This window comes from Botryllus schlosseri, chromosome 14, assembly GCF_051294905.1.
Source record: "Botryllus schlosseri isolate E-star chromosome 14, Bs_hap1, whole genome shotgun sequence".
Classification (NCBI taxonomy): domain Eukaryota; kingdom Metazoa; phylum Chordata; class Ascidiacea; order Stolidobranchia; family Styelidae; genus Botryllus; species Botryllus schlosseri.
The window spans coordinates 19,572,484-19,716,662 of NC_137249.1; the positions used below are offsets into that span (position 1 = coordinate 19,572,484).

At 40.6% G+C, this 144,179-nt stretch overlaps 6 protein-coding genes and 1 long non-coding RNA gene across 7 annotated transcripts; 4 read left to right on the top strand and 3 right to left on the bottom strand.

The window, feature by feature from the left end:
• The first annotated feature begins 24,113 nt into the window (after positions 1–24,113).
• On the top strand, positions 24,114–28,769 carry LOC145456597 (uncharacterized). The gene is made up of 3 exons (XR_013920660.1): positions 24,114–24,176; positions 24,236–24,423; positions 25,888–28,769. It is a non-coding gene; the product is annotated as an uncharacterized LOC145456597 (long non-coding RNA).
• A 9,203-nt stretch (positions 28,770–37,972) lies between these two features.
• LOC145455771 (cAMP-regulated D2 protein-like) lies at positions 37,973–56,007 on the top strand. The gene is made up of 9 exons (XM_080333769.1): positions 37,973–38,380; positions 40,546–40,757; positions 41,110–41,363; positions 41,608–41,734; positions 43,019–43,227; positions 43,369–43,516; positions 46,643–46,807; positions 50,345–50,482; positions 50,605–56,007. Exons 1-9 carry the CDS (start codon positions 38,266–38,268, stop codon positions 50,818–50,820), a joined length of 1,584 nt encoding a protein of 527 aa, XP_080189895.1. The 5' UTR covers positions 37,973–38,265; the 3' UTR covers positions 50,821–56,007.
• Positions 56,008–57,294: 1,287 nt separating this feature from the next.
• LOC145455768 (crystal protein-like) lies at positions 57,295–76,894 on the top strand. Its single transcript, XM_080333764.1, has 10 exons — positions 57,295–57,734; positions 59,472–59,683; positions 64,649–64,902; positions 65,608–65,731; positions 65,802–66,010; positions 71,268–71,415; positions 71,848–72,012; positions 72,525–72,662; positions 73,450–73,626; positions 76,147–76,894. Exons 1-10 carry the CDS (start codon positions 57,554–57,556, stop codon positions 76,312–76,314), a joined length of 1,776 nt encoding a protein of 591 aa, XP_080189890.1. The 5' UTR covers positions 57,295–57,553; the 3' UTR covers positions 76,315–76,894.
• Positions 76,895–82,525: 5,631 nt separating this feature from the next.
• On the bottom strand, positions 82,526–93,458 carry LOC145455780 (carbohydrate sulfotransferase 9-like). The gene is made up of 6 exons (XM_080333781.1): positions 88,739–93,458; positions 87,877–87,975; positions 87,113–87,228; positions 86,869–86,978; positions 86,009–86,206; positions 82,526–84,138 (listed from the first exon to the last, which is right to left on the bottom strand). The coding sequence occupies exons 1-6, from the start codon at positions 88,863–88,865 to the stop codon at positions 83,649–83,651; spliced, it is 1,140 nt and encodes a 379-aa protein (XP_080189907.1). The 5' UTR covers positions 88,866–93,458; the 3' UTR covers positions 82,526–83,648.
• A 2,233-nt stretch (positions 93,459–95,691) lies between these two features.
• On the bottom strand, positions 95,692–105,150 carry LOC145455954 (carbohydrate sulfotransferase 12-like). Its single transcript, XM_080333986.1, has 5 exons — positions 105,134–105,150; positions 104,425–104,577; positions 99,092–99,289; positions 97,339–97,584; positions 95,692–96,790 (listed from the first exon to the last, which is right to left on the bottom strand). Exons 1-5 carry the CDS (start codon positions 105,148–105,150, stop codon positions 96,508–96,510), a joined length of 897 nt encoding a protein of 298 aa, XP_080190112.1. The 3' UTR covers positions 95,692–96,507.
• A 16,810-nt stretch (positions 105,151–121,960) lies between these two features.
• Positions 121,961–126,975, top strand: LOC145455074 (ras-related protein Rac1). The gene is made up of 4 exons (XM_080333023.1): positions 121,961–122,103; positions 122,216–122,406; positions 125,190–125,405; positions 126,292–126,975. The coding sequence occupies exons 1-4, from the start codon at positions 122,098–122,100 to the stop codon at positions 126,455–126,457; spliced, it is 579 nt and encodes a 192-aa protein (XP_080189149.1). The 5' UTR covers positions 121,961–122,097; the 3' UTR covers positions 126,458–126,975.
• A 10,062-nt stretch (positions 126,976–137,037) lies between these two features.
• LOC145455801 (ras-related protein Rac1-like) lies at positions 137,038–142,803 on the bottom strand. The gene is made up of 4 exons (XM_080333820.1): positions 142,506–142,803; positions 142,235–142,425; positions 140,248–140,463; positions 137,038–137,445 (listed from the first exon to the last, which is right to left on the bottom strand). Exons 1-4 carry the CDS (start codon positions 142,515–142,517, stop codon positions 137,280–137,282), a joined length of 585 nt encoding a protein of 194 aa, XP_080189946.1. The 5' UTR covers positions 142,518–142,803; the 3' UTR covers positions 137,038–137,279.
• Between the last annotated feature and the right edge of the window lie 1,376 nt (positions 142,804–144,179).

Consider the following 144,179-nt stretch of genomic DNA (forward strand, 5'->3'; position numbering starts at 1 on the left):
ACAGTTTAGAACCAAGCGTAGTATGATATCTATTCCCAGAAATAAAATTACAGTATATGGCATTCTTACGATCCACCATATTTCAGAATAACTAATTCTAATCGCGAAAACACAGTATCCGATACCACTACTCCATGTTGCTCTTTTTCTTAAATACGGACCCTATAATATGGGGGAGATCGCCATGCCTTGAGTAAACAAAATATTTGAATAGCTTTTCCGCGACAAAACTATTATTTGCATCTCGTGATTCGGTCGAATGCTTATGCCGTCGCAAATATGAATCAAACTATCTGTAGCTTCCGCATAGCTCAGTTTGAAGCTTTTGACAGCCCATGCGAATATGTTACACTGTTTTCAGAACTTTACTTTCTGGAGTAGATGTAAAGTCAGCTAATTCTACTTCTACTCGAAGTAGTTTTAGGTTGCTTGTAAAATTATTACTTCTACTACTTCCTGACTACATTATTGTGGTGTTAATTCTACTTGAGTAGCTTTCTTGACTATTTCGACTACCTCTGCATATGCCATCACATCCACTCATTAGAATCAAACTATGTGATTACTCGAGATCAGAAAAATTGATATGACTAGTCTTGACTCGACTCACTTTGAAAGTTTGCGTCACTTGACTCATAACTCGGACTGAAAACTTTACTTCACTCGAGTTAGAACCTTCAGTGACTCGGAATGACTCAATCCTAACACTGCCAAGAGCATTTTTCATGTTATGAAAGCAAATTTTCATTGTAACATGGTTGAGAAAGTCGAAACTTCAGAAATATCCCCACCAATATAAAAAAGCTTAAATCCGAAAACGATTCGGTGATGCGGTCTATTGTGATGCCTGGATTGCGAGCGAAAAAAATCCACGGCACGCCCAAAGTTACGTAATTAGGAAGAAGTGTAAGCTGGCGATTAAAAATACCGAACAATAAATGGCTTCTTCTAGTCATATACTTGGACAGCATGTATTTTCGCATTTTATATTGTGTTGACATATTTTTAGTTGATAATCACACATTATTTCAAGCTTTGAATGTAGATTTCTCGTGTAGGTGGAATCTTTACTGGTTAATTGCTACGAAGACACAGACCTCGATTGGCCGTCGATTAAACACTTTGTCGAGAAACATCAGGTCAGATTCAGCAGCTCGCGTGAGTTCCGATATTTCAATTAATTTCCATTCTAGGTCGAACGCCTGACTATCGTTGCTGCGGGCAATGCTACCACCGAAGAGTACAACCGTGTTTTAAACCACGGGTGCGGAATCTCTGCTTTGGGTGTTTGCGTCGATATACATTGGTCGTTCTATGTTAGAAGTCCAGACGACGTACGAAGCATACTGGACGTTTGTCTGCAAAAGAATGTTGGTTAACAACAGTTACGTTTTTAGTCGCTTCCATATTTTGAAATATATTCCCCGATATAGATCAAATCCGTTAGATGTGTGATCGACTGGCAATATCGTCCGTCGTTTGATGCCATTGATTCCCTCCTAAGGCATTCGAAGAAGCTCATTCTCATATATTGGCGTCATGTTGTTATTTTGAAAAGCGACGACCTCGACAAGATTCACGAGACTTCAAACGTCCTCGGTACTGAGATCGAAATTTTATGTGGTGAGTAAAGTCATATAGTTGCGGAACAGCAACATTTGGGATGATTATGTTTAATGTACTTATATCTCCCATTATGGTTGAAATAGCCTACAAACTATATGTAAAATGTCGGTTTGTCTTTGAAGAGCTGGTTCGTGCTACAAAACTTGAATATTGCTTTCAATACAACATCCATTGCAGTAGGCTATAACATTTAATAAAACTCGAAGACTTTTCGGGTGCCTCTTTTCAAGAGTTATCGGCACACTAACGGAGACAGATTCAGAAGCAAAACCAACAAGGTTAAATGAGGTAGCAATCAAAATCACCAACACAATGAAATTCGCATTGTAGCAATGACAACAACAGACTTCGAAATAGAATGTATTATAGCAGCAACATACGATGTAAATAAACGACTACATGTCTACACCGCCACGAAACAAAGCAACCTAACCTAATGACAAATCTGTTATGCAACAATTTGTTTTGTTTACATAAAATAGGTTTGGTCAACTGAATAATTGTTGACTCTAGCTCCTTTGAATGAAACAAGGATCTGTTACATGGAACATTTCATCGTTCTAATACTCGGAAGTTATGTAGAATGCTGTTTTCAGATGTTTCAAGGAATCTTATAGTGCAACTTTTTGCAACTTTTGTCCATTTTTTTTCATGCAACTTTTTATCGATTTGTCATGCAACATACTTTTTACTTGACGTATTTGGCAGTATATGTAAATAGATGGTTTGATTATTCGACTGAAATACCGTATTCGGGAGCTGAGCCGGAAAGTTGAGCTTTTATTAGTTAACCGACCAAAATGTGGTCTTCTAGGGCAACTTTTGTGAAAAGTAAATACATCTTTTCATTGCACCTTTTGTGAAAAATAAATGCAACTTTCCACGAATTTGACTGCAACAAAAACTTGCCCTACTGATCACTAACTACTATATGCTGGATGTGCGGTATTTGGAAGAAGGATGCACTACTGACTACCTAACCAGTGCTCCACCTCAACGACAGCACATAATTTGTAATATGTAGTCATATTAGACTGCTAAGTATTTCTAATTTATGTTTTTCTTTCAGACGACAAGGGTGATACCTGGTGGCAAGTGGGCATTCAATTTCATCCAGGTGGGTATTGTCATATTCCGACATGACGACATAGTGAAGTCATTTTTGAAATAGTCGTAGTCGATTTTAACCCTTTGTCACGTCATATAGGCATATCGCAATCAAACATACGGAATACTGAACCAGCTATATGACTGTAGAAGATTACTACGATTAGCTGCGATTACTACGTAACGTTGGCTCAGCCAGAAGGGGGCCGAATCGCTCGAATTTTTTGTAAATTGACACAAGGTGCAGTATTTGTAAGTAGAAGTATTCAACTTGAAATTTTCTTCGCGCTTCGCGCGATATTTTGCGTTGGTATATTTGAAATTAGTATGTACCCGCCTTCCGATAAGTAAAAATGAAATATATGCATACATAAAACTATGCATGATATAAAGAAATGAATCTAACTGTATTCATGGGTGCTGCCTCCGGTTGCGAGTCTAGTAGGCATCACATTTTTGGTGCCAAAAAGACACACGAAGGTAGATACAGTTTTAGCCAACACGAAGTGTGATCTCAGAATGATACCCGGTGATCGAACCGTGACTGAAGATCAGCCGGGTGGCCCGTCCTTGCAATATGATTCCTGCGGTACAAATGCGACCAAGAGAGTGAAATATTACCCTTCATGAAAAATGGAAATTAGGAATCATGTTCGTCTCAAAGAAGTTTTTCTTGTAATTGGTTGTGGTATCTGTGAGCGCTCTTTTGAGTGGCGACAACTTTCTCTGGAGGTCAGTCACTAACATCATGCTTCAACTAAAAGTGATTAATTAGAATTGGCCCACCCGTGTTCCCCTCCATAAACTCATGAATAGTCTTACCGTGTGGTATGAGCATGATATCTGAAGATTAATAGTTACGTGCCTTCTAACTTTTTGAAGACACCGCTTCAATCAGCTTTACCGGTAAATCTAATAATGATAACGTCTATGCGGGGTCGATACAGCCGCAATCGAAAACGCCCCAATTGGGGGCGGGGCGAGCTTCATGGGGCCCTATACTATTTCGTAAATAAACATAAATTTATAGAGTCAGTTTTGCTAGAATCATTAAAATTTCTTCGCACGATTTAATGTACATGACTTGATTTTCAAATGAGTACCCAGACCCCAGAATTTTTTTCTGGCCAAGCCCTTGCTACGTTAATGCAAAGGTTCATTTTTTAACTCCCCTAAATCACTGAAATTATGGGGGACTGCTATAAATCATGGGATATTTGAATCATTCCTATGTAATTGATTCAGAATCTTTTCCCACTTTAGGATCTACAACATTGGAGGAAAGGAAACTCATCCAAAAGAAATGGAGCTTTCGCTCCATCCAATGTCCATCCATTGGATTAATTCCCATAAACAAAGGTGACTTGTACATTTATTATGTTGCCGGTATTTACTTTTTTATTCATGGCGTGAGGCATTAAGGTATCACACCTATTGGGCAGCACATGTTTGATATTATGGGGGGACAGAAATTAATTCTTCAATACAGAGATGATTCATAAAAGCAAGCAGATCCGTTTTCTGAATGGCCATTTAAACAGTGAATCTGGAACCGAGAATTCGACATCCTGAAAGCCACTTGTCCAGGGTTGTGAAATTAAATCGTCAAATTTATTGATATTCAACTCACGGAAATGATAAATATTTTTCCAAACCTGACAACCTATTAGGGATGCTGCGCACGTGAAGATAAAGTCCACGTCCGGTGTGTTAACCTCAGAAGGTTGGGGGATAGCGCTCGCAAACGAACCGTGGTAGGTCTTGCACTGTAAACCTGTTTCATATATTATAATAATTTCTCACGTTATTATAGCATTTTGGTCGAAATTATTTTCATTTCGACTTCAGGTCACTCTCTATATGGCACTGGTAGCTTTTAAATAAGCTCAGCAATAAACGAGCATACATCTTATCAATTTCAAAAGCGTTATTGGTTTGTTAGAAAAAGGGGCTTGAAATATCCAGATTTCTGCTTGTAGAAATTTAGTCACTCTCTTCCATTGCCCGTAATCACACACCCTCAAGAACGAAGTATACTACATGGGGGAGATGTGGTACCGATGGATCAAAAATCGGAAAATGATCGCTGGCCCTGAAATGTTCAGCCGAAAACAACAGATCTTTTGCTGGCTCAGCACTTTGATACAAGCTCTACCTATCCCGCACATATACATGAATATCCGTCTTTTCAAAAAATATTTATGGGCGTTCAAAATTTGTTGCTCGAACGTGTCATCGGTCCCCACCCGGTGGGTCCAATGACACACGACCCGGGGACCTATGACACATATACCCTAAAAAACTCAAATGTGACTACTTTTCTTGCTCAGTATTATAATCTAAGCTACAGCAAGCCAAAGAAGAATGTTTGGTCGCAACTGTCAAAAAATAGAATAAATATTAACTCAAATGTTGTCATAAAATCACGTTTCGATTTAGGCTCGGACTTATAAATTTGAGGGTACATACATATTGTCCGAAAATCGACAGTGTGACTTCCCAATACCTCGTTATAGCGATAAAACATCATATGCAATTATTACATAAAGATTTTCTGTACGTAGACATGTTTCATTTGTTTCATGATTAGTATGCTTGATTATTTTGCTTGATTTGGCTATTGTATCATCGGTCCCCACCCTATAAATTTCATACATGAATCGAAAAAAGTCCACTCAAGGAAAGTACTGAAAAAAATAATAGGTGCCATTATATAGCCTGCTACAAGTCCTACACTTCACAATAAAAATGATTGCTGGTTTGTTCGTGTTGAAGGTTACAAAGAAAAATGTATATGTCGATCTAAATTTAGTTTACACCCCCTAAAACAAAAATCATCAGTGAGAGACCCCATTGCTCGCGCACGTCGAATTTTTTTTATGTGAGGAAAGATTTTGCCAGCATGCAATTGTAGACAAGTTCACGGAGTGTAATCATGGAATTATCATAGAGAATTTTCAAAGTATTTTCGGTCCCAGTGATCCATCGGTACCACATCTCCCCCTAGCTACCAGCTAGTCAGCGAATTGTGATTACTCGACCAATCCATTTGACATCGACGAAATTGATATAAAAATGCATATTGTCTAATGTAAAAAGTCTAGCAAGGAAGTCTATCTTGATTTGATATGTTTATTGTATTATAATAACTAAATCCGTCCGATCGGAATGTTGGCTACTGTATAACTTGTTTTTGAGATAATATCCGTAGCATGTGTAGAAATCTTTTTTCTTCTTCACTCCGTTCGATAGCAATGTATCTGACGCCATTAGAATACATTTCCGATCTAACCTTGATAGGTAAGGCGTAAGCGCATGTTACCTTGCTAGTCCTCATCATCCAAAATGCGACTTAGCGTCTGCACTCGCAAAAAGATCGTCAGCGATGAAACCTTTGCACATAAACGCATGTGCGCCGAAATCTCCGATATCGATATGTCCTAGCGTACAATATTAGTGTCCTTACCAAATGAGGCCAGCAGTACAAAGAGCCGACCAGTACTATATGCAAGTGACAATATTATTGAGTGAATTAATTCACAAACTTTGAAAAGTTTTAGCGATTGGCGCGGCTTGAGGTTTTTTTATCTGATGTGTAGCATGATAAGACTTGTTTTCACCGTTACCTAATCTGGTTCAATCCTATCGTACGACCAACATTCAAGTGTTCCACGCAATGGTGCGTGAACCTCGTGTGGCCCTTTGACCGAAAAGGTTGGCCACCACCACAATTGATATATTTGGTGATGATTAAAACCTTGTACCTCACCTTGCACGTACTTCAGCACCATGGTATAATCTGGCCTGAGTCGTCGCAAGGTACCGTGTACATTTATAGATGACTTTACGGAAATGTAGGCTTGTAGATACCAACATAACGACACGTGACGCCATCGGTTCGTGTTCACGATCGCGTTCACATAGAACAGGAGCGGGCAACTTCTCCAGTCGGCGGGCCGGATATGGGAAAATGAAGTACTTGGCGGACCGGATTTCTGAATCGATACATTAAACGGATATTTATCCAAATATACAGGGATTTATCGCATGTAATGTAAACTTTAAGTTTGAGCATAGAGACCAAAGCAGTATTTAATGAATTTACTATCGTAATGTAGCCTGCTTCAATAACTGTTGTTGTGGTCGATCAAAGTTGTTTGTAGGTTGTTTGAACTCTGGCTGCATGTCGGACACAAAGAAGACAAAGAACTATTATTTGTGTCCGTAAAAAAGAAATAGCGGACGCCTGTGACATCCGGCCATAACATTATCATATAACGCCAAAAGCTGTCTGCGAGCCGCTCAAAATCACATCGCGGGCCGTTTGTCCCTGACAAAGAACCTATCAAAAACGTATTCACGTTCACGCGAGTCAGAACCTTTCAGGGGTTCGCACCATACAAGCTATCAACTTAAATCTAACATTCTCAGATGCGCGATTTTGCATCCAACATTCTCTGTATCGATTGTTCAGGTAGTTCAATAATGTAATTGGAATTATATTACGTATCTTCGAAGCTTTTCTGAAATATTTAATCTATCCAGATTTATCACCGTAAATCTCAGCTGTCATCAAATATCGACCATGCTTGGCTAATAAATCTGATGTCCTATTATTACAGGAGACGACCAAAACAAAGTCCCAGAAGCGATTGAGGATGAACCAGATTTCGCTCTTCACCTCGTAGGAGGTAATAAATTGATAATGATATACGTTTTCTCATTCCAGTACATTGCTGTAACTTGCGGTTTACCAACCCTACAATGACCCTACAATGTCTTACATCTAAGAATATATGAGTCGCGGCACCCGATCAATTTTTTTTTCAAGGCAAATTTCTGTATTTTTGAAACATGTTGTTTCTTCTTCTGTACCAGTGGTTCTCAATCGGGGTACGCGCTCCTTCTGGGTCCGCGAGACGATTTTTTAAGACCGCGAAACACATTCGAAGCGCGAAGCACATGTTGGCCTGTACCTACTATATATATATGTTCAGGCATCGAAATAACCCACACCGAGTGGTTCTAATCGAAGTCCCGTGCGAGACAAATGCGCTTAGATGAGGAAATAATGCACTCTGTGTTGCAATGCCAAATGAAAAGGAATTTTCCCCTTAGCTTATTCTGGTACGTGCGAGCGAATCCAATGTCTTTTGTCTATAGCTACAATCATTACTTGAGTTCGCGAAAAAACAACATACTCCATCAAAGTAATTATTAATATTGAGCAAATTGATTGTTTAACTCTTTCACCCTCCTAACTTCGCGCTTCACGCGACAAGAAAATAACTGCAAACTGGTCGGTGCTTACTAAGCCGACGGAAACAAATTATTTAGTCCTGCGATTTTCGTTAGCCATTTCGAATCGTTCTTGAATCACGTATTACAATTTGTGAATCGGATGTATAATGGGTAGTGATGAAATTATCTGTGTTAGGCAAAATGAGTCTTCAGGATTCGTCCCCACAGATTCGACTAAGCGCCCTATGAGGGCCAAGATAAACGTTTCCGGGGGTTGAATGGGAATTTGAACCGGTTGACTGTGTTTCACGGTATTAGAGTTGCGTTCTCAAAAACGCAAACAAACATAGCCGAGCTGGTCGCAAAAAATTGGCTACACATGCTCCATTAACACCACGAAATCAAACTTATTGTTTTGTGTTGATTTCGTAAGGGACCGTGAGTAATTTTTTTTTAAATGCCAGGGGACCTTTTCGTGATTATTTTTTTGAAAAGTTTGAGAACCACAGTTCTATACCATGGATTCCGTGGACGCATTGGGGGTACGAAGCACCGAAGCAAGGCGTAAGAGATGCATTAGTCTCATGTCCGTGAGTTGCGTGTTACCAGGTTTATTCGATACGGATCTTGTGCCTAAAGGGTAGTGATGAAATGGCATACCAGTGTTGGAATCAAGTCACTACCTTCGAGTCACGAGTCATCTCGAGTCATGGCACATTTTAACTCGAGTCAAATCAAGTCATTCGATTTTCAAAAGTGACTAGAGTCAAGTCAAATCACTCGATTTTTGGAGGTGACTCGAGTCAAGTCTAGTCAAGTCAAGTCAAGTCAAGTCACAATTCAAGTCAAATTGAATTTTCGAAGTATGAGTGATGATGCAAAGTCATTACACTTTGCTAACTGTGTGAAGGACAGATTAATTGACCATTCATCTTGAATCAAATAACGAATATAAAGTTGAATATACATGCAAAAAGACGCTGTATCGCTCACGCTCACGTAGAGCTGCTAATAAAATACTTGAGTGACTGTATAGTGTTGTATACAGCTACATGATGCAGTCTGTTAATATCAGCCAATATAGAGGATCGAATACGAAGCCTCGAGAGTTGAACAAATTGATGTGGTTCAATAGACTACCCATCTACAAATGCGTTAGAATATAAACGCATAGACTATATATTAGTTCGATTTAAATCATACAAGAGTGTTGGTAAATGTGAGCAGTGCGCAATGCAAGTACTCAGCCGTCCAAGAAACAAAGATACCTATCCATTAGATAAATCTACTACTGCTACTACGACAACTTAAGCTGTGATCATTTCGTTTGCGGTTAATTCATTTGTGATGTAACGATGGAACATCACTGAAACGTACAATCAGTGATTGACTGGTTGCTCTCACCATAGTGTCCTATATGGTGTCGACACAAGCAAATCTCACGGCTCAGTGAAATTGTATCACGTCACAATTTCCATTTGGCGTCCCAATGCCAATCTCCATAACAATGAAAAATTCGAGGCTGATTGTGGAGTTCCAGGGCCACGAGCGGAATAAAATTTATATTTTCGTAATCAGTGCAGAGCCAGCTTTCGATTGATACCCGTTTTACCAAATTTAATGCTCGGCAAGCCGGTCAAATATGACCGTCAAATTGCCTGTAGCCAAATGGAAATGGCGACGTGATACAATTTCACTGAGCCGTGAGATTTGCATGTGTCGACACCATATAGGACACTATGCTCTCACAAGTGACACCGGCGTATCACAAACGACTAGCGCTGGGCAAAATCGAGTACCTGAGTGATTCGGTTCTGAATCACGTATTACGCTTCGAGTCGAGTATTCGAGCATCCCTCATTATGACGCGACCCCACCGTGTACTATGTCAAAGTTCAAATATGTACATTTTTGCCGCCACAAAAAATATAAAGCCTGTATTCCATCAAATTAAAGATACTTTGCTATTCTTTCGACCAGACCCTTTTCATTACACTTTATGACAATGGTGTGGGATGATTATGACTTCGGAAATGTGTTAATTCCAGGAACGTGCGTAGCTTTGTGCTATGTTCGTCTGCTGCGATACGGCCAGTCAAGGTTTCAAGGCTTCCACAGTGGAAAATAGTATTGAAACTATAATGCTCGTTGATAAATTAACTTTCAGTGGCGAGGAGCGTATAATTTAGGTACTCGAAAAAAATCGTCTTTTACTACTCGACTAGAATCAATAAATTCAATACTCGATGCAGATTTGAGTACTCGAATCATTGTACCCAGCCTACCAACGACCCGAACATACATAAGATAGGGCGATTTAACTGACAGCGTTTACTCAATGACTTGAAATTGACTCGTAAATTTTGCTCCGAGTCTCGAGTCAATCCACATTTCTGAATCGCCGAGTCAAGTCAAGTCTGGTCATTTTTGCAAAGTGACTCGAGTCAAGTCAAGTCATACGAAAATGTTGACTCGAGTCATCCCAACACTGGGGCATACCCAAAATTCTATTGAAATCTGAAGGGGAAGATCGCTAAAAAGGTTAAGGAACACAGTTCTATACTTTGTGTAATATTGCGATGTCTCATGGGATCGCATCTTGTAACCAGACATGGGGTAATCGCGATTAGTAATCGTAATCGATTACGACGATTACAGCATTTTGAAGTAATCGTAATCGCAATCGATTACATTCGAAAAAAATCCGAAGTAATCGTAATCGTAATCGACTACTTTCCATATCTAATCGATTCTTTGTGAAAGAACAATTACTTTTTGTTTGTACAAGGACTATGACATAAACTGAATATTCGTGAACAAGAATGAGATAATACAGGGCCTACTATCAGAGATGAGCATGGATTAGGATTAGGTTTTGAAAGAACAGGATTTGTGAAATTTTTTCGGATTTGGATTGGATTTGGATTATACATTTTTTCGGAACGGATTTGGATTGGATTTACCTATTTTCTGGGAGATTGAAATGTCGTGTGGCGAATGGCGACAAACTTTATTCAGATCAGTTATTAATGTACTTATGGTTACTAAGTTATCTTGAATCAAGTGAATCGTTGGTTGTGAAAGAAAATTTTCGGATTCCTCCATTGCATAAATAAGTATTTTTTCTGAATTTCCAGTTGGAATCGGATTAGGATTGGACATGGACTTGAATATGAAAAAGTTATGGATTAGAATTTGGATTTGGATTTGAAGGTTCGGATTTGGATTGGATTAGGACATAGAAATTTCAAATCCGCTCATCTCTGCCTACTATATTGAATATAGTAGGCCCTGGATAATATACCACGTTAGCGATAGCACAAACGTCTGATTTTCAAACGCCACTACTCATTGTTACGTCAGAAGTATATTAGCTCCGCTCGTCATTGCGTAAGAAGTATCCACACGGACCTGATGTGTGGAACAGTATCCCGCCGGCCATCCGACAGTCGACGAGCATGTCCACATTCAAGTCGAAATACAAGCAATTACTACTAAATAAATACAGTCCATCCTCAAGATTACCGGACCACGACTGACCTATCGATCTCGCTTCTCATGACATGCCGCCCTATTTCTTGTCGCTTTCTTTTTCTATACTGTATTCTTTACTTTCATTCAGTGTGCATGCCTCCTCTTTACTACGCCTAGGCCAAGGTGGGTGTCCGATTCCATTGACAAATCCAAGTCGCTTCGACATCTTCCTGTCTATTCATTGTATCGCATTTTTTGTGGTGTATTGAACTGATAAAATTGCTAATAAACCAATGATGATGATGATGATAAACAGACATGCGATGGACATTGTAGTGCAGTGGTTCCCAAACGGTGGGGAATTCCCCACTGGTGGGGAATTCAATGATTTCTGGTGGGGAATAGACGCATTTGTTCGAAATTATATACAGAGCAGTCTACACATTCACGAAGACACATGCGCAATTACCGTTACCAGTTAACTGCTCTGGAACGTATGGATCGAAAATTATATTGCGTGTTGTTTACAAAACCTCATTTTTAACTCTGGATCGCCAATGATGGCGTCACAAACACGTCCAGCACGACTAGTTTGACGTGAAATAACGCTTCCGCGAAATTTTGAGCGTTACTGGTATCGGTTCATAATACGTTTTATGTTGCAGTTATAGGCGATTGTCTTGCGTATTGGTGTGGTTGTGTGTCTTGTGTAGCCAAACCAGCAGATAGCTGCTCTGTGATGACAAAAGTGCTGGGTAGTGGAGAACAGGACCGTAACTGCCGCACCCCAAACCCCCCAATTGGGGGGGGGGGTGGCGAGCGAGCACGAAGAGACCCGATATTATTTCGCGAATTACCATAAATAAAAGTTGTTGTTTTTTTAAATTCACGCCACTTTTTCAAAATAATTTTCGCGCGCTACGTGCGCGATTTAATATTGCCGAATATCTGAATATTCGGTACCCTTCCCGCACGAAAATAAGTAGAATTTATAGAAATGGAGACTTCGGCGTCGGCCATTACTGTGCCACGACGCACCAAGGCACATGAAGTTATAGGCCATGTAACATGCAACTACGAGAGGTGTGTCAGAACGATCCGCAGCGAGAAGGAAGGGCCTTGTGGTGACCGAAATCTTCAATACAATATACATATATGTTTAATTGTCCATAGGCAGCTAAATGGCTGGCGCTGAATGTTCCTGTTCTGGTGATCTGAACCCCACATGGCAAACGCCATCCCGTAGGGAAAAATTATTTGCCAGTAAAGTAGCCTAATACCAATTTGAAATCGTGTGTGCCTTTTAGTTTGGACGATTTCCATATCTTTTGACATAGCAGATATAGTAGGCTTACCATACGTCCTCTTTTAAGAGGATTTGTCCTCTTTTTTGACTTTTTTGAAAGTGTCCTCGGAGGACGCCCTTTTGTCCTCTTTTTTGAGATTTTGTCCTCTTTTTTAGGATTTAGAGCAGATTTAGAGCAAATTGCGAGTGATATGCCACATATTAGCACAGACGTGAAGCTCCGACGGGTGAAAAACGGTGATTTTAGCTCTGAGCGAAAAAGATGACCTTTTTTTTTTTTTTTTTTTTTTTAGTCATCCACCTGGCAATGTGGGGAGAAAAACGGTATTTTGAGTTCTGAGCGGAAGAGATGACTTTTTTTTTTTTTTTTCAGTTAACCAGTCACAAAGTGGGAAAAATTAACCGGTGTTTGAGAATTCTACTCCGATTTTGAAAGTTGGAAATTTATGAAAAAGTGTCCTCTTTTTAGATTTCCAAAATATGGTAAGCCCAAGATATAGGAGGTCACGAAATAGCATATTGTAATGAAGTCAATTTCCCAACGGGTCCGCCCGAAGATGTTTAATTCTTATTTAGTGATCCTACCTTTTCCAACACACTTCACTCAGCTCTACCGGTAAATCTGATTACGTGAGCGGAGAGGGGATAAAAAATTGATAACAAAATATATACAATTCCCGATCACACTTACCGATTCAAACACTAATTATATAAATTTTTCGCACTTCGCGCGTTTAGTACAACTAAGGTGACGTACTAACTAAACAGTATACCCAATGCAGCTGATAAAGCGGGGAAAAAGCGTACAGGCTCAGCGGGGCTTCGCCCCCCCAACGTTGCGTTTATCACCCTGTGGGGGCCCACGATCAACGTTTTTTAGCTGGGCTGACGAAGTGCTGTTACGGTTCTGGTGGGGAATGAAGGCTCGAAGTAAATCTGAAGTGGGGAATGAAGACAAAAAGGTTGGGAACAACTGTTGTAGTGTGATTGTAAGAACACCCCCGTGGTGTATATCAGGTTATCAATACACTACAGTACCCCCTACCTCGCAGCAGGATATTGATCACCACTCTGCCTATAGTTTCAAATAGTAACTTATGTATTGATGTTTGGTTGTGCTTAGTTAAACGCAGTTTCAACGTTGCTGCTTGGCGAGCAGTAGGCCTACGTACGCACGCGCACTGACAAAAATTCGGAATTTCGTACTCGTCGAATAAAACAGTGCAGTTTCCACAGCGAAGCATTACAAATAAACAGCTGCTGATATATATCATAACCAAGCCGTGCTTAGCCGTTTCTCGTAACAGCAGCTCGTAGTATATGTATTAAGTTGAAGGCAGAATTTTCATGTTCACTATATCTTATTCTCATATAACTACTTGAAACGGGTGCCAATTGTTATTTCACAGTTCGTTACTCGGCATTTGGACCTGCCGCCATAACCATTCGCTTATATAGCCTGACATGTTAGCGTGGGTTGTAGCTAGAATCAGAACCAACAGCAATTCGTCCCCCAGTCCAACCGTTGGTCAATTTTCAAAACTGAATTTCGTCAATAATATTGGTCATTGCATTTGATTACTATTCATTTTTAACCTCTCTCAGCCCCGAGTGTCAGATTTGCCTGTAGAGCTCGCGCACGTAATTCATAATTATAGCATCTGGTATGTTGTTATAATTACTTCAATGTATGTTGTTAATTCGTGACCTCCAGTCTGTTGATTAATCAACAGATCTTGTACTCGCCCAAACATAGCAGACTAAAAGAATATCTTTCGTGAGACGCACACGCAAATTGCCATGGCTTTATTCCTATGTGGATGCGCCGGGTGGCATTTGCATTGTGGGCTCAGATTGGAAGGACACGACTATTATTAGTCACGCCCACCCAGCACGGCTATTGACAATGGACGAATACCTTAAGTTTCGGCCAAGGTATTTCTTTGGTATCACATCCTGTGGAGTTGCGCGTTGGCTGATACTGCATATGTCTTTTGGTGTGTTGTGGGATCGTGGCGCGGTAATGACCGGCTCCGAAATGCCTGTTCCCATAAAATAGCCTATGCATGTTCTTTTTAGGGGGAGAGGTATGCATTTCAAACCCAGCTATCTACTGGAGCAGGGGTCACCAACCGTTTTGAAACAAAAAGCTACTTCTTATGTAGTGTGTACTGAATATTGCGACGACCGACCGGTTACCACTTATTCCCGCCGTTTATCCGTGCTCAGTTGGATTTCTTCACTTAGAGGAAGACAATCAGAGCACTGAGCCGGGTTTCCGCCCCTTACCAAGAACGTATAACGCTCACTCGCCGGGACTCACACCAGCTCCTCCGGGCTCAGTTGCATTGCTGCAGTGCGCGCCGAAGCGTCAATCTCCGCGTTGATACTCGGGAATATTAACGGCCGTTGAGCCGCCGCATGGGCGAAGACGAGCAATGCCCTGAGCGACTGCGTTCGTATGTTCCTTGGGGTCGGCCGACCCATGTTCAACTGCTTTTCATATGAAATCAGCTTCAACTTTCAAATCTTTCATTTGAATATTTACTACCGCGACCGCGGGCGACTCATTTGGTCCGCGTTGGTGACCCCTGTACTAGAGACATTTGAATCGCGAAGCTCGAAGAACATTTTCAAGAATTAATTGAATTCTCGAAAATACTCTATAATTTATGTTGATTTACGAAATACTTTTGAGTCCCCTTCGAGCACGCTCCCCACCCTATTAAGGAATTTGGGGTGCGGCAGGTAAAGACCTGGCAATAATGCAAATCGTTTGGTGCGATAAATCATCCCAATAAAGTTGGGCAATTGGTATATTATGACGTAATAAGCAAATGACGCATGATGTATAAAGAGAGTTGATATCTCATTAAGCCTTTTCATCGCAATCCTTGTGTATTGTCTTCCAATATATCCTTTAAGATTATAGTCCTAAGAAGCAAAACAAATGTAATCGTGAGTAATCGTGATTACTTTTCCAATGTAATCGTAATCGTAATCGACTACTTCGTGATTTTGCTGTAATCGTAATCGTAATCGTAATCGCGTGATTCTGAAGTAATCGTAATCGCAATCGATTACATTCATGAAGTAATCACCCCATGTCTGCTTGTAACTAGACTGGAGCGGCAATTCGCAGCGATAACTATAATTCAACGTCGCGAATTACCTGCCATAAATCTTTTTACTGCGTTCGACTGCAGAACCTCTTCTAAAACACACCGTGACAATTTTCGCACCCCTAAAAGTCTATATAGCCTTGTCTAGGACTCGGTAACGCCCAGATCTATAGTCATTCACGGGCATGTTCTAGAAATCACCACCATATCTGTCCAATGGACAGCGTCCATACAAAAACAGCCTTTTTGATACAATATATTCATACGGGGTGCTATCGAAGTTTCTGCGAGGCGAAGCTCGCGAAGTCCTGTTGAAGACTATTACTGGCCTAATCGCGTTTGTTCGGTATGCTTTGAAAGAAATGCGACTGTGCTATTTGCTATAAACTCTATTATACTGTCAAGTGTCGGAATTACGGCACTGTCGGAATTTAACGATGTTCGTTCAAATGTCTTCGTAGTTTTAACGTATAACTTGTCCGAAACAAGTCGTAGGCTACTTTTAAACAGTTCGTTACAACACTTGTATCATTGTCTCGTACGGTCAAAGTCAACCTCGAACTCATTATTGCGACATCATGCAAAAATACGTTGCACACTTCTGAACAAAACAGAAATTTGATGTTTTAATTCTCTAATTAAGGGACAAAGTGCACAGAGAGTTTATGAATATTGAAATTGAAATTGAGATATGAAATATGAAATTCTAAAATATATGGCGGACAGGCAGGAAACTTGCCACGGACCGGCCGGCGGTTGCGAACCGCTGGTATAGCCTGTTTCAATCAGTCTTGGAAGCATTATTGAGCAACAGTCTCTCTCCTTCCTCGCATGCACGAGAGATAAAAAGGTCAACGTAGAGCAGGGCCGGCCAACCCGTGGCCCGCGGGCCACATGTGGCCCGCGAGAAGATTTTGAGTGGCCCGCGAGGTAATTTTCGAAATATCTAATATCATCAAAAATGGATTGCACAGATTGTGAACTTGCAAGGCGAACCAAAAATTTGATTAGTCTGGCCGCAACACTTGAGATGTGATGACTAAAATATCAGTTCCGACGCATTGACAGATTCATCAGCCATTCACATATTGGTATATCTTCGTACACTACAATAAAACAGAATAATTTGCGATAGATTTATCAAAGGTAAAAAATTTCCACAAGCTTGGTGCAACATGTTGTCACTCGATTTCTTGTTTTTAATATTGTTGGCCTTTTGTGAAAATGGAAGAATACCTAATGTATCAGATTGAGTCTAACTATACTCACGATTACGAGACAAAGTGCCTCGCGACATTGCGTTTGCGCTCGCAGTAAGACCGTTGACCTAGGCACTAAATGATTGACGCATGTTGGTCGCAGCTTTCGATATCGATATGTCCATGCGCCGAATAGCCCAGTCCTCGCAAACTTGGCCCAGCGATATACAACAGGCCCGCAATATAGTCAAGTGACAATATTATTGACCTATGAACTTCAAAAAATTTTCGCGCTTCGCGCGGCTAGTGGCCCGCGCAATAGTTCGTCAATCGAATGTGGCCCTTTGGCTGAAAAGGTTGGCCAGCCCTGACGTAGAGAGTAACAGCTGGCGGGCCGCACAAAAATCGCAGGCGGGCTCGGCCGCTGGTTAGACAATAAACATCCCTGATTTAGTTTGTCATCTTAACAGATATCAAGGTTACCGCTTCTTACTTGCAAAATAACGGATACATTTTTATAAACACACAGTTTAAATAACTAAGCCATCTCAACAACACTTGACCTCGAAAGCCTATAGACACAATAACCTGTTTCTGTTTGTGCGGGCTTACCCAAATGTCAAGTCATATTTCCACTTCTAATTTCGTTCGCGCTCAGTCGTGCTTGGCTGATGTTGTTGTAGCCTACTTCTGGCTTGCAGGTCAACTGTTGCGTCATAGTTAGCGTCATAGTCAGATCAGTGTTGGGATGACTCGAGTCATGACTTGACTCGAGTCAACTTTTTCGTATGACTTGACTTGACTCGAGTCACTTTACTAAAATGACTTGACTTGACTTGACTCGGCGTTTCAGAAATGTGGATTGACTCGTGACTCGGAGCAAAATTCACGAGTCATTCGAACCTTGCAGCTTACGTTGTCGTAAACTAGTATAATAAAGTAATTTAATAGCAACATGTCTATTTCTGTTCTCTGTCCATACCTCAACCAAACCTCTTGTTCTATTGAAATTGAATTCGAATATAATTTATATAGTCCTGAACCATTGGCGCAGGCCGGAATTGTATCATATCATTTCGTAAATGGGTAATGTATTGCATCTTACCAAATCGTTTCTCAATTCTCTATTTTGGCTGGTTACTATAAACTGAGGCTATGCAATTACTTACAATTACGTAGTTTAGCAGTTATACGCATATGTGTCCGATACAGCGCCTTCTTGCGTGTATATTTAACTCTATATTCGTTCATCGGTTCAAAATCAATGACCACTCAATCTGTATGTCAGAAAGCTAGCAAAATTCAATGACGTAATCACGCCTCATACTTCGAAAAAGCAACTTGACTTGAATTGTGACTTGACTCGTGACTTGACTAGACTTGACTCGACTTGACTCGAGTCACCTCCAAAAATCGAGTGACTTGACTTGACTCGAGTCAAAATGTGCAATGACTCGAAATGACTCGTGACTCGAAGGTAGTGACTTGACCCCAACACTGAGTCAGATGCGGATAATCCGTCAGATAGCTGTTTGTTATGCGATTCAAAAAGAAAATCATACTAGAAATAGTTTATAGCATGTTTTCAAAATTATTCCTTTACATTTTGCACAATACTTAATAAAAGTTGCAGTAAAAAGTTGCATGAAAATATAAAAACAAAGTTGCAAAAAGTTGCAACATAAAATTCCTACAAACAGCTTAAAACATCATCATACATAAATCAGGAGAATTTGCGAAGCTGCCAAAGCTGTAAGAAAAGTTGTAAATACTTGCCCTAGAGATCACACTTTTCCACATTGTTGGCCTATTTTCGGATGCCGAGAATCACTCGTCGCGCAGACTAGTGAAGACAATTTTCGTTTCAACCTATATTCTAGCAAATGATGACCAACGGAAATCATTTCGTTTTGTTACAGAGGCGCAGAAACAAGTCACAACGACTTGGTCATTTATATGCTTTGCGACATATATTCAAATGAGATAAAAACCGCTGCATATACAATTTTCTGAATACAAAATAACCAGTAGGTTCGAAATAAAAACTATTTTAATATCTTTGCAGCAGATATCAACTATGACAAACTCGTAAAGAATGTGAACAACAGCACGAAAGACAAGACATCAGCTGGCATCCTTGACTACTTCAACGATGAAAGACTTTGTGAACCGAATTTCACAGTTTTTCCGCAGATGCTAAGATTTGACTCGGGTCAACATTTGAATTTTAGAGAATTAGATAGATATCAGAGGACTTATGATTTCGAATTCGACCATCAGCGCCAATACAGAGAAAAATCGATCAAAATCGAAGACTTCATGGCGTCGATATGGCAGAAGGAGGAATCGGAACCGGCCAAAGTGGTTGACATCACCGCAATCGTTGCATCGCCGGGTGCTGGAAAAACCATTCTCCTACGACGAATGGCTCAGAAAGCGCTTCGTACATCGTTTGTGGAAAAAAACAGTCGACTTAAAATGGTTCATTATGTTGACTTGAAGGATATCCGAGAAGACAAATTTACCAAAATGTCAAATTTTCTCTTCGGTGGTGTTTGTAAAAGTGAATCTGAAGAGGATCAGGCTTTCGAATGGTTGCTCAGAAACCAAACTGATGCAATTTTATTTTTTGATGGATTTGATCAAACAGAATGGATGTTTGGTGATAACAGTATCAGAAAAATAAGAAATGTTGAAAGGGCGCGCCCAATGGCCATAATGTACAGTATTTTAGCTCGCAATATCATTCCTCGCGTGAAAATCTTCATAGCTTCTCGCGAATTCAAGGTGTCGGAGATACCAGCAGCAATCCGACCCAAGAATATCATCGCGTTGAATGGTTTTACTCTACAAGATGCGCAGCGACTTTTTATCTTTCTCTCAGGAGAGAAGGGGAAGAAAGCCTGGGAGACAATCGAAGCTATGACAGCTAGGTTACTGCAACCTATTTCATCACCGGCTTTCTTAATTCAAGCGGCGATCGTGATGGGAAGAGACTCAAGCGAACATCCTCCCGCAACAGTCACAGAATTATATAACAGAATGATATCGAGATTCAAGAGCGTAGAGCACATCCGAAACCGACAAAACATTTATTCGATAATAAACAAATTAAAATCGCTTGCATTTACGGCCATTGAAGAAAATCCGATAATCGATGAAACCTACTTGGAGAAATTTGACATCTGTGCCGCAGATGTTCAGGAATTTATGACCAAGGCTCCAATTTACCATCGTTCAAACAATGGCGATTTCATATTTCTTTTCTGTCATCAAAGTATGCAGAAGTTCCTTGCAGCAAGTTTCCTAGCAGAGATGGCGTTTGGTGACTTTTCTCGGTATTATGAAGAACATCTCCACAACAACAAATGGCGTAACGTCAGACAATTCATCGCCGGAATCGTCTACTCAAAATCTACGAATAGCCTCCACAAAGGTCAGAATTGTAGTTGACAAAGTATTTGATACAACAACAAGCAGGAGCTTGTAAAATTAGGAGTGGTGCAAATCTCCGAACGATTCGGGTTCATTTGAACCCAACGCGGTGACCCTGAACGTGAAAACGGTCCTTAGACGTCACATTGCTGCTTCTAAAAGCCACATTCCTCAAAGCCCTAGATGTATAGGACGTATCATACTGAATAGAAATGCAGTACCGTGTCGGTTTAATTCACGGTTTGGGCTATAACATAATGTCAAATCGCCGTCTAGAGAAGTAGTTTGCGCTTTCTGATGGATCGATATGGCTATTGTCAGGCAGAAAACCTAATGACAAACGGTTGATGTATTAAGTGCTCATACATTTGAAATGGGATTATTATTGTTAAGTTTTTCGACATGCTGTATGAATCAGAAGTGAAAATTAGGTTTATTTTTGAAACCGAGACGGAACGTATAAGAGTATATTGTTCTCTATCGGACCGCATGACGACAAATCAACGAGGTAAAACCGCCACTAGTTTTTAGATTCAAGTCATCCTACCATTCGAGCCCCCACGCACAGCACGATATATGTGCAAGGCTCGATTGCACATTTGTGTTTAGAAGGCGGTACAATACCGACTTGAAAAGTCTGTCAATTTTGAATCTGCTATAGTGAGCACGCCACACTGATGCTGTTTTTCGTCACAGTCTCAGATCGAAAGAAGAAGCAAGAATTCATTTCTTACTCAATTCTTAAACAACTTGAAACGTCAAATGGCGAGGAAGGTCGCATGGAATTATACGCATCGGTTTACAAAACGAATGACGACGATGTAATGAAAAATATTTCCGCGATCGATGTGTCTGGCGTCCGATTACTTCATGATGAAAAACTCATTATCGGATCATGGATAGAAAAGAGTGGCGGTCTCAAATATCTGGGTATGTTGTCTTACAATGTCGAAAGAGACAATCTTGCGATATTCACAAAATGCCTGAAGAGACGAATTCGGGTGAGTAACACGACACGTATTCAATGACAATTGACGAAGGGCGTTTCGTATAGAGATGCGTCTGACTAAAGCTATATAATTTCAAATGTTCCGGCTGTTTATTTTACCCTCAAGTTTCTGACACCTGTTGTGGTTTGCCACTACCACTAGGCAGTGATTAGCATCGGAGCGGACTCGGAGTGGATTCGGAGCGGAGTTTTGCCGATTTTGTGACAGTCGGAGCGGAGTCGGAGTTTACTACACATATTTTTCGGAGAATTTCGGAGTATTGTAACTTTTGTCTCCGATATCTTTGGATTGCTCTGACCATAATACACTCTTGATTATGATACAAACCAAAGCACAGACAGTTGACACCTTGTAAAGTTGTAATATGACAGGTATCATGCAAGAATGATTGCCAAGTGCATAAAAATCAGCCATCTGCACTGCAATTGGGGACTGGAGAGTAGACAATACTATGACGCCAACCACATTATCACATAAATTTAGTAAAACACATTACCAAGTTAACCATGCTTGCCACTGTTTCGGATACTTGACGAGATTCGTCGGAGTACCCCGGAGTCTGGGATTGAGCTGTTTGGAGTCGGAGGGAGTTTTCCTCAGACACTGAAGTTGTCGGAGGGACTCGGATTCTCGAAAAGCACTATCACCTCATCACTGCCACTAGGTCACGCTGCCATTATTTTATGCTTCGGTTTAAAGTTTAGTTTAGAGTAGACCATGCATGAGCCTTGTCTACTGAGGTGAGTATTTAAGACGATGTCGTTCTACTCATACCAAATTCGCCCAAATAGAGAATATAAATCAGATGCTCATCACAGCCAAATACAATCCTCACGAAATCATTTCGTCACTTATTGATACAATTCTAAATACGAATAGAGAGGGTTAACTATAGATACTTGATACACGAAATCCGGGTAACAAATGTTACACACACGCCAAAGCAACAGCAATTAGCGCATGTCAAAATATATATATTAGGAAATCCGGTGGCGGTACCTAGTAGTTGCTATGGTTTGCTACTTTGCAATGTCGAGTTCAAGGACCATTGCCCCGGTAGGTTGATGAACTGAAATTGCATACCCAAAACGCGTCGATCGTCCGTTATACAGGTCGATCATATTGATTTGCGAGGGAACACCTTATCAGCGGAAGCGTTGGGCTCGTTTCTCGGACTGAACCTGAAGGAAACGAAATATTTGGAGTGGAAGGTAAATATGATGAATAAGTGGAAACTTGGTAATGAAGAGTTGGTAACAAAACAAAAATGTGCAGTCACATATGGTTGATGTTCTCTGAATAATGCCTAGCTTCTGAACTTCTGATTTACCTAGGTCGTTCGAGCTACACGAGCCATCCCACACTCAATTCCTTCAACCATACCTGTCATATCCCCTCACTTCAAGTTGACAAAGGAAGACGACGTTGTCAAGATACACGATGACGAAAAAGAGTTGAAAGGACGATTTCACATCAAGGTCAGATATCAAGAGCTCTCCTACCTAGAGGGGGTGATACATAAGAAGAAGTAATGCCGTGTATTTCTATTCTAGGACAAATAGAATCAGCAATTTTCGAAGATACACCGAAACTACTTAAAATTTAATTAAATTTTTAGGTAGCTTTAGAGAGTTGGTTACTTTCGAAATTACAAGACTCGTCTTTGCGACCACCACAAAGAGCATTTAAAATAGCTGCAACTCCCGTTAATAAACCGAATTATTTTGATGCAAGAGATATTCCGAACCGATTTTTGTGACAATTTCACTCGTACAAGTGACGTAAACCTCTGCAAGATCTACTTCAACATTACAAAAAAAGGAAGTAGTTTTACTTCGAAAGATGTGTTAAAGTTAAGTAGAAGTGTGAAAACATGAACACTGGAGTATTGCGCAAGGTATCAAAATCGACTTGCATGTGAAAAGAGAGGTAAAAGTACTTCAATAATAATTGACCACCTCTGACGTTGACCAATCGGTTCTAACTTCTAGCAGTGAAATGCTGAAGTCAATTAGTATATGTTAAACAAGTGTCGTAAATGATTTCGTTTACTGCCACAGGAGTCGAAGCTCGTTCTGGACAGAGTCTACTGGCTCGGTGATTTGATATACTGTTCGAGGCTTTATGAGCCAAAAATTATTGAAGTACCCGACAAACTCCTCTACGCCACGCCGGGCGATTTACGAGAGTTATCGGCGACGAAACTCGAAAAGGTCGGTTTCGCCAATTTGTAAAGACTCATGTGACTTCATGATCATGGTAAAGTGGAAAATGTTTTCTTGTCTCACAAAACTCGTATTTCAACCAGATAAACAAGATATTGCTGGATTGCACGGAAGAGGAAAATGTCGATTGGTTGAGGATAGGATATTCTATTTGGAAATACCAGGTCAGAATCCGCGATTCATTCATTTCTCGATATTTAGGCTTCTTTTCATTCAGGTCGAACTCTTGGATATTGTGGCAACGGGCGTGACTTCCTTCCAAAAGTACCAGAATTGCTTGAAAAGTAAGAATAAACTTTCCAGCTTTGGCGTGGACGTCAATATTCACCGTCAATTCACCGTCAATTCACCGTCAATTCACCATCAATATCACCGTCAATAAAGCATACGACCTTAATCGTGTACGTTATGCTTGTCAGACAGGAAAAAGAGTAATATTATCACCATTATGGTATCGCTTGCTCGTTTTGAAGTCAGTTTCTCGCCTCAGTTCGAATCCGTCAGATGCGTGGTTGAATATGATGTATCCCGTGACCTTATTCTTCTTCTCGTCGGAAATACGAATAAGCTGACGCTGATATACGTCGATAGGTTGATAGGATAGGTTGAACGAAGAGGAAACAAGAAAGCTTGAAAGGATTTCCAGAGATCACGGTCTTTGGCTGGAAGTTTTGGGCGGTGAGATTGACATATTCATTAGTTTTCGCTATTTTGCAAGAGTACGTGCTATTGCATTATCGAAGTAGCGGCGCAGGTGGTCAAAGTCATCAGTATTGCTACTCGGGTAGTAGGCCTAGTAATACTGTAAATTTCTGATCAGTTACAACTACAAGGGGCGATTTTCGATGCATGCCTAAACTACGCTTATGAATAAGAACGTTTAAGAGTAACTAGTTCACGGAAATTCTTGAAATTAGGCGGTTTTCGAAAGTAGAATTGGTAAAGGTGTCACATACATTCAATAGAGTCGAAAGTATTCTAATTTCGAAAATACAACACGCATCTTCGCGACAAAGAAAAATTATTGATGACTGCGCAAATATTATCGAAAATCTAATCGGCTACCGTGTTGTAAAGAATATGTTGGTCGGATTTTTGGGATTATTTCGCTCATAAAAATGGTGCAAACGAATCTCAACACCACTTTCGACTTTATTAAATCTAAAGTTTAAAAAGTAAATAGTTTTACGTGAAACTGATCAGTAGAAGTGGAATTAGTCTGAAAGTATTACCGCAAGGGGGCTAAAATCAATTTTTCAGGCCTACCCCGAATAAGTAGATTCAATTCGCTATTGATCAGTCTGACAACAATTGAGTATAGCAGCTTTAGCAGCAGTAATTTTCATAAACAACTACTAAAATTAAATATATGAGGCTTGAATATCGAGTGTATCATTCACCTTAAAAGTACTTCTACGAAATAATTCATTCATATCAGGTAGATATCGTATAGCAGCTAATGCAGGACTCGGTAGTCAATTCAGACAATTGCCATCCTTACCACCTTAGCCCGACCGACATCGGTAACGATACCGGCAACGCCGATAACTATATGACCTTCACTGATAACCCCTACACCTGGAAACCTATAAGCAAGCATGGGTGGTCAATAACGGAGTACTTCCGTTTTTTCAAAGTACTCAAGTAGGTTTTGAGTACTTTCGCTACTTACGCAAGTAGTTCTTATTTTAGACTACTTCTACTTCTACTTTTTAGGAAACACTGGGTCTAGAAGACCTACTTTTTCTTACTTGGAAATCACTTCTTCTACTTGTACTTCAGTAAAAAATTACAAAGTTACTTCTACTTCTATTTGAGTACTAACGATGACTATACTTTGTCCAACTATGCCTGCAAGCTATAAGAAATATATCAATATCCCCATTCTAGCAGTCGCAGATGAGATTTCTTCCACTATTTACTACCATTTTGTGATGTCACGAATATTGCTAATATTTCCGACCTCTCCTAACCGACATCGATATTATGCCAAAGTGTGATATCGACTTGATATTATCGGATTGTCGATAGTGATCGGTCAGGCCCTACTTATCGCACCACCCGCATCAGTTTAAACTACATTCCATGCGGACAGGACTTTAAGAAAAGTATTTCATCTTTTCTAAAATATTGTCCTTTCAGGTCAAGGCCGAGATAGTGATGCCTGGGGGTTGCTTGACGCGAAACATTTCTGAGAATATACATCACCTTCATCGTAGCTATCGTTTCATTTTCGAAACCGCAAGAGAGCTTTGTAAACGTTTTGCCGCAACTTATTCGAAACTATATAAAGAGACTGTACATTGTACCAGGGCTTTGGATCCGGAGCCGGAGCCCGGAGCCGGAGCCCCGGAGCCGTGCATTTTTACCGGAGCTGGAGCCGGAGCCGGAGCTCTATATAAAATTCAGCCGGAGCCGGAGCCGGAGCGGGAGCCAGTTATTTGAGGGGTAGCTCCGGCTCCGACGTATTTCATAAGATGCTATTATATATGCAACAACCATATCTGCTGAGTTCACCGAATTCAACAGCAGGCCTTCGCGATATTAAGAATCTTTTCCTCTTTGGCGCTACATTTTCCGACTAACCATGTTCCTGGCGGTTTAACAGCAGAGCAGTCGTATGTTCATGTTCAATTTTCATACACGAGTGCCGAGCCTCGGTATGCGACATATGCCTGTGAATATTGTGGGTATTCGGCATACCCGCAATTTCATCATCAGCACAACCTTGTTGGCCAATTGTATACGGTTCGAAAATACTGATCACTATGTATTACGCGAAATGTGAGAGATGGTAAAAACGTGATTTCGTTGCACATGCCGGTAAGACGAGCGCGAGCCGAGAAATTCCGTCTCATCATTGCTATGAATCGGATAAGCAAATACTCGTTTTTTCGTGATAGTTCTTTAGTCGGGCCGCGAAAGTGGACAGTGTTATTGCGAGTATGCAATTATGCATGCTAATTGCAATTCATTACTGCGCATCGTTGTCATCTCCAGTAAGGATTTTCGAGCTTAATAGGGGATGGCAGAAGAGTAGGCCAAAACCCCATAGTATTCTATGTTGGAGACAAATTACTGATTTGATACGCGATTTCCAATTTGTAATCATCTGTTTCGTAAACTTGTAAATGTGCAATGTGCATACTGCATAGTTTAATTCGTTATGGGCATGGCGCAATGTGCACGGCACAGTGTTTATTTCGATTATTCGATTCATTTCAACGGTAAAATCTTATTCCGATAAACTTGATCGACACCGGATGGACTGGTAACGAGCGCACCAATATCGAACGTCAAACCATTGGCCATTTGGTACAAATCGAATTTCTATTGATCACGTCGTTATATCCGCCCATTTTGCCCTTACTACATTTAAAGTTGAATAATAATCGCACATTTAAAGATTGAATTAAGCTGTATGGTAATGGTAATGGCCTAATGGTAATGAGTACAGTGCCAGTGTTAAAACACCGCATCAGAATTTTAATGCTGTGGCACGGAGTAAAGTGTTTTTTAGTTTATTGTAATATACGACGATTTACTAAGATGTGACTGGACCCTGGATCTGTCAATGCGTCGAAACTGATATTTTAGTCCAGTCATCAATAACATCCCAAGTGCCGCGGCTAGACTAATCATATTTTTGGTTGGCCTAGCGAGTTCACAATCTGAGCAATTCAATTTCGACAATATAACAGAATTTCGATAATATAATGTGAAATTAGCTCGCGGGCTACTCAAAGTCTTCTCGCGGGCCACATATGGCCCGCAGGCCGCGGGTTGCTCACCCCTGATACAGACAGACACCTTCGATGGTTTTCAGAGCCGGAGCCGGAGCTGGAGCCGGAGCAGTGGTAATAATGCTGCTCCGGAGCTGGAGCCGGAGCTGATGTATGATAGAAGAAAGCTCCGGAGCCGGAGCTGGAGCAATGCCAATTTACGGCTGCTCCGAAGCCCTGCATTGTACAACATAAGCTGCTTTTCAATATGAAGCCTCTCATGAATTATATCTGTGGTTCTCAACTCTGTTGCCGGTTAGACTGCGCAGAGGTTCCGCGAAAAACGTAGGTTTTTTGGTAGGAGACAATTTTCCTAGAACGTCACTGCATTCGAGCTGCAGCAAAAGAACTAAAATAAAAGATTTTTACGAAATGTACCATCCCAGTAATCGATTTATGTGATATCGAAGTGACGCGTCATCTCTTCCTAATATTTTACGACATTTTCGTTCTCTGCATCGTTGCACTTTCTCGAGGCGGTCGAGTGTAACCTGCCCCTTTTAAGATTTTAATATTGAACGGGACAATTCTAACACTTAAGGAGTAAATTTCATAATTTTTCATAGCGTGATATTAAAGTAAGTTCCGTTTTTTAATATGACGTATAAGGTTGTTAGTTCTATTATGTAAAAATTTGAAAAGTAAATTTCCATGAAAAACGGATTAATCGCAAAAAATGTGAAAATAGTGGCAATTGTCCCTGGTCTCTCCTACTTGAAGTAATAGAATGCCGTGACCTGTTGGTAGGGTGTCGGAAGCTCAAAAAGCTTGAGATCCACAGGTTTAGATTATCACGTCGTAGTATGACAACGTTTTGAATTATATCGAAATTTCAATTCTGTTGAACCCTTGTGTAATCTAAACACATTTCAGATGCGAATATAATGATTCACTTTTTCTGTCAGTTATTGAACTGTTGATACATGCATAATAATTGCCGTCAACAATGGTTCTTGAATGATGAACTTGTATTCACCGTATTCATATTAGTATTGCTATTATTTATTAATGATAAAAATAATAGCCATAGAGTATGTCCAACCAATACTTTCTGTGAAGGCTATTATAACTTACAATGAATGTATTTTGTCATGTACGATGTAATGTAGCCAACGTGAAATATAATTAGAATAGGCCTATTGCACACTAGAGCTGGATTAGAAGCGATGTTTATCAAACTACATTCGCACAATCAAGGTATAATCTGAAATTTGTGTAGCAACATACAATCAAAACATCATGCATTGAACTTTTTTGTTTTAGCGCAGTCAGAGTTAGCCTGAAATATCGCTTAATTCAAGACCGTGACATAATTAATAATAATTGATTTCAATTGCTGATATCAACTGGGGAAATGCTGAATTGTTTTCGAAATGGCAGACCCAACACGTTATGTGGACTATGGACATAGACATCACTAAATGGCGAGAGTAAATGCAGGACCGTAACAACTGCGTCAGCTAAAGCTGCAACAAGTCGTGCTACAAGTCGGCAGCTACAGAATCAAAATAAAGAATATCGATCTAGTGTGAATGACCATTGTAGTAAAAATATCATGAATACCGCAAACAACGCTGAATGTAACGTCGATCACGGGGTAAATGATTTGTGCATGCACGGAGCTGCAATTGAGTAGCTGCGTCACAAATATGTCAATACCAGAAAAAAACTTCTTCCGCGAGACGCACACGGTTCCAAATTGTCATTTCTAAGGGCCCCATCATTTTACTCTCTGGTTCGCATAAGCACTGGGCGACCAGATTACAAGGAATCTACTATATTAAAATCGAGAATTACAGGCGTTCTAATTAGCGCCAGGCGCGAAGAAAATTTCCAAGGTAAATTATATCTTTTAACAAATTGTGAGTCAATTCGCAAATTCAAATTGCATTTTGAATGCAACATGCAACCAACACACGCAGATTGAATTACGTGCAGATGATCGGATAATCTCCCAGTTTGAGACCACTGGCCTAGACCCATAGTGTGCCGTGCTATAAGTCGGCAGCTCAGTTGTCATAATAAAGATCACTCGCATGGTGTAATATGACCATAGACGTCAAAACATCATGAATACTGTAATAACAACAGCCAATAAGTCGAACTCGCGAAGGAAATTTTACAATCACATTTATGCTATGATGTATAGCAGGGCAGGCAACATACTGTCCACGACGTGATTCTGAGCGGCCCGCAGACAGGTTTAGGCCTTAAATGATAATATGGCGGTTACAGAAGGGTTACCATACGTCCTCTTTTAAGAGGATTTGTCATCTTTTTTGACTTTTTTGAAAGTGTCCTCGGAGGACGCCCTTTTGTCCTCTTTTTTGAGATTTTGTCCTCTTTTTTGAGCTCTGAGCGGAAAAGATGAACTTTTTTTCTAGTCAATCGATCACAAAGTGGGAAAAATTCACCGGTTTTTGAGAATTCTTCTCCGGTTTTGCAAGTCTCAAATTTCTGAAAAAGTGTCCTATTTTTAGATTTCCAAAATATGGTAAGCCTAGGTTACAGTCTTCCGCAATTCTCCACTACTTGCTTACTACGTCAAATTATGGTGGATAAAGGTTATTCTTTCTTATTTTCGACACAAATAATAGTTCTTTGTTCTCTCTGTGTCCGACAATGATATATATATATCATTGGTGTCCGACATGCAGCCAGAGTTCAAAGAGCCTGTACACCACATTGATCGACCGCATATGTCTCATTGACTTCACCAGTTATATGGCAGTCTATTACGTTAATAAATTCATTAAATACTGCTTTGGTCTCTATGCTTCAAACTTAAAGTTTGAAGATTGATTTAACATTGATCCTTGTATGTGTGGATAAATAGGCGTTATATGAATTGATTCTGGAATCCGGCCCCTCAAGTAATTCATTTGCCCATGTCCGGCCTGCCGACTGGAGAAGTTGCTCACCCCTGTTGTATAGGCTCTTAGGCTCGCTTAAGCGGTATAGCAGGCCTGGGCAAAGTTCGGCCCGCGGGCCAAATGCGGCCCGTGGAGCTATTTTGTGTGGCCCGCGAAAGGTTGCTTGAAATTGAAAATATAAAACCTACTTTTTATTGTTGCTACGTGGACTAAAACCATAGGATTATAAACTGAACCTTGTTCATTAACATGCAGTGATTACGCGGCCTATACGTACCTCTCATGTCTAATCCAGATTCAAAGTACAGCTAATGTAGCAAATATTGCCGTTACAATTAAAGTCACAGAAAGTCACCAAACCTTCTTTGCTGCCATTGTCACGTTACGCAAAACGCGGTCTGTGTTTCACATTGTAAAGCGATGCGTTTCCAAATCCCTAATTCCTAAAATAAGTCAATCAGTGTTCGTGATTTCTATGAGTATATCACCACCCATAAAGGATTTCGAAAAAAAGTTGAAATTCAAAGATGGTCCGGAGGACTAAATATTTGTTTGTTAGTACCCGTCTTTTTAGTAGTTAGCGCCGAGCACGTCACCGCGTTTAAGGATATCATTTAGGTTGGTTCTATGATAAAAAAAACACGAGGACATACACCCAATCAAGGGGCGGTGATCTCCGGAATAACTGCAAGCCTGGCTCAACAACAAGGCCCTTTCGGCAAGCTATTCACCCTTCTAGGAAACCAGGTACCACGACAATAAGCTATGTCCCCAGGACCGTATAACTGCCGCACTCCAAACCCCCCAATTGGAGGGCGAGCTCGAAGGGCGCCCAACATTATTTCGTGAATGAATATAAATTATAGAGTATTTGTTTTTTGAAAATTTATGTAACTTCTTTGAAATTTTTGTAGTGCTACGCGCCATTTAGAGAGCAATGGTTTATGGAATTGGGCATTTTGGCGTCAGACATTACTGCGCCACGATACATGAATTTTTGGCCAACACGGGATTCTGAGAAGGCACTGCAATTGCAACTGCTGATCAAATTAACTAAGTAAAGGGAAAAAAGCTCGACAGCAAGAAAACCTTGGACGAAAAGGACTGCCCTTTTGTAGACCGAAAGTCAACATATTCAATTGCCCATAGGCAATATTTGCTGGTGAAGAAATAGAAATTGGGAATCGTATGTGTCTTTTAGTTTAGTACGCTTTGGCGATTTCAATATCTTTTCACATTGGAGACGGAAGGTCACAAAATAACAACATGTACGAAGTAATTATACCAACGGGCCCTTCCGAATATTTCCAAGACAGAACCTCACTCAGCTCTAGAGTAGTACGTGGGTTTGAGAGAGGCTAAAAATATTGCAATATATATGTAATACCAATATTATGGACCGTTCGAATCCTGAATCATGGAAAAATTCCGCGCTTTACGCGATTAGGGCGTAAAACGTTACCAATTAGTATATACAAGAAATGACGCCGAGAAGTAGTGTTAAAAACGTGCATCCCCATAGGGTCTGGTCTTTGGCGAAGCCCCCAGGAGTTTCGTTTATAAGTCTATGCGGGAGGGGGCAAGACCAAGGTTTGGGGGGGAGGGCTGACGACAGGCTGATTCGGCTATCCCAGATCAGTGGCGGCTCGTCCTATAGGGCAACTGGGGCATTGCCCCACCTAAAATTCTGTTCAATAACAATTTAACCATTTATAGACGCACAGCGCTCAATATATATCGAGATCACAGCGAAACCCGCGTTCTTCTTGTGTTTTCGCTTGCAAATGCCCATACATAGTGAAGTCTCCGCGAAAATCGAATTCTCTTCTGTGTTTTCGCTTTGTGAATGCCTAGCCGGGGCTTGCCCCGGTAGCGCTCATAACAAGCTTTCACTATCTATTCTCTCAAAGCTGCGCACAATTAAGAAACGTTGCTTTACTCTCTCCTGTTCGTAAAATGGCCGAGCAACAGGGGCAAATATGCTTGCTCGCCTCTAAGGTGTGATGTAACAATCGTATCTATATCTGAACTCGGATACCGTGATATGCGTTGAGTCGACCGTTGCTGGTACAGGTCGATTTTGATGGTGTTTCACACTATGATAATTCTTGAAACTTGGTATGTCATGTCGTGATGGTGGTATTTAACACTGTCCTAAGTTTCAGGGTTTCTACTCAAAGTTTAGGGTAGTAATTCCGTTTTCAAAGTTGAGTGTGTGCTGATCGGTCATGTAGGGGAGATGTGGTACCGATGGATCACTGGGACCGAAAATACTTTGAAAATTCTCTATGATAATTCCATGATTACACTCCGTGAACTTGTCTTCAATTGCATGCTGGCAACATCTTTCCTCACATCCAAAAAAATTCGACGTGCGCGAACTATGGGGTCTCTCACAGATGTTTTTTGTTTTGGGGGGTGTAAACTAAATTTAGATCGACATATACATTTTTCTTTGTAACCTTCAACACGAACAAACCAGCAATCATTTTTATTGTGAAGTCTAGAGATTGTATCAGGCTATATAATGGAACCTATTATTTTTTTTCAGTACTTTCCTTGAGTGGAATTTTTTTCGATTCATGTGCAAAATTAGTAGGGTGGGGACCGATGATACAATAGCCAAATCAAGCAAAATAATCAAGCATACTAATCATGAAACAAATGAAACATGACTATACGTACAGAAAATCTTTACGTAATAATTGCATATGATGTTTTATCGCCACAACGAGGTATTTGGAAGTCACACTGTCGATTTTCGGACAATATGTATGTACCCTCAAATTTATAAGTCCGAGTCTAAAATCGAAACGTGATTTTATGACAACATTTGAGTTAATATTTAATCTATTTTTGACGGTTGCGACCGAAAATTCTTCTTTGGCTTGCTGTAGCTTAAAATATAATACTGAGCAAGAAAAGTTGTCACATCTGAGTTTTTTAGGGTATACGTGTCAAAGGTCCCCGGGTCGTGTGCCATTGGACCCACCGGGTGGGGACCGATAACACGTTCGAGCAACAAATTTTAAACGTCCATAAATATTTTTCGAAAAGACGGATATTCATATATATGTGCGCGATAGGTAGAGCTTGTATCAAAGTGCTCTGCCAGCAAAAGATCTGCTGTTTTCGGCTGAACATTTTGGGGCCAGCGATCATTTTCCAATTTTTGATCCATCGGTACCACATCTCCCCTATCGCAAACATATTTCACGCAAAGCCGGTATTGGTCTCCATTGATTTTAACGATGCTCCTTAGCTAGATCCGTCATGAACTTTTACATGGTATGTCTTGATTTTAGTATCGAACGCTGTGCCAAGTCTCAAGGTTGACACTCAATGATTAGGGCAGCAATTTTGTTATTAAGTTCGAGTATGGTAGAGATGTGCGCTGATCTGACACTTAGCCTACCTAACGCATTGCGGATTTCACGCAAAAGCCGGTGTATCTGTGTTCTATACTGAGATAGGTGATGAGATGATGATATCATGAAACAGTTTACTAACATCCTCGGTTTGCATTCAAATATTTAGTTTTATTTTATATTCTCCAATGTCAATTTCACCGTGGAATGGTGGCCTTCGGGCCATTTGCTCACAATTACAACCCCTGTCAAGCGCGATAGCTGTTTCGTTTTCGATGGCGGCTAACAGCTGATCGCTTGATCAGCCGATTCCTCAGTAAATATTACGCAAAATTCGGCGTTGATCTGTTCGTATTAATTTTGACAGTGTACCATACCGAAAACGGTCATGAGGCTATACTTCTCGATGATTTCATGTAACAGTGTACCAAGTTTTCGGCTTTCATCCACGTATTTATTCGGTAATATATTTTCCGAAGGCGATTTTGCAGCAGACATATAGACACTATAGACCGTAAGCCGTATGTGTCGTGTGACAGTCTCCAGCCTCAAGGCCAGAATCTCCCAAGCTGTACCGGGACCGAATTTCCGAGGCTGCTATCCGTAGTTCTTCAGAATGATGTTTTGGATTCAATATGACATTTCCTTGTCCAATCTATGAGATAACAATTGCGTATGTGTCCGAACTCGTTGGCCTTTCCAGTTAGGCATACGCAATCTCTCGATTTATAGTCATTTCCATTTCTGCAGATAAGTAGTCAGGTCAAGTGCGAACATGAATCGTGTTGAATCTTTGCTCCGTACGCCGTTTAGCCAGCTGCCTTTCGAGCAAAAATTAGAGGTAAAGCGACTAGGTCCGTATCAGCCTAGAAATTGCCCATTGATCCAATCGTACGCTGGAGGAAAGCGCACTCGTGCCTTTTCTTCAGCGCATTTCGATAAAAATGAATGGCTTACTTATGGCGAGGATAAAAACGCCTTGTTTTGCTTTTACTGTCTTTTATTCTACAGTGCCGGTACCGGAAGCAGTGGCTCTTGTTGGAACAAAATTGGTTATCGCGATCTGAAGCATTTGTCAGAGCGTCTGAAAACGCACCAAAAATCCCAAGTGCACATGGCTAGTGCAGTTAAATATAAATTGTTTGGCAGAGTAAATGTAATGTCGCAGCTCAATGAAAGTTATCGCGTATCAGTCTGCAAGCACAATGAGCTTGTAGATAAGAATAGGCATGTTCTCTCTCGGGTGATTGATGCCATTAAATTTATTGGAGTTCATGAATTGCCCCTTCGAGGCCACGATGAGAAGGAATGCTCTCTCAATAGGGGGGTATTTTTGGATCTAATTAACACTTTGACTGCCAACAATCCTAAATTTAGGATTTTACTCAATCCCATAAAGTGCCAGCGATCCTATATTTAGGATATTTTTCAAATGCGTACGGTGAAGTCCGGAATAGGTTCTATCTCCAGATTTTAGGTGTATTCGAGGCTACTCAATAGGCTTGTTGTGAGAAACAGCAATTTTTGTTACCGAAGGTATTTTTTTTAAATCACATCTGTATACAATAGGTCAACCTTTTTTGGTTTGACCACTAGGTGGCGTTTCATAAAATGAGCAGCCAAAAATTGCAATATTTTTATAATTCCTTGATATTGAAAAAAAATCATAAGATGCACAAGGTTTACACTTATCAGCACGCCCAATTTCTGCTGAATATCCAACTAGTCGAAAATTCATTGTTTGCTGGCATTTACTGGTAATTTCCATAATAGGCCTTGGCAGCTAAAGTGTTAAATACACGGCTTCCATTGATAGCATTTTGCGCGAACATCTCGACACCGCGACAGTAGCTAAGGGTACCTCAAAGACTATTCAAAATGATGTGCTTGATTCGATATATCACATCTATCTACAGCATTTGTTTACCGAGATTGTTGACGCTGAATTTCTATCTATTCAGTCTGACGAAACAACTGACATTACGTGTTTGTCACAACTAGTCGTGATTTTTCGGTTCACGAAATTTGGTATGCCAGTCGAACGATTCCACAGCTTTGTGGCTGTTGACGATCGCACTGCTGTCGGAATTTCTTACGTATTAAAAAAAACATTACAGCCCTATTCAGTTGAGTCGAAACTTATTGCGCAAACCTACGACGGCGCAGCAGTCATGAGCGGATCGCGACATAGCGTACAAGTTTTAATGAAAGAAGTTTACCCGCATGCGCATTTTTTGCATTGCTACGCGCATCAGCTCAATCTTCCATGGATAACAGCTGGCTTTTTATAATGTTTTACGTTTATGGGTGCCACCGCTTTGATTGCCTATCCCCTGGTCGTAACGCATCAGGATCGTGTACCAAACACTTTCGGACGAGGGCAAATCGATTTGACTCGCTTTCGGGACGAGAATCCATATACAAATCGGGTCGGAGGCGCTGCAGCTCTTTACAGAATTGCTGAGCATGGAACGATTAAAACACCACAAGGTGTCATGCGAATGCTCTTTGTAGGTAGTTGGTCTGTGTATTTTTGGTATAGTCTTACTCGGCGCTTGCGTAATCTCTACCACGAAATCATAACGCATGCTACTAAGGATCACCTGATGATTGATTCGTGGCATGGGAACGATTCTTAGTTCGCGTACATTTTGTAAAATAATCATTTGAATAAAAAACAATGAATAAAACATTTGTTACCGCACTTCAAGTCACGTCACCGGCAAACCTCTCGCGGCACCTACGTTAAAAATCATTGTTTACGGGAAATTCATGTGACCATCATGAACGTTGAAAAACGCTACTGTGACGTCATATTGATAACAAGTCGCTTGCGGCCCTTGCCCCACCACCCGATATTGTCACGAGCCGCCACTGTCCCAGATACATTTTAATGTATTGATAGAAAGACGCGGATAGGGCTGCAAAGAGAGTTCAAAATGTATCATGTTTAACATTGTTTCAAAATATGTCGGCAAATAAATATTTAATTTTGGTAATTTCCCGTCACTTTCTCATTCCCAATACAAACACATCCACCATTTAGTGTAATTCTCTGCATTCAATTTAGAAATGAAATCAATGCGCTGGAGAATGCTGCTAAAATTTCTGACTCGGCCCGCCAACATATTTTGTGCTTCTCATTTGGCCCGCGGAGAAAAATAGTTGCCCACCCCTGCTCTATAGGGTCGCGGGCCATCCTCTACTCAACATTCAATCTGGCCGCTGATACGCCAACCCGCATATATATTTTTCTTTGAGTAATTCTTGTCGGAAGTAGCCTACTTCAGGAAATACGTGTGCAGCATACAATAGTTGAAGTGGAACACGAATATAAATGTTGTGTGACTACCTTGTCTCTTAAACCATGGGTTAAATGGAAGGGCCGATCATCACAGGCTGCAGCCTGCAGGTATTGTATTATTACTACACAGCAACGGCAGTGGCGATAATCGCCACGACAGTGTAATTCATGAGTGTCTTTGGCTTTGGGTATCCGAGACGACTCTTTGCACACACACTTCCACTCTTCATTATCTCTCGCTTTGTTGCATCCCCGTTCGGGTATCTGCTGCCGAGCTTGAAGCTCGGGTCACTCTTCCTCTGGGCTTTTCAAGATGCTACTGCAGCGGAGCCGGCGGTAAGGAGTCCACACAAACATTCGGTATACAGGGACATGGCAGAGCCGAGACTCGAACCAGAAACCATTGGTGTCGTGACGGCGTCGCTCAGTACACTGCGCCACTCGCTTCCATTGTTGCATGTATAGTAATGGATTTAGTAAAAATTAGACTGTCGTCTATAAAGTGACATACTAGATTCGTGTTGACGTAACCATAGAACATGGCGTCGCAATTAGCCAACTCTCACATTTCACGGCGCCAATTACTTGCGATGCGTATGTTGACAATTTTGAATAACGGCTGCCAGAACTGCTACACACTCACTTTCCTAAAATCACTCGACCATTATACCGATCTTAAAATGCTAAAATCCCGCCATGCCATGGTTTCTACGACGAATGACTCACATCTGGTCATTGAAATTCCATAGCACGAGCTTGGATTGCACTATACACCAGACACAACGATGCATAATAAATGCATATTACACATATTTCCATATGTTTTGGATCAAAAATTACTGAATAACATTCTGTTGAATAGTAGAGTCTACTGACCGCTATATTGCCTTGTGTGTGTGTTACGAGTTTACATTCATAGTAAGGTAGTTAATTTAAAATGCGAGGTGGATATTTATGCTTCAATTTGGCTGGTTATCATCACTGGATGCTCGTCATAACATAAGGTGTAGGAGGTGTCGTTTTGCATCGGAAGTAATCTGAAGCGTTTATCGCGAGGATCACAGTATATTATCCCAAACTAACCATACCAATGCAAAGAGATAGGAAGCCGATTTGATGAAATTTATGATCATATTTTATTCTGGATTTTGCTCCGGCGGATAACCGGTGATATTCGATTTCGTATATTAAGGATGCTTGTTCCTCAGTACATGTGCTGTTTCGCGACCGAGAAGTTAGCAGCGAAAGCAATAGTTCTAGCCTCTTGCCTCTACCTCATCGCAGCCGAATCTCATGTTGTCGTCAAAGGTAAGGATACTTATCTTATAGCTTAGTAGGATTGTTATGTTCTTGATCTTGTTTGAACAATAACTCATACGACGGGGTTGCAATATGAAATCAGTATATTATCAGCAGAACAACTTAAGACAGGCGACACAATCCAGAGTGCAGTTAACCGAAAGGGCCAGTAGACAACAGAACATAGGGTATAAATACGAAGCACGACACACGAGGAAATAATGATTGGCGGTAATTACTAATCCTAGTCAAATAAGAGACAAACGATACCAACGTAAAATGCACGGACGATAGAATATCATTTGATCTTGTCACTGCAAGTAGATGAAATACTTTTTAATTCGGATTTGTGCTCTACTTCATCACATTTAGCTTGTAACGGCATTACATTGCTGAAAATATGCCCCCTTCTCTAATTTTGTATGTTTACTTTGGTAGGATTTTCGCAGGAACCACGGGACAGGTGCTTTTTCGCATTTACTTAGATTTATAAAGGATTCGTTATTATCTTCGTGTGTTCGCGTGTCACAATGTATGAATGAAGTCGAATCATGTGGCTTGGAAAATTTATTGACTTCCGATGCATCAAGTAGATTCTCTGGTGTAACGCTGACACCCTTTCTACGTTGAGTCTCCGATATACTGACGAAACGATACTGTCAAACATATTAATTTCAGTTGTTGAATTCCATCGTACGCCATGAATGCATTTTACACCAACTAAGCTATTGTTACTACCCGCACTATCGTCCTCAATTGCAGAAATAGTTAAATTTAAAAATAGGTTCCCTTTGAAATAATCATAATTTAATTATAGCACATAACGCGAATTCGATTCCCAATCTCTCCTTGAACATGGCGTATACCAATATAACAGTGATAATTCTACTTATGATCCTGCTTAATTACCTCAAATCAATGTCCCTTAACCTTTAGCAGCCACTGAGACTGGATAACAAGGGAGCCCCGGTGTAAATGATGAACAAATCATTACATCTCTACTTTAGCAACACCTTTAGTCGCAAACAAGGTAACTGATAGGGATACAATGATAACGAAACACCAATAACACAGTTTCTCGTAAGTCTCGTGTCATAACGTTATAAGTTGCCATATATATATGCTCGATTTGAGTTAATCGTGATGCTATGTTATGCTACTGACGAATAAAAAAGATTTGGCGGTAAACGCCGATGATTCAAATTTGGTTTCGCGGATACGAATTCGGTTCACGACAAAAACAGGCTATGGAACCACCGCATTGCCCTAACTCATCGCACTAAAGAACGGGAAGTATCGTGGTTATTTCTACCGCAACTGATATACGTTGAAGCGCAGATTTTATGTAGCCCACTCGAAACGACTTTGTAACGCTGGAAACTCTTGAGTGAACAATGCAGCAAGAGATATTTTGCATTAATTATTACATATTAACATTTGCATTTGATGCATATTATATATTTATTTGCATACAAGCATATAATAGCTTTGACTGTTTCTCCTCTGTGAATTTTTCGGTAAAATTTTTACCTAGAAAACTCTGTTCTCAGTTTGCACGTTTCCCTTCTCCAAATTTGGCGTCAATCTCTCAAACTATAGTTGCTAATGGTGACTTGCTGTAGACCTGTGATTCTTAACCTTTTTTTCCTGCAGCGACCCCTTTCGAAAATTGTCTGGGTCTGGCGCCCCCATATTTTAAGGACTGTAGTTAAAACAAGGGTTAAGAATTTGATGGCGGTCGGTATTTTCGGGTTTGGACTTCACTATTACAAATAGCTTGAATCGTGAACGAGGACCACTCGACTAATTAACGCCATTATAACTGTATGTGCTATATTCGGGATCAAATCGAGGTTGTTATAACAACCATCGGGTCCGAGCTCATACCATCTGGTGGAATAACTTAAGCATGAATGTATTCCAAACGAACAACCAAGATTAGTTACGTCACCGCAATAATTAGATTTTTGGTATGCATTTTATCAATGTTTTTCTTAAGGGTTTCGGGGGCTGAGCAAAAGAGTGTTGTGAGCCGCAGGCCGTAGTTTGGTCATCCCTGCGCCATGGGGCACATGAACCCCAGGTTGTGAACCGCTGATATAGCTATCGACGTAACCAAATGTACCTCGTTATTTGGATCATTTTAATAAAAGCGATGTATCTTCACCATTAAGCAAACGAAGGAAACATCGTCGGCAAGGTCGTGAAGGAGAGCGCCGTATTCTGGGGAATTCCATTCGGCAGGGCACCGATTGGTGAACTGCGATGGCGAAGTCCCCGAAATCCTAAGAAGTACGAAGGGAAATATTGGAATGCCACTTACGCCCGGTCTGGATGTCCACAGATATGTGAGACTTTAAGAAAGGAATTCTGCTGTCCGAGGACGGTAAGTTTACTAAATAGTAGCGTAATCTTTCGCATCACTTCGTAAAATAGTGTGTTAGGAATATAGTTTGCATAAACTGGCATATACTTTCGAATTGCCAATAAAACTGCACTGCTGCAGTGAAATTGTATAAAACAGAATCTCCTTTCGATATTCGAAATTTTAGTTTTGACATTGAATTGGAGCGTCCTATTATATGGCCTACTGGTACAGTCGCGGATCACACCAAACATCACCTCGTCATGTCCAAAATTATCATTCCCACCCTGTTTTTTAAAGAATGATGCGAAAGAACGTAGATGAAGAATGCATTGATTTAAGGTTCTAAAGGCGTTTAAGTCGCCTTTTTCAGATTTCTGAGGATTGCTTATATCTCAATATCTGGGTGCCTCGACGATTGATGTCAATATCCAAAGGCGATGATGTCTTACGCGACAGTCATTACATCATTAGTGACAGTTTTAAAAAGACCAATTCAGATGCTTTGCCCGTCATGGTCTTTCTTCATGGAGGAGGATTCAACATTGGTTCGGGATCAGCGTTGCTCTACGATAGCAGATTCCTAGCAGGTCGCGGAAATGTCATTGTGGTGACAATAAATTATAGGTAAGAGCATAAAGTATCAAATTATTGCTATCATAAAGATAAATAGCACATTCCAACGAGCACAATCCCGTTTCGAAGTAATATATACTAAATAAACAATGAAGAACTAGATATACAAAGGCAATCGTGGCCTGGATAACTGGGATATCAGTTAAACTATTTTTAGTTGCAGCACACCGTATACCGGCTAGTAACATATATTTGATCATTGCTTAAAAACTATTATAGTCCAATCTCAATTTAGATTGAACGTAATGGGATTTTTAGTCCAAGAAGAAGGCAACCTCGCGAATTTCGGAATCCGTGATCAGATAAAAGCTATGCAATGGGTCAAGAAAAATATCGCCGAGTTTGGTGGGAACCCGAATAAGGTATCAGTGCTGTATATATGGCTATATCACATATCAACATGACAATCTCAAGTTGGAACAGGTTGAGTACCGGTTTTAATCATCAGTCACACTCCCATCATTATCAGCTGGTCAGCATGAGCGGTGTCCTAATGGGCCTTGCTGTACAAGTCAGCGGCTCAGAAATCATATTAAGAATTTCCGCCTGGTGCTGATTGGCTATAAATGTCGAAGCACCATCGACACTGAACAACGGTAACCACCATCGACTTCAGTGGCAGTTTAAGCATGGAATTTCACTGGCTGAAATGAACAGAGTACTCAATAAATAAACGTTTGGCTCTGAGATTGTTTTGATTTTTAAGGTCACATTGCTATTACAGACGTTGACCGGCTTTTCAAGCGTGCAAACTCCGTTGCCGGCAAGCTAACCCCAGGTCATCTAGTAAGGATTGCGTTATGTAGTGGTGAACACTGAACAATGAATATTCACAATCTCGTTTGGATGGCGTATGATTGACGCAGGGACCGTTACTAAACTAAGACCTATGCCGGAAGCATATGTCGCAGTCATAGGCTATCAAAACCTGTGATCTTAACTCACCAAAGCAAAGCAGTCATTCGTAACGACATTTAGACGTGCGTAGCAACAGTAATGCCGTTGGCGCACCGAATTGAATGCAAAACACTGATAACTTATTGGTTATTGTCGAAACATGGAATTCTCTGCATGCTGTTATAATATTGCTATAGCCCAATTGACATACCAATAGATATGTCTGTCTTGGTGACAGTGTGTTTCTGCACACACCGCTCACATTGGTCAGTGCTCAATGGGCACTGCTCACGCTCCGCTCACTGATATAACCAGGTACGGTTGTGGCAGCTTTGTTTGATTTTATTCACGTTTCAATTGGCATCTACGCCGAAACTACTTATGTTCACGTAATGCTCGGTTCAATTATGGCCCCAGAGATTTGTAATTTAGTCACTGCCTGCGCTGCGTAGCGTAGCCTTGCGTTAGTACGACCGGAGAGTACGCACTACAACGCACAGACCGGTAATGCTGACCTGTCAACTAATTTGTCTAACGAAAACGAAGGAGACGTCTAAGCGTTTATCATTGTGTACCATACACTTGGCACTATCCACTGCTCATTTATAAAGTGCTCGGAACAAAACCGGTGCTTCTAGCAATCGCTTCTTTTAGGTCAGCAACCTTTTTGAATGGTGGGTTGGATTTTAAAAAAAAACGATATTACGTATGGACGACACCAGTGTATCTGATCCTAATTACGTTTTCAGGTTACGGTTTTCGGCCAGAGTGCTGGGGCGGAATCTATTGGAATTTTAATGACTTCTTCATACGGCAAAGGTCTGTTTCAGCAGGCTATTTTGCAGAGCAACCCGTGGTCTCTGCCGTATCGAAGTCTACCAGAAGCAAGGAGGCTGGGAGATAAACTGGCTAAAGCTGTAGGATGCCAGCCAAGGAATATGACGTGCTTACGATCAATGTATAAAACCTACTTTATCCTTTTATAGCAACCGTATACGTACCACGGTAATATTTATAAGACTTTATGAAATATCGATGTACTTTGGTTTCAGCGCATCAAAATAGAACCATTTTCTATCGTAAGTCTTTTTCCTTGCAGATCTGCTGGCGAAATCACCAGCGCAGGAACGAAAGTGGGCAATTTCAATTTACAAAGTCGGGGAAAGGTCCTTTATGCCTTCCAAAAGTGGGGACCTGTAATCGATGGCGATTTGATTGCGAGATTGCCATATTACTCATTCATGCTGGTAAGTGGCTAATGCATAGATGCTTTATTTGCGATATGTTCGTACTATTCCTGGGGCTGACAACCTTTAGTTCGCGAACCTAGGTGGGGTTGGGTCGTCTTAACATTCCATGGGGTCACCACAAGTCACCATATTAAATTTATTACCGTTTCAATTTAATACTGAAAAAATACCCATACCTTTTCTTCTAGCTCGCAACCCCGTTGCCAGTGTTACGGGGTGCAGCTTGTTACCTTATGTCACAAATAAACCAACGTTGCAATGATCAAAAACCGAATACTTGCGACAAGCTTTTTAAAGTAAAATCTTCGTAGTGAGACAGAGCGAATGCATTCACGATGCTAGTCTTTTATTTTATTTTAGGCAGTGACGTGAGTCGAGGTTAGGGATTGGGTCGCACATTTCCGTAGAATGAAATTCCTAAATATCTTATACCGCAAGGCTAGCTTAACCAGTGGACGACTTGTTTTTTATTTCACAGAGGTGCGCAGACCTGCTTCATGCGCGAGCCGCATATCAAAAATCTTAGCTTTAAAAGAGTCACAACACAAAAATTCAAAATTACTAATTTATGAGGTCACAATAAAATGTAGGCCATCGAGTAAAGTTTATAATTATGTGGTGATACGGTACGGTGCGTCTCCGCCTGGGTACAAGGTGTTTGAAATCAGGCTGATGTGATGTTTAAGCAGAGCGGAGCAGCTCCTACCATCAAGAGATGACGAGAATTTAGTGAAGAATTCCGGTTGGTTATCGTTTCTTGGCCAAACTCTGCACTTATTGCCAGCCTTTACAATACAAATGGAAGAGCTGTATTCCCTATTGCTAGCCCGGAAATGATTGTGACGTGGGCTGGCGTATTTAATTATCAAGATCATTGATGGATCACCAGGAATCTATTGTTGCAAGTGAAAGGTTTGTCAACTCAATTCGAGAGTTCAATGGCAAATTTCTAATCCTGTTATGCCACCTTCCCCTAAATTTTACAAGTGGTACATAAACGATTAGAAAAGAAGCAACACGAAAGCAATACACATATTGTTAATACGCGATAGAATGCATCAATTTATAATAAGATTAAATTTCTCTAGCGAAATGGCGAAACGCATGTGCAGTGCACATTGTGCATGTGCATTGTGCAATCATTAAAGAACCGGAATTACAGGGTGATTGAGCAGCATGCGGCTCGCGAGCCGCAGTTAGCCCGCCTCTGTTATATCACATTAACATTCTTCGTGCGCAAGCTACGTGAGAAGGGAATACGTAAGTACGTATCCACTGGAGTTAGCTATGGAAAATATATACTTACAGCTACGTCAGCGAGAAAAAGTATTTGCCCTGGACTACACGTTGGCTTTCACGACTTCGCAATCCATACTACACCACCAGTTTGCGAAATCGGTAGCGCTTTGTTCTACTCCGCTACAATTGACAGATAGGCGAACAATCGGTGCAGCAGATACATTTGTACGTCATCTTGTATTGCTGCAATTCGTTGCCATTGTACAGTGTACGTCTGTACGTACATAGCAAAGCCGATTTTCACAGACCCGGGCCATGCTGTCGTGACATTATTGATGTCTTGATTTGCGGACGATAGTATTCGATTGATACCCGTTTTTTAAAATTCTAAGCTCGGTTCGTCACCCAGTAGCAACAAAGCAACCTGCGACTCAAACGCGAGTGCGCTTACTTGCAACTAGGTGATGCGGATGCCTTATTTATGATACGTTATCAGTAGGTGGTAATTCACTGTTTCGCGTTCCATCGTTAAAGCGAATTACGTCATTAGTAGGGCGTTTTTTTGACAAGTCGAAATTTGTAAAAATTTTGTCAAAATTGTAGCGTTAGGTCAAAATTTGTCAAAATTGTTCATTGAGTCAAAATTTTTTCGACGTCTGCATTTCATTTGTATCACAGATTTTGCACTGTCGATGAACATATCATTTGATATTTCAGAGCTTTTTGCCTACTTTATAGTCCTACCGTTGTAAACGACTTATTGTCTGCTCATTGTGAATCATAAACGGTCAAATAAAACAAATATGTAAACATGGTATTATGGTCTACGTACCACAATATCCTAACTGAAGAAAGACTTCTCGGGCATTGCATCATTCTTATATCAAGAAGCGCGTGATGAAAAATTGTGATGTAGACAACATTGTCAGAATAAAGCTACACGGTGTGTCACCAGCAGTGTACGCACAACTTGAGTGTTGTCAGCCAACAACTGCTGCTGTTGAACGTCCTTGGCAAGTTTCTTAGTAAGGAAGGACATGCACTTTCTACCCAAGAATGTAGGAAAGTATCTCTCGTTGTACTACAAAATTGTTTAATTATTTCTACCAAAATACGTATTGTAACCACCGGAATTCTTCATAGGGCCAGATTTCGTTAAAATATTGGTTTTTTCATGTAAAAAGTTGCCTGTTTCTCAGCCAAAAACGTTTTTCAGGCCAAACTACTTCGTTAGGACAGCCAGTTCCAACCGGAAATGAAGATAAGTGGTACAATTTTAACATTATGTGGGAAAACACCTAATTTGCATACGTTAGGTCAAAATTTGGTCAAAATTCAGTTTGTTTAGGTCAAAAAAAGTCAAAATTTGGATTTTTGAGGTCAAAATTTTCCTTTTTTTAGGTATAAAAACCGCCCCAGTCACTACACTTGAATAGTTGAAGTTATTTGCGGTTCTGAAGAGAAATCGACGAATATAATCGCATGCGGATTCTAGAGACATACTGGAAATGCGAACAGTCGCACGTGTCTATGCCGTGTTAACTTTCTTCATAACCACGGGCGGTCTATTTCCGTATCGGAACACTTCCACCGGTACTTCTACCGGACTACCAGTAATCCGCAAAATGAGTTTTTGTGAACAACAGTCGATATCAGTATCGGCGTATATACAATATACATTATATACAGTCCAGACTCAGAGCAGTGAACTGCTGACCGTAATCACGGCCTTGCGCATTCATAGCCTACAAATGGATGGACTGCCCGTAATTTTTGGACAAATGCGTTTGTTCCCTACCAATAACCAGCGAGCGAATCCCCGACCGCGTGGATACGGCTGCTTTAAGTAGTATTTTCACATAATTCCATATTTTTCTTGGACAGGGAAAGTTCCACAAGATGCCGGTGATAATGGGAAATGACAGGAACGAAGGATACTTATTTGTAAGGGCTGCGTTCAAAAAACCAGTGGGAATGTTCAAGTATGATATCATCATTTCGTTTCTTGCTGGCAACGAGGGGAGTTCAATCGCGAACAGGTATCCAGGGGTAAGTGAAGACTGTTGCATACCCATGGGCCAATAACAAGAAATGAAATAGAGGGATAGGCCTAACTGATGCGATGAAGAGATGGAGTACGGTTACCATATTTGGAAATGTAAAGTCCCAGAGAAAGTGTTGATATTACTCGAGAAGTAAAAATGCTACGATCTTCTACTCGAGTTGAAATGTCTATTTCTGATTTGCCGAATAGGAAGGAGTAAAATATCATCTCTTCGAAGAGTTTTCAAGTAAGAAAAGGTTAGGAGGCAGAGTCGGAGTTGCAGTTGCAATTTGTGATTGGAGGAATTCGTTGATTTCAGTGATGAAGAGACGGGAGGCAGAATCGCCAGTTAAATTACCCGGTTAATATCAAATTCGAGCTTGTATTTGGAGTCGAGGTTCTGAGTAAGAGTCGCGGATCGAATCATGAAATAGTTCTGAGTTGGATTAGGAGTCGGTGTCATTATTATTATTAATTATTAAAACCATGTTATGGTGCATATAACACTGTGGTCTTTTGCACAATTTCAATACACGATATTCTCATTGGGAAGTCAATGTTAGTCAATGTGAAGTCGCATAGAAATTTCTACGACTCACCGGCCCTGATTGGCACAATCCATATTACACTAAAGATGATGAAAAAGAATATACGTCACGGAAGACTGGAATTCGACATTGACAGTTCTAAATCCACTCACCCGAACTGATGTGGAGACATAGTTAAACGATTTTGAGGGCCATTCCGATCTTGTGTGCCATAACATGACCAACAAGCAATGAGCATTAGGCAGTTACCATAAATGCTCCTCACGCCAGTATAGACGTGCCAATATATTACACCGTCACTGGTACTTCAACCGAATTATTCCGTTACTCCGCAATGAAAGCAGTTCATTACCAGGGACATGCTTGGTAAACGATGAATGAATTATTCAAAAGTAGTGATACGTATAGATTGCATGCGTCTAAGGCAGACCTGGGCAACGTGCGGCCCGCGAAGCCATTCTGTGCCGCCCGCGAAAGGTTGCTTGGAATTCAAGACATAAAACATGCTTTGTGAATGACTAAAACCGTAGGCAGTATCAACTTAACAGAATATTCGTTTACTTTGAAGCCTTTTCATTATTATGGCTCGATTACGCTGCCTATACATACCTCGCATGCGTAATCCAAATTCCAAATAAAGGCAATATGGAAAAATACGAGTAGCAATTGGAGTTACAAGAAATCACTCTTTCCCTGTAGTTTGATCCAAACCTTCTTTGTTGCCATTGTCACATTACGCATTATACGGCATGTGTTTCAAATTGCTACGTGATACGTTTCCAAATCCCTAATTCGTAAAACAAGTCAATCAGTGCTCGCGATTACTATATGACTCATTATATCTATCGCCCATAATGGATTAACGAGCATGCCAAAAAAGAAACCTGCAAACTGAAATTCAAAGAAGGTTTAGACTTCAAAGCACTAAATATTTGTTTGTTGGAGTCAGGGGTAAGACTTTCCTTCTAGTGTTTGCAGAGCATGTCGCCGAGATTAAGGATTTTAATTAATGTCGGTCTTACGACAAAAAACACGAAGCACTCGGTCAATGGAGGGCAGAGTTCGGATAAACTGCAAGCTTCGCTAAACATCAAGGCTACTGAAGCTGAACAGTGCACACTGCTAGGAAGGCAGCGACCAAGAAAATAAGCTTCGTACTCCATTGCATATACAATTCAGTGCAGGGGTTCTCGAACTGGGGGGCGCGAAAGCATCAGTAGTGGGCGCGAAGACGAAGTTTATTGATTTTTTTTTTGCGCTCCACGCGATTTACCCCCAGCTTACAATTATATTGCTGTGTGTAATTGTCCGACTTTGATATTTCGGAATTAACTCATCAACAGCCATAAACTTCCATGTCATCAAACTATCCGTTGGATTGCTCACATTCTGATTGCACTTTTTAAAATTTTGTGATATGATGGGGCACGAAATTTTCACTATCATGAAGGGAGGTGTGCCTAAAAAAGTTTGAGAACCTCTGTTTTAGAATCTTAATAGAAGAACGTGGATAGGGGTTTAAAGAGAGTTAAAATGTATCATGTTTAACATTATTTCGAATCATGACGGCAAATATATATTTTTTAATTAACCGTCCCTTTCTCGTTATCTGACCTGAACAAATTTACTGAGCAGCATATATTAACAATGTAACTTAGAAATGAAATTAAAATGTGCTGGAGAATATAGCTAAAAAATTTCACTCGGCCCATTAACGTTTTCTACTTCTCATTTGACCCGCGGAGGAAAATAATTGCCCACCCCTGGTCTAAGGTCAAAAAAGATTTTGAGACAGATGTCGAGCTGATAGTTCCTAGGGGCTTGAAGTGTGGATGAAATCCAAGAATAATTGGTAGTTCGATATAATTTCCCAAAATCCCGGCATTTGAACGCCGAAATTCCGGACAAATATGGACGTATAGCAACCACAAGCTAGAGTGCTATTAGTAAGTTGTATTTCTCAAATTCATACCATACTAAATGTCGCACATTGGTCGCTGTTATGACAGAGTTGACAAATACACTGTTATCATAAAAGATCTATGTCACCGTTGCCTCGAAAATCCAAATGTAATATGTGTCCTCCGGATCTCATATATGAATAGCAATTCAATTATTGTAAACCAAAAAACGATTCGATGATGTGCTACATTTGATTTCAATGGTGTGATTTCGCCATGCAAGTTTCCACATTTCTCGATATCATGATTTATGAAAAGTCGCCATACGAGAAAATTTCGCGCCCCTTATCGTCATATCACAAAATGAATCCAGAATGCTAGCAATCCCAACGAATAGTTTGATGGCATGGAATGTTATGACTGTTGATGAGATAATTCTAAAGTATGAAATTCGGACTATACAGAAAGCAACAACTATGAATTGGAGGTAAATTGCGTCCAGCGCTCAAACAATTTTCAATTGACCACAGCTTCGCGCCGCCCTTTTGTACTTGCATTCGACTTGGGCCGCGTGCTTGAGACCCCTGGCTTACGAGCACCATATCTTCGTGGCTTCTAGGAATAATTAGGGTAAACATAACCTCCATTATCCTATACATAAAGCGTCATTAGAGTGGGTGCATTTGGTTCATTTACACGAGTCGGTGTAAGTGTGAAAGTTGATTTTGCACCAGAAAGTCCTGCATCCCAGATTTACATCTCATGCTATATATGTTGAGAATCTGGAAATACACCTTTTCTGTTTACATGATGGGGTTCTGGGGTAGTAGAATTATGAATGATTCAAACAGTCAATCATACTTCTAAACATACATCAAACATCACATACATTAACGTAGCAATAACTTGAAATAGATTTGAGAATTTTGATATGAAATAAAACAACTTTTCCCTGGCTTCCGACGAAACAATTGTTGTTCGCATGTCCAATGTACATACTAATGCGGGACTTAGCTCCATCAAATATTTTTGCAATGCCGAATTTACGATATTGTTGAAAAATAAGTTTTGTACGGTCAGTTATCAATTCCAGTGCTTATTTTGCGACAACCGTCACCAAATGAGCGAAATTGCAACTGACTACGCTTTTCTCTGTCCATCACGAAGAGTACTATTCGAAACAGGAATGACTTCGTGGGATTATTATTTCGATGCTACTGTACCATTCAAGGTATGCTACTCTAGTATGATAACATTCACTTTCCTTCCCTTCTCGTCATATAGTAATTGCATGTTAACACCAAGCCATTGCTTCCAATGTTTAACTGATAATTGAATGTCTCTAATACTTAGGGACTGTATGCGAATGACGCTTGTACGAAGAAGGTATGTCACGGATCTGAACTTGCGTATATTTTCGACACTGTAATGCTGACAAATTTTACCTTCAACGCCCGTGAACGGGAGATTTCGAGCAAAATGCAACGCTACTGGACAAACTTTGCAAAATATGGAAACCCAAACGACAAGGCAAGTCGATATACTGTAAATCGCATTTTCATTTCATGATCATTGGGTTGGTCGGTGCAAGATTGCTATCGAATTAGTTTACATTGAAAATATTGCACGCACATTCAGCGGAAGTTAGTTGTTTTCAGTGAAGTATTTCCAGTCAGCGGCTGGCCTTTATCCACTCCGAATGATATCGACAGCACGTTGTTTTGATATCATGATTGCAGGTTATCTGAAAACTCCCTGTATCTTACAATGTGGAGGGTATCAAGGCTTGTAACTTCGAAACTCACAGAGCTCAAATGTATCTCAAATTTACCCTATACGAGCGATTATTCTATTCAGTCATGGATTTCTCTTTCGTTGTTCAGTAGGCCTAAGTATGCTACGGGAGCCGCACCGGCACGACAATATCTGATTGGATCACACCGACCATGCTTTATTGTCGGTGATGTAGCTCGTTGATTCTCAACCGCCCGTGCGTAGACCGGTGCCGGTCCGTGTCAATTTCCCGACCGGTCCGCCTAATACATTTCAATTTTATTTCCAATTGCAAAATGTATGAGGTTGAACGCTTGTCTATTAATAAGAGAAATGAAACACGACATTTGTAATGGGTTAAGAAGTTTAGAACTTAATTTTTAGTGTCTTATACCAGTGGCATAGAACTGGTTCAAAACTACTGATACTTAAAGCTAAAAAGAATTTGACTAAATTCATCAATACAATTTTGCGATATTTGACAGTATACTAAAATCTAGCAAACGCAGGAAATGTGAAAAGAGGACACTTTTTCGAAATTTTCAGACTTACAATATTCGATTGATAACCAGAAATTGTACATTTTTCACGACTTCTTAGATTGGTTGTGACTAAAAAAAGGTCATTTTTCCGACTCGACTTCAGAAATACACACACTTTTGTTGAATTCTCCGTTGGTTCACTAAAAAAAATTGTCTCAACTCCCGAAATACCCGATGGAACGGTATTTGAGTACTGATTTCCTATATCTCAGTCGAATTTTAACCTATATCTAATCAACCAAAATCTTCAAAAAAGAGGTCTAATTCTCAAAAAGGGGACATTCAGGCGTCCTCCAATGACACTTTCAAAAAAGTCAAAAAAGAGGAGAAATCCTCTTAAAAGAGTACTCATGGCAACCCTCGCTCTCAGCGACGTCGAATTTCTTTCAGAAGATACCAACAGTCAAAATGGAGTATGTGGTTTTAACCTTACTTTTCCCTGTCTAAACGTCAACAGACCCAAGCATAACAGCGAATTTCTCATTACATTAAAGTTACAAATCTTCGTTTTGAACGGCACGAACTAAGTGTAATTTCAGTCCGGGTTGATTTCGATTTTTGAAAGTTAACCGGTCCTCAAAATTTGTTCTGAAATTAGACCGGTCCGCAACGAGAACAGGTTGAGAACGACTGGCGTATAGCTTCGCAGTTGAACCGCGAGACTTCGTGTTCTGTTATCATATTCACTGCACAGGCTATATATATGACGATAATACTCGCTAACATTTTTTGGCCTCTCCCAATTTTCATATAGGATATGAATATGTCCCTGATTGCTTATTATGGTACGCTGATGATTGCTGATTGCTGAGTCAAGCGAACTGTTTCATCAATCCTCTATAGCATGGGTTCTGAAAGGGGGGGCCATGGCCCACTGGTGGGCCACAGAGCATTTTGAGGTGGGCCACAAAGCTATTTAGAAAATTTTAGAATTAATGTAAGTTCAATTATATTGTTTATGTTAAACGCTAGAAATATATTCATAAACTTTCCATCCGACTCTGATGAGACGTAGTGGCACGTATAGAGTCAGCATGTACAAGTCGAATATGGGGGGGGGGACAAATGGCGGCTTTTCCTACTGGCTATGACAACCTACGGCTAACAGCAACTAAAGTAATTTCGAGTATATGATAACTGGAAGGTAATGCTGGAGTAACCAAGTATCCCGGCAGAGTCATATGTCGTATGCTGTTGAAAGGGTGTGCAATAAACTCGGAATGAAGTGTAATTGATGTATAGATATACTGTACTTCGGCAGGGCAGGTCGTATTATTGTAAGACAAAAATAGCTAAAATTATTAGCAACTTCTGGTGACGGTATAGGCCTACTGCACCACTGCAGCGAATCATAATGGAGTGAGGATTTAGCGGGGTGCATTAATCTTATGAGTCGGCTTAAAATGTCCGGCCTGGAAATCATTGAATATAATGTAAGAGTCGCATGAATTGATTGTATCATTGGATTGAATATTCTGACATCGCAACTTCAGTTGGTTTGGTACAAGGCATACATTGTACAGCATGCATATTAAAAAACTCCTTTCCACTTCTCTGTAGTACTAGCACCCCATTCATTAAAGAATTGTTTGAAGCTGGCCCAAAATGATTATATTATTCCCCACAATAGTGGAACTAAAACCCCAATCACACAGTGGGTGCGGGGATTTGATCATTGAGTTTCGCGACGCGAATGGAGCAGCGGACGATCCTAATATACACAGGAGTTTTAGCCTATGATCTACCAGGGCCGTAGCTGCCGCACCAAACCCCCAATAGGGGGAGCTCAAAGGAGCCCAAGATTATTCGTTGGTCGTTTGTTGGAGGATATTTATTCAACTCGAAAATTTTCGTCGCGCTTCGCACGATTTCATGTCCCGAGTGCAGTAAATTAAGAGAAAAATGCGCATATCTTAGATAAGTAGGCATATCGGCGCCGTCGATTACGACCAGGACTGTGGAGTCGGAGTCGGTGGAGTCGGAGTCGGAGTCTGGGTAATTTTCGCTTGATGGAGTCAGAGTCGGAGTCGTGAAAACTATAATAGCTGGAGTCGGAGTCGGAGTCGTAGGGAAAATACTGACTGGAGTCGGAGTCGGAGTTTGTGATAATGACCCTGACTTCGACTCCGACTCCGACTCCAACTTCTCTATCATGAAAACATTCAAAGAATTTTCAATAGAATTTTTATGTTACACAAATTACTGTTATTAATAACCATACAGATCAGGTGCGGCCAGCCCGTGTCACGCGGGCCAAATTTGGTACACGAGAAGGTTAGGAGTGGCCTGCGAGGTAATTCTCGAAATTATTTATGACATCAGGTAAAATTGCAAGGCCAACCAAAATTTGATTAGCATGACCGCGAAATTTGATGATGACTAAAACAACATTTCTGACGCATTGACGTATCCTGGGGCCAGCCACATTTATCCCAGATATTCGTATATGACCACGGAGTAGAATATATCATAGCAGATTTATTTGACTTGAAATTTTTCTCGGTACTGCGCATGATTCATTGTCCCTAGATCTCTTGCATAGTATTTGAGCCCCCTTCTGAAAATTATAAATACATATTATTCACAGAATTGAGTCTAACTATATTCGCAATTAAGAGATAACGTGTCGTCCAACATGCGACTTCGCTTGCGCACTCGCAGCGAGGTCGTCGACAAAACATTTGCACAAAATGATAGAGGCATGTTCACTGATGCCGTCGATTTTGCTATGTCTAAACGTCGAATAATCCTGTCCGTGCCAAATGAGCCCAGTGGTATACAGATGCGACCCCCAATGTATGTTAGCAACATACTTATTGATATAATTCAGTTATTATCTTACAAAAAAATTTCGCGCTTCGCGCGACCAGAGCCTGGTTGCGCACTGCACAGTTGCATGACATATTTTTATCAATTTTAGAGCGTATTAATATAAGTCTTGTTTGCAATGTTACCTAATTCGGTTTGCTCCTATCGGACGACTAAAAAAAGGCTATCAACATTCCAGTTGCCCGCGCAATGGTTCGTAAATCTCATGTGTCTCTTTGGCCGAAAAAGTTGCCCACTCCTGATATAGATAAAATTAGACATTACTTGCAAATTACATCTCAGTTGCACAGGGGTAGAAAATCGCAATATGCGTTTTCACGATGCAGTCAAAATTGATGCAATTTTTTGGAATTATACCATGATACTGTGAAAGAGCAAATGCATCGGCTGGTCTTGTAAAATTGTAAACATGATGTAGGCTAAATATAACCAAACGATGCTTCCCACTTGACAAAATTAAAAATATTTGTAGTGTAGCTTAGCTGTTTGGGTCGAACAAATGATTAAGAAAGACTGCAAGTCCCAATCCTTAAATACTTGATTAAGTACATGTAGACTAGACATAGGCTACGGTCTTTGACTACTAACTAAATTCAATTTATGACCAATGTCTATTAGTAGTAAGAGTGTGTGTGCTTGTAATCAGTATAGTGTGCAATGACAAAATTAGTAAGATCAATCTATTTATTAGTTGCTGACTCATACACAAGAGCTACACTTGGATTTTTATCTACATTTTCATTGTACAGGATTGGATATCTGCCATATTTGAATGATTCATACATTTCATGATATTAGAGAGTCCATGTTATAAAAACTTGTAAAAAGAAGGATATTTAGCGAATCTTTCTTTCATGTTAATTGCATAGTGGATATTTCGAGCTGTGTCACAATGAAACAATTTAGCATGCCACCGTTGATCATATGTTTGCATATGTTTAATGGTTGTATGATAGTCATTCAACCGACAATGTGGCATATAATTTTCGCAGTAAATTGGTAATAATGCTGGAGTTGGAGTCGGAGTCGGTACGTGTAAAGACCCAGGAGTCGGAGTCGGTACGTTTATAGACTCAGGAGTCGGAGTCGGAGTCGGTATATCGAAAATGTGTGGAGTCGGAGCCGGAGTCGGTGGTAAAATTTACCGACTCCACAGCCCTGATTACGACACATTGAACAGGGTTTTGACTCTGAGATAAGATGTGGGCCGCAGCTCATTTTCAAACCGGAAAATGGGCCACGGCCAAGAAAGGGCTGAGAACCCCTGCTCTATGGTCAATAGTCCATTACTTTCCAGGCTAGGGACGGTGCCACGACCCTCGAATACTGGAAGAATTTCAACGATGTTGGTGCTGACGACTCCTACAACGTTTTGAAGATAAGCAAACGCGGTGACAGTATCCTCCGAAGTCCGCTTCGATCCAAATGCAATTACTGGGACTCGCTGAGAAGTTATGGGAGATTTTAGTCAATTTTGCACTTAACCGTGTTCATTTGAAGATAGATTAAATCATCGCACTCCAATGACTCTCTTTTTTCGTCGAATGGTACGCATCTAGTGTTTCAATCTGATATAAATAAATAAATCTAATTTTGGGACTGAATAAATCAATCCATGCCTGCTATTTATCACGTGTTCATGTCATTATTGCTGCAGCCGACTGAGCGATCAGTGGTCATTTCGTCATGCAAGACTTAAGCGTGATGCAGCCTTGGCATATGGGTTGCCGTTATGATTAGATTTGGGGTTACAGATGGGATTATGGTAAGAACCTCATGCACGTGGTCATTGGTCAATTACCTCATGTGCAATCGTGAATTTTCGTTGTGTCTCTTGCTCGAACGCCGGGCAACCAGATACGAGCAACAGCCTATCCACTACACCTCAACTTTCCAACAGCTCCAGGTATAAATACTTCTACGAGGATGATAACACGTAAAGAGAACGCGAATAGATTTTAGATTTGAATTTATGTTTGCACCAGTAAAGTTTCCAGTAAGTAGAAGCAGCGCAGTGCGGCCGGTTTTACTAAGGAGTTGGGTAAACAACATTGTATGGGGTGATATGGCACTTTTACGTATACTGCCATGACATCAGATGGAAGCTGATGGCAAAATGGATGTACAGTTGATAATGATGAGAACTACCCATCAGATATTGTTAAAATATCCATTGTTGGTACTGAAGTGCAACCGGCAGTGCGGATGTAGATTCCAACCCAATAACATGTTGAAGGAGTAATTTTCAAGACGTACCACACTCTTAACGAAAACCATGTGTGTTTTCTATGAACTGACTATAGGTAGAGGGGAAGTATGTCCAAAAACGTACCTACTTGAGTAGGCTACGTAGCGCAGGTAGGCAAAAACCGACTTTAGTATTATAGTAACCAGAAAAAAGTAGTAGCACTTCGTTACTGACCACCTTTTTGAGGCGGCACATAGCCTACTTCTGTTACAAATAGTCAATCACGGCTTTCAAAGTTCCAAGATGAACGTATACGACCAAGGCAGAATGGTGATTGGTGATAAAAAGAAATATATTTTTTTCAGTAACAATCTAGTACCGTCGTACAAGGCCTATATACTTCTACATCGCCTAGCTTGATGACAATTTCCCGAGTTTCTACATAATTCAAGTCGTAAATAGTAATAGCCTGACCTCAAATACTATTGAAGTAGAGGAGGCAGTAGTGTAAAACATGATTACTATTACCACTCGAGTAATTTAAGGAAGCAGACAAAATCCATTTGAACACTCTGATCCTCACATGCACCACAGAGACTGATGCTGGAGGTAACCGCAATATATTCCATATCTGTACTACTGCATTTAAAATTAAAGCTTAACTATTCCACCGTTAAGTTTTATAATGTGAACAAGTGTGAATATAACGCACTTTTATAAATTCATTGCAGATCTCTGTATAGGCCCATAGTAAAATATTATAACAGTAGCAAATCAACCATCTTTTTGTCGCGCTAGTCCCGGGGTTTCATAAAATGACCCTGACAATCAAAAAGCTCGACAGAAAGTGCGTTAGCGAATCACACTCGTAGCAGTGTGTGCCATGGCGAGTCGCGCGAGAATCAATCAAACTCATGTGATTCTCCACAAAGTTTCCTGTTTCGTTCGTTGATTGAAAGTATTGAGCAGGATGTCACTTTACGATAAATCGCATTGCAGAATCATTTTAGCCGTATGCTTGACTTGTAGAATGTCAGGACACTTCAAGTCAATCAGACTTCCTTATGTTGTCTTTCTAATTCTATACTGCGGAATACTAGCTGCAACATGCTCGGATATCGACGGCAATCCTTATTATGCTCTAGCTACAGGTAGGATCCAGCAGGAAATATAGATATTGGCTCTTCGTAGTGATTAGGAGATTGGCGATAGCAAACGAAACGTATCAACCAATCAGAGTCTTACATTTGCGCTGTTTCCCACCTTACTGGATGCTGTATAGTCATATTGGCACTATTTTCCTACCGTACCAGTGTACATGTAATGCCGCCACAACCATAACTTAATAATGCTGATAATGCAGCAGTGGGCGAACTTTTTAGCTCGCGGGTCGCATTCAACATCTGAATCCATTCGCGGGCCGCATTATAGTATAATCGGAATTATTAGTGAAGACGCAAACTTTTATTTGATTGTATAGTAACCATGGATACACGGATATAATACATATATAAGGATTAAAACAGTACAGCCACTGATTTGATGATAACGCACAAGCGTCAGAAACATTAACGAGATTTTGTAACCTGGCCATCTTCAATTAATTCGTCAAAATTAGGAATGGAAGTAGGTTGTGCGGATTCTTGGGATAGGATGGAAATTTGAAAATGTGAGCAGCAATCGGCTCGCAGATATGCGGATTTTGCGTTTGGTTAACGCTGACATCGTCATAACCAGCATGTTACATTTAAATATGATTTAGCAAAATACTTCTTCGCGTTCTTTTGTAAGGACGACATCAACATAATTTACTGTTGTCTCAAACTTTTGATTGATACGGTTGATTTGTTTTGAACCTCATAATTTGATACATTGGGCCTACACTCGAGATGTTCGGATTCAAGTGATGTTTCAAATTGCAGTAACGAATTCATTACAATAATGTCATATTGTGACAAGTAATACGTCTTGCGTTACCTCCGACATCGAAAGAGAAGTACCTATCAGTTGATTCGTTAGTGATAGCAAAGCATTCATCTTCAACTTTTCGCTTTTTGTATTGATTTGGACAACTCATTATGAATAAATTGAGGACGAAATTACGAACAATTTGCTCCTAACTGCGCATAAAGAGAACGAATCACGAAACGTTTCAAAATGCGTGGGTCCCGACCCGAGGTTACTGCACCAACCAATATCCTGATAAAGTATCGTGGGAAAAAGTTTAACCAAGTCTCTCTATAATCTTTAGTAATTAGATCTTTACTGCGCATTTTATCAAAATTTCGATAACATTTCTCGATGCCTTCGCGGGCCGCACAAAATGCCGTAACGGGCCGCATGCGGCCGGCGGGCTGTAGTTTGCCCACCCCTGTGCTAATGCGACCAATGCGAAAGTTGTGATTTGCCGCAAAAGCCGGTATTTTCCCAGGTATCATGCAATCATGCCTGCATTATTTTCACTCTTTAGACCTTGATCGCGATTTCTGCTCTTGGTCTCTGCCAGTCGCACCAGTAGTGTAACGGTAACTGGTGCAGCACCATAGCATATTCGAGTCCTGCTGAGGTCGACTCCGGAATCCATTCCTTAGTGTTGTAGGTTTATCTATGCCCTTCATTGTTATCGCTTGCGTATATTTGATGTATTACAAGATCTTTGAATGAAGGTGGACAGTGCTGTATCACTAAGGAATCATCAACAATAACAAAAATTCGTCCTGTTGTAAATTGATCAATGATCATCGATGTCGGAACATTATGAATTCTAAACAACAACACTCGTTATGTGGCGCCAGGCTACTCGGGCATGTGTTCCCGATGCAAATCTCCAACTCGCATGCTTAGTTAGGCATTTGGGCTTCTGGCGCTGATTGAAACTGTGACTTTAGGTACCGAAGGCCATCTCGTTGGAGAAATTAACCAGGAAGCCGGAATATTCTGGGGCGTGCCATACACTCAACCGCCAACGGGGGAGTGGAGGTGGAGGGCTCCAAGAAGCCCAACGCACTATGTTGAAACGTACTGGAATGCGACTTTCGCACGCCCTGGCTGCCCGCAGAAGTGTGACCCATTAATGAAGAAATACATATGTGCTCCAACCGTAAGTTACTCATGCACACTGTACAGTACATGTACGAGTGTATCCATTCACCGATTTCTTAAGTTGGCGCGTTCGCAGTCGGAAAGTATCTGCAACGATATATATTCCACTGTTATGATTCGTATATTTTTGTATTTTTCTGATTGTTCAATAACTAAAATGGATAGTAATAAATCGCAGTAATTTGTCACAAGATGAAACATTGCGCATAGTGCAATACCGGGGCATAATTGGTCCGAATTCTCGTCTAGTGTGTGATTTTTCAACATTTATAGGCATCGACAGAGTGCTACTTAGATGTGATGTGTAGCGAAGGATCATGATTTATAGAGATACAGATATTATTTCATGTGTACTTGTAAGCAGGGCTTTGGAGCTGACACATATTTTAAACTTCTCCAGCTCCGGTTCCGGAGCTCTCTTCTATGATGCTTTAGTTCCGGCTCCAAGCTCCGGAGCTCATTGATACTGCTGCTCCGGCTCCAGCTTCGACTCTGGCCCAGTAGTCAATAACTACCCTGGCGCCGGGGCCGCCGTGCCGAACCGTTATTTTGTGTGGGTATACAGGACCTGTGACGTCATAATTACTCCATGTCGACTGTCGAAAACGTCGCAGTCGCATGAGAACTTACTCCACGGCATTGCTGCGTACCGCATCAACACGTTAATGCGAGGTTTCAATACTGGCGTTGCACTTGATTGATTAGATCAAGCCTTACAGTTGACTGTAATCTGGAAATTGTGGGATTGTTCGAGTGTAACTGCAGCAAGCGCAACATGCCGCGACGAGAAATTCGCTTTCTACCTAATACCCAATGGGTTGAAATTCGATGTTGATGCGCTCGTTGCCAGTCCGCCCGGTGTCGATCAAGTTTACTGGACTATAGAAAGTTTTCCTTCAATCATTAATTCCTCTATTACATCTAACACCATGGGTTTGGAGCATCGAATTGACTAGCTCGCGTCGCCAAAATTGTTCGCGGACTATAACGGCATTCTAGAATACGTTTCTCTATTTACGTTCGCAGATCCTTAGATCAATACACGATCACGATCATGCGCTCGATTGAATTCCAATTCGCAGGCACCCACAATATCACACTGTTGAATATCGCCGTCTGAATAAAAGCTATGACCAAAGAACGGGCATTTGCTCGTCAGAGAGTAGACGGCGTACGGTATCTCTGCGTGCGCGTCTCCAAATCGACATGTGCTAGTGCAGCAAAGCCAGGTTTATCATCTGGCGTCGCTTCAGTGTTTCTCAAACTTTTTCTAATCGCGTACACCCAATTTTTTTTACCACATGGCGTACAACTAACTTGTTTTTACTACAGGTGGTACCACCTGAATTACTTATTTTACTTGAATGTACCGGTGTTTCCTAATTATTCCTGTTAGTACTATTCCGTAACACCACCGGATAGCAAGAGAGCACCATTTAATAAGATAATTGGAAATGCAGAAGCTCGCCAATCTGAGGTAGGCCTACGAAATTACTCACAGGACTCTTCGCGCACCACATCGAAGAAGCTCTCGTGTACCACTGCGGTACGCGTACCACACTTTAAGAACCACCGGCTTATTACTCATTAGTTAATATGCTCAGCTCTCATAAGCCCCATTCTCATTTTGTGAAAAACAAAGTGGTCAATATTTTTCGAACCGCTCTATTGGCCATCAGTGTTGTGCTGATGATGAAATTGCGGGTATGACAAATAACGACGTCCCATAATATAGTAACGCACGGCATATCTCGCATACCCAGGTTTAGTGCATCATATATGAACAATTTGAACATGCTTGGTTAAAAAAGGTAGCGCCAACGAAGCAACAAATCTTAAGTTTTAGAACGATTACCGTAAAATTTTCTGAATTCAGCCAAAACTATTAGCATAGCATAAAATACATCAGAGCCGGAGCTACTTTGCAAGTAACCGGCTCTAGCTCCAGCTCCGGCTCCGACAGAATTTTATTTAAAGCACCGGTTCCAGCTCCAGCTCCGTTAAAATTACACGGCTCCGGCTCCGGCTCCTTTCTCCGACTCCGGCTCCAAAGCCCTGCTTATGAGTCAGCAAGATATTTTACTTGATCGCCTGATGCAGTAAAATGATATGGCATTACATATTAAAATAGGCCTATGTCCTAGCAATAATGCTCACTATAAAGTCCCTATCTTCAAGCATTTTATATGTATTTGGTTTGCATAAGAGCAGCAGAAGTTTTTCCGAAGCTATCTCAAACATTGAGGATTCGAACTTGTCACGTATACGTCATGACTCTAACGTGTGTTGAACGGCTGATCATAGCCGTATTGATTTCTGCCAACGAACCAGGAGTCGGCAACCATTTTCGTTAAAGGTGTCTTATTGCTCCTACATTTTGAATTGTAATTCCAAAGGAGCCATATTGAAATGTCAACCGACTGTGATCTCACAATTCAGGAAAAGACATTGTTGGCAGCCAATGCCCATTCTGTACTCTCCACCAATTGATTTATTTGCCCTCCGTTATTTTACAATGTAGATTTGCCAATGGCTATGAGCAACTGCTGTGAACCTGCATGGGACGCTCACAACCCCAAGGTTGCGGGCGAAGCATCTGTCCGGTTTTGGCTTAGGCTGGCGTCGGTAACCTTTCTGAATGATGGGCTGATTACAAACATCTGCATCGGAAAGCGTGCCTGATCAAAATTAGACACTATGTTGAATTTACGTGGAATAGTACGTTGAGAAACATGTTAGTCTGCTCTACATGTTAATCTGATCACGTGGGATGAGAATTCATCAATATTGGACAGCAATGTGGGAAACTATATCGACGAAATGTTAAAACATTTTCTCGCGAGGTGTGACTGATGGAAACCGAATTCCAATAACTTTTCCTAACGTTATTACTCGCTATTTTGGTACATACACGGTAAGCCTGTGGCGATGTTCTGCTTCTACAATTAGAAACTTTTATACCCAAGGTATATCTGAAGGACTCCGTGACAGCACCGAACGCCACGAGAGCTATCCGAGATGCATCGTTCCCATATAGTCAATTTAAAATGAGTATTTGTCGTCCAGATGGGCAATGACCACTCTCCGTCAGGATGGGGCCGTATGCTATTTAGGGATGGCGTGAACCTCTGAAACGTTTGAACGCGAAGCTTTGGAAAGGTTCTGTCTGAACGCAAATGTGAACCTCATGACGTCACGTGAAGTCATATTGCTAATTCCAACGCTACATATCAGTGAACTGATGTATTAATGTACACTGTACAGTTGTACACGCTTGTGACGACCCAGGCCCCAGTATGCCACGATGCTGAAGTACATGCTGACTTGCAAGGGAATATAAGCTTACGCCTTAACGGTCCAGGCCAGATCGGACACTGTATTCGGCGTCTGACTATTGCTGATATTGAGCAAAGTTTAAAACGGGTTTCTATACTTTCTATACTCTATTACCCCATTAACAAGTTATACAGTAGCCAACAGCCAATAGCAGGGATTTCCTTTTTATATTAGATCTTTTACATTACACAAAGATGTATTCTTTACATCAATTTCATTAATTGGTTGAATAAGCATCATTCACTTACTACCTGCATGTAGCGTATTTCGCTCTTGATGTTATGTGATTACGGGTCAAGCTCACAGCATGCAGAGAGTCACTAAATATGTACAAACGGATGCTGGACATTTCGAGCAAAGTTTTGTAACAAAGCAAGTAAAATTTTTTAGATTGGCATGGTGCATACTCGTTGAGTGTTGATTATTTTATGCTGCCAGCGCCATGCATAGAGTGGCCAGAAGTTGAAATGCAAAGAATCTCAACCATAGATGTTATAATGATGTGGAAAATTGTAATATAAGAAGAAGGTTCACAGTGCAGAACCTACCAATGTTCGTTTGTGAGCGTGAACCTCTAAATTTCTAAGGTTCACACACAGAACGCGAATGTGAACCTCACGTTCACACCATCCCCACTTATGTAATCGAAATGCGGCCGTGTATAGCAAAAAGGTTGAACACCCCTGGATTAGGCTTACTACGGAAACGGTGTAAACTGGTCAGAGGTGTACGAGTTTTGGGTAAATGTCATAAGGGTGTCCCACGACGAAAATTGTTGAAGAGCCCTAACCTACATTGTGCATGCTTCGTGGACACTTGGGCAGTCTTTCTAATTGGGACAAGTTATCTGAAATACTTTTTGTCATAGTTAATTAAACAGAGTTGCTTCCGTTGCAGTGGATTGAAATGCTTTCATACAACGATACAGTACAGTACAGCGGAGCAAGGAACAACAATCCTATACAAAGTAGAACAAAATACGATGTCGCTGGCTGGACAGCGTGCAAACGCTCGGTTTAAGTTTGCGATCTGCACGTTGTGAACCTATGACCATTGTTCTAGCTCAGGGTGGGCCATGCATTTTGAAATGTTTTTATTCCTAAAAATCACATAAAGTAAAACGTAGATGACTTAATTCTGATCACGAGTGACAACTCGAGCAAGTTTATTACTTTTAGAGCTGTACTTGAAAAACCGATTAGCGATTGTGTTGGATAGATTAGTTCTTTGTATGTGTAGAAGTATTTATATTTATAATATTTATATATTGTAGAAGCATATTTAAAGGTAACATGGTTATGATGCTGTCGGCATTGTGTGTCCTAGAGTTAAACCATAAGTACAATCAGCAAATCTATGAACAGATCACTGGTCAGGTCACTGACTCAAATTTACGTCTTATTCTAAGAATCGGGACAACCGACGTTCATCTCTAATTTTGACAATGAGGATGACCAGCTTATAAATTCTCGTCAACGTTTCTGACATCAAGTCAATGTTTGGTTTGTTTTAAATATACAAATACATATAAATTATAATATTGTCATGCTGTCAGTCACTATATAATCAAATAACAATATTGAATTTTGGATAAGTATCCATATTTTATATATTGTCTCGTTTCTAGACCTCTGAAGATTGTTTGTACCTCAACGTATTCGTCCCGCGCCGGACATTCGTACGATCCAACACAGGCGGATTCTTGCCTGGAAATCATTACGTGTTGCAGGAAAAATTCACCACAAATGAATCTGAATCATTGGCAGTGATGGTTTTCCTTCACGGTGGTAATTTTCTCATGGGATCGGGTTCAGCGGTGCTATACGATGGTCGATTTCTCGCCAATCGTCGAGATGTGATTGTCGTCACGATCAATTACAGGTGGGATATATATGAACGATTGAACATTCCGTTGGTAATGGCGATTGATCATGGATCGAAACCGGAGTAGTAGATTATAGTAATGATAGGATTTGATAAGATAGGTTTCATTCGACGATATAGCAGTGCTACTCAAACTGGGAGCGCGCTTCTCTTGGAGGTGTGAAAGCGTTTGAAGGGGGGCGCGGAGCTGCGGTTAAACTGAATTTTCTTTTTGCGCTCGGGTCGATTTACCTTCAATTCATAGTTGTGGCTCCGTGTATAGTCCGAATTTCATATTTTAGATTTTTCTCATCAACATTCATAACCTTCCATGCCATCAAACATTCCGTTGGGTTTGCTAGCATTCTGGTTGAATTTTGTGATATGACGATGAGGGCAACGCGACATTTTTCACCATCATAAAAGGGGGCGCGTTTAAAAAAGTTTGAGAATCACTGAATTGTAGCCGTATTTTCTATAAGAGTCTTTAGATTCGAATTCCCAACTTGGCATTTTTTGTTTTGTACATGTACAAGTATACATGGTGCGAATGCATTGGTCAGTTTACAGATAGGATCGGTATAATTTACCTGATTTACTAACTTTTAGCACTGCCAACTTTCGCTCGGAGCACCGTTTACGCGGTTCGAGTGGCAAGCGAAGGCCTAGAAACCTAAGTAGGAATGCTGGATACAAGGGAGAAAAGTCTCTTTTTCTGCACAGATTAAGTGCCATTGGGTTCCTTGCTCAAGGTAGCGGAGACGTTAATTTCGGTATTCTCGATCAGATCCAGGCTCTGAAATGGGTAAAGGAAAACATTGCAGCATTCGGTGGCAGTCAAAATAAGGTAAACCAAATCCTAAACCCCCGTACATTCGAAGACATCGCATCCAATATGTGTTCATGGCGCTTTTTAGATAACGTTAGTGGGTCAGAGTGCCGGGGCGGAATCCGTGGGTATTCTGATGACGTCTCCGTATGGCAAAGATCTCTTTCAACAAGCTGTGATACAGAGTGACCCTTGGTCGCTGCCGTATAGGACACTACCGGAGGCGAAGAGATTTGGTGATAAACTCGCACGAGCGTTGAAATGTCAGCCGAGAAATATGACATGTCTACGATCGAGGTGAGTAATTAAATAATATTTTAGACTTCTTTCGACTGGCTTTGAAGGGAGACCCATTGATTATATCATACGTCGTGCGTTGGTCAAACCGTTATATATTGATGTGTCCAGGCGCCGAGCGGCGTCGAATTCCATTGCTCGCCGTTTAAGCCGTACAGTGCAAATGAGACCTTCAGTGGAGAATATTGAGTCCTGTGACGAAATGCGAGTTTGAAATCAAAGGAGATTTTCTTTTAGTTTCGACTGCTACGCGTAAGCGAATCCAATATATCGGAGACAAGTACAACCTTTACCGCGATCTGTGGAGCTTTGCAGACAAACCTATAGTGTCAGACCAACCTTAGTGCGACATTAAACCGACTTGTGTGATGCAGGATTAGGCACAGTTTTCATTATCAGGCCATATCGTCGTAACAACCTTTATGGGCCTATCACTTATTGGCTATGGTACCGAACACGGGGGACTTGGAAATGACCAAAGCAAGCAAAGAATGTCGATCTTTGTGTGACTATAAATAAACCATGCAAATATTACGTACATTAAGTCAGTGCTCTTCAACCTTTTTCGACGTGGTACACCCTTTTAACGTTTGCTCAAAACTCGTACACCCCTGTTCATTAGGGGTCTTCAAAAATCACTTTTTTTCTCAAATCGTACTGGCTACTTGATAAAATTGTTAGGTTACCTAACTTAAGCCTACACACCAAATTTGGTTCAATTCCAACCAGTAGCCGCATTGCTACGGGAGAAGAAAGTTTATATTTATTATATAAAAATAAATAACGAAAAATTTGAAATTTTTCTGTTCACCCCATGACAGTATTAGGTTGTCTATAAAAACGATGTTCTTCAAATTTGGTTCAATTCCAACCAGTAGAAGCGGAGTTATTGCCGTCAAAAAAATTGGATTTGAATAAAATAGTATTTGGTCACAGAGTCTATCCGCAAATTGGAATTTATTTCGTGTCAGCCCAAAAACAGCATGACATTACGAACGATAATCAACCTAAATGTAACAGTATTGGGGAGAGAGTAGGTAAAGCTACTGCTGCAGAAGCGGTAATTCAGATCAGCTGTGATAGCAGGCGCACCAGCCTACTGCGTATCAGGCCTGCCCCACACCACACACAGTCGATAGTATAGCACATGGGCTGCAAGAGATGTCAGTAACCTCAGATCGTATGCCGCTAAACACAGTCTATTGTCGCTAATTTGCATCACTAATAACAAAATACTAAATTGCAAATGTATGGCGAAATATTGGACATAAAATCGGCATTTTAAAACAAAAGGGTTTCGATTTCAACATGGAAGCTGTTTCGACCCTGGCTGGCTACGTCACTTCATTTATGTGCATTGCGGTATTTATTAACGTCGGGTAGGAAGTACCGATTCAAGAAGTCTGAGCTATCGCGGCGGTTTCCTCAAAAATCACTAAAAGACAAATGACTAGCTGAACACATGTTTGTTAACTGCATACTTTCCAACACCAAACGGAACCATTGGTCTATCGCCAGGCCTGTTTATTTTTGGATATTGGGTTTTATTTTTGGAGAATCTCCAAAAATAAGATTTGAAAACATCCAAAAGTAAACTTTTTTGGATGATGTTTTTTCAAGTTTTTTAGTGAAATGCACGAGTCAGAGCAGTGTAAATACTGTTGAAACAACCAGGAAACACACAAACACACACAAAAACATCATGTGTGTGCGGGAGGGGGTCTCCGAAATGCTAAAAGTACTTCCACTCACTGGAAGGATCAGAGGCGACACGACAAGGGTTGAAGAGGCGGCATGGTATGAAATCGTGCCAGTGTGGTGCGGGCGGGACCTTGTAACGCAGGCCGAATACCGCCACCTCTACAACAATAACATCGTCCACACGATGATGGGACTGAATGGCTACCTCCAAGTCCAACGGCAACAGGACTTGATCCAGGAAAATAAAAGTATGTGCCCCAAGTTTGTAGACACATGTTGGCTGTCAATTAAGAAGATGACTACTTGGTTGACTAGACACCGTGTTAAACTCCTCGGGGTTATAAACGATCAAAGTCCGGCCTGTGCACCTCCGCTGCAGTAGTGGATCCAACTAATTGTCCTCGAGCGCATGGCCACAGAGGTAAGCACCACCGTCACAAAGATTCAGGGACTTGGGTATCTGATCGTGGAGCATCAGGATGAGATCCATCGCCTGGCCGAACGCCTTCGAGCTCGGTGCCCAGCTGACGACTGGGCAAATGACACCCGCGGCAAGGAAGGTCCTCTGGTCAGAGGGTGCTGGGCTATCAAGTTCACTGAGTCACGCAATTTCGTGGAGGACCAGAGTGTGCACTGTGCAGTCCTCGACCTTCTCGAGAATATCGACGAAGAAGAGAAGCAGTCCACGTTCGAGGAAGCCAGGAGCCTTATAACATAGGGCTCATCGACGGCATAAAGAAAATTGAAGTTGCCGACAATGAAAGGGTTCTGCCCTGCCTACCACACCAAGTGGTGCAACCTCGTAGGCAGGACAAAACAAACAATTCTTGCTCTTTTAGATTCTAATAGTATAAACAAGAGTGATACATATATGTAGATATATGTAGCATTTGCAGCTCACTGAATTGATCGACAAACACCGGGGTGGGTTGTCGAAAAAGTGGACACCTGAGTAGATACAGAATATCGAAGACCAATTCCAATCCCTGTCTGTCCGATACAAAATGGACGTCACTTTCAAGCGCATTATTGACGAGCGTCTGTTCTTTGGACCCACATGGCTCGATGTTTTCCACAACTGCGACGGTCGAAGCTGATTTCTCGAAAATCAACTGGGAGAAAGGTCTCTACCGGGCATCACCCACTGATACTTATTTGGAGGGAATTCTCCAGGCCAAAGACTCTGTGACGAAAGTATTAGAAAGTTAGATCAAGATCACTGATGATGTCGATGTGTTGAATAACATGAATACATGATAATAACATACTTTCGGTGAAGTTTTCTATGTAGTACTAGGGCTAAAAACACCTTCATTTCTTATTTTTGGAGATTCTCCCAAAATAAAATTTGAAAACATCCAAAACTAAGCTATTTTTGTTATTTTTGGAGAAATCCAAAAATAAACAGGCCTGTCTATCGCCGACGGCTAAATGAATAGGAGAAATATTTGCTTATGACATCACAATCAAGCGGTGTACAGTATTACACTTGAGATAACATCGTACCATATTGCTCATTAACCTGTGCGTCAACCTGTACTGACCCATAAACCTGCCTTTGTGATAGCTAGCCATCGGCTCATTGTAATTCGGATCTGCTGGTACACCCTTTGCAAATTCTGGTACACCCTAGGGTGTACGACAACCCCGGTTGAAGAGCACTGCATTAAGTGATAGGTTTGGTGCGTTAGCGACCACTACTTTGAGGATCACTGGCAAAAGCGATGTCTTTTTCCAGCTTCAGATAAGCCAGTTGTGGTATTCTTCGCTTGAAACGCTAAATATGACAAATGTTTGGCCCGCAGTTGGTGATATTTTGACATTAACCAGTTTTGGAACGCTGCATACGAAAGTACGAATGGTTGCCGACCACTGGGCTTAGGCAATACTGATATCGACTTTCGACACCCTGACATATCCCGACTTTCAACTCGAAGCCCGGAGGAGCCTTCTGAACATAACTGCTACAAGTATGAGACCCATCGACCAAATCTACTCTCTTTGAAATACTCCATTGGTACATTTCCGACCGTTTTCTGTTTCCACCTAAAGTATTTTGACACCTATTGGAAATTGGTAATTCTACATGTAATGAAGTAGTAATTGATGGCGGTACTTCTACTTGTAATAAGCACCAATGCTAACTAATTTGACCACATCCGAGAATAATATACCAAAATCCATCATACGCAGCTACTATTTGACCACACCTGAGTATCATTTACCTATGTAGCCACTCCATGCTGCTGGTTATACCAGTGTTGGGATCAAGTCACTACCTTCGAGTCACGAGTCATTTCGAGTCATTGCACATTTTGACTCGAGTCAAGTCAAGTCAATCGATTTTCGAAGGTGGCTCAAGTCAAGTCAAGTCAGTCGATTTTTGGAGGTGACTCGAGTCAAGTCGAGTCAAGTCAAGTCACGAGTCAAGTCACAATTCAAGTCAATTAGCCTTTTCGAACTATTATGAGGCATGGTTACGTCATTGCATTTTGCAAGCTGTCTGAAATACAGATTGAGTGGTCACTGGTCATTGGTTTTGAAGCGATGAACGAATATAGAGTTAAATATACACGCAAGTAGACGCTGTATCGCTCACATATGCGTAGAACTGCTCACTACGTAAGTAATTGCATAGCCTTAGTTTATAGTTACCAGCCAAAATAGAGAATATAGAGTAACGAATTGATAAGATGCAATACATTACCCATTTACAAATTGATATGATACAATTCGAGCCTGCGCCAATGGTTGCGGATCGACTACATAAACTATATTCGATTCAATTTCAATAAAACAAGAGGTTTTGTTAAAGCTATAACATAGAACAGACATAGACATTCTGCTATAAAAATTAATATACTATACTAGTTAACGACAGCGTAAGCTGTAAGCTTCGATCACTTCGCTGGCGGTCAATTTATTTGTGACAGAACAATGGAGGCTCAGTAAAACGCACGTTCATTGAATTATTGGTCGCTCTCACGGTTTGTATCTTACATCAGCGTTTCGCGAACAATCCGAACATATGCAAGATAGGTGATTTTTATCGACACCGCTTACTTGATGACTTGAAATTGACTCGTGAATTTAGCTCCGAGTCACGGTTCAATCCACATTTCTGATACGCCGAGTCAAGTCAAGTCAAGTAATTTTAGCAAAGTGACTCGAGTCAAGTCAAGTCATACGAAAAAGGTACTCGAGTCAAGTCATGACTCGAGTCATACCAACACTGGGTTATACCCAATCCAACTATTTTTCACGAGTCTTATTCCTACAATTGTCGTATATATTGCTATATGTCGCTTACAGACATGTAAAAGCTGCTTATCTAGAAAGTTGATATTCATAACTATACTGGTTCTTTGAGAAGTTATAGTTGCCAATTTTGAAAAGAGAGTAGTTCTCGGTCTAGTTTTGGTTGCGAGTTTTTGAGAAGTGAGTAGTTGTAGTTCTAGTTGCGTATTTTGACAAGTTTATACAAGTTTGTTCATGCAGTTGAAAATGGTCGCAAATTTACCTCATCAACCCACTTTTTTATTTTTACCTGGAACAGATCCGCTGACGCCGTTATTGAGGCGGGGGGTGAAATCAGTACGTTTAGCTTGAAGAGCAAAGGAAAAATCCTTTATGCTTTCCAAGAGTGGGCACCGATCATCGACGGTGATTTAATCCCGAAATTACCGCTCGATTCTTTTTTGGAGGTAAGCTTTAACCATAGACGTACCCTGAATGAAATCTCGGTAGAAGGATTTGAAAATTCAGTTCATAATTCACGGTTCGGTTGTGCCGGTGAGCAGGAGAACTCGGCACACTTTGTTGCTGGCTGGTCTTCGATATTGAAACGTGCACCGTAATAAGAGTATACCTGTATATGATTCCGATTGTTCACATTCGAGGCAAATTTCGAGCAGCTACTACTGTCCTTTTTTATCAACGCTTAACGTAACTCAAAATTAGGATCGATAGTATCAGACGCGTGGTTCTGACTCTAGAAGCCCTGTCGACTCAAAGTAAATTTAGATCAGATAAGCATGCGCACACTTCTATTTCCTAAATTGTTGCCAGAGACCGAGTTCTCATCGAGGTCCAGTTTTGCGACAGCCTCAAGTATAATCCAGCATTCTCCATTTTAGGGGAAGTACCATGATATGCCGGTGCTGATGGGAACCGATCTGGACGACGGCTTCATATTCATCGATGCGGCATTTCCGAAGCCTTTGCCAAAGCTGATTTACAGCGTCCTACTTGGAGCTATTGCGCGAACTCTGGGGCCGGAAATTATCGAAGAATACCCACCAGTAATATTCACGACTATACAGCAGTGCATACCGTAAACTTGCGCAGTCTTCATGCGATCAGATCGTTAAATTGACCATTGTAGCTTATAGGCGTTGATTGCTTGGAATGCAGCTTTGTCTTGGTAAAATGTTCATCGTCGAAAAATAATTTGACGTTGTAAGCAAGTAGTGGCGGATTGTGGCAGACTGTGGTGGCGGCCAACGTTGTCATGTAAGGCTGGGAACTGACTGCGGGTCGTTGACAATCCTCTCGTGGGCCACGTGTTTTCCCGCCCCAGCTCTAGCTTGACCCTGCAGTTTCTCAATGTGATGATTCCTTTTACATTGAACAATATTATGTTTAGACTCCCAATAGTTCAGGGTCAATGGGTTAAGAACTACTTGTACAGGAAGGGTTTAGCTGACATAGGTACAATCAGGTATAAACAGTCAAAAAATAGAAATCGCCCGGCAAATGTTTGCCATCGAAACTAAAACCAGACCTGAAACAGCCAGTTGTTACTGTTTTTCAGTGCAACAATTGCGACAACCGAAGAGATCTTAACAAGATAGCAACGGATTACACCTTCGTATGTCCATCCAGACGAGTACTGTATAAACTTGGAATGAACACGTGGAGCTATGTATTTGATGCCATCTTACCGTGGAAGGTACCGCATGTAATTTTATTTCGACAAAATACTTTACCTTAACTGACCATGGTTCCCGTTATAAGATGGATATTGTTCGGGAAATGACGTTATTATATCAAACCAGGGCCTCCGTGTAAGCTTCCTCTTTGGATAATAAATATCCCTCAACCCACTTCCATGCATGAATATGGAAAAAGGTTTGTCGTTTTTGGAATAAATGGCAAGTGAACGGACTCGGGAACGGGTCATTCGTGCAATAATTCCATCAAAATTCTCGTGACTCAATGAAACATTCGATTGTGCTAGGAATATACGTTGGTTTTGTGTTAATTTTCTTCACTTGCAGTCACCGTCATGCGCAGGAAAAGGAAATAGGAAGTAACATAGGAAATAACAATTCAAGGAATTTAGATCAAAGATGCTAGTATTACTGTGGATGACTATTCTCAAAATTGCTCACAGAACCGTTTAATGTTCGTTCGCGAACACGAACCTATGATATATAGAGGTTCTCACAGCTGACAAGAACGTGAACAGGACGTTCGCAACATCTCGGCATTACATGTTTTGACTGCTTTCGCAACAATTTGCCAATGACTTTATACTTGCCTACCTTGCATTTTTCTATGATAGGTTGAAGTGAAACATGCCCGTACCACATCCAACAGCATATTATAGATTAATGGGCGCATGTTCTTTGTGACCGTAATCTCATTTCCCCTGTTGTAGTCTGCATATCAAAGACACCTTGCGTGGTTCGCAGCTAATTCGAGTATTTCAGTGTGTACTAAACGTTCCATTACAGGGGCTATACAAGGATAATATCTGTATGGACATGGCCTGTCACGGAAATGAGTTGCCGTATATATTCAATCCGCTTCAATTGACAAACTTGACATTCACTGACGCACAGAAGCGCCTGTCCAACCAAATGCAATTGTACTGGACCAATTTTATAAAATATGGGAACCCGAACGGAAAGGTATGGTCAGGGATATATAGAACTATATATCCCTGGGTATGGTTTATATAAAATCTGAAATTGGCATTCGAATCCATTCATTCATTCCTTTATTTCCATTGTTATCAATTCAAAACACCACACGATTGCGATAATTCGAATATGGCAGGCTATTCCCTACCAGGGTCTAACCCAGTGGTTCCCAACCTTTTTGGACGTCGGGGCCGCATTTCAAACTTCAGAGTATGTATGGAGCCGAATAAAAACACTCGAGTAGGCTACTTATAACGCAAATTTATAGTTTGCAAGTCTACATCTGGATCTCATCATCCATCTAATTTAAAGACATGCACATAGACTTCTACAGATTCTGTATCGGTTATTTTAGCATTGATAGACGCAGATTGGCGAGTGCTATACATTGAAATAAACTGAAGATGCGTATCATTACTAGGCTACAACATACTGTAATGTCGTTATATGATAGCTCTTCATACATTCCAGCACTTAATGCATAAGTTTGCGGGGGATTATAGTCTGGGTAATATTGGACTTATTACAATTTATACTCGACTATGAGCCGTTACTTTGATGTCGAAATTTACAAATACGATACATAAAGGTCTAAGACAGGGGTCACCAACACGCGGCCCGCGGGCCGCATGCGGCCCACGAGGTCATATTTTGCGGCCCGCGACTTGATTTGAGATTTAGGAAGAAATCCAAGAAAACATTTTGAAATGCTGAAATTGACGTGGAATGGTCGAAACACTGCCGAGACCGAGACGCTTAGAATACGCTTAGGGCAGTAGTTCTGAAACTGGGGCCGTGCAAGTATCTGACGGGTCGTGAAGCTGCGGTTAACTGGAAATATTTTCGCGCTCGCCGCGATTTACCTGGAGTTAATAGTTATAGTTATTGCGCTGTATATAATCCGGAATGAATATTATAGAATTCTGTCATCAACCTTCGTAACCTTCCATGCCATCAAACTATCTGTTGGAATTGCTAGCATTATGGATGCATTTAGTGATATGACGATAAGGGCGCGGGATTTTTCAGTATCATAAAGGGGGCATGTCTAAAAAGGATTGAGAACCACCGACTTAGGGCTTCCCCCGCGATCAAGGTTTACGTGGATATGGTCTTTCATTTAGTATCGTATCTCGCTTTCCAGGTATCGTGCAAAGCTCAGAGTTGAAAATAAAATGAAATTGATTACAGTGCTCCTTTGTTGTAATTTCATTCCTTAGAATATTACTTCTGTTGTGGTCACTATACCCATCGCCTATATGTTAGGTAGCACAGCGTGTTACTGACGTGGAGTTTTAAAACGTGTTTGCCTACTTTAAGTCGATATTGAATTCATGCGGCCCGCGGCCGCGACAAAATTAGAAAAGTGGCCCGCGACCCGTTTTGAGTTGGCGACCCCTGGTCTAAGACCAGCAGAATTCGAGATATATTCTTGTCTGGCGGGTGTTCTCTGTTCATCCATGCGTTTGACTCAAGTCTGCAAGAATTTTCTTTCCTGGTTTTGCGAAACGGCCTTGGACGGCTTTGGACATAATTAGTACCGCTCAGTCATTATAGCATTAATATACGGAAATAGGCTATTCATAGAAACAAACAACAACTGTCGTCTATTATAGTTTTTTTGGCATATTTAGAGGTCAATCAGAGCCACAAGAAGGCTACCTTGGAGCTGCATGCGGCTCTGAGAGCCGCAGTTGGGAACCACTGGTATAACCTGTTTGTAATCACCCTGTGGATGTTATTGGGTGTCATACTTACATTTAAAGTAAAACTCAATGGCGGGGTTACCGACCTGTAACGCTACCTGACTGTTTTGGACTAAGCCAATTGATTCGTCTGTGAAACGATACGTACTATTCATCTATCCATTCTATCGGGTCAGGTAACCATGGATAATAGCACGTAGCCTAAATTTGTAAAACTTGCATGGCGCATCTACCAAATGCTGAATTTTGTGACAGTTCATCGGCTATCTATCACCGCGGCTCCCAACATTTTTTTTGAGTTTGAATATCATACGATCATACTAACTGATCAACTATTTTTCTGTCTGGCAGGATCAATAATAGTGCTTTTTATATCATTCATCTGCTACCATAGTAGGCGTTATCTGTATGTTGGCCGATGATTTTATATTCCCTGATATTCCCTGATGAAGTATGATGTACAAGCGGTTTTGGTTAAACTGTACTGCTACATACTCACGTTGTACGTGGTACCCCTTACACTCGTGTTCAGTGACTCCTTTGACAGAGCACCTTTTTATACGTTACAGGCATGAGAAATCTTATCGTTCCTCGTCCTAGTTTTCATCGCTCACAATGTTGGGATCACCGACATACAGCAGAGTAAACCACACAAAAACAACATTTTAAAACAAGTTGGGGACGTACTATACACATGAGCAGGATAAAACTAGGCAACTCGCACGGTTAATATCGTGGAATGGGGAAAATAAGCACAACACCAGTGATGAATTCGTATAATATAAGTTCCCTTCAATCGCAGGAGAATGAAGCAGAATCCCACTTGACTGACTGGAAGCAATTCAAGGAAGGATACATTGATACGTACAATATCTTAGAGTTGCGGATTACCGGCAATGCGATGTTGCGAAGTCCTTCCAACTCGACGTGCAATTTTTGGGACGAATTAGATCCATACGGAAAATATTAACGAAACGAACTCGTGATGTTACGAGGCTTCAACTGCACATACTCAGATATCATCAGAAATGATGTTCAACTTATAACTGTGTTCCATTACGGTGCTTCCCCCGAACCTTTTTATCAACTCGTATCCAAACCAGGTAAACTATCCAAAATTGCCACGATTGAAGCACAGGCGGAGTCAGGAAAACGTGACTTCACGGACTAACTGGGACGTCTTCACTATTTACATATGCATGCCCACAGTATGCTCATCTGAATGGATTCGCGTCGTTGTATAATATTGACATGGCGATCGCTTACATGATAGTTTTCTTGCAATAATGCTTCTCTGTGCCTATCATTGTTACCTTTGACTTTTCATTCAACGTCGTTCTATGTTGGGGTTAGGCCAACATGTAAAGCTGTGTCTACTGCGTATGCAAGCTCTTGCACAGGCTCGAAGCGTGGATATAACAAAATGAAAGCTGCAAAACAATAAATCTATTTACGAAATCGCAGTTATTTCACTTACTTAGTACACAGCATCTACTGGATTTCTGTTTGCGTTATGGAATTTCAATAATAAATGTTTTCCTATACCGACATCTTGCGGAAATAAAGAGAGGCTGTTAGTAAACTGTGATTTTACTACCATTTTATGATTAGTTCTATGTTTAACTGATACGGCACCTTTCAAGTACATTTAAAAAAGAGTACCCGAAATTAGTATCAGTAAGCTTCTACGTTTGAAACCATTTCTGCCGAATACTGCTTTTGTAAAATCGATCGGCGTTCGTAGGCTACAGTTTCATTATGATCATGCAAGGCATGCGAGCTACTTGTATGTAAAGCGAGAAAAATATTCCAACGGCTGAAATCTGATTAATGATCGATTGCAAGTTTTGCAACTAGGCATCTAGCGAAAATCAGATATCTTCTAGTAGCTGCCCTGAAGGGACGGTGTCAACCTCTGAAAGGTTCAGGTTCGTGTGAACGCGAACCTTTTTAAAAGGTTCTGTGTGAACGCGAACGTGAACCTCATGACGTCACATGATATCATATTACTAATTCCAACCATACATTTCAGTGAAGTGATAGCCTATATTATTATACACGAAACCTAGCGACGACTCGATCCACATAATGCCACAATGCTGAAGTACAAATTGACGTTTTAAACGTCACCAAATGTATCAACTGGGGTAATCGAATGATATAATAATAAATGTATCAACTGGGGCAATCAAATGATACAATAGTCCCATCAAATCGATATCTTCCGTCGCTTTGCCAACAATTTCGATGATGACTTGGAAGGGAAGGAAGCTTACGTCTGAAATTTCCAGGCCAGACCGGACAATGTATTTATGAGTATTGCTACGTTGATATTAAGCAGAGTGTAAAACGGGTTTCTATATTTGCTGCCGATATTACCCCATTAACAAGATATACAGAAATAGCCAACACCAATATCGCACGGATTGGCTTTTCATGATACAATATGCATACGAAGTCAAGATTAACCCCTACGCCTGTTAGATTTTTTCATCAGACAATGACATCTAATTCATTGATTGGTTGAATAAGCATCAGTCGCTGTCTACATGTAGTGTATCTCGCTCTTGATGTTGTGTGATTGCGGGTCAAGCTCACAGCATAGAGTCACTAAATATTCACCAACGGAAAGCTGGATATTTCGTAACAAAGCATATAACTTTTTTGAATGTCAAGGTACATGCTCGACCAGAGATGTTATAATGAAGTAAAAATTGTAAATGAAAAAGGTTCACAGTGCCGAACCTACTAAGGTTCTTTTGTGAACGTGAACCTCTGAATTCCGGAGGTTCACACTCAGAACGCGAACGTGAACCTCACGTTCACACCATCCCTACTGTCCTGCATACCGTGTCATCACTCGCGATTTCAAACCGACGATCTAATGCACAAAGGCTTATTGTAATACTTGGATGAGCTCACCACGCCTGAGACTGATATTTCCGCCTTGCTTACATACAAACGCTTTTAAGACCGAGCTTCCTATCACAAGCTGCACTGTTGCATCCAAGAAAACCATCATGTATGGCCGACATCTACGAAAACCTACATTCGATCAATTCAATCGGTCAATGGGACGCAATTTTGTAAGGTGAATGTGACTTTTAGAATGTCAATATCAGTAGAGTGTACTAGCCAAGCTTACGACTATGAATTGGAATTCATTTCAGCGCATGATCGCTTACTCCAGTAATGATTTGCGAACTTGAATATGGGAATTCATTATTCGCTTCAAGCAAGGGGGGGGGCAACATACGGCCCGGGACGGGGTTTTGAGCGACATAGACAGTTTCCAGTCTTAAATAATGGTTAGGGTATACAAATACATTTGCGAGAATACATTTTCCAACATGAACATTTAACAAGACAAAGCTGCGTTCCAATCTAACTGATGTTTACGCGCAGCCTTTACTAAGGGTTTCTAGGTCCCACATGCAGCCAGCCTTGTAGACAAGTTTGATTGAGCTGAGATATCCCATCGACTTCAACAGCTATTGTAATACATTGCGTTATTAAATTCATTAAATATCGTTTTTGATCTCTATGCTTTAAACTTCAAGTTTACATTAAGGCCGTAAGGTGCAGCTGGAATCACAAAATTTTCCAAATTTTTTTTTAATGCAGAGTCTTGAAGTACGAAACTAGTTCTTTTCAAAAATGTATTGCTCTTGTCTGATTTCGAATTAGAAGTATGTTAAAATACGATTTCAAATCTCCCATTTTCGTAGAAATTCACCCCCCATACACTTTCATTCATTTAAACTCACTCAAAACGGCCTATAAGCACCCTGCCATGCTGATTTTATACTATAAATAGAAGAGCCATATGTCTAATCGATGAAGCGTGACTTTCAAAACATTCAGCAGGCCAGCAGCCCAGCAGCCGATCGCTGACCTGGGAAGAGCTGAAAGCTGTTGATATGGGCGTTGTTTATCGTATTGTATATTTTTCAAGATTGCATTGGTATATTGTTGATAGCTATTAGCTAATCGCTTAATTGACGATAAGGACAAAGACATACACTACGAAGTCATTTGGCATAGGGAAAGATAAAACCATGGTAGAAAAGAACCAGTGGTTCCTGAGCTGAACAATCGAAGAAATCTTTTGAAAAAATTTGGAGCTTTCACCACCTTCAACATCTGATAATGATGGTTCGGATTCGGCGGAATCGTTTTTCCTCGCAATTTCTACATTTTTCATGCAGTTGTTCTCAACACTGTGAATTGCCTGACTGTGGCTCATCCGGCAAAGGATATTGGAACTGCACAGGCTATGCATAAGGGTTATGCAACTCAAATTAGTGTCGCAGTGTTATGATGAAATTGATGCTAAAATTGTATGTTTGAAAGATGTTGGGGGGGGGGATATGTGTGTAGTATCTTGACTCATACCAACTGAAATGGGTGTTTTGACACTGTCACAATATTCTTGACATGTTGTTCCATTTTCACAACATCTAACTGATATTTAGTTCAAGGTTTGCAATTTTTTCGAATATGGTATAGCAGTTTTGAGAAAAAATCGTCAAATCAATCATACTTTATACGACTTATTTCGCATTTAGGCACGTTCAATTGTCTTCAAATTTGGCTATATACTGATTAAAGCATGCCTGCACCATTTAAAAGCAACAAATGTCATATACCTGCTTTACATTTTCACCAAAATATTTTTCAATTTTCAAAGTTGATTTTCTCCCATTTCTCGTTTTTCGTAATATGATGTCACGGGGACAGGAAATTTTGATATCAGAAGACCTTCAATCCTGATCAAACTTGGCTCAGTACAAGCAGTAAGACTGTTCTACCTGCTGAACTTATTGTTTTTGCTATAGGAGTTTAGGTGTACTTACTATGTTACTTATGATCTGAATTTTATGAAAAAAAATTGAAAATTCGGCACCTTACTGGTACCAAACAAATATTTTGGTAATTTTTTCGAAAATTCGTTAGTTTTAAGCAGTTCAGCAGGTGGTTAGAGGCCTCAGAACACTTTATGAAGCCTTGGTTAGAATCTCTCTGCATCCATCGATGAGACAGGCGTTTCCCCGTGCTAACCGTCCGATTCACCAATCTCCCCCCCAATTTGGGCCCAAGGAATTATTGTGAGATGCTGAAATTTATACAGTATATGAAGTTGGGTATGAACAGCTTACACACCAATTTTTGTGAATCCAGGATTGTCTGTTTATAAAATATCGCAATTTGAAAATTTTGCAAGTCTAGCTGCACCTTAGGGCCTTAAATACGATTTATCCAATGTATAGGTGGATAAGTACGCGATTAATGTATCGATATAGGAATCCGGCCTGCTAGTACTTCATTTTCACATATCAGACTGGGGAAGTTTTCCGTACTTGCTTAGAGCAGCCCAGAACGCCATGCTAGTCCGCACACAATTGTCGCGATGCGTGATATTGAATGCGATGTCTGAACCCCATTGTATCTGATATTGGAGAGCGGTTATTATCGATGGCATGCGGGCTTTGCAAATCATCTGTTTTGTGTATTCATTCTTGTCTGCTTGATACTCTCGTATTCCTGAATTGCCCCGCGTGTCACGTGAGAGTGTACTGAGTTGATTCAAGAAAATATGTTGAATTAAGATAAGAATATTGATGCAACACCGGATTCTCAGTGGCATTAATTCTGAATTTATTCGATTCGTTTGAAGGGGAACCTTCTATATTCCAGTAAACTTGATCGACACCGAACGGAATGGTAACGAGCGCACCAATATCGATATCAAATCGTTGGGTGTTCGGTAGAAAGCAGATTTCTACTGATATGGTCGCGAAATTCTCTCATGTTCATGCTGTCTTGATGCAGTTACATTTGAATAAACAATCGCACATTATCAAACTTAAATTCGACTGTAGGGCTTGGTATTAACGAGTGAGGTGTCGGTATTATAACGTGTTTAAATGAGGGTTGCATTTAAAACAAATGCCTTTATATATAGATAATTTTTTTTTTGTTCAGATGTTTTATAATTATGCAATACTGTAATTGTGTAGATACTTTCGAAATCGTGTAGTATGAGCCTACGGATGATTTACACATAATATAGGCGACGTATACGATATGGAGTGCTGACTGGAACCCTCGAAATCGTCGTCGGTTCGGCAGTTATAGCAGGTAGATATAGATCATCGGTACGGAATGAGTGATTTAATGATGATGACCGCCGACCGTAAAATTGCTGCATAACGATTTAGTCCTGGTTGATATTTTTTGGCTTGTTTATACAGTGGTGGGACGCCCTTTTCGTCTAAGGAGAAATATTTACCCTATTTTTAATTGTCAATGCCAAGCCACTGTGAACACACTATTGAAGATTCGTGACGTCATGGCTAAAGAAACAAAAACAAAATCAAAAACAATAAATAACATGTTTTAAACAAGGGCCATGATTTAAACATGTTTGTTTTAAATTGATTTTTGTTTTTAATGCAACCCTAGTTTAAATGCTGGAATAAAGTGCAATCTGGTGTTACTATGACATCATCGACAGTTGACATTAGGTAATTATGACGTCACCGGACTTCGCATACCCTCACAACATGACGGTTTGCCGCGACTGCCCCTATGTTCATGGCTTTAACAGTCGTTACCGACTATACTGCCTGAACCATTCGACATTTTTCGGAGCTGGAGCAGTGGTATCAATGAGCTCGGGAGCTGGATCCGGAGCCACTTTACGATCGAAGAGAACTCCGGAACTGAAGCTGGAGCAGTTTAAATTTACGCCTGCTCCAAAGCCGTGACAACAACGCAAATCACTGATCACATCGAATATATATTTTGCTAACATCATGAAGGAGCTATTAGGCAATTTCTTACGAAAATAACACTCACAAATGTGATATTAACCAATCACAAAATCTCTTTATACACTTCACAAAAGTTCTTTACACTTCAGAAAAGCCACAGTGTATAAATCTAGCTTTGCGCCAAACACTGTTAATTAGAAGTGGAGGTATTCTGAGAACACAACCAATCCAGCAAGTAGTTGAAGTAGGCAAATCGTACTTCGAAAAAGTAGAAGCACACACAGATGATTCCCACTCAAATCATTTGACTCTGATCTTAATGTGGTATTGTACTTGTGTCAACTGGCTACCTCCACGATTCCCACGGCTCTTGACACTAAAGCATATATATAAAGAATACAGATACACGTGCAACGCGGAGTTTATTTCACTTGCCGTACGGCAGTGCGATTCGGCAATATTGACTGTAGCGACGACGAAATCTCGTACTTCTCAATGGAACATTTAACCTGTACCACATGGCTATGGCGTATCGGTAGATTTCCTCACTCGTACACGCGCACCGCATGCACCCGATAACCAAATCAGTCTGTACCAATAATTGGCATTTATGAGGGTGAGGGTGATGGGGCTTAGCTATTTGACTTCATTCCCAATGACAGCAGATGACAAACAGTATTATACCTGTATGTGGGCGGTTTATGATCATTCCCCACTAGTTTAATTTTTATTTCGGAATATTCAGTCATTGTAGTCTGACTCTAAATTTACGTCAGTCCACCCGGTTTGAAGAACTGGGTCCCATTATTACTCACTGTCTTCTTCCGGATATCAAAAACTAGTTTGCTTTGAATGGAAGAATCATTTCTTCAATCGTGTTGTGATGTCTCATATCATACATATTAGCTGATCTTAACTCATCGTTGCATCATTTTTGATGATAAATAAGATCGACACATCGTTATTTGTTATCGAAATTTTGTTTGTTAGCCATGCTGGAACTATAAATAATGTCAAATGAAATCCTGATTGTGACTTGGCAAAGCGGAAGGCCACTAAGCTTATAACTTATATATAATATAAGTTGTCCCATCGATTTAATCCAACAATAAATACAATATTTCGAGGTCGGGAATGACATGACTGCAGCAAATAAATATATGTGAATATCACAAGAGTGTAACAGTGTATGACAGAAAATCAAGTTTTCCGCGTAAATAAAGACCGATGGCAATGAATTTTCCATTAAAGATAACATAAAATTCACCTTCAAACTTGTTTTGATTCATTGCTACCTTTGCATTTCTACGTTAGCACAAACATCGTACGTGCCTTGGCCGAGTTGAATTGCCGACGACAACAGTTCCTCATAGGCTATACCACATTATGCATATGCTTGTCTATGAAGGGCGAGAAAGCAGGCAATCCTGTTAACAAAGGTCTGCATCGCAACAGCAAACTTTTTCTATGCCAGAAGATACGGTATACAGTACAACCGTACTCGCTGTAATTGAATTCTGTCGCCGTTCTAGTCAATGATATCACCTGCAGTCATAGTGTTCAGATCAAATGTGTATCCGAATCTCTCGAAGTCCAGCCGGTAAAGTTCCTTCAATTTAACCACGGTTTCAAATGGCAATTTTTTAAAAAACGCGGTCATAACTCTTTTATCGAGTTGCCAGGGATCTTTCGCGATGTCGGTGGCATTTTCACCGCTACCCGTTGCGGCGTGTTTAGTGAAGGTAGGCATAACGGCGCCCACGCGATCTAACAACCACCAGAGGTTTTGCTGTGACGTTTCGGCCTTTGTGACGTAATCATACGGAAATCGACACGGTTGACAGAGACGTTCTATGGGTTGAAAATGTATGTCAACGCCTTTCAATCCTTTATCGACAAGATACTGAGCAAAATCCTTGAAGGCGATAATATGATCTTGGTCTGGCTTGCTTCGGTGGATATATTCCTCTATTCCTTTCAGCGTTGTTAAGATTTTGGTTGAATCCAGCAAGTGATTTCTGAAGTGAATGCGGATATGGTTATCAAAATTGAATGAATGATAACCTTATGGAACAGTGGCACCCAACCATTTTCGGTGGCGGGGTCCCATGAAAACACTCAAGTAATTAAAATCGAAATTTTAAAGCATGAAAACCTGTAGCAATGAATGGTAACGATAACGAGTACAATAACACAAATCAATTCAATGTCCGACTCTCGGCATTAGATTTGAGCTTTAGCAAGTACGTCAAAGCGAGGCGTCATTGTAGAGGATGCGGTATGTGGTATAGCTGCTAGAAGTGGTCATCTGTCCATGGATTGAGATATTTATTTTCGATTCTGATCATTTTCTCATATCACATCATTTCAAGTAACATCGGACTCGAGTTACAACACTATGACTCGGACTCGATCCTCTACTCGCTCACCTGGACTCGGACTTGGTGGTGAATTCAAAATGACTCGACTTGAGTCAAAACTATAAAAGTGAGATTGACTTGTGATTCGGAACCTTGTGACTTGGTCACAACCCTGTATATCGGTTTTCTCACTGCGTACAGGTATTTCAAGTCCTCCACGTTACTATGGCTGAGATAAAATCTAGCTTAATCTCGTGAAATGGATATAACAAAGTGTCTCTGAAATGTGAATCCCTACGAAAGCACAAGCCTCTCTGTGAATAAATTATAATATTAGGTTTCACCTAGTTCAAAAGGTTATTTTTACATTCCAGTTTCCGTTGGGTACGAGCTCAATATCAGTCAAATATAAAACAACTTCAACCAATGGCATGAACATACCATGAGCCTATGAATATATGCTAATATTCTTCAAAGTCTGGTATTAGATGACACCATCATGACATACGCTGTTGGGGATTTTCACGCGTACGTCTAGAAGTGATCGATCATAAAATAGCTGACTGGTAGTATATTTACTCAAGAGGTGCCGATAATATATGTCTTACAGATATGCAAAAGTTATTGGAACCAGAAATATAAATTCATAATCTGGATACCACTACAAAACTGTTCAACCAAGCTGCTATCAGTTTCGATGTGTCACAGCGAATCAAACATACTCCGATTCGCATTAGCAGTGTCTTACAGAAGTGTAGAACGAACGTGGGCCGCGCTATATAAGTCGGCAGCACAGAAAAAGTCGATCCCATTTTAGTTATTCAACGTGATTCAACTCGAGTCAACACTACCAGATTGATACACGGCTCGAATGACCAGATTACGATTGATATTTAGCTATGACTGTGTAATATTTACGGTCGCATAACGATTTTACCTCTCTTGATTTGAATACGTGTCGTGGTGCCAAACGTCTCATTTCCGACGTGCACCAAAAATGGTTGTATTCGAATAAAACAATAGTGATAGTATATACCAGTTCGACTTTAACAATATTCACAGAAAATATACGTTCGTTGTAGCAAATTGTCTGTAGCATCAAGTGTTTTACCGTTAACTGAACAGAGCAGCAATGAGTCACGACCGCGTAAAAGCAAATATAAATGGCACCGTTTTTTTTTCAAATTAGTCACTGCGAATTATTGTCAGCAGAACAAAAATTAGTATGAATCGTGCGATTCCATTTGAGTACATTTCAACTCACCCATCTCCAACTGCTATCGAAGCTATGTGCATACACATGAAACAATTTTGGCTTGCCTATAGGGACTATTTCCATATGTATCTACGAAGTTAGTGACATCCGTCACTATAATTGACTATGGAAGATTTCAATCGCCTTAAGCTGAACACGGAGTGCTCGTTATCGAATTGTAATAGAAAGATGTGGATCCGATACAAACTGTAGCTATGGCATCTGAAAAGCTGCGGTAGTCTACCCAAGGTCACACAATTCAAGAAGGCTTACTTGTGCATTTTATTATTCCAGCCCGATATAAGCCTCGCGAAAGGGTGGCGCACGGTAATCACCCTCAATCCACTTTTAGACTTCATCAGTTTCTCTTTTTCATGATCGGGTAACTTCTGTCCGTGTTTCCTATTCAACTGGTGGCCCAAACCGTTCCACGTACCGCTGGGTTCTCTCAAATCATAAACGATGCGGTGCCTAATGAATTTGAGGTGTGTCAAACAAGGAAAGTCGTGGCATAGTAACGATGATATTAATGAAGAATCGTGGCAAACAATTTCGCCAACAATAACATGAGATGGTGTAATGAGCTAACCTATATTTATAAATAATTGACCTTGATATAATTTGGCTGTACATACCAGCAGTAGCCCAGCATAACATTATGGTTGAACACCCTATGGGGGGAGGGGGATAAAGTACTGTTCAGTCGTCCCGGTGTCATGCATTTTTCCCTGATAGTGTTCGCTGATTGATTGATTGATTGATTGATTGATTGATTGATTGATTGATTGATTGATAGGTTGCTTGGCCACTTAACAATGAACAGCTGCGAAGAGAGATATAGTTTTGATTCCCGAGTGAATATTTTTTACAACTAAGAACACCGTGACCACATATTCATACGTAGGCTCCTAGTTCGCAAATAGAGCTATGAATAATAGGATTTTTCAAACAGATTTTCATGGTGCGCATCGCTCCTCATATTTTCAGCGGCCCGAATCACCAAATTTGTAGCTAGTGACCTCTTCCAGGCTGCTAACGTCTCAAGGAGGCCCTGATGTCCACTTTGAAAACCACTGATTTACCATCTCCCTAACTGCATGTGGATAACTTTTGCTTGTTAGGTCCATACTTACCAACTTGAGCTTCCAGCTTTTTGCACCACACATACGGTCAATTCCTTATCTGGAACTGCTATAAGTTGCATCCCCGGAGCCCAACGGTGATATTTGGATCGACCGCAACTCTGCACCGATAGAAAACCATTTCCAGAATATGCGCGATACTTGTTTTCGCTTTTTTACTTACAATGTCCTGAGCTATTGCTAAACGTCTTAGCGGACATTGCAATAAATAATAGAGCTTAATAACGCTTGTTACCTTTAACAATACTTTCTTTCTTTTGCGATATGTTTCGGCAACCTTCTTCGCTTGTTTTGCTTTGACTTTCGCGGGTAATGTTGATGGTTGAAAGTGCTTTTTGTATTCCTTGATTTCTGTAAGTTGGCGATGTTGTTTTTAGTATTTATGGTGTTTCAACTACATTACTCATTTAACATGAGAGCGATTTTATGTTAATATTCCCGTGCTTGTAGCAGGGTCAATTTAATATAGGATAATCAAGAGGATAATCTAATATAAATGGATCGAAACAAGTGTTTTTAGCTTTTACTACCCGGGGAACTATTACGCTAATCTGCAAGCATTCACGGAATCCCAGATTTTCGCACAGTCATAAAGGCAAAAATCTACCAAAATACACATCCAAGACATTACTTTATAGATTACAGATGCACAAAATGAATTGCGCATCAACAAAGCGCCAAAGGATCAAAACCATCAAAATAGGATCTTCACACAAAACGAAAACATTATGATTAATATTTTTTGCAAATCTGCGTGACGTCTGCTGTTTCTTTTTCCGATACAGGTTCATAAATACGAGACTTAACCTTGGAAAGTTCTATCGTATTGTACGGTTGAATTTGTGAATGCGAGGCTTGAACTTACAAAGTGTCGTCGCATTGCTGGGTCCAATCGCACCTCAGGAAAGTGGGCGTATGATTTCAAATATCCAATATCAACAACTCGACCGCAGTATAATACATATTGAGTTTGATAGGTCAATTTAGTGAAATACTTACTTCCTGTTGGGAGTCCTTCGATTTGGAACACTTTTCTTCCATCCAACTCCTGGACCAGAATTTTCGTGTCCTCCTGTTTCAGCACCATGACAGAAGATTCTAAATATGAGTATCGACCATGCAGATATCACTTGAACGTTTGAACGTTAATTAGCTGTCGTAGTGATTTGGGTCTAACAATTATCATCGCTAGATTCAAATCGGCCTATGTCTATACTGGGGCGTCGACAGAAGGTATCCTAAAATATTCCTGGTGGTTCAGGAATATATGATGACTTCAATACATCAATATGGTCAATTGATAGCGGGTTGATATATGTTGTGGTCTGTGGAGCTGTCAAGAGGTTACTGTGCTAAATAAAAGTAAAATTGTGGTAATAGCCTACAATCTATACGCCCAATTGTTCAGCATTTTTCAAGAATGTCCGAAGAGCGAATCGTACAAAGTTAGATATAGTGAATCTGAACATTCTGAACTTCATTGTTGGTAAAGTTATCGTTCCTAATGCAAATATGGACCATGACAGCACGATTTTTGTGCCAAGCACATACCACATTAAATGCGGCACGCGATGCCTTTTTATGCTGGCTCGAATTTAAAATAGCGAGTTTCAAAACAGCGAGTGTCATAATGGTGAGAGTCAATTGCCAATCAAACTGGCCATCGTCAAAATCCATGTTAGCCTCAAACATAACCTATCAAAAACGTAACCCATATCCTATCGCGGAACCTTACCTAACCTGATCTGTTAGCTAACCTAGCCCATGAGTACATACTTATAACTTGATCTAACCGCTAACCTAACACTAATCCTAAAATTAAACTTTAGATATAAATCACGCAACATGGATATTTCCCTACCTGATATTCTCTTGAATCCATCGCTGTCCTTGATGGTACTCAGTGTAATAATCGCAACGGTGATAGCCGCGCCAAAGAGCACGCCGCGACAGACCTTACGTAGAGTAAAGGTGCAGAATTGCCACATTCCTTCTACGCGAAAGACATTGGATAGCCTATCTGTCCAATATATTGAGTTTCTATGAGATACAACATAATTCTTGTGATAGAAGGGAACCTATGTCTATCATAGGTATTTCATAACGCAAGGCGGAACATGTTAAATGATACTTCAACATCGGCTGGCGCAACGGAACTGTTTCTTGACAAAATACCATAGCAGTACATACATTAAATATCTTTCTTTCAAGTGTCTCAATCACACAGGGAAATGGTGAAGAAATCAATGACTATTGCCCACTGAACACTGATCAAAATATAAATTTGTTGTCGAACGCAGTTTCTGGTTTGGGTAGTGAAATTATACCGCGATTGACCGGTGGCAGCACGCATGGAGCAAACAACAAACTGTGCAGTGATCAAGTGCGTTGCGCCTGCCTGTGTTATAGCTTTAGCCAATTAGCCGTGCCATCCTCACCCAGCTCACATTCAAAGTATTCATTCGTTGGCGGTAAAAACCTCACGGAGCTCCCTGAGGGTATCGCGCATAGTGACATTGGAGACGATAAATTTGATCTACTTCTCATCCAAAGTCATGAGTTCCTACGGTAAGACTCTTCTACAATGTGTTCCATCGAAATGATAGTGATAGTATGTATCGGTTAAGTATATATTCCAAACTACCATCATATATGAGCTTGATAATATTTCTCATGTGCAGATATCAATCACACCGGTCAATCAGCCCGTAATCCAGCTCTGCGACATAAATACGGACGATAATCGCAAAATATGCATTAGTTCAATTATGCTTTGGTGACTTCTATGAGTTCAACGCCTACTTCCAGCAATCATTGTGGTGTTTGAATAAATCATATTTGTCAATATACACTCAAGCGATCTGTTCCCCAGGTCGTCCCTGTTAAGTTGCTCAAGTGACATTCGCTATTTTCAGTAAGTTTGGACATTCAAATTGTCACCAAAACTTTGGTTGTTTGTCATTAACAATTTCTCACGCAATGGTTCGTGAAAATAGCGATGTTATAGTGGCGCGGTCGTGAATGAATAATTTGGAAACGCCTGATTTGATTCGAATTTGTCTTGATTCAATCTTGCCCATTACCGCACCATTAAGCAATCCTAGAACGCTATCTGGATCTTCCTTCACTTTGCGAACATCATGAGACACGCATTTCGTACATAGAAATTGACATTACTGCGGTGCAGAACGTATGTTGGGCCCTCCACTGTCTTTTGTATATGCCGCCCTCTTCGCTGCGTGCATCATCGCCATTCGCATTTAGTTAGCCCTATCATATGCCCTCTTTTAGATGGATTTATCCTCTTTTCTCAATAAATGTGAAAGGTCCTACGAGAAAGCAAAAAAACACCCAAATGTCCTCGTTTTTAGCATTTCGAGTTAGTTGCTTGTACCTTCAACAAAGCGTGTTAGGAGAGATGTTGATATTCCACACCAGAAAAAGTATGAAATATGCACAATTTTCATCCGCATTTCAATTTTTTCTGATCCGCACAAGTGCGTATCATCCAACAGGTTGAAAAGCACCGGTTAAGAAAACCGCGAAGTATTTCAGGGCTGAGTTTTCATAATAAATTTGTCTTTTTGTGTCTTATTTTGTAACTTTTCCTTAGGTTTACTTTTGTAATATTTGCCTGCGACTACCAAGTGAATGCAAAATATCATTAAACTCAAACATTCCATTCTACTTTCCTTATACTTTCCAGTCACAAAATGTTCTCTTTTCGGGTGCTGTATATATGGTAGGCCTAATTTAGCACGGTAATTGATTATTAATTATTATCCCCTTGTCCGATTCGACAGATACCGACGGGCATTGCACAATGCACATGGTAATTCGCAAGTCATCACCTGTGGCGTATTAGTTAAGGTCAAGCCTTTATGCCAACATGGCACAAGCCATTTCCTCGTTTATTTAAGTAATTTAGAATATAACATATAATTTGATCGCAATCGTGACCGGCGGATGCTCACGATGATTGTCATCAGTATTCAACACCCGACAGCATTCGACCACTCGCAGTCGATTGGAGATAAAGCCATAGCTAATCTTCGCCAGACTTAGGAAGAGTGCAAAGAATCTCGTGATCTCGACTTCATTAGCAAAATAGAACAGTCACAGGTTCGGGTCAAATCCGCAAATGTCTTGCTATTTGCTACAGACAAGGTACGAATTTGGATAGGAGTCAGTGAAGCAACGTGCAAAATTCGATAAAGGTCATGTTGAGTAAAAACATTTTGACCTCTGTACTGTACTGAATCTGCTGATTTATATTCACTTATGCCTGTAATAGTCGTAAACATCTGGAAAGTTTAAATCACATGATTAGTAAAGTTCTAATGGAGGCTATAACGTGATATAATACGTGGTATGAATATGTCAAAAATTTCCTTTCAGTTATCCCGTTGTATGACTTCGACGGAAAACGTTCAATAGCTGTTCTAACAGATGAATTTGACAAGTCTATCAACTTCTCCTCCCGTCTAATCGTGTCTGTTCATAACAGAGCCTACCTAACGCAATATGAAAATATGCCCGTGTGGAATGCACGAAGCAAAATTACAGAAATTATGAAATTGTGTATGTTATGCCCGGGGATAAGGATTAGAGTGTTGATCGTTATATACCACTGAACAAATATGTAGTCTCTTCTCCTGGGATTAACGTAACGATGGCCATGACGTAACACACATTGCGAATGAATCGAGAACACAAAACGGCATTTGTGCATTGCAAATAGCTTTGGCGGAACTACAGTAGGACTAGTAATGTTGGAGGCCCGGGCCTACGCTTAGCTTCTGCTATAGTGTATTGGGTATTGAGTCACTGCTGTACAATACACTACGATACCGATTCGCATCGTATATCTGCCGTGCTGGCACTGGCAGTGCTGCATATAAAACTTTTCTAAGCCACTGTCAGTGCATGAAATTGCAAACAAATTCTGGATTCTGGTGACATCTAACAGAGAGCATTGTGCAGTATGCACCCGCGCGCACTATGCACATTTGAGGTAACATATTTTCTCCGTCATCCATTCTTAACAAATCTGGTATCTCATTATCTGCCGTAGGGCATAACGCGCATTTTATATCAAAGCTATGGTTGCCAATGAAAGAACACCGGCATATACTCGCTAAGACTTATTGCGAAAAGTGGTTCCATACAGAATTATAGCATATGAAAAGAAACCCATCTCAACGGGAATTCGACATATAGGATGAGTAAGGGCATTATCCCAAATACAGAAGGTCAAATTTAGAGTGACTTTGGCTGACTATAGTCCTATTACGTCTGACTAGCCAATGTACAACGACATTGCTATTCATCAGTCACCTCACTGCTGACCCCAAATAATTTCGAATACGCCTCTCAATTTGTAAATATTTTATTTTTATGGCCAGATAAATTGATTCGAGTATAACATGCGCATGTATAACAAATCGCATGCGGATTGTAGTGATTCGAGTCGTGTGTGTATAGGAAACTATTCACCGCAACTGAGAATTATTTCATGGGTGAGTGATGAATAGGGGTCTGTAGAGAGTATCTATGGTAGTGGTTCGAATCAAGTAGTAAAAATATATGTTTTGGAGTGGCAAATACGTACGACCGTTAAAACAAGCGTTATTTCATCCACAAGATATGCAGCTCCGATACTTTCTCCTCACCGTGCTTGGAAGCCTTGACACCTCAATTAGTCGTAGATCAGCATTTAAAACATGTTTCAAACGGTCACGAACACCCATGTAAACGACCTTTGTGTTAATTATTGATCGACCTGCGGTGTGATCACCAAATACTATGACATTTATCTAGGCTCCTCCTTGCCATCTCATCGGCGTAAACGGTGTCTTAAAAAGCCTAGAAGTTGGTCGTGCTACAAGTCGGCAGATACGGAAACAAAAATAAGCGATACCGGCCTGGGGTAAATGACCATCGTAGTCGACAAACACTATGAATACCCCCAAACAAAAACAACAACAACTATCCGTAGGATGGATGGAATGCCGTTCATTTTTGTATGCACCATCGAGGTGCTTTGAAGATGAAGATACGGAGTAACCGTTACTTTATTGAATCAGCAAATTTGGTAGGGAATACGGATATATGCAAGTATGGTATGGAATTAAAATTTACAACTATAATATAGAATGATATTTCTGGAATGTTGAAGTTTCGTCACAGAGCATGATAAAGATGCTACTAATGATTTGTCAATAAATAATCTTATATGAATTCCTTCGCTATCGACTTCCTTCGCCGCGATCCATATTTATACCACACATCACACAATCTGCCACTACGCTAGCCATACCTAGAGGATCGAATTGCCGACTCTCGTAATGAGCACCCTTGATGTAAGGCTTCCTTTTTCATACCAACATAATATTCCGGGGGCACAATCGTATCGCAGGGTCAGTAAACAATCGATTGAGTCACTCTGAGTCTCAGCAATTTGTGAAGCTATCGTCTTCCTAATTCTATGTTTCAGCAACAAGGCTCACTGATTTCACAAGATTTTAAATCAACCAGACAATTTCGTAGAAGAAGAATGTAACTTAATATTACATAGCTTCTAAAACGGCCATTCCCTCGACTTCTTTGCTGACATAGGTCAAGAAAATTCCAAGCAGAAAATTCACTGATATAGTCGGTCGTTATATATCCAACGAAACTGATGGGTGTTGAAGTTTCCGCTGTACCGCTCCGCACGACGGATATGATAATAAAAATATTGATATTCCAGAGAACTTTCTAATTCGACTGTAACAACTCAAATTCCTCTTACCGATAACGCGTTTGGGATAAATCGGTAAAACGATGCTGCTGATGACGCATAATAATAGGTGTCAGAGATGATGGTGTTGCTGTCCTGAGGCTACTACTAATTTAGTATAACGTCATGCGTATAGCAAATGCTGACGTATGATCGTAAACTATTGTAAAATATAGGTAATAACTACTTCATTCTATTTCCATAAGGATACCTGCACAAATAGCGCACACTGTGCGCTTGTACATCCTCACTCCCATGGGTGAGTATACGGGATAAAGATTACAGTGGCGCATCTATCCTATGACGTCATACACAGATCGTAAGATATGTCGAACCAATACACGTCACACTGTCCCAAATACAGGATTCTACGGGTATGAAAGTAACATAAGTTTTCATGTTGTAGCGTTGTTATGTTTGTTATCTGCCACCAATACTTCAAGCATATCAACCATAAATGAGCGTTACAGACCAATGTTGTAACACAATATTCCTACACCAAGGGTGTAACACAGTGGTTCCAAGCTAGGGTTTCCTAAGCTAGTCTCGGGGCGTCAAGAGACATACTCAATACTCATGCACATGATTTGTCATGACGTGCCCGTCTTGGTCATCATTGGTTGAAGGCAATTGGGCGCGATCACTATAGTCGAGTCGTGACTGCTGTAGTGGTACAGTGCGTGCAGTGGCGTACATAGGGCGGTTTGAAACTACATCCTTCTGAAATGCTAATTGCTAATTCTATCTCCAATATAATTATAAGATTGTTTGCAATCAAGCAATTGGCATCACGATGTTGCGTTCCGATCGAACAATACGGCTAAGCCTCGCATTTTTCAAGTGATATCTGAAAGGGAACATCAGAAGATTTGCATTATATATTCATTATCAAGTTTTTGTTTGTGTGACTATTATATTAAATAATAAATTATAAAGGTGTTGCTCATTGTGCTATGGAGTTTCGTTTTTTTGACTCCTCGGTAAATTATAATTTGTGGTTCCACCAATGCTTGCAGATTAGTGTAACTGTTCCCGAGGTTAGTAAAGGCTTAATAGTGTAACACTATCTGCCGTTCCACCTTGTGGGGAAGATAGCGTAGTGATGACGACAAGCGCCTGCCGAATGAGCGACAATGGTTCGATTCCGCGACAGACGTTATTCTGGGCTTCTTTTCCCCAACGTCGCTGTTCTTACGGCAGCAAAAAAGCCCAGAAAAGGGCCCGACGAAAAAGCGCACTTAGGTGGAATGGAAAGAGCAACAACGAGCCGCTGAATAGAGACAAACATCGAAGAAAAGAACTGCGACATCGGGCACTAAGTGGAGGTGAGTGTCAGTTTAAGAGACCGCAATTGCAATCGCAAATGGTCGTTCGGCATCCTCCTATCTGTTCAATACGTCACATTGTGACTTATCGCATCGTGTCTTATCGCATTGTACATTGTGTGTGTCTTGCTCAGATAAAAATATAATCTGTCGTCTATCGATTATCTATAATAGTTGGTCAGTGGCAATCAATTTATCACTATCATTATTATTATATTTCCATAATTCAGCCCCGAAATATTAGGCTAGAGTCATAATGTCAATTCTGGGAACAATTCGGTAAGTAAAATATCTTGCTGCATTTCTACGAATGACTTAATTTGTAGTGATATTCTACTGAAGATAGCACAATATCGTCTACCCGACCGTTATATCTGGAGTAGCATTACCATATCTTAGTGGCCCGAATTCCAGACACTCTTTAGCGCCTACTAGCTTGTTTTAAATATGGGATGTGATAATTGATCACATAATACGTCACACTGGTAATGCTTCGCCCGCCTGTCGATTGTATACAGGAGTGGATTTTCTAAACACAGGTCGTGAATTAACCAGACTTTTGGGGCATCTCGAATTTGAGCTCTGGTGATTGCTAGGGTCGATATTTTAATTTGGTCTGCAACAAACTTCTTCACGGGCCAGATGAAGTTGTTTGGTCCGCCGACCGTGTGTTTGACTGCCCTGTTATACTATTCAGTGAATGAGTGAAATCTGTCTATAATATTAGCTCTTCCATATATTACTATAAAATGCACCAGCAGGTTCCACATCGGTGGTTTCCGACCTTCTTCACTCATCATTTCCAATTTGAAGATGTTCCGTGGCCCAGAGCAAAAAATCATTTCGTTCAACATGTTCGCGATCTCCAGAATAAAGGCGTACTACCTCCATGTTTCGAACCTCTGTCTTTGACTAAAGCATCCAAACAGCCTTAACCAGCTCTAGGAATATACCGTTATCTTATAATGGCGATTACAATTAGACTTAATTCTGTAAATGACGGTTATTTTAATTTATTAACGATAGCATTTTTTGATAGGGCGGTTGTCGCCATATGACAATCAATATAAGTGAAATAGAATCGCGCACAGCGCGAAGAAAAAATACAAATAGCATAAATCTGCTTGAAAATAATATTGTTCATCTTGATTTACGAAAATATTTTCAGCCCACTTCAAGCCTTCAAAATATTCCGGGCATGTAGGCATATTTTAGAATTTCCGCTCGGAGGAAGTTTTTTCAGTGAAATTCCGGACTTGTCCGGTAAAATCCAGACGTATGGCAACTTTAATCTATAGCAATGGTTTTTATGATATATTACTATAGACGTCATGCGACTATCATGTTTACATTTTACCCTGCATTAGTTGCATAATGATATTAATATAATCACAGGTTTTATTATTACCATACATTCAAGACACATAATGTTCACTGCACTACACCAGACTCAATGCGATGCAATAAAACTCAAACTTTAGAATGCAAATATAGACTACACCAGGCAAATGCGGGATTGATCAACTATGTCAGCCCACCAGCAGTTGACGTTTCTATGTCGAACGTGTATCCGAAATAGTCAAAGTCATGTCGATATAGCTGCATCACTTTTTCCACGAGAGGCCGCGGTAGGCTCTGAAATCTTTCGCGAATGGTTTCGACGATGTAGCTCTTGCTAATTTTGTGATATGGCCTTCTCCAGCTTTCGAAACCGGTGCGCTTGTAGAAATTCTTTGTTCCTTTGAATTCCGGGACGGAATGTACCGGAAATGAAGCCATACTTCCGTTGAATCGATGTAGTACCCACCTGTGGTCAGAGATCCATTACAACAAGCATGTAATAGCTATCAATAGCTATCATATTGTGCCTTGAATGTTGCATAGGTGGGAAGAGGGGAATATATTCGACTATTTGATGCAGTTGTTCTTAAACTGGAGGGTGTAAAAATTGTACAAGTTCATTTCGGCAGGTGCTGCAGTATCCGCTACGAGTTGTTTAGTGTTCAACTCGTTGAGCAGAATAAGTCACAATAAATGTGTACCGTAATGTTAATAATGAACGCAAACATAACAGACCAATACATACAATATGCATGCAATATGCATGCAATATGCATGCAATACAGATATCGCATCGGTATCGTATGATATGGTAGTGTTGGATGTAGACCGAATATGTAGGACAGAAAGAGTGATGAATTGAAACAGTGACTATGTGATGTCTTGATTGACATTAAAAATTTAGTAAAATACATATAGCTGTTGTTTTCAGAGTTGACTTGAGTAAATAAAGACGAGATGCGGCGTCGGGTCATTTATAAGATACATAATTGGGATGTCACGTAACAAATATACCATAGATCTTCCGGTGATGTCTCCGCTTTCACCACGAAATTGTACGGAAAACTGCAAGGCGCGCATAATTGCTCGATGGATTTGAAGTGATTATCAACCTCGTCGAGACCGTGGTCGACTATGTACTCGACGAAGTCCCGGAATGATATTGCGTGCTGCTGATCTTCTGTTGAAGTTCTGCCGACGTAACGGGAGATTCCACGCATGGTCTTCATCATCATGTTTTCAGAACGCTCCATAAATCTTCTGGATACGAGTGATACAAATCGGTGTGATGTCGACAGTAACAGTCATATATGATCGTAAAGTACAAATCCTCCTCTGAATCCGAGATTCTAATCCAAGTATCGATGAATATTTTTACTTTATCTGAGATAGATTTATCCAGTACAGCTTGTGTTTAGTCATCAGTGGATGGAATTTTTTAGACACTCATGCAATGTTCCACAGCATTTACTAGCCCACGTAATAATCCTTGTCTGGTTTCGGAAAACATGAAAATCCATATTCAAATCGGATGGAGTCAGATTCGCTTTATCCGTTCAAGTTCGAACCTTAATCTATACTCATCCCTGACTCATATAAGTATTTTTATTCAATACGAGGTACTACAATTGCATCGAAAATTTTAGATAAGTTTAAATTTTGGATCGGGGAGCAAGACTATGTTACGCGGATTTAATTATAGCTTCGGTATCGCGCATTTGTTGCCTATAGAAACGCCAAGCGCGAAAATTTATTAGGGATAAATGAATGGAATTTATCAGTAATATTAGTACCCCCAGCTTTGGTTCTTCGTGCCTCCAAAGGGTACATGCATCACTGGTTAAGAACCCTAGCTCCAGTGAATGACTGAATGTCATGTCCCAGCACATTGGCTTGTAGATAAGAGTCGGCTACTCGGGATTGCTACCGAATGAATTTATTGGATTCCATGAGTTTTCCCCTATCATTAGCCAAGATGTGAAAGTTCACTCAATACGGGGTATTCTTAGATTAATCAAAGTGGTTCCAAACGTGGGCGATACTGCCCCTTGGTGGTAGATATCGATAAACAGGGGAGAAAATGACAAATGGGGCGATTGTGGGCGAAAAAGTACGAGGGGGCGATAGTGGATAAAATGTTCAGTCAGATATATGTAATTACCCGGCAATCGGATACCGGATCGAAACATACGTGGAAAACGGGTTATTCTGGAACTTCTGCGAATGTTGATTAAACATCCTCAGATACCGGGATTTTCAAGGATCACCACGACAATTTGACATTTTTTTGGTAAATTTAATAAGCGATCAGAGTCGGCTGCACAATTTTTCCGTTTATATGTCCACTTCGGTGTATATAAATATATGATGTGGGGAGGGGGGGCGATAAATATTTGTTGAGCATGATAAGCGGGCTATGAGTCGTAAAAGGTTGGAAACCATTAACCTTAACCGATTATAGGCTACCTCTGTTAGGGATAGCGGTAGAAAAAGATACTCTTAATGCGTCACACTCGTGACCACCATGAAGTCGCATTTACTTGCTGGAGTACGTATTTGTGACGTCATTGTGACCAAAAACTTTTGCGTGACTTCCGGCGCGAAATTGCTACTCCTTGCACCACTACCGATCTTTTTACGATGTCACCACTGGAAGTGACCATGTTTTCAAATCACCGATCAGAATCATTAGACTTTTTAAGCCACACTTTATATTATCATCAAATCGTTTCATGATGGGGATGCTTTAAAATCATGCGTTACTCACCTATGAAACTTATTGTTCCATCCTGATATAAGCCGACTGAAGGGATGTCTGACACAAATTATTCTCGTCGTCTGCGGATCGGTCATCAACTCCACCTTCGTGCTCCAGTCTATATTCTTGGCGTATATTCTGTTCTCCATATGCCCCGTCTTTATCCAATGCCCCTCGGGGTGTCGCAGATTGTATACGAGCTTTTGCCTGAAGGCATGCTTGGTACGTTAGGGTTATTGTGTGTTGTTATGAATGCAGGAAATGTCTGGATCGCTACTGGATTCGGCATGCGGAATTTTGTACTGTGATCGTTTTCGTTCGCAAATGAGCGGCTACTTGAGTTTGGCTCTGATTCTTGACAAGCGGCAAAATTGCCAGTTATCTATTCGCACTACACATTATAAATCGCTATATTGCGCATTGGAATGTATTATTGCCTTCGAATGTATCATTTTCTGGTGCGAAAAAGTAGGGTTACCATACGTCCTCCTTTGGGAGGATTTGTCGTCCTTTTTCGGGTTTTGGAAAATGTCCTCCAAGGACGCCTAAATGTCCTCCTCTTTGAGATTTTGTCATCTTTTTGAGAATTTTGGTTAAACACTGGGCAAAATTCGACCGAGATACCATAAAATAGCACTGAACTAACGCTCAGGCGGGTATTTCGGGAGCTGAGCGAAAGTTCACCTTTTTTATAGTCAACCGTCCACGAAGTGAGAGAAATTTACCATTTTTTCAGAATTTTCCAGCGGTATTCTAAGTTTGAAAATTTTGAAAAAGTGTCCTTCTTTCCGATTCCAGAATATGGTAACCCTACAAAAAAGTCACCACACAGCTAATACAAAACAAACTCTTCACTGTTTTTCAACTCTGCTGCAACACAGCATCTTGTTTTGTAAGAATGCGAGAAGCCGATTATTGTCTTATGATTTAAGAACTGCCAACACCAGTCGGATGTATGGTAGAGTACACGTTGATGGTGTCAATTGAATGCGGCCATATAGCATTGCCTCAGATAGGATTCCCGGAGCAGTGACGTCGTCACGGATAAAGGTCGAGTGAGGAAAATCGTGTTTCGTCCCACATAAATAATTAGGGTTATCCTTATCGCGTCAAGTTAATCCATCCGAACGTCGGCAGTATAAAGTGTTCTACCCTAGGCTACATAAGGGGAGTGTAACCTTTGCGATAAGCGGACCGGATGTAGGCCTAAATATCGCAGATATATCATTGGCAACGGTGATAGCGAGACTTAATAATTTGTTCGATACCAGACTACACATGATAATTATAATTATGGTACATTCTTAATGCCCCGAGGCAAATCACATGAAGGGAGAAAAAGTTTTTAATGGTATTGCAAAAATTGTGTTACAAATATTCATGTAGGCCTACACAGCATATGGATAGTTTACTTATTCAGTATTTTGTCCCTTCCTTCTCTGGACATTAAACAGACTATTAGCAGAATAAAAAACAATTTCGCAACTGCACCTATTTCACAATTGGCACTTTTTCGTAGGTTCCAAAATTTGTCTCCTGGGCCCAGGGCTTTGGAGCCGGAGCTCCGGAGCCGTGCATTTTTACCGGAGGTGGAGCCGGAGCCGGAACTCTACATAAAATTAAGATGGAGCCGGAGCCGGAGCCGGAGCTGGAGCCAGTTATTTGAGGGGTAGCTCCGGCTCCGACGTATTTCATAAGATGCAACAACCATATCTGCTGAGTTCACATAATTCAAAAGCAGGACTTCGCGAAATTAGGAATATTTTCCTCTTTGGCGCTACCTTTTCCGACTAACCATGTTCCCTGGGATTTAACAACAGAGCAGTCATATGTTCATGCTCAATTTTCATACATGAGTGCCGAACCTCGGTATGCTAAAACTACCTGTGAATATTGTGGGTATTCGGCATACCCGCAATTTCATCATCAGCACAACCTTGTTGGCCAATTGTACGGTTCGAAAATAATGATCACTATGTATTACGCGAAATGGGAGAGAGGATAAAAACGTAATTTCGTTGCACATGTCGATATGACGAGCACGAGCCAAGAAATTCCATCTCATCGTTGCTATGAATCGAATGAGCAAATACTCGTTCTTTCGTGATAGTTCTATAATCGAGCCGCGAAATTGGACAGTGTTGTATGCAATTATGCATGCGAATTGGAATTCATTACTGCGCATGATCGTCATTCACTCCAGTGAGGATTTTCGAGCATAAATAGGGGATGGCAGAAGAGTAGCCCAAAATGCCGTTACACTTAGCAAACATTTGTCGCGGTGCGAGCTACTCAATGCGATGTCAGGAGCCCATGGTATTTTATGTTACAGATAAATTACTGATTTGATACGCGATTTCCAATTTGTAATCATCTGTTTCGTAAATTCATTCTTGACGTCTATGCTTGATGCTTTCGTATTCCCGGATTATCGCGCACTGTGACTGGTAAATGTGAAAAGTGCATAATACTGCATAGTTTCATTCGTTATGGGCATGGCGCGATGTGCATGGCACAGTGTTTAATTCGATGATTCGATTCGTCAAAACGGTAAAATAGTATATTCCGATAAACTGATCGACACCGGATGGACTGGTAACGAGTGCACCAATATCGAACGTCAAACCATTGGCCATTTGGTACAAATCGAATTTCTATTGATCAGGTCGTGATATCCGCCCATATTGCTCTTACTACAGTTACAGCTGAATATTATTTATTAATATAATCGCAAATTTAAAGATTGAATTGAGCTGTATTGCTTAATGTTAACGATTACAGTGCCAGTGTTGAAACGCCGCCTCAGAATTTTAATGCTTTACACATCAATGGCATGGAGTAAAGTGCGCTCTAGCGCAACTACGATGTTATCGACAATTGACAAGTATTCATTATGACGTCACAAGCCGGCACGGCAGCATCTATGTCTTCGCTGCTGCATCCGATGTTACTGCCGGCTGCAGACTCTAGATTACTATAGATCAGTGTTGGGATCAAGTCACTACCTTCGAGTCACGAGTCATCTCGAGTCATTGCAGATTTTGACTCGAGTCAAGTCAAGTCAATCGATTTTCAAAGGTGACTCGGGTCAAGTCAAGTCACTAATATTTTGGAGGTGACTCGAGTCAAGTCGAGTCAAGTCAAGTCAAGTCACGAGTCAAGTCACAATTCAAGACAAATTGACTTTTCGAAGTATGAGTGATGATTCAAAGTCATTACATTTGCTAGCTGCATGAAAGACAGATTAATTAATCATTTATTTCAATCAAATAACGAATATCTAGTTAAATATACATGCAAAAAGAAGGTGTATCCCTCACGCACACGTAGAACTGCTAATAAAGTACTTGAGTAACTGTACAGCTACATGCTACAGTCATTTCTTATCAGTCAAAATATAGGACCTAATACGAAGCTTCGAGAAGTTGAAACAAATTGATATGGTACAATAGCCTACACTACCCATCTATACACCTCCGTGAGAATATAAACGCACACAATATATTCGTTCGATTTAAATGATACAAGAGGATTGGCAAATGTGAACACTTGGCAATGTAAGCATTGAGCCGTCTAAGAATCAGAGACACATTGCTATTTAGATTAATTTTCTACTTTGCGGTCAATTTATTTGTGATCTAACAATTGAGGAACCTTGTAACATACAATCATTGAATGACTGGTTGTTCTCACAAGTGACACCGACATATCTCGAACAATCCGAACATACACAAGATGCAGTGATTTAATCGACACCGCTTACTTAATGACTTGAAATTGACGCGTAAATTTTGCTCCGAGTCACGAGTCAATGCACATTTTTGAAGCTCCGAGTCAAGTCAAGTCATACGAAAAAGTTGATTCGAGTCTGACTCGAGTCAAGTCATGACTCGAGTCATCCCAACACTGCTAACTAACATACGGGTAAATTAGTAATCTATATAGACCAGGGGGCAACCTTTTCGGCTAAAGGGACACATGGAATTGACGAACGAGTGCGCTGCCCACCAGCCGCTCCAGGCGCGTAATATTTTCAAAGGTAATATTATCATTACTTGGGTATATTGCGGGTCGACTGTATTCCGCCCGCTGGGCTCAGTTTGCAAGGACAGGACTATTCGGCATCTGGACATATTGGTAGCGAAGATTTCCGCTAATATACGACAATCATTTTGTGCCAACATTTCATCGTCGACGATCTTTCTGCGAGCGCAAACGCGAAAAGACTTTTTCTCGTAATTGCGAATATAGTTTCATTTTCAGGAAGGGGTAGGCTACAAAGCAAGAAATCGTGTGACAATTAAACACGCGAAGCGTGAAGAATAATTTTACTACTTTACTAAAAGTGTGACTGGACCCTGGATCTGCCAATGCGTCGGAAATGATATTTTAGTAATCAACATCACAAGTGTCGCGGCCAGACTAATCATATTTTTGGTTGGCCTTGCAAGTTTACAATTTGTACAATTCAATTTCGATAATATAATGGGAAATTAGCTTGCGGGCTGCTCAAAAACATCTCGCGGGCCACATATGGCCCAGAGGCCGCGGGTTGCCCACTCCTGATACAGACAGACACCTTCGATAGTTTTCAGAGCCGGAGCCGGAGCTGGCCACGGAGCAGTGATAATAATGCGACTCTGGAGTTGGAACCGGGGCTATTGTATGATAGAAGAAAGCTCCGGAGCCGGAGCTGAAGCAATGCAAATTTAGGGCTGCTCCAAAGCCCTGCCTGGGCCACGCGTTTCACATCCCTGCCTAATTTAACTGGACTTAGTGGGATCCGGCAGTAGGTGATAAAAGCAACATTAGTAAATAATGAGCGGTTACGGAAATGAATTCTGCAATTGTGGATTATGTAGTTGCCGATTGTCAAGCGGGAATCCTAGGTGGTGCGTCGTGCTAAAGCATATGACTACTTGTCAACCTGCCTACCTTAGAGAATTACATGAAACAATAACTTTATATTGTTGATTTATTCACTAAAAGCTTATCGACTGACTCTCACCAGCACGGAAGGTCAGTAAAACGGTGATTAAAACAAGAAATGAATGAAATCAACGGAATATTTCGTGCATTTCGAATTTGATTCAAGGTATTGATGACGTTCGCTACCAATGTGAGTCATTCCAACAGTTTATACTGAAGAAAATTACAAAATGAAGCTAATTGCTTCGTGTAATTCTGAAGTTCTGTGCCCTAAATACCTTGTTTACATTTAAGGACAGTCTTGTCTGCTGTATTTCTGTCTATAATTGAACTGACTTTGACTAGTCCACGGAAGCTGCTTCAATTTCATCAGCATTACTTGATAGCCAGTAGTAATGTGGGGAAATACCTACCAGCTTGTGCTACCCGCTTTTTGGACATAGCACACAACTAATCGCCGCTTGGGAGCGGTAATGAGCTGCACATCGTCAAGCCAACTCTTGGTCTTCACATAGCCTTCGCAGGCCTGAAATAGACGACGGATAAGATCTTTATTACAGAGCGAACTGCGAAATGAAATCCGTATAAGGTAATGCAAGAGAAGTGCGATACTTAAGAGCAATATACAAACCAGTCAAACTCAACTGCTTTCGATTATTGAGTGCGCGAATGGGCCCGGATCTACAGCTAATAATTGTGCCTTATTGATACTGACTATATGCCGGGAGTTTAGTGTGAGCTATATTGTTCTTTTCTATGCATGGTGTTTGGACTACATTGATCATTTTACACCAGGCCGAAATTCTTTATTATGTTTCGAAATTTACCGACTTTTAGCACGGCCTCCTTCTAGGCTTCTTAAGACACCACTTACGCGGATCATATGGCGAGGACGAGCCTAGATAAACCTCCGACACTTAGGTAGGAATCTGGAGTCGACCTCGGTCGGACTCGAACTCGTAATCCATTGGTGCCGCAGCTGTGGAACCTAGGCCTACCACTACGTGAACGTAACACCCATTGTGGGTTATGATCGTACGTGTTGACTAAGTGAATGTCATGGCGAGGTGAACGATTACCCCGTCCAAGTTTAAAATATTGAATCCCCTGTTCAGGCCCCACTTTGATGAACTCGTCATTAGGGATGGGCACACCTATGTGAGTATTCGAGTCCTATCCAGGTATCCTATTGTAATGATTGAAGTCGTCGAAAAGTCTTGTGTGATATTTTATCAACACGAACACTATAGTTTCAATTCTATGTTTTCATCGCCCGATGCAATATCGAATCCTCGGCTAGCAGTAGTTCAGCAACGAAAACCATGTTGCTGAAGGATACTAATAGTCATGGTATTACTTTTCGTCAAATAATGATCGACCATAAAAAATAATCACAGTGTGCTGGCCAAAAGGAGAATCATTTAATTTTGGATGACATTTTGGATATTTGAATCTTTCAAGTCAGTATGACTGTAATGATATCCTGATTGGTAATACGCGAATTCTCGCCTGGACTCGGCGGATTGAAATCATCCAGATGCTCGATTTTGTCCAGCCGTATACTAGCGATGCTTCACGCGATTCAACATGTGCAATGCTCATATCGAAACGTCTTTGAGTGGTACATTAAGAGATCTTTCAGACTGTAATGCGTGCCGTTAAATCTAGACAACAGATGCTGTAATTACGCAGATTAATGGGCGGTATAGTTGAAACTAGATTGTGAACGCACTGTTAGTTAATGGTCAATACAGCACCTCTGAATTAATGCGTCATATGGCATTAGCCACGACACGCTTCATTACTACTCACCCTCTCCAAGCGCATCCTGCGAGAATCGTAACGCTTTCGCACCGGCACCGAATAAATTAACTTCCAGAAATAAGAAGGATTCCAGACTTGCACGAATGATTTTTGGGGAAATCGAACAGCTGAAACATAATTACGCATTCGTCCATCAGTGGTATCTAAATCTAACTGTATTGTTGTATTGGAGTAAGTCAGAAATAGATTTTTTTTATCGATGCGGAACCTAGGCACCGATTAAATTGAGAGGTTGGCTTCAGAGAAATCATCCCGCAATACAGCAAAGGTAATTGGCTTTTAAAGTTGTTCACTTTCGGCTCTCCACAACGCAAATGTGCAATATATCGTAATGCGATGGATGGAAATTGCCGATCGAACTCTGACTCTTTGGTGAACATAACGACGGTTGCGGTTCATCATTTAAAATCAAAGACAGGATATTGCACGTATGCATAGATGCAATCATTACCTGCGGAGTGTCTTGAAGCGTTCCCTATCGCACGGAATTGAGAACGGCGTCTCGGAGCATCAATATTTCGCTCATCATAGAACACTTTGTAAATAATTACCATCAGAATCAAAAGTATCGACACATACGAAGACAAATTCTCCTTCAGTAGCCTCTTGCATTTCAACATGTTACATCCGCCCTACCTATGCAAACCGTCTTCAGCCTCCACGTAATAATTTGAATTAACAACAAGTCCGATTTCTACATTAATAGCGAAGGACACCCATTGCCCAGCACACTAAGAGGTATCAGCAATTTCTTTTTTTATCAGCAAGACTTACTTGTACCTCTCCAGACGGATACGCAATGCATCACAAATTGTAACATTGAGGTTGATATTCCGAAGATAATTACTGACAGGGGAACATCACACGTAGTATAAAGACGATATCCCTACCTGTCATATTGATTCTGCATCTCAAATGAGGATCTAATTAGTCGTTTGGCAAATAGCAAGTCACGGCAATAATGATGGAGGAGTTTGTAAGCAGGAATATAGATGAAAGATGACTTGCGCATGAAGTTGCAATGTTTGGGATTTTGTTCACGTTTCAACCGCCAAATGCCGATATCTAATCGTTGTATACCATTGTTTCTCAAACTTGTTCATATCGCGTACCACTAATTTGTTGTTTACCACACGGTGTACCACTAACTTGTTTTTCACTGCACGGCGTGCCACCTGAATTACTTATCTTACTTGAATGTACCGGTGTTTATTGGTTATTCCTGTTAGTACTATACCGCAACACCAATGGATAGCAAGAAAACACCATTTAGTGAGATAATTGCAACTTTTTCTTATGCAGAAGCTCGCAAATCTGAGGTATGACATTACTCACAGCACCCTTCGCGTAACACCTAAAAAGCTCTCGCGTACCACAGTCTGAGAACCACTGTTGTAACGGTGAGGTGGTTAACGTAGCCATCATTAGTACGAAAGTAGAAGTAAGAAGTAACATCGTAAATTTCAACTCAAGCATAAATAAAAGAAAAGATTCCAAGTATATGAAAGGGTAAGTATTCTATTCTGAAACTGTTACGTAGAAGTAGTCTGACATCGCAACCACTTGAGTAAATAAACAAGACTACTTCGAGCACTTAGAAAAGTAGAAGTACTTCTTATTACCCTCTACTGCGTATACGTATGTATGGAGTACCAAGCTCCTATGTATAGTAGCAATGACGTGTGGTGAGGTTCATGGTTGGTGAGACCTTGGCCCGTTTAGAGTAAGATTTAAAAATATATAAACTGAAATTGTTAGCTGAATCAGTTAACGATTTGTTTGTTATCGCATTAGCAATCTTGCCGTGCAGGCTACGTAAGATGCTACTATAATATCTACAATTGGAGGTAGATGTGGCTGAAAATTACATAACAGCTACTTCAGTGAGGGTATATGTATTTGCTCTCCCCTACATGTTGTCCGTCACAACATACATGATTCATCACACCGTCGGATTGCGAAGTCGACTGCGCATTGTATCACTGCACTGGGATTGTCGCGGAGTTAGCAAACAATGAGTGAGGCAAATTCGTCTGTGCTTCACCTCTTTATAGTTTCTCTGCGTTGTCATTGCACGAAAAAAGGCGAATTTCACATCCCTTCGTGATTTTGAGCGCGGGTTCTGGTGTTCTGACATCATCAATGTTCAGATATTAAGAATCAGTGCGACATCAGTGCATCAGCCGACGTTATGACGGAAATATGTCAACTATCTAAAGTTCGTTCTCTTCGTGACTGCCTAATCGCGTCGAGCAAGTGCGACGGTGAAGACATCGTGCCATGTAACGGGTTAAGGAATGACGCGCAGCCGCGACAGCTGGAGCGTGAAGGTCCAGTGGAAATTTAAATAAATTGCAGCTCCATTACAGCGGCGTTCTGAAGGAAATGACTGCGGCCAATTTTTCTTTTCGTTTTGTCCTTCAATTTGAGACCACATCATTTTTTAGAGCGCAGTGCCCTTTTAATTGGAGAGATGGAATTCGCCAGTTATCTGATCAAGACCTTGAACATACTTGCAACAGAATATGTCCGTATCGTCCGACCATTCTCACCCGAAAGACTTCGCGGAAACTGGAACCAATGTACCTTCAAAGTTTGATAATGAAATCAATGAGAATAAGAAATGGGAGTACAGTGTACTTAAACTCGATAGAAAAGGAGAATGTCAGTTTCTGTTATGCATCAGGTATTCCTCAATTCAGAGCCCCTTCCCACGGATGTTGCCTTTTAAATTCGTCCGCTGAGACCACCCGGAGACTGTGTGTAGTAGTTGATAACGAAAGGACACAAAAATTATTAATTAGGAACAAAGCCATTTTCTTCAGCATCCTTAATGGAACTACAGGTAGAAGATTTTGAAAATTATGCCCATTGCACAATTAGCTGCATCAGTAAATCTTTGTGGTGTTACAGATGTACGTTGTCGCTGCATAACCCGTTGCGAAACTTCCTACACGACTTCTTCACTGTTGCACTAGCTCGGCTTAGTTTCTCGGCGCGACCTTCGAGTCCAATTTTTTTAGGTGTAAGGTGGAAAACATGTGATGCGCCACTCCATTTGCTTACACATGATGCTACAGTACGGAGTGTAATTGTAACTTGCAACATAGGTGTAATCATCAACTTGGTTGATATTGGTCTGTCGGCCTACGTTAACGATACTGTTGTGTGCAAATGCCTTCTGATGCGATGACGAATTAATGGAGAGATGCATGTATACCAATCCACAAGAATGATGTAATTAAGGTGGTGCCATTTGTGCCACATTCTTTTTGATACCAAATGATGGTATTTTTGTAATGCATATGGCACGGCACAGGGACAATGTCTATTGACCAATTATGTCTTCGGGAACTTCGACTTCATTCGGTTGATTCTCTGTAGAGGTCTCTTTGCAATATTAATGGTGAATTTGAATATGTCTTTGAGAATTTGCGATCGTGCTTGAAGGTGCCGAATCTGAAGGCTGTTATGGCTACTAAACATCTACGTCACAGTGCCGACCAACGTGATTTTTACGACAACTCAACTGCTCGCTGCAACACGCAAAGAAGCTCTTTCTGCACTTCGGCAAAGTAACACGCTGGTTTATGAATATTAGTGACATTGTGATTTTAGCTACTTGAAAAACACGAAACAATGTTTATACGACCGCATAAAACAGCATCTCCCTAGATTTATAAGCACACGTGCATCACGCTCACCGTAATGCCGTTCACACTTGCATTTGTTTTCCTAGGAGTCGACTTTTTTATCATAATACGCTAACCAATTCTGTAAGTACAGAAAGAGCTCTAAAAATAGTACATTGAGCTTAAGCGCTCTCTTCGCACGAATGTTCGAAATTTCGTGCTCGTGACGGGATATGAAATGAAATGAGCCCGAATATTTTCGGTTGACACTTATCAGGGGTAATCGTCAGTAACTAGTAGAGAATTAGAAAGAACATTGTATATCAACTAGCGTATCACAAAATAGGCCATCACCGGCATGAAATTTCGAATTATTGGGCAAAGAGTACGTCGAACTTAAGCGCTCTCTCCGCCCCGATTATTTGAAGTTTCATTTCGGTGACGTCATATTTTGTGATACGATTGTTGATATACAATGTTCTTTCCTATTCTCTACTAGTTGGTGACGATTACCTCTGACGAGTCCCAGCCGTAAATATTCTGGTTGATTCCAATATGACTATACTATTCGATTGTATTTTGAAGTTCCGTACCTCAAAAGTGCTCCTCATACCCATACAACCATATATAACGCAAGTTGTAATGAGAACCCATGCTGTTGCATCATATGGAAGCAAAGTGAGTGACGCACCATATGATTCCAAGTAATACCTAACGATATGGGGCTATAAGATGAAGGTCGCGTCGATAAACTAGTATTTCATCACGTGCCAGAAATTCCGAAAAGGGATATAAAGCGAAGACGCGCCATCTCGACACCATATAAGTTTATTAGGCAGGCGGAGTGCAAAAAAGAAAAATTTAACAATATTTTAGCTGCAATTTCGTTTGGTGACTTTCTGAAAAAAAAATTTGTGACCATCTTTTCCGATGTTATCTTGTCTTGAATTTGAGATCAGGGTACCACGCGGAACATGAACCCCATGGTCAAAACCTCTGACAATGTTCCCTCTAATTTTTCAAGAGTCTGCGCAAACACGCCAACTCACTGCGCAGGCCCTCGGACAACAGTGCGCAGCCACCCTCCAATAGGGTGATAAACTAACTACTGGGGGGCTTAGCCCCCCAGACCCCCCTACGGCTCTAGGCTTTTTTCGGTACTTATCATGTACATTGGGTGCCTATTTAGTAGTAGTGTCCCTAAATGGCATCGGCCAATATGATCGGGAATTGCATATATATTGCTATCAATTTTTATCCTCTCCATGCTCATATAATCAGATTTACCGGTAGAGCTGATCCAGTGAGGTGTGTTGGAATAGATAAGCCCTCTAAATAATAATAAAACCTCTTCGGGCGTACCCATTGATATAATGACTTCGTTACATGATGCTATTTCGTGACCCCCTATCTGCTATGTCAAAAGATATTGAAATAGCCAAAACGTACTAAAGTAAAAGACGTACACGATTTTAAATTGGTATCTCTTAACTGGAAAATAATGTTCTCTCGATATGGCATTTGCCTTGATGTGGGACTCGGATCAGGACAGGAACATTCGGCGTCGGCCATTTAGGCGCCTATGGACATGGACAATTACACATATATTTGCACATATCGAAGCCAAAGGTTTTCTCGCTGCTGATCGTTCTGGCGCACTTCTTGGCGTCGCATGCTACATAGACTTCAACTTCATATGTCTTGACGCGTCATGGTGCGGTATTGGCCGACGCCCAACTGCCCATTTCTATAAATCATGCGTAATTTTTGACGGGAGAGGGTACCCAATAATCAGAATCTGACAATAAGAAAACGCGCGTGGCGCGAAAAAAAATTCCTGAAAAATTCCAAACGAATACACCATAATTTATGTTACTTCTTGGAATAATTTTGGAGACCCTTCGAGCTCATCCCCTCCCATTGGGGGGTTTGGGGTGCGAAAATTAAGGTCATGAGTAAATCTTACGCAATTCTCATGCCACGCGGAGAGGACTATATTCGATAGTTTCTCGTAGATTAACTTAGAGCTAGCCCATTGCTATTTATAACTTTGTTAAACCATGTTACTTCGCCATTCCCAGAAAATAATGCGCTATTGAAATGATATCAGTATCGCTCACGTGTACGAGGCCATATTTAAAAAATATCTTCCATGAGGCGCAGGTGATTGTGAACTCTCATTTCTTTACGGAGCGCAATAGTTACCTTTGCGGGCGCACTTGGACCTCGCTTTCAGACTTCGGTGATAACACTATTTGGCCCTGGCAATATTCCATCTTCATTTTCACGAATCTGCGCGTCTGAGTGGTCCATTGGACAACAGTGTGCAACAACTTTAAAAAAAACATCATTTCTGATTTTTTGTGCGTGGCGTATATTTTCTCTGCGCAGAGACCGTTTCAGCACTGCGCATTTGCGCACGTGCGCAGCTTAGAGGGAACATTGACCTCTGGTATAGAGCATGGGTTCTTTTACCAGGGATGGTGGTACGAAGGGTGTACGAGATGCAGTGTGCGCAATTTTAGCGGTATTTGTGAAGAATGCGTAACAGTAGTGAGGGTTGATTTTTCAAATACTGAGTTATATTGCATCAACGACAAGTAAAATCCCAATACTCTGTCACTATCTGGGAAGCCTTGACACGTCGATTGGTCCTACCTCAGTGTCCAGAATATGTTCTCAGTTACGTGCAAATGTCTCTCTGTGCAGCTATGATGAACCTGCAGCAATCTCCAAAAGTGCAACGAAATATGTATGGTCATAATTATACCAAATTATCTTTAATGCAGCACAGAACTGGCAATTTTCGTTGTGGTCGCATAAAAGGTACGGTATCGAACTTTCCACGTCACCCATTGTGTTATGACGTTATACTGATTATGTGACACCCGATTAAAAGCCGAATTATCGATTTTACCCAGCCCTAGGAGCCAAATCGGGTGGTTATTGCATTGCGACGTCATATTTCCGGCCCTCGTATAGATATGGTCATTGGTCATTGACAAAAAAGCAACATAATAAGTCCGATTTGAACGATTGTTCATGCGCAGTAAATGTTGTTCAAATTGTAGGACTGCTTTAGTATATGCATTCAACACGTAAGTTGTAAATTTATTGAGTATATATTATTACTACAATTTTATTTACCTCTGATGGTCATGGTATGAGGAAATTCTATAAGAGCCCAAGGCGTGCGAGCCCTAAGACTAAGAATGTCATAAAATACTGGTACAGAGCGTTCAATCTGATGATAAAAAGTCGTTTGCATGCAGACTTTAGTTCGCCAACGGTGAACAGGTTTGACTCAGAGTCATTTCGATTCGAGTTTCATGACTTGATTTACAATCACAGCAGTGTACGTTGCAAGAAAACGTTCAAATCGTACAGTAGATCTTCCCATAGCAGATGCACTTTTCAGAGCAACATTACGTCAAGCAGGCCGTGCATTCGTGCGGTGTAGTAAATTCGTTCCTGTCAGGGAACAAAACAATCGATCAACTGATAATGCCCTCTTCAACTACATAATTATTACTACAATACACCCATGACATGCTGTGAGAACGTTGAGTTCAATGCTCTGACAAGGTTCGTGTTATTGTCAGTCATTGTTAATGATCACTTGATCAGCCGACGTACCGATATTCTCGACGGATATCTGCATCTCATACCACACAAAGTTCGTTCACAATGTTGAAGAATAGCTGCATTGTCTATCACCTCGAATTACATTAAACGCTCTCGTACAGACGTTTCAATACGCCTTCACGCAATGCATGTGGGATCCCATGAATGCTTCATCAGGAAGCCAGCAATGACGTACACCACAAACCGGATGTACCATGAGAATACAATCGATGCTTGCGTATGCCTCAGCTTGAGTACGCCCTGTTTCTTGTAGCGGTAACCGAAAGCAGTGCAAGTCGGTGTGCAGTTGTCAGTTATTTAGAAACAGTGATGTCTGCACGGAAGTGCGTTGACGTTTCAATGATAATGTCAGTTCAGTATGCTGCCTTTAATTTCATGCTCAACCATCGATTACTATAGTGCAGGCTAGCTATGACATCTTTTATAATCTGAAACCGTAGCGATTGATGAACAGGCTCATAATATGCAGTTGGGGTAGCGGTGCGCATTTTAGATGATTCCTGTATCTGCCAAGAGTTACTGTTTTGAGGTTTGTCTATGACATTTGTGTTAGGGGCTGTGCGAGCTCCTAATATGTTTGACTTCGTGCAGTGGTTCCCAAACGGTGGGGAAGTCAATGATTTCTTGTGGGGAATAGACGCATTTGTTCAAAATTATATACAGGACAGTCTGCATATTCACGGAGACACATGCGCAATCACCGTTACCAGTTAACTGCTCTGGAATGTATGAATCGAAAATTATATGCGTGCTGTTCACAAAAGCCCATTTTTAGCTCTGGATGGCCATGGCCAATGATGGCGTCACAAACACATCCAGCACGACTATAGTTTGACGTGAAACAACGCTTTCGCGAAATTTTGAGCGTTACTGGTATCGGTTCACAATACGTTTTATCTTGCAGTTGAAGGCGATTGTCTTGCGTACTGGTGTGGTTGTGTGTTTTGTGTAGTCAAACCAGCAGGTAGCTGCTCTGTAATGACAAAAGCGCTGGGTAGTGGGGGGCAGGATCGTAACTGTCGCACCCCAAACCCCCCAATTGGGGGGCGAGCTCGAGAGGCCCAATATTATTTCGTGAATTAACATAAATTAAAGTATTTTTTTGGAAATTCATGCCACTTTATCAAAAAAATTTTGCGCTGATTGCGCGATTTAATATTGCCGAATATCTGATTATTCGGTACACTTCCCCCACAAAAGCACGTAGAATTTATAGATATGGAGACTTCGGCGTCGGCCATTACTGCGCCACTACGCACCAAGGCCATGTAACATGCAACTGCGAGAAGTGTGCCACAACGATCAGCAGCGAGAAGACCTTGGCCGAGAGGGAAATGGCCTTGTGGTGACCGAAAACTTCGATATATATACAATAAACAAATGCGTTTAATTGTCCATAAGCGGCTAAATGGCTGGCGCTGATTGTTCCTGTCCTGGCGATCTGAATCCCACAAGGCAAATGCCATCCCGCAGGGAAAAATTATTTGCCGGTAAAACAATACCAATTCGAAATCGAGTGTACTTTTTAGTTTGGGTGATTTGCATATCTTTTGACATATCAGATATAGGAGGTCACGAAATAGCATAATGTAATGAAGTCAATATACCAACGGGTTCACCTGAAAATGTTTAATTCTTATTTAGGGGTCCTACCTTTCCCAACACATCTCACTCTACCGCTCTCAGCTCTCAACTCTACCGGTAAATCTGATTACGTGAGCAGAGAGGGGATAAAAAATTGATAACAAAATATATGCAATTCTCGATCATACTTACCGATTCAAACACGAACTATATAAATTTTTCGCGCTTCGCGCGATTAGTCCAAATATGGCGACGTACTAAGCAGTATACCCAATGTAGCTGATACGTAGCGGGGAAAAAGCGTACAAGCTCAGCGGGGCTGAAGGGGTTCTGGGGGGCTTCGTCCCCCAGAAGTTAGGTTTATCACCCTGTGGGGGCTCAAGGTCAACGTTTTTTGGCGGGGCTGACGAAGTGCTTTTACGGTCCTGGTGGGGAATGAAGGATCGGAATAAATCTGAAGTGGGGAATGAAGACAAACAGTTGGGATACACTGACTTAGTGTGATTACGAGCTTTAATGAGAGGTTTTTGTAAACACGTTCGTCACGAGACGTCGCGAAGTGAATTCAAACACATTCAATTTTGGGATTCTTGTCTACGCCGCTGGAGTAATCGAGTCATTAATCGCCTTGTGTCAGTGTCTGGATTGAAATGATTTATCCTGATGTTTCAAACACTTGTTGTCGAAATTCCAAAATATCTTGGTTGAGTTTTCTGCCCCAAGGGGCAACTAATCCAGGTTAAGTATTGTTGGGATGCTCAGAGAATCTTTAGAGCCTAGGGCCGACTTTTTACCATTGGATTACTATTGCAGCGGGTCTAGGTAACTATGCTACTGTGTGGAAAGATAGGCTATAATCTCATGATCTCGCTCTAAATAGCCCATTATCGGGTTAGGCAGGTAGCAGTTACGAAAGCGATCTGGTCTGTTATTTTAAACCTAAATAGTGTGATGTTTCCAGCAATAATCTCTAAAATCAGTACAGTCTTTGGCGATACTGTCTGCACCGCGTGATGCAGAAAGTGACTTTAAGCTGAAATTCGAGGGATTTTGGTCAATAATGTTAAGAATTCTGTAGAATAATCGAGCCAAACCCATAATTGTAAGCAACCCTTTTATTCATAGTCATCCAAATGCGGTATATTAAGGATTCTGCTTTGTGCCATTATAGCGGTGGATATTGACATCTTGTCAATGCCCATGTCTACGACGTGAAGAACATCAATAAGTCGTCGACGATATTGAGGCATGGTGTTATTTTGCAGGTTTGGTCACACAAAGATCACGAATTTGTTCTCTCTGCAAAACTGGTCTTTTTCCATACTAATCTGCGTATATATTTGTAAATATATATTTATTCTCGTACAATACCCCTCACGCTAGCCAATGTCATATGTCACCAATATGCAGTTACCACTTAGATGAATATGTGGTCAACGTACTATAATGCCATCAACATAGGACAACCATACGGTAACTCCAATTCACAGATAATGGTATCAGAGAGGCTTGCAATGGTTGTTATCAATGTTCCCTCTAAGCTGCGCACATGCGCAATGCGCAGTGCTGATACGGTCTCTGCGCGCAGAAAATTTAAGTTGCGCACAAAAAATCCGAAGTGATGACCTTTTTTTAGTCGTTACGCACTGTTGTCCAAGGGTCTGCGCAGTAAGTTGGTGAGTGTGCGCGGACTCGTCAAAATTTAGAGGGAACATTGGTTGTTATTGCTATAGAATTTACACTTATTAAGCACAGATAGTCAAGCAGCTTCATAAATTCTACCTAATTCTTATGCCATCTAAATCTGAATTTGCTTATCGCGAGATTTAGCATTGTGACTAATTTTCACCTTCAGTAATATCAGTAAAGATGTGGTGTGTATTGGATTTTGTGTTAACTGTTACTTTATCACATCTTATTTTCAAATAGTTAGCTGAAGAATCTGGGACGAGTAAGAAAATTGGAGTTAGTACTAGAACTATGATCTCTGGTGTAATCAATCTTATTAATCAATCGTATGAAGACATTGATACTTTTTTCTTCGACTATATCGTAAGCTACGCGAGTATGTTCCTGTTACTTTTAAACAAATTTATTTAGTTACATATTACAAGTGTAGCAACTGGTGCATAAACACCGTCAATCCCTCATGAATGTTAGTGATCGTTATTAAACTCATACAAGGACAAAAACCTAATAATATATTGCATTGGCATTATCCCCAACGACCCAGTAACAACCTGAATTGTATACGGGGAAATTGTGACATATGACATGGCGTAGGTTGGCAACCTTATTGAATCACGAAATGGTCGCAAAACGTTGAGAAGGGTGACGTTAAATCTGTGCAAGTAAGCTACGCTCGTATGCGAGGCACTTAAAATTACAAGTGCAAAAACTATGATTCAGTACATCAATTTCAATTCCACTATGATAGCCAGTATGCGGAACGCACATTTTTGAGATTGTCTGAACGGATGTCTCTCCATGTGCTTGAATCAGTCATGTCTATCAATCTTCCTCTGAAGAGCTTCTTGGAGGTACAGAACTTCAATATACAATTAAATAGTATATTCATATTGAAATGAACCCGAATATTTTCGGCTGACACTCGTCTTCCTCTAGTTCGAGTAGGATTAGTATGGTCCCGGTAACTAAGGAACCTCATTTATTTCTTCAATTGATCAGCATATTATGAACAGTCACCCCTGTGACGGTATAACGCCAATGACCCCTATTCACTGTGGTTTATAAAGGCATATCTAGCTTTCACGTATACATTGGAATCGATGACTATTAAGTTATTTATGCCGACATCCGGACATACTTTATAAATATGAATATGTCATTATTATATAAAGCGGACTATACTATGTAGGGTCTTAAAATTAGTAGCTCTCGAACTCTAGAAGTCTGGATGCTTAAGGAAAATTTATGTAGCATTTGTTAAAATTGGAAATCGATAAAATATTATCAGCGCCATACGTAATTTAAGATACGCACCTTCTATATATAATATTATGCGTCAAAGTGATCTGCAAGTCACTTTTGTTTCATTGGCAGAATGTCATACTACAAAATGAATGGTCGACCCCCTACCCCCATCCGCTAGTACGGGGCGGATCGACATTGCATCTGATCCGAATCTCGAAATGACCGAGATTCGATCCGAAAAAATAAATATAATCTACGAGTACCAATTTCTAGTAAACTACAAAAGCAGTAGAGTAGATCATAAGATACGGCTTCAGGCTATAAATTGAATATTGCAACAAAAAATCATGGCAATAAAACTCCAAAGTTTTTCCGGCGACTACTGACCTCTGGTTGGTAGTTACAACAGTTATGATCATCAATGACCTCAATAGCAATTCTGATCATATGAACAAAGTACGTATCCGGATCCGGCCAAATATTAAAAATCCAGCTGCTGTTGCTGCAATCCTTGAGTATGTGATGAAATTTTCCAATAGGATTTATGATAATTCTTGTTTTTAAAAATGCGATGCAAATTTTGGCTTATGTAATTTTAACGATTGTGCGGTCAGCAGTGCGTTTGCAGTTTACTACATGCTTGTCTGTCATGCTTGTCCCTCTCTTCTATCGCATCTCAAAGAATGCACTATTTACGTAACCTTCGATGGCAGATATCCCACATTGACCCGCATTTTGGCATTCATTCAGTGCATCAGTGCAGTATAAATGGGCAAGACCTATCCACAATTAGGATCATTGGGATAACAATTAGGAATTATTACCGGAAGAAATGCATTATTTTGTGATGTAAAGGTCGTGATGCATATAATAGTGGTAACAGTCATGTCTGGGATTGGGTCAAAATAGCATGGTGGGTTCGAATTTTCCGACCGCTGACGGAGATTTTGTAGCACCGCAACCGATTATTCCCTTAAATCCTGGTGGGGAAGTTCCATTATAGTCATGAGCATAACCACGACCAAACACGACTTTCGTTTCCCTATGCATTGCACAACATACATCTACAATATCATTACATGTAACTATGCAGTTGTACTCTGGATCGTCTCAGCAGTAATATACGGTTGCGGCGAAAGAACCATACGCGTCTTCACGACACACCGCAGACAGCACACCGCAGCACTGCGAGTGTTAAGAAATTCTATTTATAGGGCACTGGCACACCGCTTTATAAGAGCTTCTTACAGTCGGTTTCTAGAAAGCAGGTCATGTAATGAATAATGATATGCCTCAAGAAACTGACGTATTTCCACGACGATGTGGACGCATTAAGGTTTGTATCATCACTCGGAGGTGGTATATTGAATATAATGCTAGTAGTTTAGTACCAGCCGATAATATCAGTATATGATCAGTTTGTTGCGTATGGCGTGGATGCAGCAGTTTGCATGTTAGGCGGGAAGTGTTTTTTGTTTTGTTTGCGATTATGAATCGGTCTGAAGTTCAAAGTGGTCGTGCATTTGCAACCTTTTTGGAGCGTTAACACAACGTACATTCGAGCAACGTTCTATGGTAGAGTCAGGCCAGCGGTGAAACATAACCGGGAGGGCATTGCAAACGGATAGGCCCAAACGTAGAGGCATAAAACCAGGAAATTAGATGCTTGGAAACATCCTGCCGCTGATACGTGCAACCGTCAATACCTGGATTATAGTTGCGCGTTTCCGAACGGTTAACACATACTATATGGTTTATGATTAGCTGTAACTGTAATGATTGTCATTGTGGTCGCATAAAAGGCACATGCCGGTAGTTGAGAATTTTGAGTATTTCATACCGTGTGTCACGCCATAATGAGTGATTCCCAATTACTGGACTTGTCCCGACTGTTAATACTCGACTCAGTCCAATACCGAATGAGTGTTTCCTCATTTTGACCAGTCCTGGATATAAGACAGTATTTCTTAACCTGACCTTGACCGCTCGTACTCTTGGAGTTTTCAACATAATTTATCGTACCCCCTGTACATTTGCAACACACCGTCTTATGGTACCTATATTAAAATCATAAAAGACTTGTAATCCCAGCAAAAATCTTGGAGTTGATCTGCCCAGAAAAATATTCCACTTTTTATTGGTTTGCAGATATTTTGGGGCTCTAGGTAGCATATAGACTTAAATGCACAGTACATCTCGCCCCCTGATTTGGTGCTTGGTACCCACGAGCGGTCCATGGACCCCCGGTTGAGTACCCATGTTTAACATGCAGCCCTATAGATATAAACCCCGGATGCCAAGCAATAGGCGAAAAAGTCAAGACGCATCTTCAAGAAGTCCCAGATCAACTATGTATCAACTACAGATCAACTATGGATGGCACTATTCCGTGGTAGGGGAGCCAATTCTCAATTTGTACTGATGTCGATTGTCGTAAGCTGCCCCATTAGAAATTTACGAATCCAGTGATGACCGTAACTGACCAGTTACTGACCGTTACTGATCAGTCATCATAGGTGTTGTAGCTGTATATCGAGGATGTAGGTTTCCTACATTGCCCGGCATGTATCGTGTGAACGAGGATGACATAAATTATGACTAATGATTAATATAACATACAAGCTATATGGACAATTTGACATACTTACGGACTATCCTTCCAATCTTAACTTACATAAGCGTTATATTTAGGAGTCATGTGTTCATTCCGTTACCTGACGAGTTCAAATTGGCGAACAAATTCATGTTATATACATAACGTCGATTATAAAGGTTCAGCTCCAGCAAAGCTGCTGTCGAATTGCCCCCGCAACCGTAGACTTAATACAAGTCATGATAAATTATGCGATGAGTATTACATCACCGATCGTGTCGTGACAACGGTGTCAAATTTTCGTATATTAGATAGACGACGCTATATGTTACAAAATCGATCGATATAAACTACGGTGAGGTGTTGAATCGTCCTCGATCTTAGAGGATAAACGAGAAAAATTAAACAAGTGTGTCTCTGAATTATTCAGAAGCTTCCGCTTGCAAGAGTCAATGCGGTATTTGAATAATTGAGTGGTCGCGTCAATTGGACAGTCACATGACTCATAGTAAAATGAAATTTGTTGAGATCGCTTTGGGCGCTGACGCTATCGATCTTTCCATATTATGACGACAGACAACACCAGTCCAGTAGATTATGGTGTTTTCTACAGCTAGCAGTGCGAGAAATAGTAATATCGGTACAACCAAGTCAACTATATAGTAATGTGATAATTTGTAAGCTATGTTCAGGGAATGGTGTCAGGGTGGTAGACGAAAATAGTATGCAATTATAATACGGAGGCAAAATCTCTTCTACTTGATTCTGATGACCTTTGTCTGTATTCCAGAAAGTGCAGTGGGTTTCTTTTGAACAGGCTCCGGGTATCAAGACTTGTTCCCATACGAGTAATGGTGATGGTCGATAACTTCCTATCGAAATGCTTTTTGGACTGCTATACTTGGGTGCATAGGGTCATCTGCATTTAATGATTCATTATGTAAATACATCGATAGATACATGGCAAGAAGTTGATGAATGGATATATAGGTCAAATACGACATTTAACTACAAAATATCGTACAGTTGGCCACAATGTCATACAAATTGTGAAGTAACGAACGAATAAAACCGTCAGGATATCGCTTCGGGCGAGGGGTAAAAACGTCACTGATAGTAGAGTCGGTGTTGCTTATGGTGGTCGGGAGCTTAATTCCACTATCCATGAATCGAAATTTCTTGTTGTCGACATGATCCATGCTATTATGAAGCCATGGTAATAGTTCGATAGTCAGTTACTGAGTGTCAACCTGTCAAATGTGCTCATTAGATGATGGTTTGAATCCTCACAACTATAGGAGATGAAACATGACTCTTTGATAAAGATATAGTTACGTATAGTGATGACTACGATTTTATGGACAGCATCTCTTCATAAGACCCACCCCATCATACTATGCAAAATGATGCTTGAACTGAATAGGAAGCATATTATACAGATACTGCTGTCAATAAACGGTTACCTATGGATGTGTGGTCAGTGTTCCCAACCGCGTGGCAGGTTTCCAGAAGGCGAAAAGATGACTTCTGAAAGTATATATGCTGCGATTATCCACATATTTACTCGCAGGATTAGTTTTGTGTGGCGGTGTTGAATATATGTAAGGTCGAATTTCTGATTAAATGCAGACCATATTGACATTCGTAGAGTTATTCCGAGATTGCCACTTTAATTCATTTATGCAAATGATTTTAAATCGGTAATTCAGTTTTCCATATACCATGAACGTTATTTTACTTTATGCTAAACAGTCTTTCAACATTGTCATATCCTTTTTTAAGACTGAGGTTTGCAGTTCGTACATATAAGCCATATATAATATATAATTCGCCAGGACGTGAGAAGAGCAAGAAAATACTTCTGTTAAAGTAAAATGCAGGTGGGTGTTTGAATCCGGCATCGCAGCATGTGCATTGAGCAATGTGCATGTGCATTACTCAGTGGGCCAGAAAATGATATTTCCTGTTTTGTTATTTATTTTCTGTTTATAGGCGATCAAATGCGTGGTTGTTGGCGATGGAGCTGTTGGTAAGACGTGTTTACTCATTAGCTACACGACAAACGCTTTTCCCGGAGAATATATCCCTACTGTGTTCGACAACTATTCAGCAAATGTGATGGTCGATGGCCGACCAGTTAATCTTGGTCTCTGGGATACGGCTGGCCAGGAGGACTACGACAGGTAATGAAGTCAAAACTTTTTATACTTGACTTTTCAGCAGTGAAGTGCAGTGTTAGCAACAAAAATAGGATATTACCACCATAAAAGGCGGAGCACATATCCTACTTCACCCCAGAGATATATCCCCATATTAATTGCTGTATTTCACTTATTATCACCGACTGTAAGGGAGCCAAGCAAGTGTGGTACCGGATGGTGTCATTTGTCAGATTTGCACACTTCGGCATATGTCAATGCAGATGTCGTTGGAAAGCTTGATTTTTTTCATTGTGTGTGGTGCTACCGCAATGTTAGTAGTCGGAATAAAATAGGGAATCGAATACCCCGAAAGATCCTAAATACATGAGTGCGGTTGAGCAAAATTTATAGGTTGTGTGATTCGATACCGAGTCGAGTATTCAAGTAATCAAGTCCCCCCTAGTATGATGTCATAACACTATTTAATGACTTGAAAATTTCATGCGTGCATATTTTCTGCGGTCACAAGGGAAATAATCCCGATGCTAATATCTATTTCATAGCACATTGTGACTGTACAGTGGTTCGTTCACTATTACCAAGAAGCGTCGTCTCCGCGAACATGCATATACTTATGCTATCATAAGCTAAAAGTATTGATTGCTGATTGCTGAGTTGAGGGCAACCAAAATTTTTCTACTCCAACTGCAATATGGAAGCATCGAAACGATATTTTTAGTTTGTAAAATATGTCTATGTGTGAAAGGCGTCAATTTCGTTACTCAACGACGTGTGATGTTGATATGTAATGTAGACGAAAAAATATTCACTCTCTCTCTCTCTCTCTCTCTCTCTCTCTCTCTCTCAATTCATATTCGACTCTGATTCGAACACTCGGTTCGTTGAGCTCGACCCTATGCATGGACAAATCTTTTAAATATTAAAATTCATTCTAGATTAAGCTGCCAAGTCTCGTAGCTTAACAAGACCTATGAACTGTAAAGCTGCATTAATACTACGTGTATCACAACAATATTGGCTGGATCATACCGACAACGTGACGCTGAGGTCAGCATAATCCACACCCCGATTTCACACTTCACGAGGAAATGCTCGGATGTAGAAAACATCCATCCTGTTCTCACTATAGCAATTTGAAATTATAAAATGTCTAGTTCGACTAAAAAAAGCCTGCACAGTCCTTCTAGTTGTTGCGACAGGAAAATCACGCTGGAACACATTGCTGGAAGCAGTTTAGAAATCAGTATCCAGTCTCACAGCGCCTAGAATCCATATAATCAGGGTTGCCATCGACATGGACCCAAAAATAAGGACAGTCGAAAAATTAGATTAGCATTAAAAAGCGTTTTTGTACATGCGTCGTATTTATACGAGCCGTGGCATATCACATTCCATAGTTTTCGCCAGAAACAATCTGCTCCAGCAACTCCTTGTGATTAGAAAGTGCTTCATGGATCATACGACAGCTCAGGTCTAGGCTCACCTTTACTCAGGGCCAAAACAGCACTTCGTCAGCCACCCTCCCTCCAAAACAAAACGTTGGTCTCCGAAATGGCGTCCGCTGCGATAGCTTGGTACAGCTGAAACTGCTGCACCACTCACATGCCCCAGTTATCTCACCACTTCGAAGTTAAATCCTGTGGTGTGTACGCCTCGAGAGTTCCTTTCATTGATGATGTCATAAGATCTCGAAGCAAAAGCATAATTTTTGAATATTTTACCACACAGATACCAGAGGGAAACGATCGAAGTTCTATAGTTGTTGAAAATAAGACAAAATAAGGAGGCAAGTCGAAAACAAGGACATTTCTTAGAAATAAGGACAGTCGAGTTTTCTAAGACGCGGCCCTTCAAAATAAGGACAAATCTTAGAAATAAGGACGGTGTGGCAACCTTGCATATAATATACTTACTGCTCGAGTTCGGGAGACCTAATGTTGGTGACTGATCCGTGGTCACCTCCGTGAACATCAGCCCGAACTCGTAAGCCTATTCTAATCACGACAGGTCGAATTTCCGTACGAATTATACCAGGAACAACTTGGTATAGATGCGTGTTTGGCAACGATTTACCCGTGACTTTGAATGAAATACAGAAAATTGACCATGACCAAATCAAACCCGTCTATCCTTGATAATTCGTAGCGCTGGTTGTACGGCTGCAACCCGATATGTCATTGTATGCAGATGCAGATGCAGTATAGCTGACCGCTGCATCTGACAAGGGAGCTAAAGTCAATCGTGTTATGATGATCATATTGGTCGGCGTACCTCACTCAGATATATATAATATCAAATCAAAGTATTCGTGTGTCGACAGCAATAAGGTTATATGTGCTATGTAGGCCTATATTTCGTGTGTCTTCGAAATCACACGCACGAAGTTCTGGTGTGCATTGAATATTTTACTATTGGCTATCAATAAAACGTCGCGCTTGTAGTAAAGGTCATAGAAGGTTATCAATATCCACACAATAGTTAAAACCCTTCATAGTCAGACTGGTCAATAAGCGCATAATCGATGACTGCGAGCAGTTGTGCGTTCGCGGTCGATACATGTTATAAGCATGCGCCGTACAAACGACTTTGAGCCCTCATGGATCGGCTACAGATTCATCATTCCCACAACAATACCAATTTGAAAATGTTTTATTGTAATTATTGTAATACAATATTTCCGCATTTTAGCATACTACTACTAAACTACTACTGCTAAACTACTGAAGCATATTCTCACGACCATCAATTACATTTATGAATAATTGAGGTTCAATTGATATGTGTATACCCTGCTTATTTCACAGATTGCGACCGCTATCTTATCCACAAACGGACGTATTTGTGTTGTGTTTTTCCCTCGTTTCGCCTTCATCATTCGAAAATATCCGCGCCAAATGGTACCCAGAGGTATCACATCATTGTCCAACTACCCCCCTCATTCTGGTCGGAACCAAGCTTGATTTGAGGGAAGATGAAGAGACGATTATGAAGCTGAAAGAAAAAAGAACCGCACCAATCTCGTAAGTTCATCCTTCGACAATTAAGCAACATGATTTGTGTAAACAGTTTGTTATGGACATGATTCTGAATCGCTTCTCTAAGGATCATTGACCTTAGTCAGCCGTTATGTAGCACTCAGGCTCAGTTCCACTGAATGCATTCATTACGCGTAGACAATTATGCAGATCGGCCGTAAACATCCCCTTGTAATACTCATTTGTAGTAACGACAACTCGCCAAGTCCTAATGACAAAAAGCTCATGGTACAAACTGCTGTATGCCATCGAATATGGTCTTTTTTCTGACTGTATATATATGGTATGAATGGTAGCGATATATACGGTTATCCTATCAAATGTATCTGCATAATAGTGGATAGTTAGGCAGCGGCGAGTACCCTTATTCACCCGCACCCCACCTATAGCATTGATCATAACAGAGAGTCATTTTGTCATCAATATGTATGTAAATGTCTGCTTGGATGATTTCGCCGTTTTATACAGTGCTCAAGTGATTGATTTACCATCCACGTATCCGCAAGAGATGCCAGTAAACCATGCACCTGGCTATGGGACAACACCAAACTAATTGCATTTCGAAACCAGATTTTAACCGGGGATAAAAGGAGACTACTAACATTCGGATCCGAATTCATCCCGCATCCGCGATCTATATGATGTCTAGAAAAAAGATCGATTCGAATTTTGTAACTCCTGGTTAAATCACGTTCGCATCGATTTGTGTAAGACGGTATTCAGTCCGTCTTCGCCGAATATCTAGCAGGGTCTTGCTGCGGCCTCTTCGTCATAACGTGACAATCACTATCCTTGCCTTGCCTTTTTCTGTCGAAAGTTTCGCTAACACGCTGATTCCGCCTCTGGTTCATTCAGTATATTATATATTCAGATACCAGCAAGCTTTGGCAATGGCGAAAGAAATAAAGGCGATGAAATATCTGGAATGTTCCGCTTTAACGCAGAAAGGCCTGAAAAACGTGTTTGATGAAGCGATCCGCGCCGTTTTATGTCCGGTTAACAAACCCAAGAAAAAGGGGGGATGCGACATATTGTAAAATTGAATTTGAAACTATGTCTCTTCATAACGCTGAATTGTACCCGACACGACGCACTCCTGGCTTCTAACTGTAGAATACAACGTGGGCAGGAAATGCGTAAATATTTATAACTCTGCCCCTTTCAATATGACTCTTGTGGAGGATGTGCTCATGGCGACAGAGATTAAGTTTCGTAACCAAGTGGCAATACTGCCACATCTTGGGAAGCGAAATGAAGAAGGTCATTGGAATTGTCATTCCCGGCATTCTACGCGCAATGCAAGGTCGAAAGGCCATCGCATAGGCCAATATTAGCAAATACGCCATGTATCAATCTTTATGTTTTTCCAATTGAATTATTATCCAAGCCTCATTATTGCTAGTCTGTTGAGCCTGTATTGATACAGATGCAGTTTTAGATGTACATCACGATACTCGGATGAAATTTTGCTATATTTTATGATTGGAGCAATGTTGTTGTTGTACCTGATTGTATCAGCATTTAATAAATTAGGCATTAGCGATGCGGAATTCGATCTTTGCATGCGCTTTTTGTAAAATCCTTTTGCTTTCCCTGCGATGTTACTTTTACTAGCTGCTAACAGAAGCAATCCACAATGAGCGGTTCGATTGGCTGGATTAATATGGAAGCAGCTTGTATGTATTGCTGGTCCTAACAAATTTTCCTGGGGAAACGGCAAGGTGTATGTTTATTTCGAAAGTGAACTATATCGGGGCACATACATAGCATCACACCTGATAATGTAGATAGGGCAATTGGAGGCGAAACGATGAGTTAAGAAAGTAACGTGTATAGAGTAAAGATTATAACCATATAATATTCCACAGTCACGAACCATAGGTGGTATTAAATACCGTCTTCGTGTATCACTTACGAAAGCCTTGCGTACCAAAGTCTGAGTATTACTCACTCATCACCTGGCAATATCATACCTGCCGAATGGTCTGATCACCCGAACATCAGGGATATATCAAGGTCTGCGCCACAGTCTACATGCTCCAGACATGGCAGAATGAAAAAGGAGATAGACTTGAATGTAAGTATCTTCCTTCTCGATTGAGGATGCCACGGAGATATTTCGGAAATCCAGATTCTATATTTCACTCAAATTTCTATGAGATTGCTGTGAGACTGGAAACTGACACTATCTTCAGTGATCTGACGACATTGAAAGTAGCTTTCAATGGATTCATCCTGGGGAAATCACCTTTTTCTAGGATAATGACACAGGCACTTTGATTAAGAAGATAAACTGGCAGATCATGATATATCAGGGTATATTCGCACCAACCCTCTGACTAACTTACGGTTGCTGTATTTTTGTGACTCAAATTTCGGACGCTCCTATAGCGCCCACTAGCGGGCTTTGAAACTAGGTATGAACACCTTGTCTGTCAATATGACGTCACACTCTCAAAGCTTTGCATATCAACTGTACTATGTACACAGACAGACAGACAGTTTTATTGAATAAAATTGCAACAAAAATATAATACAAGCTGCAGTGATACGATCCTTAGGAATTCCCGCGGATCATCCAGTCATGTTAGTATAGGGTAGGGTTACCATATTTCAGTAACCCAAGTTCCGGACACTCTTTAGCGCCCACTGGCGGCTTTTAAAATGAGTTATGACGTCACACTAGCAAAGCTTTGCTCATAGACCAGAGGGGGTCACGATCCGGTTCAGGAGTATGTGGCTGTGTGTTGTGTAACCAGGACCGGAAGCACATGTTTTCAGCACCCTCCCGCCCAAATAAACAATGATTTTGAGCCCACACTATAGGGTAATCTATGCAACTTGCCGGTGCGCACCACGGAGCTTTATAAAAAAAAAACATCCAGTGGTTTCCAACCTTTTATGGTCGCGACTCTACCTCCAATTTGAAAGTGTTGATTACTAAAAGAAGTCAGCACCTTTGCCCAGACTTACTCACGTGCTATTTTGGAAGCTGATTACGTTCAACATATTCGCAAGTCCCAGAATAAAGGCAAACGACCCCCCGTTTGTAACCACTATCTTTGAATAAAGCATTTAAACGGCCTTAACGATCTCTAGGAATATACCGTTCTCCTTTAATTGCGATTACAATTTGGCTTATTCCAGTAAATGAAGGTTGTTTTAATTTATATGTTATTGCAGTTTTTGCGAGGGTGGTAGTCTCCATATTAAAATCAATAAATGTGATAGTAAATCGCGCGCAGCGCGAAGAAAAATATCATGCATCAGCATAAATATTACCCAAAAAATACTGTTTTCATGGTGATTTACGAAAAAGTTATGAGCCTAAGTCAAGTCTTCAAAATTCCGGACATTTGGCATATTTTTGAAATTCCTCCCGGACGCTAGTTTGAACAGTGAAATTCCGGACATGTCCGGGAAATTCCGGACGTATGGCAACCCTAGTATAGGGTTACCATATTTTTGAAATCCAAATTCCGGACGCTCTTTAGCGCCTACTAGCGGATTTCAAAAAGAGGTATGGGCACATTGTGGATCACTATGACGTCACACCAGCAAAGCTTTGTCTATCGACTAGAGGTGGTCACGACCCGGTTAAGGAGTATGTGGTTGTGTGTTGTAGGTTGTAACTAGTGCCGAAGCCACATTTTTCAGCCTCCTCCCGCCCAAATAAATACTGATCTTGATCTGAAACGTCTGGGACTTACTATGTGCATCTGGTTTCTATGCATCTGGTCGTTACATGATTTGAATGAATTATATCAATAATATTGGTCCTTCCATATATTACTATATAATTTGATCCGCTCTCCGCCCACATGATCGGAGTTTGCGGTAGAGCTGGTGGAGGATGATGACTTCGAAAATGCAAGGAGCGTAATTGTACATCGTTAAGTCATGTCCAAACGGCCTAAGCCGACTCTATGAACATACCGTTATCTTGTAATTGCGATAACAATTAGATTTATTTATGTAACTGACTGTTATTTTTATTTATTTTTGATCGCAGTTTTGCGAAGGTGGTAGTCCCCATATTAAAACCAATGTACATGGTATTAAAAATTTGATGTAGCCTAAATATGCCCAAAAATAATATTGTTTATGTTGATTTAGGAAAAATTATTAGCTTACTTAAAAATTCCGGACATTTCGGCATATTTTAGAAATTCCTCCCGGACGCAGTTTTAACAGTGAAATTCCGGACATGTCCGGGAAATTCCGGACGTATGGCAACCCTATGTTAGTAGACCGAATAGTGGATTGGAACATCAAATGAGTAACGGGCAAAGTACTAAAGGATTGAAAGGACTGAATACAACCAAAACAGGAGAAAAATACTGGGTTAACGGCAATTACAATGTAAAGCAACTAACTTCAACACGGTATAAGAAAATGAGATTTGTATTCACGACAAAATGCAGAAAACGACAATTCTTTCCTGGCTAATGGAATGGCATTCCATATTTTGGACCATAATATAAGATGGATCTGCGGCACTAATTATTAGTGATATGTGAAATAAATAATTTTTTTGAAGTCGACGACCTGGTACGGTGTGAATGTGCGACACTAGATGGCGTGGACATTTCACTGAACGAACTTGGGAGATCACCTCGAATATATTTGTACGTACAGCAATTTAGCAACCTCTAGAGTGCACAGATCCTTGACTTTCAAGATATTCAGGCATTTATATTTTGGAGAGAGTCTTTCCTGTTCTTTCATGCCACTGATGTATTTAATTGCTAGATTTCGGAGTACTTCAATTTTTGAATAGTATGTTTTGCAGCTAAGTCCCCAGAATACAATGCCATAACTTAGCTGACTATGGAAAAGTGAGAAATATAAACTTCTAAGCACAGGTCTTGGGAGGCTGTGTCTTCGACGAGAAAAATTCCTAGAACTCTGGAAAGTTTTGCAGTAATTTTATCTATCTGGGATTTCCAAGATGAAGTATCGTCAATGTGAATTCCAAGGTACTTCGCACATGAGATGGGGTTCACATCTTTGTTATTTATATTCAAGAATGAAGTGGGTGATGTAATAGTACTAGGGTTTTGACCAATGATTAGAATTTGTGTTTTAGATGGATTCATAAGTAGCTTGTTCGTATTCATCCAAGAACTGATTCGATGCATATAAGTGTGAACTAAATCTTGCAAGATTGAAACAGACGAAGCTGCGACATACAAGCATGTGTCTTCTGCGAATAATGGAGTGACACATAGGTCCCGAATCGGGCCATCCTTCACGTGAGCTCTAGTGATTACTGTATTGTATTCACATTTGGCTTGCAACAGATTTCGTCACGGGCACGCCGCTTTCGGCCAGCCGATCGTGTGTTCGACAGCCCTGCATTTGTATGGTTGTGAGTTAACCGGGACCGAAACAACATTTTTTCAGCCTCATTCCGCGCAAAAAACACTGATCAAGGGTCTAACAAAGGGTAATTTATGCAACTTCTTGGGGACTTACTCATGCCTCTGGTTGTTCAATTTTGTCAATAAATTCTGTCAATAATATTCGTTTTTCCGTGTGTTTAGGGTTGCATTTAAACCAAATTGTGTTTCAAGACACTTGAAACATACTTTGAACAGTGTCTAACAATACCTTTAAATCATTTTTTCAAATGTTATCTAATTACGACATAATTGTGTAAATAACTTCGAAAGAACATGAAGTATGAGACTAAGGACGATTTTCACCCAATATAGTCGACGTATACGATGTGAGGTGGCTGGCACTCTCGAAATCGTATGGTATGACTGGTAAGGAATGGGCGTTCTGATGATGATGATCGCCGACCGTAAAATGCTGCATAACGATGTAGTGCAGGCGAAAGATATTTTTGGTCTGTTTATGACAGTGGCCGGGAGCCTTTTTCGTCGAAAGAGCCATATATACCCCGTATTTTCAATTGTCAATGTCAATCCAATGTGACGTCATAATTTGGAATTCGTGGCGTCATGTCTAAAAAAACTAAAATGATAAACAATATAAATATGTAAACAAGGGCCATGTTTTAAACAGGTTTGTTTTAAATTCCCAATTTGAAAATATTCCGTGGCCCAACCAAAAATTTGAGAAACTAATTACTAAAAAATGGTCAGCACCTATGCCTGTGGCATATTTTGGAAGTTAATTAAGTTCAACATTTCCGGATCCCCAGAACAAAGGAAAACGACCCCCAGATAAAGAACAACTGTGCTTTAGTTAAAGGCAGTGATTTTCAACCTGGGGTTCGCGACACCCGGGATAAGTTTTAGATTTTTATGGGGATAGCCAAGGTGCAGAACGTAATCAACTGCCAAAACAAGCCGCGTGAGTCGGTATGCGAGTAGATGCAGACATTTTTGTAATAATTAGCTCACCCAATTTTGAGGTGGGCGACGGCCAATTTTAATTGGAAATGGCGTCGCGAGTAGAAAATATTGGAAACCACTGGTCTAGAGCACTGCTTCCCAACCGGTGGGTCGCGAAGCTATTTCAGGTGGGTCGCGAAGACGTTCTAAATGTCACACTTTCGTATTCAATTTTCCAAATACCCAAAACACTTCAAATTCTCAAGATTAGACGAGGAAATGCACATTCACCTCCTTCAAATTAAAATGATTTGTGCCCATAAGCGCCACAAGTCACGTTGCCGTGCTCACAATTCTTCGTGAGCCAGAATTACGTCACAGTCATATTGATTGGAGTGTGAAATCCGAAAATGCGTTATTCTGTGTGCGTGAGATTGAAATTTATTCTTTCCTCCAAAGGCTTTGCGAACGTTGATCGGGAAATGCAGCAGTTCAGCCCAATTTGTCGTTATAATAAGTAAACAATTGCCTCAACGCAAAGCTACTCATAACCCCTTTTTTGTTCGACGTAATAGACGAATAGCTGATTGGATACGCTTTCTCATCTGTCGTTGTTAGTGGTATTCATGGTGTTTTCCCACTATAATGGTCATTACACCAGGCCGACATTCGTTATTATGATTCCACATCTGACGACTAGGACCACGGTCCACGTCCAGACTTTTTTTAAATACCGCTGAAGCCGATTGAATGGCAAGGAGGCTAGATAAGCCTTTCTCGGATGTAATCATCTGTTACATGCTGGACCTTAACTGCCGTACCCAACTCCCCAATAGGTGCATCGAGCTCGAAGAGGGGTCAAAATTATTTCATCAATCAACATTAATTACAAAGTATTGGTTTGGAGAATTATTGAACTTCTTTCAAATTTTCTTTGCCCTGCGCGCGATATGACATGGTTAGATGACTTGGGGTACCCATCTCCCTAATAGAATAATATGCATAATTTATAGAAACAGGCCTTTCGTTGTCGGCCATTTCCGTGTCACCACATACCAAGACATGCAGTTTCCGCTAACATGCAACTCCGCGAAATGTACTGCCAAAAAGATGGACAGTGAGAAAACCCTCTGCCGAAAAGAATCGAAACCTTCGGTAGATATACGTCGAATTGTCTATTGACTAGAGGCGCCGGTGACGTGATATTTTGCTGATTTCTTAGCTAGTTAGTTATTTCGTCGGCTTATTACATCAGTTGATTTCGTGAGCATGGTGACTGGTGAGTCATTGCTGAATACTAAAATGTAGTAAAACCTCTCGCAATGCACATTTTATTAAAATATCGACTAGCTCAGACCTGGGCATTGTGCTACCCGCGAAGCGATTCTGACTTGCCCACGAAATGTTCCTTGGAATTTGGACCATAAAATCTATTCATTTACGTAGATGCGTGGACTAAAGTGGAAGGCTTTATAAATTGAACCGGAAATGCGTTTACTTTGAACACTAGTAGGCCTATATGTATGTACCGTTACTGCGTGATGCCCTCGTCGCCAGATAAGCCTATAATCCATGTTCAAAACAAAGACAACATGATAGCAGAGCCTGTCGTAACTAGGGCTGGGCACAATGATTCGAGTACTCGAATCTGAATCGAGTATTAATTTTAATGATTCGAGTCGAGTAGTAAAAGACGATATTTTCGAGTACTGAAATTATACGCTCCTCGCCACTGAAAGTTTATTTACCTTCCAGAATTATAGTTTCGATACTAATTTCCACTGTTGAAGCCTTGAAAATTTGATTGGCCTTATCGTAGCATACGTGATATATAGTACTAGCTACGTACGCTACTGGAAATAGCACATTGCCGAAGTCATGGGCATCCCTTAACATTGTCACCAAGTGCAATGAAATTGGTATGGTCGAATAAATACCAAAGTATCTTCAATGTGATGGATAACAGGCATTATATTTTTTGTGGTCGCATAAAAGGTACATATTTGAACTTTGACTTTTATATTCTGTTATGACGTCATATTGAGTGATACTCGATTACTCGACTCGACTCGAAGCATATTACGTGATTCAGAATCGAATCACTCAGGTACTCGATTTTGCCCAGCCCTAGTCGTAACAACTAAAGTTTTACAAGTTACTGTTTCCATATTTTTGTTCAAATCTTGGTTGCTGCCATTGTTACATTTAGTATGACAAGGTCATCCTTACCCATAAACGATGAAGCACTAAATATTTGTTTACTGAAGTCAGGGGTGAACCCATATTTTCAGTTTATGATGAGCACCTAGCAAGTTTCTGTGTTTAAGCAAGGCATTATAAGAAAAGCCATGCAGTGAAATACATACACTAGATGAGTCCTTTCCAATTGTTTTCTGTTCGCGACCCACTTTTCATCCAAATTTCATTACGCGGCCCAGCATACCCTATTTCGCGACCAACGTGTTAACCACTGCTCGTGAGGTCCAATTTTTGTGCTTTCAGTGTGTTACAGTAATCTGGTCACGCATATAGCGTGAAAATTTTCCGGAATTCATAATTGAAATCGGGCACGTAATTATTTAATAATAATTACATCTTCGGGCAGGCCAGTTGTTAGTAATTTTCGATTTCCTATACCTCATCCTAATTCCCACTACCCTAGATAATAATATTTATATTTCTTCAGCTTATATATACTAATATACTATACCAAATCTTAACCCTAACACGTATATTTATAGCAATATTTCGTTATACTTTACTATATACTTTACCCAAACTTTAACCCTAACCCGATCATATATAATTGTATTGTTTTTATATGTATTCTGTAACCCAACCCATAGGTATATGATATCGTGTATTTTCAATTACATGAGCCATAATTACCTAGCATACTACACATGCGTATATTGCGTCACAATATGAAGTAGTTTTGTCGCTAACGACTACTAACAAACATAACAATTCCATATTCCGAACTGTCTTTGCTTGCATACGAATACATTGAAGATACGAATTGTCAGGTGACTCGTGTTTCATCCACCGTAACACCATCGAATGGATAAGGTTCGTATCATCTATAGGCCTACTACTTAATGGTTCATACGTTCATTATTTGCACCTATTTCTGTTCAATTACCTACTTTTATTCACGCTCTTTACTCCTATACTGTCTTATGATTTCATTCTCATCTTCGTAATGTAGTATTAGGAACATGACTCCAAAACTTAAAAAAGATTTGCAACTGCTCCTTCGGGTCGTAAGCATTACCGGTATTTGCTTCAGAAAAGGAGAGGCTAATACGCCCTACCTATATCTTTACCACCCCTGACGACGTGAGATGCTATGGTAGAGTTGCTTTGGACTGAGTCATATTCATGCTGCTACATTACTTCCCTCTGCTTATACTATAAATTATGATATCTATTTTATTTCCTTATTATGGCTTTACATTCATTTATACTGTAACTTCCCATAAGGACTCCTAATCTTAAATATTCCCAGATTTTATGTTACATGATATCCACACCCAAAACGTCCAATCTTTGAATTCTTGTCGGTAGGGTCAAGCACGCCTATGACATCTTACCGAGGAAGATCCTATCGTAAAACACCAGAATGTCTTGTTAACCAAATCGTTGTGCAACGTATATAATACATTCCCTTTAAACCCCGACAAGGAATCTGGTGGATCCATTCGCGGAAGCCCTAGACTGCGCCCTTGCGGGCGCAGTGTTTCAAGCTTTTACCGCTATGCTGCCTTCGGCAGCTTACAATTACTTGCTGCAAACTTCATATACCCCGGTGTGTCGTGGCGCGGTGTCTATAAATTATGCGTATTTTTATTAGGCGTACGCAACGCATATTAAAATCAATAAATCAGATGAAGCGTAATCGCGCTAGGCTCAAAGAAGATTTGAACAAAGTTAAGTAACTCGAAAAACAATACTCCATGACTTATGTTGATTTATGAGATCATTTGGCCTCCAATTCAGGTGTTTGGCTGTTACGGCTCCGCATGTACTGATGATTACAAACGAGCAGGGTTTATCAAGGCTCCTCCTCGCCGTCCGATCTGCGTAACGCGTAACGCGTAAGCGTTGTCTTTACAAGCCTAGAAGTGGGCCGTGCTCGAAGTCGGCAGATGCGGAATCAAACAAAGGATATCGGCCTGGTGTAAATAACCATTGTAGTCGAAAAACATTTTGAATAACAATAACAAACGAGAAAGCCTGTATCCTATCAGTAATTTGTGTTTATACTTCAAACACAAAGTCGTTGTGCGTAACTTGCGTAGCGGCAATTGTTTGCTGATTATATAGCGACAAATCGGAATCGATTCCATACACAATACGATTCGATACACAATAACGCACTGTCCGATTTCACGCTCCAATCAAAATAACTGTCACCAGAGCTCAACTCACGAATTATTGTAAGCACGGGAACGTGGCTTGTGGCGCTTATTGATGAAAGAACAATACAATTTGGAGGAGGAGAACGTGTAATTGCTCGCCTAATCTTGAAAATATACGGTGTTTGGAATATTTGGTAAATTTAATACCAAACTTAAACATTTAGAATTTCTTTGCTACCCTCCGGGAATAGCTTGGTGACCCACTGGTTGGAAAACACTGCACTAGACTAGACTGAAACGTAAGACCTGCTAGCAAAGCTAGCAAAACGGCAAGACTATTCACCAAGCCACACAAAGCTCGGGATGCAATCTAATATCAACATATACGCTTTGCAGCATGTGTTAACAATGTAATTCACTGCTTAAAATTTATAATGTGACAACAGCTGACAAATAAAGAGGGTCTGAGTATGTGTGCGTTAACATTGATGTGTATAAACTGGAAGAATTTGTGGAAAAAGATTTGAAAATTTGCGTGCACAATTTCAGGCCTTTTGAGATATTGGAAGGCTAGGAAAGAATTTTTTTACCCTTCATTGTTACATGAGCCTACGGCATAGGATCTTCAGAATTCTTCGTTATTTACTTAATGCTTTATGACCTGGTCATTACCTTGTTTTTTGCCCCCTATATATATATACATACATACAGCCCCAAATGCTCAAGTTATTTTTAGAGCAATGTAACTCCCCAGTTGCAAAATCTGTCACTGGAATATATGTTCATGCTCATTGATTTCACAGACGCGGTAATTAGGATTCTTGGTTTTAAAGAGCTTCTTATGGAGGTACAGAACTGCAATATACAATGAATAATATATTCATGCTGAAATGGACCCGAATATTTTCGCCTGAGAGTCGTCAGGGGTAATCGTCAGCAACTAGTAGAGAATTGGAAAGAACATTGTATATTGACAATCGCATCACAATATTTGACGTCACCAGCATGGGATGACATCTCAAATAAGATAACGTAGTTGAAGCGTAGTTGCAGTTAAAATTCTATTCGATCATGCCAATAGCATTTTTCATGTTCGCTAGAGAGCATTTAATCGTATTGACACATTTGAGAGTGGATCGTATCAGGTGTCATTTGTCTTTGGCTTTGTTATGAAGGGACGAAATTTCCAATCTTTACAGTATATCACATCTTTTGCGTCGAGTGGACCTGGAAGCAGGCACTAAAATAGTGTGAACCGCTTCATCCAACACATTTTCCAATCCTTGTCGTGTCAACGCAGAACATTCGAGATATTTTGTTGCCTTTATATCTTTCGCCACTGCCAAACCTTGCTGGAATCTAAAATGAGAGCGTAGTCGTATAACTAATCATGGAACAAGCATAATTAGTCAAAAAGTTCGACGTAAAGTAGAAGTTAGTTTCGTCAGCGACAATAGTACTTCTGGGGGGGCATTACAAAACAATGCGGTAAATCAGAATCTCCGCCAGCGGTAACGAGCTCTCTCGAATGCGATTACCGCATAATGTTAAAATTGGTATTTCAAAACATTTTGCGGCCAGCTCACGCAAGAGCGCTTTGAACTCACGTAAACTCTCGTAATTCCAGACGCAACACAACGTTTCGCAATCAACGCGCTAATTTGTGATTTCGCCAAGTCGATAATCTCAGTAAAAGATGACATCAAATGAGGGTTTATAATGCTGTGTGGTCAGCAACGATTTGTAATTTAGCTGCGATAATCTTTCACACACAGGGAAATGGAAATACCCTAATTGATTGTGGTATTTGCTCCGAAGAGAACAAAATTACAGGCGTATGGTACATTATAGTTTGTCTGCTTTAGGCCGCTGCGTCAAGTATCAAGCGTGCATTGAGTTTTAACTTCACATGAGGATAATACAGTTGGAGCAATACATGTATAACATTCTGGAAACATGGCCCTGATCGTAATTCACAACGACTTTATAAGTCTACCGAATCGGACTGAATTCTACCGTTCGGCAGCAGGCAAGGCGACCACAGGATATTCTAGATAAAGTTAAAAAGTGGATATTAAATAAATCTATTCAAGATTATAATAGCATGCTTCCTACATAGAACTCAAGCCCCCGTTATATTCATACAGGCTTTAAACGGCGAGGTAGCCTACTCAGTCCCCGCATTTACTGGTCCGTATATAAGAACTCAGTTCATAAGCGTTATATATCGCCACTGCCTTATTTCGCTTGATTTTACTAACAGTTAGGCCTACGAAATATAACCCAATTGGGTAACTTACAGGACATGCCCTTTTAGATCGATTACTGCCTCACTTCTTTACTTTATTGAAGTAGAATATTAAGATTTTGCAGTTCAAAAATCTACTATTTCCAGCGCGGATTCAACTCCGCCAGCTAGAAGCTAAGCGGTAAGTTACCGCGAGAAATCTGCGCTAATTTCAGTTTTGTAATACCGAACTTCGCGGATAGTGACGTTCGTGACGCAGATCGTTCACGTTTTCTCTCGATTCCTACGTTTTGCGGTAAGTCAATGTCAGCGGTAAAAATGCTCTCGAAGACATCGTTATTGCGGGTTTTGTAATGGCGATTGTCCGCTTCTCTCGAATTGTGACGGTAAATGTTGATTCCGCAGTGCGGTAGTTGTTTTGTAATGCCGCCCCTGATGTACCTATACTACGTACTACCTCCGCCAGGCCCGATGAAAGCCAACGATGAGACTGAAGTAATCAAAGGATTCCTTTTGTTTGGCTCACATGTTGTTGCAACATTGTATCATCATTTCAGACGTACTTTTACCAAGTTTTTGTATCTATGATTTTAGATGTAGGCCTATACTTTGATATCGAGGCGTATTTTCAGATGACGGCAGTCACTTTTCTCTCCGCGACCTCATCGAAATATTACGCAATAATCAAATAGGACTTTGGATGTTTGCGGTATTCTCCTTTACAGGACAAAAAGTAAGTGAAGGATTGTTGATGATTGCAGATAACCCTTTAGAGTCAGATTCACAACTATATATTCAACAAATGGTATCTGATTCAGTTGGTGACTTGTTTTTATAACACATTAGCACTCTTCACACGCAGGCTACGTAAGAAGCTACTATATATCCTCAATTGAAGGTAATAGCTATGGATGGAAAATACATAACAGCTAGACAGCAACATCCGTAAAGGAATGTATTCGCTCCGCACTATACATGCACTACTCATATGGTAATTGTTTCTCTGCGCTATACGGAACAAAGCCGAATTTCACATTTCTTTATGATTTTTAGATGGTCATTGTGATCTGACATCAATATTTTTGAAATTTACGGAATCACTGCGACAATAACATTCTATTAATACTAATAATTATATACCATGAGCGGTTTGGAGTGAATTTCACTATCAAGACTAAATTATGTACATTTGTACACCCATATCTCGCCATTTACATAGCGCGGGAGGCTGAGCCTCACCTCTCTTTTCGCGCTATGTAAATTGCGTTATTTTTGGTGCAAAATTGTTCAAAATTTAGTATTCCAGGAACATCGATAGCAAATACCGATCATGATTGATGTTGTAACCATTGAATGTTTCACAATCTTCCTGGCGACAGGTAAGGCACTGACTGCATCACTTGCCTCTCCTGGCCGAAATTCACAGATATCCGCTGAACGATGTGCTGTGGCAGATATGCTGGGCCGTCGTTGACTGCTTTGGAACACGTCAAACATGGGACTCGATGATAGGGTGGGAAGTGGGAAAATACAGTTATTTGAAATTTGGAGTGTGTAGGGCTGATACCAGCATGGGCTAATAGTCGCCGTGTAAATGCAACGATATGTGGCAGTCAGATCAATATACCGTAACCAAATTGCAATGGCCCTAGTTGCCTAACTAAGGGATTATATTATCATTAAGATTACATTTAGGCGATTGGACCACGACAAGCTCGTGAGTAAATGAATAGAGATCCCGAAACACTTAGCAACCAGTTACCAAACTGTTTCCTAGCCCGATGAGGCAAGCGGATAGCATAAGTCAATGGTGCTCGAAGCCTGGGGAAGAAATCAGAACAACATATGTATGAATGATGTCGAGGAAATCGCGCATAAGTGAATAAACAACATAAGCACGAGTGCAAACTTACGAAATCGGTGCGGTTCCTTCCGCCATTAGTTTTTGAATTGTCGCATCATCGTCCCTCAAATCGAGTTTGTTTCCCACAAGAAATACGAGGGTATATGGACAATGATGGGATACCTCGGGGTACCATTTGGTTACAATATTTTGCAATGATGACGGAGAAACGAGAGAAAAGCACAAAATAAAAAAGTCCGTTTGTGGGTACGATAGTGGACGCAATCTGTGAAATAATTACGGCTTTCACATATCTTTGAAATAATCAAGGGTCCATCACATTTACACCGAGGCCAAGAGCGGATGCGGCTTCTCTCTATTATTGCAATGATCGATTACGTTTAACAGCTACCGAACAGTTACTACTGGGGTGGTAGCAAGCGCGATTTCGGGAAAATTGAAGAGGGGTCGATATAGCGATGATCCCAATACCAAGGTACGGTCTACGGAAAAGGCCAGACATTTTTTCCTTGGACCAATCAAAACATTTATTACTATGTCCGGTACTGAACGACTGAGACTACCTTCACACGACTGAGTCCATAACGACACAAAATACTAAGGTCTTGAGGTCGACAATTGAAATGTTAAAACAAGAAATTAGCGAACGGGATTCTGGAATGGGATGATTTAGGGCATGAAAACAAACGTCAGCCCCACGGATACTCTGGAGCTAAAGACACACCCTAAACTCACACTATGATTTGTGACAATACGCCCGTCTTGGCCGTCGTTGGTTGCTTGCAATTAGGCCTAGTACATAGTCGAATTGTGACAGTTGTGTGCAGTGGTGTACGCATGGGGTGTTGTGGTTTGAAGTTGAAACCCCGTCCTTCTGAAATGTCTATTGTGTCTCCGATATTTACAAGCTGATTAGTAGGGCAAGTTTTTTTTATCTTTTTCAACTTTTTTTTTACAGCTTCCGACAGCTTCTTAGATAGGCTGCTCAGAATATATGTTATGTATATGAAGTTTAAAGGTTTTTGAAGGGATTTTATAGTGCAACTTTTTGAAACTGTTCTCTGTTTTTCGTGCCACATTTTACTGCAACTTTTTATCAAATTTTGCTTAAAAATGTAAAGGATTGATTTGAAAACATGCCATAAACTATTTCTAGTATCGTTCCATTCTCTTCAATTTGCATAACAAAGAGCTATATGATGGGTTAGCTGCATTTCACTGTTATCTATGACACAATGGCTTGCAAGTAAAAAGTGCAACTACCCCTGCCAAGCACGACCGTGCCTGAACATTATGTAAATACATGTAATTTTTAGCGGTTTCGCCAGACCTTGTGCCGTTAACTCTTGAAAAGAGGCACCGGAAAAGTCTTCGAGTTCAATAAATATTCTACTACAATGGATGTTGTATTGAAACCGTCCGTTAAATGGTGAAGTATAAAATTGTACAGCTCTGCAGGAACTAGTTTATGCAGCGGAGACTTTCGAGTATCTCATACCCTTATAAATTATAAATGCAATTTTACTGCAACATTTGTGAAAATTAAGTGCAACTTTCTCGCGATTTTAGTGCAACAAAAACTTGCCCTGGAAATCAGGCAATTGCTATCACCTTTTTGCATTTCAAGCGAACAATACGATAACACGATGAACACGCTGATAGAGAGCAGCAGATGTCAGGCTGATTTGCAGTAAATATATATTACAATACTTTGGTTTTGTTCTTTTAATACTATTGTTAATGAACAGTTTGTCCACCGGTATTCTATGATAACGTTAGGCAGTTAAGATGTGTAATGCGGTGGATTTTATATTTTGTGACTCAGCAAACATTTGGGGTCGCGTAACGCTTGCATGTGAGTTCGCCACATTAGTAAAGGTTGAGAAACGCTCTATGCCTTGCGAAAAACGTGAATATTCCACATCTTGACAATTTATGCCAAAAAATCCGAAAGCATGGGTTAAGAACATTCTCTATGTAATGTGAACCGTTTCGAAGTGGAAAACCGAATCTGTCGGGTTAAACACGCATCCCACCTGTCGTAATCCTCTTTGCTAGCTGTATCCCAAATGCTGAGACTGATTGGTCGGCCATCCACCATAACCTGTGTTGAAACGGGCTCGGATAAAGTCGAGGTACATTCTTTGGGAAAAGCGTTTGTCTCGTAGCTGATAAGTAAACTCGTCTTACCAACAGCTCCATCACCTACTACCACGCATTTGATTACCTAAACGCAAACGAAGCAGGAAATATCTCCCTCTTATCCGCTGATTAATGCGTGGTGCGATGCAATATTCTGACACTCACCTGCTGCTGCATTTTACTACTGGAATGGAAACACGCGACAAGTATTTATTTATGAAACTGCCTACTACGCTCAGCTTGAATTGAACTGTGATGAATCCCGCAATATTGATTATAATATAAACATTACACCCCATGAGCGTATAGCCCACACTTCGACGTAAAAATAACATAATATGCATTATACGAACACACTAACTCTGTCGACATGAGGTTGGTCTCTATACTCATACAGTATATAGTGGAGAAATTAAATACTTGAGGACACATGGGTTGTTCAGCAGACCCAAATGGCAACATCAATGATGAAAATATTTCCATGTAATGGCAATCCGTCAAGATATATATTACCGAATAAATGGCGTGCCAACACCGCTGGAGATACAAACAAGTATAGTAATTTTGCCTGAAAACGAACATAAGCTGACTCATTCGATATGGAGAAGGTCAGCTGTCAAATAGTTCATTCAACGCTTTTTCACGGTCTTTGCTTATAAAAAATTAATTTCGCCCTCTTTGGTATTGACTATTACATGCAATCGAAAGATAATAACAGCGATATAGTGAAAAATGATGTAATCTGCTTGTCAAAACCTTGTCCCTCTCTACCAGACAACTAGACTATTTTCAGTTTTTCCAAAGTAGATTAGAATTGTATAGCTACACACTTTTTACAAATTCGACTAATATTAAAATTGTAACTATACCTAAAAAATTCAAAATTAACTAAAGTTTCATTACGACAAATGTATGCCACTCAACTGTAATATTGGGAACCTTATTCAATGCTGCCTTTTCGATACTAGATATTTTTGCGTGGTTCTATTGGAGCTTCTGCAAGACGAAGCTCACAAAGTCATGTTTAAGACGACTAACTTGATCAGAGGTCTCAAACACGCGGCCCGCGAGAGCATTTTGTGCGGCCAGCGACGGCATTTTGGAATTTCAAGTATTCAACAATATATATTTTTTTAGATATAAGAAATTAAATTTAACGCTAAAAGTACTTTAAAAATCACCGAAATCTCATCAAACTTCATTATCACATCACTTTTAAAAGCTATCATGCGGTAGAGGATCAACTATTGCGTCACATTTCTAGTTCATGACGATAAAAATTGACCCGTTGATGATTCGTGACCGAAAATTGTGATTTGGTTTGGCGCGACCTTCTCGTAATATTATTCGATTTCGGATTGACTGGGTGATTAAATAAAAATGACTCGAGTTGAGTCGGGTCGAACGTTAAAATCAGAGAAGGACTTGGAACTCTGGAACTTGGAACTTGGACTTGTTAATCCTACGGACGTAACAATCTATGCAACTGTCATGGGGAATAGTAATATATCAAAAGGTCGTAGCTTGCGTTGCGTAGGGTATATAGCTATCTAATCAGGCCTGTATGGCAACCATTGACATTATATGACCCCGTGACGTATAGTTGGTTACATGTTTGGTGGTGTTGTTGTTCTCTTTGTTTATGTTATTATCGGTGGCGAGTAGCGTAGTAGTACGCTATACAGTTGTAACCTATAGTAACACCTATGAATCATTCGTCGATTGGACATTTCTATTCCATTGTTTTAAACCATGGTCCATAGACCCCATCGGGGTACGAAGCACCACATCAGGATGTGCGAGATGCAATATGGAATTAGGCATATATGCTGGAAAATA

Excerpts from the sequence above, each read along its gene's own strand:
- LOC145455771 (XM_080333769.1), top strand. The coding sequence starts at position 38,266 with ATGCTTGTTCCTCAGTACATGTGCTGTTTCGCGACCGAGAAGTTAGCA. Across the intron at positions 40,758-41,109 it reads AATTCTGCTGTCCGAGGACG|ATTTCTGAGGATTGCTTATA; the intron begins GTAAGTTTACTA and ends CGCCTTTTTCAG. Across the intron at positions 41,735-43,018 it reads TTGGTGGGAACCCGAATAAG|GTTACGGTTTTCGGCCAGAG; the intron begins GTATCAGTGCTG and ends TTACGTTTTCAG.
- LOC145455768 (XM_080333764.1), top strand. The coding sequence starts at position 57,554 with ATGTCACTTTACGATAAATCGCATTGCAGAATCATTTTAGCCGTATGC. Across the intron at positions 64,903-65,607 it reads GTCGTCACGATCAATTACAG|ATTAAGTGCCATTGGGTTCC; the intron begins GTGGGATATATA and ends TTTTCTGCACAG. Across the intron at positions 72,013-72,524 it reads TTATCGAAGAATACCCACCA|TGCAACAATTGCGACAACCG; the intron begins GTAATATTCACG and ends ACTGTTTTTCAG.
- LOC145455780 (XM_080333781.1), bottom strand. The coding sequence starts at position 88,865 with ATGTGGCAATTCTGCACCTTTACTCTACGTAAGGTCTGTCGCGGCGTG. Across the intron at positions 87,229-87,876 it reads CGAAGGACTCCCAACAGGAA|AAATCAAGGAATACAAAAAG; the intron begins GTAAGTATTTCA and ends GCCAACTTACAG. Across the intron at positions 86,207-86,868 it reads AAAGCTGGAAGCTCAAGTTG|GCACCGCATCGTTTATGATT; the intron begins GTAAGTATGGAC and ends CAAATTCATTAG.
- LOC145455954 (XM_080333986.1), bottom strand. Across the intron at positions 99,290-104,424 it reads AAAGCGGGTAGCACAAGCTG|GCAAAAGCTCGTATACAATC; the intron begins GTAGGTATTTCC and ends GCATGCCTTCAG. Across the intron at positions 97,585-99,091 it reads TGGAACAATAAGTTTCATAG|AAGATTTATGGAGCGTTCTG; the intron begins GTGAGTAACGCA and ends ACTCGTATCCAG.
- LOC145455074 (XM_080333023.1), top strand. Across the intron at positions 122,407-125,189 it reads GGCCAGGAGGACTACGACAG|ATTGCGACCGCTATCTTATC; the intron begins GTAATGAAGTCA and ends CTTATTTCACAG. Across the intron at positions 125,406-126,291 it reads AAAAGAACCGCACCAATCTC|ATACCAGCAAGCTTTGGCAA; the intron begins GTAAGTTCATCC and ends TTATATATTCAG.
- LOC145455801 (XM_080333820.1), bottom strand. Across the intron at positions 140,464-142,234 it reads AGCAAAGAGGATTACGACAG|ATTGCGTCCACTATCGTACC; the intron begins GTGGGATGCGTG and ends ATTATTTCACAG. Across the intron at positions 137,446-140,247 it reads GAAGGAACCGCACCGATTTC|ATTCCAGCAAGGTTTGGCAG; the intron begins GTAAGTTTGCAC and ends CTCTCATTTTAG.